The sequence below is a fragment of the Ahaetulla prasina genome, chromosome 8 (assembly GCF_028640845.1).
Source record: "Ahaetulla prasina isolate Xishuangbanna chromosome 8, ASM2864084v1, whole genome shotgun sequence".
Classification (NCBI taxonomy): Eukaryota; Metazoa; Chordata; class Lepidosauria; order Squamata; family Colubridae; genus Ahaetulla; species Ahaetulla prasina.
Window position 1 is genome coordinate 92,552,930 of NC_080546.1, and position 144,179 is coordinate 92,697,108.

Genomic DNA, 144,179 nt, shown 5'->3' on the forward strand with positions numbered 1-144,179 from the left:
CAGTCTGGATTTTAAACATTTGTGCTTGTATCAGAAAAAGCAGCGGATCGTTGCCAACGGGAAAAACATCCCAAGAGGTGCAGAAGACGCTTTTGATAAATGACTCGAGTCAGTCAGCAACAGAGTGTTTTTAACCTTAAAATACAGGCTTTGCCATTCCCTGTTTTTACGTTGGCAGAGCAGGCATGTTGTCTTGGAGCCTCCTTCGAATGAGCAAAAATACTTTTGTCTGTTCTTTCTGAAGCTGCACAATTTTTTTTTTTAAATTTACATTTATATCCCGCCCTTTTCCGAAGACTCAGGGCGGCTTACAGAGTATAAGGATATAGTCTCATTCTATGTGTATATTTACAAAGTCAACTTATTGCCCCCCCAACAATCTGGGTCCTCATTTTACCTACCTTATAAAGGATGGAAGGCTGAGTCAACCTCGGGCCGGGCTTGAACCTGCAGTAATTGCAGGCTACTGTGTTCTAATAACAGGCTCCTTACAGCCTGAGCTATCCACGGCCCATTTCATTTAATGACATCTAAAAAAAAAAAATGGGAGGAAATTTTTAATAGGGCGCTATCCCGTCTGTTTTTCAGTCAAATGGTGGGCTCTGGAAAAAAGGTATTTTTTTAAAAAAAAAAACATTCAAGATGGCAGCCAGAATTACATAATTAAAGCTCCACCTCTCTTTCACGTGTGTTGTGTGGATGTGAGACACATAGAGAAGGTGGCTTCATTGTGCAGCGGCAGCAACAATTTTGAATTATTTTTATCCTTCTCTGCGGACCTCCAAGTTCCGGAATTACTGAGTGCTGTTTCACTTTGACATAAGGGCCACCTTCAATGGATTCCTGGTTCAGAAATGTGAACCAACCGAAAAAACAAACACCTTGTCATCAGCATTTTAAAACCAACATTTTCAAAGATGCTTTTCTTTTCTTTTCCTTTCCTTTCCTGTTTTTTCTTTCCTTTCCCTTCTCTTTCCTTTCCTTCCCTTCTTCCTCCCTCCCTTCTTCCCTTCCCTTCCCTTCCCTTCCTTTCCTTTCCTTTCCTTTCCTTTCCTTTCCTTTCCTTTCCTTTCCTTTCCTTTCCTTTCCTTCCCTCCCACCCTCCCTCCTTCCTTCCTTCCTTCCTTCCTCCTCCTTCCTTCCTTCCTTCCTTCCTTCCTTCCTTCCTTCCTCCTCCTTTCCTTTCCTTTCCCCCTTCCCCTCCCCTTAATTGTCTTGCCTCTCTTATAGCACATATTTAGTTTGAGAGGCCTACAGATCTTTCTTAAAAAATGGAAAGGGTTGGGAAACTTGCTCTAAAATGTTTTTTTTTCCAGTATGACCCTAAGAGAGGCCCAATTTCAGTGACAGAATGTAATAATTTCCAATGAAAATATGGCTTTGTAAGATGAAATGCTTCTAGCTATGAAAAGGCAAGGCAAGGCAAGGCAAGAGTTATTTTTTTTCCTTACAAATTATTTTGGTCTGTGAATAGAGAAATAATAAATATACTCTTTGCTTAGCACAAAATAGAACCCAAATTAATTACCTGAAAATGACATCTAAATATTCTCCATGAGCTAGTAAATCTGGGTGAGCGATTTCATCCATTTTTTTCCTTCCTAAAGGATGAGAAATACTGCAGCTGTCCGGAGTAGAACTGACCATTAGCAGAAGCAGGAATGCTTCTCTTTTCTCATTGTTCCTTGCTAATGAAGTTGGTGGGATCAGCCATCAAGATGGAAGTCTGCACACAATTTTCCAGAAGGCTTCAGATACAGCATCATTGTGTGTGTGTGTGTGTGTGTGTGTGTGTGTGTGTGTGTGTGTGTGTGTGTGTGTTGGGAAACGTGCTGTATATTAGAATGGATCAAGGAAATGGTGGAGAAAATTTTACAACCAAGGAGAACTGGAAAAATGAAGAATCAAGGCAGACTTCCACTGGGAAACATATCTTTGCAAAAAGTTCATCTAGCACATGAATCCCCCACCTGAAGTATCCATCAGAAGAGAGCTGGAAGGGACCTTGGAGGACTTCTAGTCCAGCCCCCTGCTCAAGCAGGGGACCTTAAACCATTTCAGACAAGAGGCCACCCAGTCTCTTCTTAAAAGCCTCCAGTGATGAAGCACGCACAACTTCTGGTGGCAAGCTGTTCCACTGGTTAATTGTCCTCACTATCAGGAAGTTTCTCCTTAATTCCAGGTTGCTTCTCTCCTTGATGAGTTTCCACCCGTTGCTTCTTGTCCTGCCTTCAGGTGCTTTGGAGAATAGCTTGACCCCCTCCTCTTTGTGGCAGCCCCTCAAATACTGGAAGACTGCTATCCTGTCCCCTCTAGTCCTTCTTTTCTCTAGACTGGCCATACTCAGGTCCTGCAACTATTCTTCATATGTTTTAGTCTCCAGGCCTTTAACCATCGGGCACTTTCTCCAAAGTCTCAACTTCTTTTTTGTAATGTGGTGACCAAAACTGGATGCAGGATTCCAAGTGAAGTCTTTATAAAGAGGCACTCATACTTCGTTAATTGAGACGCGGTGGCTCAGAGGCTAAGACGCTGAGCTTGTCGATCGGAAGGTCGGCAGTTCAGCAGTTCGAATCCCTAGCGCCGCGTAACAGGGTGAGCTCCTGCTACTTGTCCCAGCTTCTGCCAACCTATCAGTTCAAAAGCAGGTAAAAAAAATGCAAGTAGAAAAAATAGGGGCCACCTTTGGTGGGAAGGGAACAGTGTTCTGTGCGCCTTTGGCATTGAGTCATGCCGGCCACATGACCACAGAGACATCTTCGGACAGCGCTGGCTCTTCGGCTTTGAAACAGAGATGAGCACCGCCCCCTAGAGTCAGGAACGACTAGCACGTATGTGCGAGGGGAACCTTTACCTTTTACCTTTAATACTTCATTGATTCTATGCCTCTGTTTATACAACCAAGGGTTGTATTAGCTTTTTTGGCTGCTGCCACACACTGCCAGCTCATGTTTAAAAAATCATCCAGTAGGATTCCAAGGTCTCTCCTCACAGTTCCTGTTTTTGAGTCAGCTTTCGCCTGATCTGAAAAACAGTAACTGTGAGAGGGACCACACAGATGAGGGGCCTGATAGAAAGCTTTCCAATTTTATGCTCCTCAAATTGGTATGGAAACCACTTCCCCACCCCTGGATTGCCCTGAGCATCTTCTGAACCAGCATCCAAAAATCCAGGCGACGAACTCCGTGGTGACCCCTGTAGCATGGAAAGCCTGAGCAAACCTTGTAATCCTTCCTTGCCTGATGCTCAGCTTAGCTTCACACGGATGGCAGGTTGCCTTGGGATATTTTTCCACGAAGACAAAAGCTGGAAGGGCGAAGATTGTCATGTATTATTGCATCTGACATATCGATGATATCGAAAATCATTTCCTAATTTCCAGAGGAATATTTTGGACATGTTTTCGAAGTCAAGTGGAAAGATTTAACTTGAATATCCCGGTATAATGGGAATAATGAAGAATGCTGGGGAATCAGTTCTGCAAAATAGTCAATTTGCTTCTTAAATTGGAAACTGTAAATTGGAAACTGTAAATTAAACCATATAGATAGATAGATAGATAGATAGATAGATAGATAGATAGATAGATAGATAGATAGATAGACAGATAGATAGATAGAGATAGAGATAGAGATAGAGATATATAGATATAGATATATAAATATATATAGTTATAGATATATAGATATATAGATATAAATAGAGGTATATAGAGATATATAGAGATATAGTTAGATTTTGAGACTTAGCTTGGCCATTGTTGCCTGCATGCTCAAAGTAAAATCATAAATGCTGAAATAGAGGTAGTATGAAGTAAAAGCACTCACTAAAGACGGAAGGCATTAACATTTTATTAAATTAAAAGAAGAGGAAGAAAAGGAAGGAACTGGTGAAATATTTTCCTCCTCCTCCTCCTCCTCCTCCTCCTCCTCCTCCTCCTCCTCCTCCTCCTCCTCCTCCTCCTTTTCTCCTTCTTCCTCTTCCACTTCTTCTTCTTCTTCTTCTTCTCCTTCTCCTTCTCCTTCTCCTTCTCCTCCTTCTTCTTTTTCCATTGTTAGTTGCAACGTCGTGTCCGACCCATCGCAACCCCCTGGACAAGGTTCCTCCAGGCCTTCCTGTCCTCTACCATCCTTTGGAATCCGTTTAAGCTCATTTTCTTCTGCAGGGACACAATTTTTGCTTCACATCCCAAGGGAAAACCAGTTAAGCATAATTTATATGACTGTGGAAGGAGGATGCTATGGACATTAAAGAAGAGCTCTGCTGTGTGCGTAAATGATGTGTAAAATGAAATACCTGAGGAGAAGTTACTAAAAGGTCAAATACTGATAAGTTTGTCTCCTTCTATGCACTTCATTTCTGAATTCAGATGTTAACAGATTCCAGACTCTGGGTTTGGAGAAATAAAAGAGGAGGATCAAGGAACTAGATTTATATCCTCTGTAGACAGACTGAAATTTTAAAAAAGCAAAGTTTAGCTTTAGAAGATTTAGAGGGAATTTGGGGGTATTTTCAAATACCGAAAAGAATGCCACGCGGTAGAACATCAAGATCTTTCTAGTCCACCAAGAAGGATACAGAATAATGGATTTACGACCATTTCCCACACTTACGACCATGGCCACGTGATTGGTATTCGGATGCTTGGCAAATCCTCTGAAGTCTGCTACCTGTTCTGTGACTCTGCTACTAAGTGCGCACCTGCACAGCGCTAAAAAGGAACATTTGGAAGCCTTCTGAGTCTGCAAAAGTAAGTAGAACAGCGAGGGAGGGGGGGAATCTGCTGGGCCACGCAATTTAGATTAGCTGGAAAGCAGGAAATCCGACGATTCTAGCTAATATAAATCACGCGTCACAGCTGATCGTTGCCCAACTGATCGTCGGAAATACCTGTTCGTCCGAACCGGTAGCACTTTTTTTACTACTGGTTCAGGCGAACCGGTCTGAACCGGTAGCATTTCACCCCTGTTGGCAACGGACTCATATTTATAGAATTTTTTTTTTTATTGGCCAAGTGTGATTGGACACACAAGGAATTTGTCTTGGTGCATATGCTCTCAGTGTACATAAAAGAAAAGATACCTTCATCAAGGTACAACATTTACAACACAATTGATGGTCAATATATCAATATAAATCATAAGGATTGCCAGCAACAAGTTATAGTCATACAGTCATAAGTGGAAAGAGATTGGTGATGGGAACTATGAAACGATTAATAGTAGTGCAGATTCAGTAAATAGTCTGACAGTGTTGAGGGAATTATTTGTTTAGCAGAGTGATGGCCTTCGGGAAAAAACTGTTCTTGTGTCTAGTTGTTCTGGTGTGCAGTGCTCTATAGCGTCGTTTTGAGGGTAGGAGTTGAAACAGTTTATGTCCAGGATGTGAGTGATCTGCAAATATTTTCACGGCCCTCTTCTTGATTCGTGCAGTATACAGGTCCTCAATGGAAGGCAGGTTGGTAGCAATTATTTTTTCTGCAGTTCTAATTATCCTCTGAAGTCTGTGTTTTTCTTGTTGGGTTGCAGAACCGAACCAGACAGTTATAGAGGTGCAAATGACAGACTCAATAATTCCTCTGTAGAATTGGATCAGCAGCTCCTTGGGCAGTTTGAGCTTACTGAGTTGAAAGAACATTCTTTGTTGTCCTTTTTTAATGATGTTTTTGGTGTTAGCTGTCCATTTGAGATCTTGCGATATGATAGAACCCAGAAATTTGAAGGTTTCTACTGTTGATACTGTGTTGTCAAGTATTGTGAGAGGTGGAAGTATGGAAGGGTTTTTCCTAAAATCTACCACCATTTCTACGGTTTATGACGGTTGTGGTATTGCAGTCACATGATCCCCCTTTTGCGACCTTCTGATAAGTAAAGTCAACGGGAAAAACAGATTCAAGTTAACCGCTGCAGCGATTCAGTCAACAAATGAGACAAGGAAAGTCTTAAAGTGGGGCAGCAGAACTCACTTAACAAATTTCTCATAAAAAAAATTGTTAAAAGAGGTGTTTCCCTTCTTTCATTCCCTCTGCCAATCAAGCTAAAGATTTTTTGTTGAAATGCAATGGTAGAAACAGTTCTCGAAGTTTGAAAGTTCATAGAGGTAGTCCTTGACTTATGACCAGGGGTGAGATTCAGCCGGTTCAGACCAGTTCTGGCGAACTGGTGAGTGTGACCTGCGAGTGGGCCTGCCCACCCTCCCCCGCACTATGCTTCTCCTATTTAGCTGCGTTTTTAAAGGCGTGTGGATGCGTGCAAGAGTGCAAGAGTGCGCGGGAGCAAGGCGCGTGTGCAGGCGCACACTCACATTTTTGGTGATGGGGCAAACCAGTTGTTAATTCGTGTGCCGCCCACCTCTGCTTACGACCACAATTGAGCCCCAAATTTCTGGTGCTAAGTGAGAGATTTCTGAAGTGAACTTTGTCCCATTTTACAGCCTTTCTTGCCGCCGTTGTTAAGTGAATCTGGCTTCCTCGTTGAATTTGCTTGTCAGAAGGTTGAACAATGGTTGATCTCGTGAACCTGGGGATCTTGCAACCCTCTCAGCAATCTCTGCGTCCATGAGTGGCCACCATACATAGCTTCTAGCTAACCCCTTCATCCTTACGATCCTGGGTGACCCTCGTGGAGGAGGTCCAATACCTTTCCCTTAACTTTTCAGGAATTATTACACGATCACCCCATAACAGGCACCCCTTGAGCCGAGAGCTCATCTCGCTTTTTAACAAATTCTTTGAACCTTTCGCCCGGTAGCGGCCACCCTCTCTGTACCCAACCGAGTACAGTCCTTAACACAATGTCGGTATGATGCCCGAGCCACTTCCTTAGATGTGACTGGGCCAGAGTCCAAAGAGTCAATAAGTAGGATGGGTGTCCCCGGAGGTCTTCGGTCGCCCCTGGTAGTGGGCATCGGCTTAACGCGCCTGCATGCCCCACTTCTTTTCCTGGTCGATGCTGCAGCTTGTACGAATAAGCTGCCAAGAATATAGTCCATCGGGTCAAGCGTGGCGAAAGTGCCACAGGCTATGTCGCCAGCCAGTATTCCTAGTAGCGGTCTGTGGTCAGTCACGATTTCAAAATTCCGCCCAAAGACATACTGTGGAATTTTTGACCCCTGATACAATGGCTAGTGCTTCTTTGTCTAATTGGCTGTAGTTCCTCTCTGGGGAGGACATCGCTAAGTAGAACGCTATAGGGGCTTCTGTGCCGTTTGGAAGTCTATGGCTGAGTACAGCCCCACCCCATAAGGGAGGCGCAAACCAGCACTAGGGGTAATGAGTCGTGATATTGGATGAGCAGGCTATCACTTGAGAGCAGGTTCTTTACTGCTTCAAAAGCCCTATTTTCTGACTTTCCCAAGACCAAACAGTATTTTTCCTAAGAGCCTATGCAGCGGTTCCAAGAACGGTTGCTTTGTTCTTTAAAAGACCGTAAAATTAACCAATCCCAGGAATGCCTGCAGCTCTGCTTTGTTTTTGGGCGCTGGAGCCTTCCTAATTGCCTTAACCTTGCTCTCAGTAGGGTGAATTCCTTTCTTGTCTATCCGTAGCCCAAGAAATCGACGATTCGACCCCGATCTGGCATTTGTTTGTCTTGACTTTTAACCGCTGTCCGGAAAATGCTCAAGACCTTTCTTAACCGCTCCCCAATTCCTCCATGTTTTCCCTGAAATTAGGACATCATCAAGTAGGAACTACCCTGGGAGCCCTGCAGTAGTCGTTCCATCAGGTTTTGGAACAGCCCTGGTGCCACACTGACCCCAAATTGCAATCGGGTGCACTTGAAGGCCCCCTGTGCCACAATCGCTTGGGCTTCGCTGTGCGGGCGTCACTGGCAGTTGTTGGTAGGCTTGGGCCAAGTCTAACTTTGCAAAGACTTGCCCTTGCCCCAAAGAGTGCAATAAGTGTTGCACCACGGAACCGGTAAGCGCTTTTCTGTAAGGCTTTGTTGCCGCCGCCTTGTAGTCAGCGCAAATTCTAATTGACCCGTCCGGTTTTATGGGGTGACGATTGGCGTCTCCCACTGCGTGATCGACTGGCACCAAAATCCCTGATTTATGAGCTTATCCAGCTCCTTATCAATTTTTGGTTTTAGGGCAAAGGGACTCTCCTCGCCTTAAGCCTAATGGGGCTACCTGGGGTCTAAGTTGAAGGAAATAGGGGTCCCTTGTACTTGCCCAGGCAGTCCTTGAAGACATCTTCGAACTGGTGAGTGTGACCTGCGAGTGGGCCTGCCCACCCTCCCCCGCACTATGCTTCTCCTATTTAGCTGCATTTTTAAAGCCGTGTGCATGCGTGCAAGAGTGCAAGAGTGCGCGTGAGCAAGGCGCGTGTGCAGAAGGCACACACTCACATTTTTGGTGATGGGGCAAACCAGTTGTTAATTCGTGTGCCGCCCACCTCTGCTTACGACCACAAATGAGCCCCAAATTTCTGTTGCTAAGTGAGAGATTTCTGAAGTGAACTTTGTCCCATTTTACAGCCTTTCTTGCCGCCGTTGTTAAGTGAATCTGGCTTCCTCGTTGAATTTGCTTGTCAGAAGGTTGAACAATGGTTGATCTCGTGAACCTGGGGATCTTGCAACCGTCATAAATATGAGTCAATCGCCAAGCATCCGAATTTTGATCACGTGGCCATGGGGATGGCACTCCGGGCATAGGTGTGAATAGAATAGAGGAACGAGAATAGAATAGAATAGAATAGAATAGAATAGAATAGAATAGAAAATATGGAATAGAATAAAACAGAAGAATGAGAATAGAATAGAATAGAATAGAATAGAATAGGAAATATGGAATAGAATAGAATAGAATAGAAGAATGAGAATAGAATAGAATAGAATAGAATAGAATAGGAAATATGGAATAGAATAGAACAGAAGAATGAGAATAGAATAGAATAGAATAGAATAGAATAGAATAGAATAGAATAGAATAGAATAGAATAGAATAGGAAATATGGAATAGAATAGAATAGAAGAATGAGAATAGAATAGAATAGAATAGAATAGAGTAGAATAGAATAGAAAATATGGAATAGAATAGAATAGAATAGAATAGAATAATGAAAATGAAAATGAAAATGAAAATGGAACAGAATAGAGTAGAGTAGAATAGAATAAACATTAGAATATAGAATAGAATAGAATAGAATAGAATAGAATAGAATAGAAAATATGGAATAGAATAGAACAGAAGAATGAGAATAGAATAGAATAGAATAGAATAGAATAGGAAATATGGAATAGAATAGAATAGAAGAATGATAATAGAATAGAATAGAATAGAAAATATGGAATAGAATACAATAGAATAGAATAATGAGAATGAAAATGAAAATGAAAATGGAACAGAATAGAGTAGAGTAGAATAGAATAAACATTAGAATATAGAATAGAATAGAATAGAGTAGAGTAGAGTAGAATAGAATAGAATAAACATTAGAATGAAGAATAGAATAGAATGGAATGGAAGGGAATGGAATGAAATGGAATTTTTTATTGGCCAAGTGTGATTGGACACACAAGGAATTTGTCTTGGTGCATATGCTCTCAGTGTACATAAAAGAAAAGAAAATGGTTGTAAGCCATTTTTTTCAGTGCTGTTGTAACTTCAGTCACTAAACAAACTGTTGTAAGTTGAGGACTACCTGTCATATCCATGGTTTTTTTTAAAAAAAGAATTATGAATGAAAAAAATCTCTCAAAACTGCACTGAGTTATCATATAATAATTTCTTTGGACCTATCGACAAATGAAATATAATTCGCAACGCTGAGTGCTTTGCTGGCTCTATCATTTATTGAAAGTATGGTCTAGATTCTAGACGACAGATGATAAATAGTTCCAAGCAGGGGCATTAAGGTTGCAATCCTATATCAATGATACGTGATATACTTATTATTTATATTAAGGATAAGTAATAGACATTAAAAGTATTTAAATAAATCTCCACTAAATTCTCATTTCTCTCATTTCTGTGTGTGTGTTAGAGAAGGAGGGAGGGAGAGAAATATAAATGCAGAAATCCTAAAGTACTAAAAGATCCCAGTCTTTTAGAAGATGATTAACTGATATGAAAGGGGTCGTAATAACGGAGCGATATGGAGAAGAGAGTCTGGGATTTGATTGGGATTTGATTTGATTTGATTTGATTTGATACGGAGGGGAAGAAATAGCAGCCCTCCGATCAAATGAACAGATGAACCAGAGAAAGCAGAAGTGTTCAAGGCAAACCATGGGAACTTTTAATTTTTTTTTATATGAAAGCATTTAGAAAAGGTACGATTTTTCTCAAATTAAAACAAGCCAATTACTTATTCCTTTTTTCAGTGTTTTATTTTTGTCTGTCTGTCTGTCTGTCTGTCTGTCTGTCTGTCTGTCTGTCTGTCTGTCTGTCTATCTATCTATCTATCTATCTATCCATCTATAAATCCATCTATCCATCTCTCTACCTATCACTATCTCTCTATCACTCTCTTCCTATCTCTATCATCTATCTCAATCATCTATCTCTCTACCTATCTATCTCTATCTCACTATCTCTATCTCATTTCTATCATTTATGTATCATATCTAGCAGTCTCCATCTCTATTTATCTCTCTATATATCTATCCTATGTACCATCCATCCATCTATCTATCTATCTATCTATCTATCTATCTATCTATCTATCTATCTATCTATCTATCTATCTATCTATCTATCTATCTATCTATCTATCTGTTAGGTTCGGGAAGTAACGAGGCTGGAGACCAGGGTAGTGACAACAGCTCTTTAATATAGGGTGAACCCAGCAACAGGCTGGGCGAAAACCCTCTCCTTTTATATAGTTCTGTTGGAGGGTTTGACCAATCAGCAACGTGCTGATTTCCCGCTCAAATATTTAAAGGTACAGCATTAATACATAACACTCCTCCCCTCCCAGAAAACACTTTGCCTATATTTACATAAATATTTACATGTTATTTTTCGACGTAGTCACGCAAATAACCTGGGCGTCTCCTAGTCCTTTCTGACCTGCGCGGTTCAGTTCTGGGTGGTGTTTTGAGCTGGTCGGAGGGGCTGCTTTCTCCTCCCAGCACTTTCTCTGGGCCAACGGGCTCCGGATTATTGGCCGACTCTTTTTCTTGGTCATCGGGCCTTGGATTACTTTTTTCAATTTCCCTGCCGCTTCCCTCGGGAACCTGATGGCGTCGCTGGAACTCAGGGACCTCAGCTAAGTCTTGCGCCTCCCCCGGGTCATTGTTGGCTGTGGAATCAAATTGGTATTGATCATGATATGTTTCATTTGGTTCAGTTTGGTCGGTTATTCGTTTTCTTAACTGATCTATGTGGCGCCTCCACACTCGGTTGTCGGGTAGCTCCACCACGTATGATTTTGGGCCAGTTACTTTAATTATTTGTCCTGTGAGCCAACTAGGGCCGTCCCCATAGTTTGGGCCCACACCGGTCGCCTATGCTCATTTCCTTGTCTTTTCTAGTTTTCCTTGTAACCCTCTGGTGTGTAATGGGATTCAAAGCGGTCCAGTGGGCACGGAGTTTCCGTCCCATTAGCAATTCGGCTGGGCTTTTCCGTGGCGTGCTTGGGGTTCTGTGCTGGATTGCTAGGAAAAAGTCTATTTTTGCTTGCCAGTCACCTGGCTTTAGCCTGGACAATGCCTCCTTAGCCCGCGGGACGGAACGCTCTGCAAGGCCATTCGACGCAGGGTGGAAAGGCGCAGAGAGGGCATGTCGGATGCCTTCCTCTGCCAGGTATTCTTCAAACTGGGCTGCCGTGGTGGGGCCCATTGTCGGACACCAGAGTGTCCGGCAATCCGTGAGTTGCGAATAGGTGGCGCAGGGTTGCGATTACTGCTTGACGTGGTGGATTTCATGAGTATGATCTCCAACCATTTAGAAAATGCATCACCACCACTAGGAATGTTTGGCCGTGAAAGGGCCAGCAAAATCAATGTGGATTCTTGACCAGGGCCCTTGGGGCTTTTCCCATTCTCTGACTGGGGCCGTTGGGGGTAGCGGTCTGGACTCTTGGCAAGCCTGGCATTTCCCTACCCTTTCAGCAATCTCGTCCATGAGTGGCCACCATACATAGCTTCTAGCTAACCCCTTCATCCTTACGATGCCTGGGTGACCTCGTGGAGGAGGTCCAATACCTTTCCCTTAACTTTTCAGGAATTATTACACGATCACCCCATAACAGGCACCCCTTGAGCTGAGAGCTCATCTCGTTTTTAACAAATTCTTTGAACCTTTCGCCCGGCGCATGCCACCTCTCTGTACCCAACCGAGTACAGTCCTTAACACAATGTCGGTATGATGCCCGAGCCACTTCCTTAGATGTGACTGGGCCAGAGTCAAAGAGTCAATAAGTAGGATGGGTGTCCCGGAGTGGGGTCTTGATCGCCCCGGTAATGGGCATCGGCTTAATGCGTCTGCATGCCCCACTTCTTTTCCTGGTCGATGCTGCAGCTTGTACGAATAAGCGGCTAAGAATATAGTCCATCGGGTCAAGCGTGGCGAAAGTGCCACAGGCGTTGGGCGGGCGCCAGCCAGTATTCCTAGTAGCGGTCTGTGGTCAGTCACGATTTCAAAATTCTGCCCAAAGACATACTCGTGGAATTTTTGACCCCTGATACAATGGCTAGTGCTTCTTTGTCTAACTGGCTGTAGTTCCTCTCTGGGAGGACATCGTTCTAGAATAGAACGCTATAGGGGCTTCTGTACCGTTTGAAGTCTATGGCTGAGTACAGCCCCACCCCATAAGGGAGGCGCCATAAACCAACACTAGGGGTAATGAGTCGTGATATTGGATGAGCAGGCTATCACTTGAGAGCAGGTTCTTTACTGCTTCAAAAGCCCTATTTTCCGACTTTCCCAAGACCAAACAGTATTTTTCCTAAGAGCCTATGCAGCGGTTCCATAGCAGTTGCTTTGTTCTTTAAAAGACCACGTAAAATTAACCAATCCCAGGAATGCCTGCAGCTCTGCTTTGTTTTTGGGCGCTGGAGCCTTCTAATTGCCTTAACCTTGCTCTCAGTAGGGTGAATTCCTTTCTTGTCTATCCGGTAGCCCAAGAAATCGACCGATTCGACCCCGATCTGGCATTTGTTTGTCTTGACTTTTAATCCGGCTGTCCGGAAAATGCTCAAGACCTTTCTTAACCGCTCCCCAATTCCTCCATGTTTTCCCTGAAATTAGGACATCATCAGTAAGGAACTACCCTGGGAGCCCTGCAGTAGTCGTTCCATCAGGTTTTGGAACAGCCCTGGTGCCACACTGACCCCAAATTGCAATCGGGTGCACTTGAAGGCCCCCTGTGCGTCACAATCGTTTGGGCTTCGCTGTGCGGGCGTCTACTGGCAGTTGTTGGTAGGCTTGGGCCAAGTCTAACTTTGCAAAGACTTGCCCTTGCCCCAAAGAGTGCAATAAGTGTTGCACCACGGGAACCGGTAAGCGCTTTTCTGTAAGGCTTTGTTAAGCGTCGCCTTGTAGTCAGCGCAAATTCTAATTGACCCGTCCGGTTTTATGGGGTGACGATTGGCGTCTCCCACTGCGTGATCGACTGGCACCAAGATCCCTGATTAATGAGCTTATCCAGCTCCTTATCAATTTTGGTTTTAGGGCAAAGGACTCTCCTCGCCTTAAGCCTAATGGGGCTACCTGGGGTCTAAGTTGAAGGAAATAGGGGTCCCTTGTACTTGCCCAGGCAGTCCTTGAAGACATCTTGAACTCGTTAAAGAGAATGTCTTTCAGGTTACAGTCACTTCTGTAGATGCCAGTCACTCCCATGCCCAGGGCACGAAACCAGTCTAGTCCCAACAGACTGGGCAGAGTTCCTTCGGCGATCGTGATGGGCAGGGTCTTTTATGTGGACCATACTGACTCGGACGGAGGTGGTCCCTCGAACAGGGATGCGATTCCCTGGTAGTCGTGCACTCGTAGCCGCTGTGCTTGCAGGTGGCGCTTGTGACGGACGGCAGCGACTTCGCCAGAGTGTCCCAGGACATGATGGTGATCGCTGATCCGTGTCTACTTCAAGCCTGCACCGTACTCCCTCGATCTTGGGGCTTTGTGAAAATCTTCTTTTCCACTTTGGTTGGAGGCGGCCTATAATGACAGTCGTTTGGTTGAACTTCGCGCCTTTCTTGTTTGAACCAATCGCGGGCCGCCTTTCCGGTTCGCGTTTTGGCCGATTTGAATTTTCGGGAAGGTTGGGCGCTCTGCAAACCTGAGCTAAGTGTCCTTTCTTCCCACACCGCCGGCATGTTGCGTCTTTAAACCTGCAGCGTTGGCGCTGATGCTGCCCTCCGCAGCTTCCGCCGTCACGGTCCTCAAAGTCGCGTTTCTCAGTCCGGCAGACCCCTTCCTCATCCTCGCCCTCACCGTCGGATTCGGACTGAATCTCCTCCTGGTGTACTGGCGTTGGCTTTGCGCTCGCCTTGGATTGAAGAGGCTTTTGCAGGGTCTCTGCTGCTTTAGTAGACATTTCGTGTGCTCTGGCTTCGTCCAGAGCGTTGGCTAGTGTCAGGTTGCTCTTGGCTAGCAGCCGTCGCCGTAGACGGATGTCCTTGACCCCTCGGATGAGTTGCTCGAGTAGCACCTCGTCTAAGTCTCGGTATCCGCAGTCCTTGGGCGCTCTTCTTAGCGGCCATGTAGTCACCGATGGATTCGCCTCCATCTGTCTCGTTCTCCGGGTTATGCAGTGCGGGTGGCGTGTTTGCCATTTCCGCGTTTCTGCCCTGAGTTTGCTGGGTTCGGAACTATCGTGCTTCAGCTCGGTTCTGGTTCTCCTTAGCCTCGAGATCCCACCTTCGTCGCCAATGTTAGGTTCGGGAAGTAACGAGGCTGGAGACCAGGGTAGTGACAACAGCTCTTTAATATAGGGTGAACCCAGCAACAGGCTGGGCGAAAACCCTCTCCTTTTATATAGTTCTGTTGGAGGGTTTGACCAATCAGCAACGTGCTGATTTCCCGCTCAAATATTTAAAGGTACAGCATTAATACATAACACTATCTATCTATCTATCTATCTATCTTTCTCTATCATCTATCTACATCTATCTATCTATCTATCTATCTATCTATCTATCTATCTATCTTTCTCTATCATCTATCTATCTATCTATCTATCTATCTATCTATCTATCTATCTATCTATCTATCTATCTATCTATCTATCTATCTATCTATCTATCTATCTACCTATCTCTCACTATTTCTATATTTCTATCATCTATGTATACTCTCTCTCTCTCTCTCTTTATCACTATCTCTATCATCTTCTCTATCATCTCTCTCTCTCCCCCCTCCCTCCTTCTCCCTTCCTCTTTTCAAAATCACATAATTACACCGAGTAAACAGTTTCAAGTGTTCAGAAAAACAAACACAATGAAAGCAGGAAAAGAAGGGAAAAGACCCCTAGACTTGTAAAAATCCAAGATTTAGTTCTCTGTTTGTTACAGCTTCCAAAGCAATTGATACAAAGCACTAAAATCTGAAAAGTTCCTCGAGGGCTTGAGGTGGAAGCTTGTATTTGTTACACACTGTGAAAGCCTTGCTTGTAAAGAATGCCATGTAGTGTTGCACACATCCCATAATTTTGCATTTTAGCTCAGGGATGTTGGGTTCTATATTTATTTCTGTTTGGAATCTGGGAAGGTGTTTTCACCTGTGGTGTATTCTAAAATAAAAAAAATCTATGATGCTGGAAATGTGGAAGAAAACAGAAGAAGAGAATGTTTATTTTGTAGCAGTGATGAATAGCAGTGGAAGACCTAAAGGGTCAAGTTGATGACATATCATCCTGAAAAAGTTGTATCTATGTAGTCACTACATAACTGACACCAATTTGATTCTCTCTCTCTCCCTCTCTCTCTCTGTTTCTCTCTCTCTCTCTGTGTGTGTGTCTCTGTGTCTCTCTGTTTCTCTCTGTCTCTCTCTCTCTGTCTCTCTCTCTGTTTCTCTCTCTCTGTCTCTCTCTCTCTCTGTGTGTGTCTCTGTGTCTCTCTGTTTCTCTCTGTCTCTCTCTCTCTGTCTCCCCCCCCCTCTTTCTCTGTTTCTCTCTCTGTGTGTTTCTCTTTGTCTCTCACTCTGTCTCTCTGTCTCTGTCTCTCTTTGTCTCTGTCGCTCTCTCTCTCTCTCTGTGTGTCTGTATCTCTGTCTCTCTGCTTCCTTTTTGTCAGCCTATTTTGTAAGTTATCACAGCAAATTACAAATATTCCCCACCACCCTTCATGAAAGTCTCCAGAAAATGTCTAGGAAACCTAATAGAAAATTTCTAGACATAAATCCAATGAATAGACCCAAAGGTGTTTTTTCAAGAGGCAACTGGACTTCATTTTTTTCTTTGAAGATGTTTCGCTTCTCATCCAAGAAGCTTCTTCATGCTGACTGAATGGTGGAGGATGGAAGGATTTATATTCCTTGCAGTCAGCTGGTCATTTGCATTCTTCCTGAGAGTTATTGAGACCACTTGGATGTTTATCTGCGTTCGCAGGGTCACCTAAATAGTGTAAATGGATGTGGAAGCTTTTTGGAACTGCTGAAGGGACTCTTGTAAACAGGAGACAGAAGGTGCCATAATCCCACCGCTACCTCCCACTCCCAGGTGAGAGAGGGCTGTTCAATTTTAACATAGGTGGCTTCTTTGACTCTTCTTTCAAACCAGCGCTCTTCTCTGTCCAGTATGAGAACTTTGCTTTGTTCAAAACAGCAGCTTTTGTTTTTCAAATGCAGATGGACCGCTGAATCTTGTCCTGATGGGTTTGCATTCCTATGATGCACCATAAGTTTGTGAAGAGGTTGTTTTGTTTCTCCAATGGACAGATCTGTCCATTTCACTGCATTGTTTTATATAGGCAGACAGACAGATAGATAGATAGATATAGATTAGATAGATAGATAGATAGATAGATAGATAGATAGATAGATAGATATAGATTAGATAGATATAGATTAGATAGATAGATAGATAGATAGATATAGATTAGATAGATATAGATTAGATAGATAGATAGATAGATAGATAGATAGATAGATAGATATAGATTAGATAGATAGATATAGATTACATTAGATTAGATTAGATAGATAGATAGATAGATAGATAGATAGATAGATAGATAAATAGAGATAGATAGATAGATAGATAGATAGATAGATAGAGAGAGAGAGAGAGAGAGAGACAGACAGACAGACAGACAGACAGATAGATATAAAAGAGGCATTTTGTGTGTATCCAGACACACACAAACATTTGTATCACCAATCCCTGGAGCTCCATTCATGTAAAATCCACATTAAACCATATCAAAGTGATCTGTGACCCAAAAAAGGAAAATTTGGTAGCAAAGATTTACTCATCTTACACACCAGCAGTGGGGGGGAAAATTTCTACTCACAGTTTACTAACAGTGTCACATATTCTGAATCTATCAAGAAGAGAACTATCTATAAGTGTTGTAAGTGTTGTACCTTGATGAAGGTATCTTTTCTTTTATGTACACTGAGAGCAGATGCACCAAGACAAATTCCTTGTGTCTCCAATCACACTTGGCCAATAAAGAATTCTATTCTATTCTATTCTATTCTATTCTATTCTATTCTATTCTATTCTATTCTATTCTATTCTATCTACTCAGAACTCTGAGATGCAGATAAACATCATGTTGGCAAATCTTAGCTCTGCACCATTCCTGGCTATGATTTTGAAAGTCTCCTGCTCCTGCCATCAACCTTTTTTCTTAATGCGCTGTCCTGTGATCTTTATCTGAGCTTCAGCACATGGTTCATTAACTCAGTTCATTAATTTCCACTTGTTGGTTTCCTCTAAATTGGGTTTCCAAGCAGCTGGTCTAGGTTTCAATAAATGTTCAACTCGCTTTTCAAGCAGAGCCATCTGAAAAGTTTTGGGCGAGTCTAAGATTTCTCCTTTTTTTTACATTCTTCACTATGGCATCAGAAGAATAATTTGGGGTTCCAACCCAAGCCGGGGTTGCACAGGAATAAATAAAAATAAGATCCAGACAGCTACGAGGAAAAAAATAAATATTTATTCCTCAAAGCAAACATTGTGCCTTTAGGGGCATCAGCAGAGAAATGGTGTACAGATAGACTGTTTTCTGTCCTGGATGTGGAAGTGTCTACTGGCTGATTCTAAGGTAACACTACAGGTGTGTGTGTGTGTGTGTGTGTGTGTGTGTGTGTGTGCATGTGTAGGTAGGTAGGTCACTTTTGATGTTTATTCTTGTGAGTCTTGAATAGAATAGAATAGAATAGAATAGAATAGAATAGAATAGAATAGAATAGAAGTAGAGTAGAGTAGAGGAGTGGAGTGGAGTGGAACGGAATGGAACAGAACAGAACAGAACAGAACAGAACAGAACAGAACAGAATGAGTTGGTAGGGACCTTGGAGGTCTTCTAGTCCAACCCCCTGCTAGAATAGAATAGAATAGAATAGAATAGAATAGAATAGAATAGAATAGAATAGAATAGAATAGAATAGAATAGAATAGAATAGAATTCTTTATTGGCCAAGTGTGATTGGACACACAAGGAATTTGTCTTTGGTGCATATGCTCTCAGTGTACATAAAAGAAAAGGTACATTCGTCAAGAATCATAAGGTACAACACTTAATGATAGTCATAGGGAACAAATAAGCAATCAAATCATATTAGGAAACAGTCAATATAAAACTTAGGGATACCAGCAACAAAATTACAGTCATGCAGTCATAAGTGGGAGGAGATGGGCAATGGGAACGATGAGAAGATTAATAGTAGTGCAGATTTAGTAAATAGTTTGACAGTGTTGAAGAAATTATTTGTTTAGCAGAGTGATGGCGTTTGGAAAGAAACTGTTCTTGTGTCTTGTTGTTCTGGTGTGCAGTGCTCTGTAGCATCATTTTGAGGATAGGAGTTAAAACAATTTATGTCCATGATGTGAGGGGTCTATAGATACTTTCACAGCCCCCTTTTTGACTCGTGCAATATACAGATCCTCCATGGAAGGCTGCTTGGTAGCCATGGTTTTTCCTGCAGTTCTAAAAGTTGTTTTAAGTGTTGGATTCTAAGAGCTGCTTGTGGTAGTGTTTGAAAAATCTGAATCCTGATATATTTATTGTTTGTATATGGTACCTACTTCTTCACGGGTAAAATACGGATTCAGTCTTTTGCCACTTAGTGCCCTCTGGAAGTGATGGGACAGAAGAACATAAGATACGCTAAATTAGACTCATGCCTATTCTATTCTACTCCAACATCAGGTTTCTCTCAATGGTCAACCACTGTCTCTAAGGTACTTATAGGTGGAGGGCTTCCTCCTTTATTCTATTGTCCCCAACGAGGGATTTCCCCTCTAGGGAGAAATTCCATTGTGTTTTCAAGATTGACAGCCTTTGAAAGACAAAGTCTCCAAGAATGTACTCGATCCCATCCCAAAGGCAGGTAGCTGTGAACCATGATTCCGCTGAGTTCAGCTTCTTAAAATCATGGGAATACCCAAGGAACAAATTATTTTATTTGGAATATATATGCAATGTGTGATTGCAGCTGTTTCTTCCTTTTTAATTGCTAGTGGGGATTTGACCTGATTGGGTGGGAGCCTGGCTGTGCTCTGATTGGATGGGTTTTTTTTGTGATCTGATTGGCTGGGGGTGTGTCCTGTTTGGGTGGGGGCTTGGTTGTGCTCAGATTAGTCTGAATTGCAGGGGGATTTGAGCTGGTGAGCTGCACTGCTGCTGTTTGGCTTCGTGTTCGTGGTCGTGCTACATCTTCATAATGGGTGTCAGTCTGCTGCATGTATGGATTGGAGGTGTTTGAAATGGCTAATGTTGCAGCTGCAGTCTGGCTTCTGGTCCTTGGTCGTGCTTCCTGATCAGTGTGGGTTTGGGTCTGCTTTCTGGGTGGATGTGTGGTGGTGACATCCTGTGTGGACCTAGTGAGTGTGAGTCTGGTGTCATTCCTCGTGTTAAGGACTCATTTGTCAATAAGGGCAGGTTTCCAAATGGCTGGTAGGCGGGAGGTATCATCTCGTTTGTTCATGCTGTGTGGGCGTTTTTCTATCTCGATGGCTTCTCTGATTATTCTGTTGTTAAAGTGTTCAGTTTTGGCGATAATTCTGGTCTTTTTAAAGTCAATATCGTGTCCTGTGGCTTTAAGGTGTTGGACCAGGGAAGAAGTTGGTTCCTCTTTTTTGACTGAGTTCTTGTGTTCTTCAATGCGTGCACTTATTCTTCTGTTGGTTTGTCCGATGTATGTGGTGGGGCAGGCGGGGCATGGGATTTCATATACTCCTTGATTTTCTAACTCAATTTTGTCTTTGGGGTTTCTTAGGATGGTGGATTTTTTTGGTTTGTGCAGAATGCTGTCTTGATGTTATGTTTGTGGAGGATCTTGCTGATTCTGTCTGTGGTGCCTTTTATATATGGGAGGAGGGCTGTGCCGTTTTCTTGTTCTCTGTCTTGGGTTTTAGTGGGGGGTTCTTTTTGGATTAGTTTGGTAATCTTATTTCTCTGGAATCCATTGGATGTTAGTACGTTTGTGAGAGTGTGTAGTTCGGTTTTTAGGTGTTGTTCGTCAGCTAAGCGTTTTGTTCTAGAGATGAGTGTCTTGGCTACGGAGTTGATCTGTGCTGGGTGGTGGTGTGAGAGTGCGTGCAGATAGCGGTTTGTGTGTGTTTTCTTCTGGTAGATGGTGTGTCCTAGGAAGGGAAGTTGGTTGTTAACTTCTGTTTCCATGGTGAACTGTATTTTGGGGTGTAGGCTATTGAGGTGTGTGAGGAAGTTGTCAAGTTTTTCTTTCCCGTGTGGCCAGATTATGAAGGTGTCGTCTATGTATCTGAGCCAGAGTTTGGGTTTGTGATCAGATTTTTCTAGTGCTTGGGTTTCAAAGTGTTCCATGTAGAGGTTGGCAATGACAGGTGAGAGGGGTGATCCCATGGGTGCGCCTTCTATTTGTTTGTATTTTTGTCTGTTATAGATGAAGTATGTGTTGGATAGGCAGTGGTTGGTCAGGTCTAGGATGTGCTTGGAGGGGTTATATTTGTTTTGGATAGCTGTCAAGGCTTCTTTGATTGGCACTTGGGTGAAGAGGGATATGACATCAAAGCTCACGAGTAGGTCGCTGGGCTGTAAGTTTTGTTTCTTTATGATATCTATGAACTGGAATGAGTTTTTTACGTGTGAGGCCATGGATGAATGAGACTTCGTCAAAACGTCGCCAAGACACTTCCAATTTTACGCGGGAGAAAACCCAAATAACCAAAGACCTACACACACACACACACACACACACACACACACACACACACACACACACACACACACACATATATATATATATATATATATATATATATATATATATATATATATATATATATATATATATGTTTAAAAAAGGTTAAAATTTACATGCTGGCAATTTTCTTATTGGAAGTTGCCTCTGGAAAATTCATTTAGGGGTCGACTAATTTCTACAGCTCATTTGTAGAGAATATGAATAGCAGCTGAAGCAAAATATGGTGCTTACACATGCTGTAACTAGCCAAGGGGAAGCAGTTCGTAAACTAGCTAACCATCTGTTTTCCAAAAAAGTAATCTCTTATGGGGATGTTGGTAAGGGTTTGATTCAAAAAAAAAATCCTCCTTATCGTCTCCAATTCTTTCACTCCCTGGTAAAGTGAGCTTGCACAGAAAAAGGAGAGACATAAGACTAAGGAACAGCAAAATATTCTCTTTGGAATCTATATTTCCCTTAAATCCCTCCATTTTGGACTGCTGTGTGAAAGTCTTAATAAACAGAATAGTACCGGCAAGCAAATCGCTCGTGTTCTGACCCGGCTCCCAAATACGACAAACCCACCGTAGTTAAATAAACACAGCAGGCTAATAACTCGGTCTGGCAGGAGATGAATAGTTATCTGCCACACCTATTCATCTCCGCCCCCTGCCTTTTATCCCCAGAGCTAGGGTGGGATCTCACTAGCAGCGGTGGCTCTTCTGTCCCAAGGACCGGCCCATAGATTTCCACTGCTCTCCTCTCCTCTGCCTTCTGCACATCAGGCACTGGACTCAGCTGTTCCTCCTCTTCCTCATCAGCCACCTCCAGACCTGGGGGCTGTTGATTCTCCATCTGAGGGATGATGGATGGCCCAGGCTCTGCCTCTGTTTCTTTCTGTGCCAGCTCCATTCCCTCTTCCCCCTCGGAGCTCTCAGGTTGCCTTGATGCTGGCCCAGACTCCCACGCATCCTCCTCATCCGATTCGGCTACTGGAGGGGCTGGCTGCCGACAGGCCACAACACCCTAATTTTGTTCTTTGTTGTTATACTACTTTATTGTACGACAATGCTTACACAGGGAGAGAATCGGGAGACAAACATTCACTGTCTAACTGAACCTTTATCTAATATTCCAGGGTCTCCAACCTGTTTGAAACCAAGCAGTGGAAGCATTGGGCAAGTGCATGCGTGCGTGTAATTCCACCTGTGCATGTAGCATGTTGAGGAGTGTGTACGCGCAGTTCATTTTTGCGAGCAGTGTACGTGCATGCTTGCCTGCCGCTTACACAAATGGAGCTGCACTCATGCAGAACCCATCTCCTCTCTTGCTCCACCCTCCTTCTGTCCTCAGCTGGAAAGATTGGAGACCATTGTAACATAGGAGCCATCCGTGTGCAGCAGCTGCCAAAAAAAGTCAATGCAGTTCTAGGCTGCATAAACAGAGGGATAGAGTCAAGATCACGTGAAGTGTTAATACCACTTTATAAGGCCTTGGTAAGGCCACACTTGGAATCCAGCATCCAGTTTTGGTCACCACGATGTAAAAAAGATGTTGAGACTCTGGAAAGAGTGCAGAAAAGAGCAACAAAGAGGATTAGGGGACTGGAGGCTAAAACATATGAAGAACGGTTGCAGGAACTCGGTATGTCTAGTTTGATGAAAAGAAGGACTAGGGGAGACATGATAGCAGTCTTCCAATATCTCAGGGGCTGCCCCAAAGAAGAAGCTATTCTCCAAAGCACTGAGAGTTAAGAACAAGAAGCAATGGGTGGAAATGAATCAAGGAGAGAAGCAACTTAGAACTAAGGAGAAATTTCCTCACCGTTAGAACAATTAATCAGTGGAACAACTTGCCTCCAAAAGTTGTGGTTGCTCCAACACTGGAAGTTTTTAAGAAGAGATTGGACAACTATTTGTCTGAAGTGGTGGAAGGTTTCCTGCCTAGGCAGGGGATTAGACTAGAAGACCTCCAAGGCCTTTTCCAACTCTGTTATTCTATTCTAGTCATTTGTGTTGTTGTGAACCTTGGTTTATAGTTGAAAGGGTCTGGAACAAAAGATGACCATATTTTCATGACAATGGTAAAGCCAGCAGAGCCTCAAAGAGTGTTGGTTTCCATATACACCGTACATCATGCAGCAAGACAAGTGTAAACACTTAAAAATGACTTTAAGGGCTCCGTTTATAAACACTGTAAATCAGTTGGATAGAAAGAAGGGGGAAGTCAGGAATTAAATACCTATGCACTTTTTCTAGGCAGCTCCTTCGTTCCTCATGTATAAATAACAATGCCGCGGAGAATTTAGTAATAAGTATTAAGCCCAAGGTTTGAAAGTTTTTCATATTATAAAATGATTCAAAGCAACGGCTTGCCAACGTCGTATTAAGTATAAATTGTGCAATCTAAATTGTATGATTCATATTTAACATTAATATAAACTTTTCACATCCTTAAAAGTTTAATTAATTTAAATCATCCCAGTGTTAACAATTTTATTTTCTGTTGCATAAACACACTGTAGATGTTAACTAAATATATTGGTATTATTAGCATTTTATAATGCAATGAAACAATTAACTTGGGGAAAAATAAATGAATAATTCAGTTAAATGTGTTCTGAAGACTGCTTTTTTTTTTTTTTTGGTTCGTGGTTGCAGGTCTCCTGAAAGAGGCTACAGAAATCATAGAATCAGTGAACAAAGTTGGAGAAATCATACAATACATTAGGAAGTCAGTTATGTTGGTGTCTGTTCATCTTTTCAATAGCTTGTAAAATTCGGATCATTTGTCCCATCTATCCAATATTTAGTAAAGCCTTAGAGCAGGGGTCCCCAACCTTGGCCCCTTTAAGACTTGTGGACTTCAACTCCCAGAGTTCCTTAGCCAGCTTTGCTGACTGAGGGACTCTGGGAGTTGAAGTCCACAAGTCTTAAAGGGACCAAGGTTGGAGATCCCTGCCTTAGAGCCAAACTAGAACACCTAAAAATAACAAAGGCAAATGAAGCCATTTGTCAAAGAAAATCAAAGGTAATGAAAAGAATATTAGAAGGGCCGTGGTGTGGCTCAGGCTGTAAGAAGCCTGTTATTAAACACAGCTGCCTGCAATTACTGCAGGTTCTAGTCCCACCAGGCCCAAGGTTGACTCAGCCTTCCATCCTTTATAAGGTAGGTAAAATGAGGACCCAGATTGTTGTGGGGGCAATAAGTTGACTTTGTATATAAATATACAAATAGACTGAGACTATTGCCTTACACAATGTAAGCCGCCCTGAGTCTTCGGAGAAGGGCGGGATATAAATGTTAAAAAAAAGAAAAAAAGAATGGCTTCCTTCCTTGCTGGAAAGAAATCTTCTTTAACGGGTGGAGTTTCAATTATATTCTCACACGTGAGTTGCTATCGAAATTAATACTTTACTCAAGATCAAGGAGATAACAGCAGAGAAGGAATGAAAACCAAAACAAGAAAGAAACTTGCCTGAGTTGTTTTGTTTTTAAACTTGCATGAAGAAAAATAGTTAAAATCCACTCCAGGGGTCCAAGAGCTGGAAGAGGGTTGTCAGTCAGTTCAGAGACCAGAGGTTCATAAACAGAATCCCACAAACATCACACAAGGGCCAGAGGTCAGAAATTTGTTTCCAGCAAAGGGACACGGGTCAAGGTTGCCTCTAAAATAACATAACATAACATAACAACAGAGTTGGAAGGGACCTTGGAGGCCTTCTAGTCCAACCCCCTGCCCAGGCAGGAAACCCTACACCATCTCAGCTGGGTGACTTTAATTAAAGGATTTTCTCCCATGCTTGGCACTCCATTTGCCAAGGGTGGGGTTGGCTCTTCCATCTGCTCAGATTATCTACAAAGAAGATGAGAGGTGGGGAGGTCAAACTTTTTTTTTTTAATTTACATTTATATCCCGCCCTTCTCCGAAGACTCAGGGCGGCTTACAGTGTGTAAGGCAATAGTCTCATTCTATTGGTATATTTACAAAGTCAACTTATTGCCCCCCCAACAATCTGGGTCCTCATTTTACCTACCTTATAAAGGATGGACGGCTGAGTCAACCTTGGGCCTGGTGGGACTAGAACCTGCAGTAATTGCAGGCTGCTGTGTTTTAATAACAGGCTATCTTACAGCCTGAGCCACCACGGCCCAAACTAATTTCCAAAGCACCCAAAGGTAAGACAAGAAACAATGGTTGGACATTAATCAAGACGAGAAGCAACCTAGAATTCAGGAGAAATTTCCTAAACGTGAGAACAATTAACCAATGGAACAGAAGTTGCCTTCAGAAGTTGTGGGTGCTCCATCACTGAACCTTCTCAAAAAGAGACTGGACAGCCATTTACCTGAAATAGTATAGAAATAGTATAGAGCAGTGATGGCTAACCTTTTTGCCATTGCGTGCCGAAAGCGGGGGTCATGAAGGGGGGGGTCATGTGTGTGTGTGCCCGCCCCCATAATTCTATATGCCCTGCCCCCGCGCATGCGCACGTGACCCCTCCATGCTCCCCCCACTTTTGGCATGGCCCAGTAGGCCCAGTTTTTGCTCTCCAGACTCCAGAGCCTTTCTAGGAGCCTGGGGAGGGTGAAAACGACCTTTCCCACTATAGCTACAAGGAAACCTTCAGTGTTTCACCAAAGCCTTAAAGTTTATACCAAATCCTGTTAAAATACCTGAAATGAATACTTGGGAGGAAACGGAATAAAAGAATTCACGTAGCTTTAAGGTGAATTGGTTTGTTAGAGCTGTTACCCACTTTTCCACAGTTGGTGTGATGTGGGGGTGAGTTTTCAGTTCTGTACCATTCTGCTGACTTTACAGTAAAATGGGACTCTTCCCTCAGATTTGAATGAGTAAATGCTATAATAAATGTCTAGAATTTTCTGTCTTGTGGAGTGATGCCATAGCAAATTCCTCCTCCCCCTTTTTTTCCTTAGAGAGGGTAATTAATGGGGTGTGCTGTTATTTGCATACGAGATAGCGTTTGCAAAACTTTCTCCATTGATGTATGTGTAGCTTCTCAGATCTTCTTTCTCACTGTCTTCCTTTCCCTTTTTTACCTTTAATAAAAGCAAATCGTACCTTAAAGGGCCATTTGTTCTTGAGTGGGACTGTCACCTTCCTTCTGGGTCAGATACCTATTAAACATACCTATTAAATGTCATTGATATTGTGATATTCCATTTATGTTCCTTTTTGGCAGCTAGGTAAGCTGTGGTGGTGCAGTGGTTAGAATGCAGAATTGCAGGCTAACTCTGCATTCTACTGCCAGCAGTTCAATCCTGACAGGCTCAAGGTTGACTCAGCCTTCCTTCCTTCCTTCCTTCCTTCCTTCCTTCCTTCCTTCCTTCCTTCCTTCCTTCCTCCCTCCCTCCCTCCCTCCCTCCCTTCCTACCTTCCCTCCCAGTGGTTAAAATGCAGTATTGCAGGCTAACTCTGCATTCTACTGTCAGCAGTTCAATCTTGACAGGCTCAAGGTTGGGTCAGCCTTCCTTCCTTCCTTCCTTCCTTCCTTCCTTCCTTCCTTCCTTCCTTCCTTCCTTCCTCCCTCCCTCCCTCCCTCCCTCCCTTCCTACCTTCCCTCCCAGTGGTTAAAATGCAGTATTGCAGGCTAACTCTGCATTCTACTGTCAGCAGTTCAATCTTGACAGGCTCAAGGTTGACTCAGCCTTCCTTCCTTCCTTCCTTCCTTCCTTCCTTCCTTCCTTCCTTCCTCCCTCCCTCCCTCCCTCCCTCCCTTCCTACCTTCCCTCCCAGTGGTTAAAATGCAGTATTGCAGGCTAACTCTGCATTCTACTGCCAGCAATTCAATCCTGACAGGCTCAAGGTTGACTCAGCCTTCCTTCCTTCCTTCCTTCCTTCCTTCCTTCCTTCCTTCCTTCCTTCCTTCCTTCCTTCCTTCCTTCTTCCCTTCCCTCCCAGTGGTTAAAATGCAGTATTGCAGGCTAACTCTGCATTCCACTGCCACCAGTTTGATGGAAACTAGTCAAGAAGAGAAGCAACTTGGAATTAAGGAGAAACTTCCTAATAGTGAGAACAGTTAACCAGTGGAACAGAAGTTGCCTCCAGAGATTATGAGGTCTTCATCACTGGAGGTCTTTAAGAAGAGACTGGACAGTCACTCATCTGAAATGGTATAAGGTCTCCTGCTTGACCAGGGGGTTGGACTAGAAGACCTCCACGGTCCCTTCCAGCTCTATTCTGATTGAAGGATTGATTGAACATGTGTAAGCCCTATCTAAGGAAATAGGCAGATTTACTCTCTGCAATACTCTTCATTTCCAGCCCCCCAACTCTGCTTCAAGAGAGAATACTCAATCACTAAAAGAAACAGTCTGAAATGTTTCCTTCTTCCTTCCTCCCAGTGGTTAAAATGCAATATTGCAGGCTAACTCTGTATTCCACTGCCACCAGTTTGATGGAAACTAGTCAAGAAGAGAAGCAACCTGGAATTAAGGAGAAACTTCCTAATAGTGAGAACAGTTAACCAGTGGAACAGAAGTTGCCTCCAGAGATTATGAGGTCTTCATCACTGGAGGTCTTTAAGAAGAGACTGGACAGTCACTCATCTGAAATGGTATAAGGTCTCCTGCTTGACCAGGGGGTTGGACTAGAAGACCTCCACGGTCCCTTCCAGCTCTATTCTGATTGAAGGATTGATTGAACATGTGTAAGCCCTATCTAAGGAAATAGGCAGATTTACTCTCTGCAATACTCTTCATTTCCAGCCCCCCAACTCTGCTTCAAGAGAGAATACTCAATCACTAAAAGAAACAGTCTGAAATGTTTCCTTCTTCCCATGTATAAATTTGTCGCTTTTGTTAGTGTGTCCTTAAGGATGCAATGACACAGTGGCTTAATGAAGCTGGAATAGCCAGCCAGAAATGGTCTGCACTGCAATGGTTCAAACCTGGCTCCATGAGAGAGGGTGTAGGACAGGGGTCGGCAACCTGCGGCTCTGGAGCCGCATGTGGCTCTTTCATCCTTCTCAACTGGACGTCCGGTGAGCAGAGGAAAAAGGACGCCGTGTTAGGAGGAGACTTTATGGTGGGGGAACCGGTCTTCCTGTCGGCTCCAGAACTGAATGGGGGGCTTCCAGTTAGGATGTTTGTGGCTCTTTGAGTGTTTAAGGTTGCCGACCCCTGGTCTAGGACTACTCACTGTGGTCAACTCGCCACAGGGAAAGAGTTACACTAATCATGATAGAAAGGATATAAAAGGAGGGACAAAATGAAATGTGCTTGGCCAAAATTAAAATAATTTTTAAATTATTTTAAATAATTAAATTGTGCAGTTGTCCCCTGCCGAGTTTTCCCTGAGAGAGTTGGCCTGTGATGAGTTGACTGTGGCGAATTGGCCGTGGGAAGTTGGCTGCAACGAGTTGCCCAGTTCGAAAGTGTGCGATATTGCGAGTAGATAAATGGGTACCATGCTGGTGGGAAAAACCTAGCTGTGTGCAGAGAGAGAGCAAGCTGGGGCTGGACCCGGCTGGACACCAGACAGCGCAACATCACATGAGGCGCAGTGAGGCAAGACGGAAGTGAAATGATCCCGGAAGAGCCAGCAACTCGAGCGTAGGTAGTCATCTGGAGAGAAGGAGAGAAAGAGAGAAGGAGAGAGGCAACTTTGAACTAAGGAGGAATTTCCTGACAGTTAGAACAATCAATAAGTGGAACAACTTGCCTGCAGAAGTTGTGAATGCTCCAACACTGGAACTTTTTAAGAAAATGTTGGATAGCCCTTTGTCTGAAATGGTGTAGGGTTTCCTGCCTGGGCAGGGGGTTGGACTAGAAGACCTCCGAGGTCCCTTCCAACTCTGTTATTATGTTATATTATGTTAAATCTAGTTTGCCCCCTGCCAAGCACCAAGGTTAGGTACCCAAGCTCCAAAGGCAATGAACTAGCGATTCAGGCTGTCAGGATTGCATTTTGTCTCGCATGCGCCATATGCTAAATAAATAGCACGTGTCTGTTGATTTGCAAAATATTCGTAAAGATAGCATAGTATGTGGAAGACATGGGTAGTTTGAGGGAATTGTAGCAAATGCTGAGAAGTCAGCAAAGGCTTCTCCTCCATCTGGCAACAGATGAATATTGCTGGAACAATGTGCAACTCTTGCAAATCTCGCAAGTGCTGCGTTATTGCTAGCTTTCGTCTCAAATTGTCTCTTCCGAGCACCCACCTTGGTGTTTGATTTGATGGGAGATGGAAGTGTGTCAGTCACTCAGTCCCGCCAGACAGACATAAGTACTACAGGGGCTGCAGTTGTCCGAACGGCTGGTGCTACAACTTGTGTGGAGAACAAAACAAAAGGGATGGAGGAAATCTCTTAATTATTAAACAATATTGAGGATTGATGGTAGTTAAGCTTTTAAACCATGACACCACTAACTCTGCAGTCAGAGAATAACAGAATAGCCGAGTTGGAAGGGACCTTGGAGGTCTTCTAGTCCAACCCCTTGCTCAGGCAGGAAACCCTACACCACTTCAGACAAATGGTTGTCCAATCTCTTCTTTAAAACCTCCAGTGTTGGAGCATTTACAACTTCTGCAGGCAAGTTGTTCCACTGGTTAATTGTTCTCACTGTCAGGAAATTTCTCCTTAGTTCTAAGTTGCTTCTCTCCATGATCAGTTTCCACCCATTGCTTCTTGTTCTACCCTCAGGTGCTTTGGAGAATAGAGAATGACCCCCTCTTCTTTGTGGCAGCTCCTGAGATATTGGAAGACTGCTATCATGTCTCCCCTAGTCCTTCTTTTCATTATTTTATTTTATTTATTTATTTATTTGATTTTTATACCGCCCTTCTCCCGAAGGACTCGGGGCGGTGTACAGGCAAAATAAAACAGATAATAGAATATACAATTTAAAATACGATTAAAAAACTTATTTTAAATTTGGCCTGGAAGTATACAATGAACTAAAAACCCCATTTAAAATTAGTTAATAAAAGTTAAAATTTAGTAAAATTCAGTTTAAGCCAGCCCCGCGCGAATAAAAAGATATGTCTTCAGTTCGCGACGGAATGTCCGAAGGTCAGGTATTTGGCGTAAACCCGGGGGAAGTTCGTTCCAGAGTGTGGGAGCCCCCACAGAGAAGGACCTTCCCCTGGGGGCCGCCAGCCACACATTAAACCACACATACCCAGTTCTTGCAACCGTTCTTCGTATGTTTTAGCCTCCAGTCCCCTAATCATCTTGGTTGCTCTTCTCTGCACTCTTTCTAGAGTCTCAGCATCTTTTTTACATTGTGGCAACCAAAACCGGATAGAGGATTCTAGGTGTGGCCTTACCAAGGAGTTTTATAAAGTGGTATTAATACTTCCCATGATCCTGATTCCATCCCTCTGTTAATGCTAGGATTTCATCGGCTTTTTCTGGCAGAATGACTGAGAAAGGGTGTGCCGAGTTTCAGGAGTATGATAATATTGCAGGACTCACGATCCATGCTTGCAGCATTTCAGCAAAATACCAAACGTAAGGGAAAGCACTTATTAAAAATATCAGCTACATGAGTGGCACAGTCTTTGTTTCTCAATTAACAAAGTTCAATCTGGGTTCTGGGCTTCAGCTATGAAGTCTTCCTTGTCAAGCACACCAGACTAGACTGTTTTTTGAACCGGCTTCTGACATGCTCATTACTTCAGACTCTTCAAGTCTTTGATTATATCCCAGATACCCATAAAACATCACTAATAGGCTGTAATGAAAGAAGAATGAAAACAGCCAACTTGCTCGGAGGAGCTCTATTTTTGCGAATGTTCTGGTGGCTGGGTCATTTTGGCTTGGACATCGCGGGCATCAAGCTGCCACCTCCAATATAGAAAAAGGCCAATTGCTAAGTGCTGAAATGAGGACTCCATGATTCGGTCATTCAGACCCCACCCCCCAAAAAGCAAATTGTCAGTTTCGTTTCCCAATAATGGATTTGGAATAACAGATCGGGCTATTATTTTTTCCTCCATCTCTTGCTTTTCCAGGACAAGCTGCAGAAGCGCGAGCAAAGACAATTAACGCAATCTGAAAGGATCTGTACTGGACAATTTGCGGGACAATCTTATTTTCTGACATCAAGAAGACAGCTGCTAAGACCTCGGCTGAGATACTGAGGGTTGGTTCCAAATAATATTGAACACTGTCACCACCCAAGCTCAGCATGTTGAAGTCTTATCGATCTCTTGAAATAAATGAGACTTAAAAGAGTCTTAGATTGGCAGCATGGCACTTCTGGAGGGAAGGATAGAAAACAAACGCCCCTCCCCTTTGCAAAACTACGGTATCCCAGGGGCATCCTAAAATAGCAGAGAATTCTGTTTTGAAATTGTATCTTAAATACATCTGGAATATTTTGTTCTTCCTGTGGGGAACCATTAGGGACTCTTCTCTTGACCTGGCCTGATGAGCAAGAATCAAGACTAAGAAAGGAGAATATTTGTAGCTTAAGGTTGCAACGAGGGGTCTTTGGTGCTCTCTGAGCTTGGTGGTTTTCCTGCAGACATTTCATTACCAAACTAGGCAACATCATCAATGCAAGAAGGGTATGGGATTTGCAGAAAGGAGGAGGAGGACAGGGAGGAGGAGGAGGAGGAGGAGGAGGAGGAGGAGGAGGAGGACTATGGGGTCCTTGGTGGTCTCTGAGCTTGGTTGTTTTCTTGCAGACATTTAGAATAGAATAGAATAGAATAGAATTTTTATTGGCCAAGTGTGATTGGACACCCAAGGAATTTGTCTTGGTGCATATGCTCTCAGTGTACATAAAAGAAAAGATACGTTCATCAAGGTACAACATTTACAACACAATTGATGATCAATATATCAATATAAATCATAAGGATTGCCAGCAACAAAGTTACAGTCATACAGTCATAAGTGGAAAGAGATTGGTGATGGGAACGATGAGAAGATTAATAGTAGTGCAGATTCAGTAAATAGTCTGACAGTGTTGAGGGAATTATTTGTTTAGCAGAGTGATGGCCTTTGGGAAAAAACTGTTCTTGTGTCTTCTTGTTCTGATGTGCAGTGCTCTAAAGCGTCGTTTTGAGGGTAGGAGTTGAAACAGTTTATGTCCAGGATGCGAGGGATCTGCAAATATTTTCACGGCCCTCTTCTTGATTCGTGCAGTATACAGGTCCTCAATGGAAGGCAGGTTGGTAGCAATTATTTTTTCTGCAGTTCTAATTATCCTCTGAAGTCTGTGTTTTTCTTGTTGGGTTGCAGAACCGAACCAGACAGTTATAGAGGTGCAAATGACAGACTCAATAATTCCTCTGTAGAATTGGATCAGCAGCTCCTTGGGCAGTTTGAGCTTACTGAGTTGGCGCAGAAAGAACATTCTTTGTTGTCCTTTTTTAATGATGTTTTTGATGTTAGCTGTCCATTTGAGATCTTGCGATATGATAGAACCTAGAAATTTAAAGGTTTCTACTGTTGATACTGTGTTGTCAAGTATTGTGAGAGGTGGAAGTATGGAAGGGTTTTTCCTAAAGTCTACCACCATTTCTACGGTTTTGAGTGTGTTCAGTTCCAGATTGTTTTGCTTGCACCACAAGGCTAGTCGTTCGACCTCTCGTCTATATGCGGATTCGTCATTGTCTCGAATGAGACCAATCACTGTTGTGTCATCTGCGAACTTCAGTAGCTTAACTGGAGGAGGAGGAGGACTATGGGGTCCTTGGTGTTCTCTCAGCTTGGTGGTTTTCTTGCAGATGTTTCATGACCCAACCTAGGCAACATTGTCAGTGCTAGGGAATTTGGGATTTCACACACACACACACACACACACACACACACTCCCTTTCTTCTCACTCTTCTTTTCTCAGCAAAAGGCAGCTGGAGGAGAGTTTGATCTCCCACGGACACAATCTGAGTGCACAGCTTGCAAAAGGACGTCTTGAAATTTGATTGGAACTGTGTTTTAGATCATCTCCTCTTACATCATCCCATCCCATGCTCCTGGGACATGTGCAAGCCCCAGGGCTGACAAATGCTCTGGGTGCTCAGAGAGGTAATATAATATAAATAGCAGGCAGCCTTAATATTGAATGAAGGGATATGACGAGCATGGTTATAAAAGATAAAGTAAATAAACCGAACAAACGAAGACACACATGAGAAAAATACGCAGAGAGAAAAGCAAGGCGCTGGCTAAATTCCAACCCTCTTGGAAATTGCCAATGGAAACTCAGTCCTGAACTCAGAAAGGCATTCGGAACAATTTGGGTCACCCCCTTACAAAAAAGATGTTGATACTTTGGAAAAAGTGCAAAGAAGAGCAACTAAGACGATTAAAAGACTGGAGACTAAAACATAAGAAGAACGATTGCAGAACTGGGTATGGCTAGTGTTAGATCAGATGATAGAAGAGACAGACACTGCTGTCAGTTTTGGAAGGCAGTTTTCTTTTTTGCTTCTTAACTGCCACATATTTTAGATGGGGAAGTTGGGAGAGGGGGTTGTTGTTGGAGCGGTAGAAAGTTAGTCATAACAACATTCCGTATTCAAGGACTTTTGCCTGCGTCTGACGTAGACTGCCTGAAGACTGTATCCAATTGAGTGTGAAGAGTTGATTGGACAACGTGATGAACTTGTGGGTGTGGGGCAGGGCTGTGAACTGTCAATTGTGTGTGGAAAACCTGGAAGCTTTCCGTTTCGGGTTTTCCCAGCTGTGCCAACATGACATCTCTAATAAATTGGGACTTTGAGGAACCTCAAGCCTCAGAGCTTTATTTCGTTGGGGGTGTTCCTTGGAACCCTGACAACAACTTTTTCAGTAACAACAGCTCTTTATTAGTAGATCAGTACAACAACTTGCTTGTCTGGCAGTGTCCTCTTTTATAGAGGGCTGTCAGACAGCTTAACCAATGAGCTTCAAGTATTTTCCCGCCGTTTTGGAGGACCTGAGTGAAGCCTATAGCTCACTCCTTATATGGTACATAACACCTAGTCTAGAGAAAAGAAGGACTGGGGGGACGTGATCAGTGGTGGGTTTCCCATATTCTTAGCAGCGCTTCGGCGAGCGCACCTTCCGCGCATGCTCCCGGCCTCGGAAACATGCCTAAATAAAATGGCACAGAGCTGGGGCAGGTAGGTGGGCCCATCCGCGATCTCCGCTACTGGTTGGCCTGAATCGGTACGAACCGGCTGAATACCATCTCTGGACATGATAGCAGTAATCCAGCATTTGAGGGGCTGCCCCTAAGTAGAGAGGGTCAACCTATTCTCTAAAGTACCAGAAGGCAGGATAGGAAACAATGGATGGAAATCAGCCAAGGAGAGAAGCAACCTAGAACTCAGAAGAAACTTCTTGACAGTGAGGACAATTAATCAGCAGATGGACTTGCCTTCAGACGTTGTGGTTGCTCCATCACTGAAGGTTTTAAAGAACAGACTGAACAGTCAGTTGACTGAAACGGTATAGGTTCTCCTGCTTGAGCAGGGGGCTGGACTAGAAGACCCCCAAGGTCCCTTCCAGCTCTGTTCTGATTCAATGGATGGAAACCTATCAAGGAGAGAAGCAACTTGGAATAGAGGAGCAACTTCTTAACAGTGAGGACAATTAACCAGTGGAGCAGAAGTTGCTGTGGTTGCTCCATCACTGGGAGTCTTGAAGAAGAGAGTGGACTGCCATCTACTAGAAATGGTGTTGGGCCTCCTGCTTGGGCAGGGGGTTGGACTAGAAGACCTCCAAGGTCCCTTCCAGCTCTGTTCTGATTGATGGATTGAATTGTTAACATGAACCCAAGCCTGCCCGACATACCACCTGCCCCTGTCAAAGCAATAACATTTTTGGGCAGTCGTTCTACAGGTTGATCGTTAACCAGAAAGGACCTAAGGACTGGAGGTCAATGGCTTTCCTGATGCGTTTTTTTCAGCCCCCATCAAGCGCCAGGCTGCTGGAATGTAAAACCAGGCCATGATTTGCCCTGAGCTATCAGGGTTAGTTACACTCACTGTGGAGCAAAAAAAACGACACATCGCTCCTCTGTTGAGAAAGGTCGGCTGTGCTTTCTTACGGGGAAGTCCCGATGACCGAACGTTGTTCGGACCTAAACGACCCTTCCCATTAGAGAGCTCTGAGTTCTCAAAGCCGACCACGCCAATTCGGTCACAAAATTGAAGGTTTGAGCCAGTGGTGGGTTTCAGACTTTTTTACTACTGGTTCTGTGGGTGTGACTTGGTGGGCGTGGCATGGCTTGGTGGGCATGGCAGGGAAAGGTTACTGCAAAATCTCCATTCCCTCCTGATCAACTGGGACTTGGGAGGCAGAGAATAGATGAGGGCGGGGTCAGTCAGAATCTTTACTACCGGTTCTGTGGGCGTGGCTTGGTGGGCATGTCATGGCTTGGTGGGCGTGGCTTGGTGGGCGTGGCAGGAGAAGGATACTGTAAAATCCCCACTTCCTCCCAATCAGCTGGGACTCGGGAGGCAGAGAATAGATGGGGGCGGGGCCAGTCAGAATTTTTACTACCAGTTCTCCAAACTACTCAAAATTTCCACTACCGGTTCTCCAGAACTGGTCAGAACCTGCTGAAACCCACCTCTGGTTTGAGCCACTCAAAACAAACTTTACCGAATAGTTCTTTTATCCTTGTGCTATTCGGACAAAGCAAGCCTCATTGGTTCCTTTATACAGGCAGGCCTCGACTTACAATGGTTCATTTAGTGACTGTTTGAAGTTACAATGGCCCTGCAAAAAGGGCCGATTTTCACACTTACGACCGTCGCAGCAGCATCCCTGTGGTCGCGTGATCAGAATTTGGACGCTCAGACAAGCAACTGGCTGGTATTTAGGATGGTTCACTTCACAACCATGTTCCTAAGTTAACTGCAGCGGTTCACTTAACAACGATGGCAAGGAAGAGCGTAAAATGGCAGGAAAATTCTCTTAACAAATGTTTCTCTTAGTGATGGAAATGTTAGGCCCAGTTGCCGTTGTAAGTCAAGGACTAACTGTGTTTTAATACCTTGAGAATTACTGAGGATGAGGAGGGGGAAAGGAGACTCTGTAGTTTTCAGAGGAAGAAAACAGTCTTTCCATGGCTAGTCTACTGAAGAGAAGGACCAGGGGAGACATGAGAGCAGTCTTCCAATATCTCAGGGGTTGCCCCAAAGAAGAGGAGGTCAATTTATTCTCCAAAGCACCAGAAGTCAAGAGGAGGAACAATGGGTGGAAACTAATCAAGGAGAGAAGCAACCTAGAACTAAGGAGGAATTTCCTGACAATTGGAACAATTAATCAGTGGAACAACTTGCCTCCAGAAGCTGTGAATGCTCCAACACTGGAAGTTTTTAAGAGGAGATTAGATAACCTGAAGTGGTGTAGGGTTTGTTGCCTAAGCAGGGGGTTGAACTAGAAGACCTCCAGGGTCCCTTCCAATTCATTCTATTCTATTCTGCTCTGCTCTGTTCCATTCTGTTCTGTTCTGTTCCGCTCCATTCTGCTACTCTACTCTACTCTACTCTACTCTACTCTACTCTACTCTACTCTACTCTACTGTCAGTAGTGGATTTCAATTTAGTTTACTACTGGTTTGCTTTGCGCATGCGTAGAAGCATATGGGCAGGTGGGCAGAGCCTCCTGCCAATCTGGGACGAACCAGTAGCAACCCACCACTGTCTACTCTACTCTATATTCATTCCATTCTTTATTTTATTCTATTCTATATTCATTCCATACTCTACTCTACTCTACCCTACCCTACCCTACCCTACCCTACCCTACCCTACCCTACCCTACCCTACTCTATCTATTCTATTCTATTCTATTCTATTCTATTCTATTCTATTCTATTCTATTCTATTCTATTCTGCTCTGTTCCATTCTGTTCCGTTCTGTTCCGCTCCATTCCGTTACTCTACTCTACTCTACTTTACTCTACTCTACTCTACTCTACTCTACTCTACTCTACTCTACTCTACTCTCAGTAGTGGGTTTCAATTTAGTTTACTACTGGTTTGCTTTGCACATGCGTAGAAGCATATGGGCAGGTGGGCGGAGCCTCCTGCCAGTCTGGGACGAACCAGTAGCAACCCACCACTGTCTACTCTACTCTATTCTATATTAATTCCATTCTTTATTTTATTCTATTCTATATTCATTCCATACTCTACTCTACTCTACCCTACCCTACCCTACCCTACCCTACCCTACCCTACCCTACTCTATCTATTCTATTCTATTCTATTCTATTCTATTCTATTCTATTCTATTCTATTCTATTCTATATTCATTCCATTCTCTACTCTACTCTACTCTACTCTATTCTATTCTATATTCATTCCATTCTCTATTCTATTCTACTCCACTCTACTCTACTCACTCTACTCTACTCTATGTTCATTCCATTTTATATTCATTCCATTCTTTATTTTATTTTAGTCTACTCCACTCCACTCCACTCCACTCCAGTCTACTCTGCTCTATTCTTGGACATCAGCCTAACTTTCAGTAAACCATAATACTCCAACATGGAGGCAACCATCCTTTCTGAACATTGTTTTGCTACTGAAGTATTATCCACTTCTGTCCTCAGTTCTTCCTTTACCATCAAAGCAAATCTAGAATAAATTGCTGAGCTCGTAAACGAAGCTTTTCTCTTAATGCTCCTTCTGCCTGGGAATAAATAAATAAAAATAAACAAGTGTGAATCCTTTTGTAGCTAAAGCTCTGTTGCAATTATATTAACTTCTCCCTCTCTCGTTTCCACGTTGACTGTGGAATCTTTTTCTTTTTTTAAATGAATAGTTCTTTATAGAACGCGGATTTGATCCAGATCTAAAGTGTGTGTGTGTGTGTGTGAGAGAGAGAGAGAGAGAGAGAGAAACAGAGAGAGAGAGACCTATCATTGCAATCATCACAACAAGGAGAAACAGTTGTATAGAAAGATCTGATAACTTTACTTTCCCTCAACTCCTCTTTAACCTATTATTTATTAGGCGTGCTCCTTCTTTGCTTACTTGGTTTTTCTGCTGAATATCCTCTTCCTCGGCCCTTTACCAATTCTCCGGCTCTTTCCTGACTCTGTTGTTTTGTCTCAGCATTGGCTCTGTGTGTGTGGGAGTGTGTGTATGTGTGTGTGAAGCCCTCTTCCTTTGTCTCCTCTCTAATTTCTCGGGGAAAGCTCTGATCTGCCAAATGCCGCGTTTCCCTTTGAAACCCGCCAGTGGCTCTGAAAGCGTTTCTGCTAAACCATGTAGGATGAGACATAGAGACAGAGGGAGGGATATTGAAAGATGGAAAGAAAAACTCCCAAACAGATGGGAAGGTCAAGGGTCAGGGAGAAAGAGAATGGAACCAGGCAGGGATCTGGAGAAGACACACGAGCCTTCAGAAATGTGGTCGCTCCAGAAGTCAGAATCTTGTGAAGCTGCTTGGAGGCTCCATGGTTCAAGCAATAATAATAATAATAATAATAATAATATTTTAATTTGTATACCGCCCTTCTCCCGAAGGACTCAGGGAGGTGAACAGGCAGATAAAATACAAACATACACAATAGCTAAAAACAACCCTTAAAAGAATGGTTTAAATTTGCCCAAAAATTTAAAATAACAATACACCCCACAAAATTACAAAAATTTAAAAACCCATCAAATTCAATTAAAATTAAGAATAAAATCAAGCTAGTCCAGCCATACGAAATAAATAGGTTTTAAGTTCGCGCCATCCTGAAGGTCCTTGATGGCACTTAGCACTTATATACCGCTTCATATTGGTTTACAGCCCTCTCTACGCAGTTTACAGAGTCAGCCTCTTGCCCCCAAAACAATCTGGCTCGTCATTTTACTGACCTTGGAAGGATGGAAGGCTGAGTCAACCTTGATTGAACTGCTGGCAGTGGGCGGAGTCATTCTAACCACAGTACCACCACGGAAGGAAGGAAGGAAGGAAGGAAGGAAGGAAGGAAGGAAGGAAGGAAGGAAGGAAGGGAAGGGAAGGAAAGGAAGGAAGGAAGGAAGGAAGGAAGGAAGGAAGGACTAGTAATAGCACTTATATACCACTTTATAGCCCTCTGTAAGCATTTAAAGAGTCAGCCTCTGGCCCACAACAATCTGCATCCTCATTTTACCAACCTTGGAAGGATGGAAGGCCGAGTCAACCTTGAGCCAGTCAGGATCGAACTGCTGGCAGTGGGCAGAGTCAGCCTGCAATATTGCATCCTAACCACTGTGCCACCACGGTTTAGATAGCGAAAACAAAGTAAAGGAGTCCCTGCAGATTTTACTCGGCTAGTCGTTGCCGACTTTAGGGGGTGGAGCTCAATTCTGTTTCAAGGCTGTTGAGCTAGCACTGTCCAGAGGTGTTTTCATGTTCATCTGGACAACATGATGTCATGGACTGCTATTACCCTCCCAGTGAAGTGGTACCTCTTTATCTGCTCACATTTGCATCCTTTCGAACTGCTAGGTTGGCAGGAGCTGAGGTAAGGACAGGAGCTCACCCTGTCATACAGTGCTCGGGTCTCAAACCTGGGCTATTGGCTTTCCAGCTACCAAGCCCAGCATCTTAACCACTGAGCCATTATGTATATGTGTGTGTGTGGGGGTGGGGGTGGGCAGGTAGGGGGAGAGAAAGAGGGAGAGGGGTGGGGGAAGGAGATTGGGAGAGGGAGAGGGAGGGAGAGGATGTATAAAAGCATAGTATTGGTGAAATGATATAGTACCAGTGGGATGTATGACATATAAATTCAATAAATAAATAATCAAATATGCATAATACTTTGGAAAGTATTATGCCTGCAAAATTATGTGCATAGGAAAAATGTGACTATTGGGAGAAATGGTTATGAAAATATGTAGGAAAGAATCAAAACAAATTGAAGTTCCATATTATAACGCCTAGACTGATAGCAAATGACATCAATATCTTATTAACTAGAAAATGTAAAGCATGAAATTGAATATAATTTATTCCAATGCTTAAAAAATTAGCAGATTTCTATATGGAAAAAAAGATTTCACTATATACAGGTTTTCAGAATATTAAATACTTGTCCAGTTTCTGTTTTTAGAAAAATGCTCAGGATAACTTTAAAAAGGTAATAAAAATAATTTAAGGATCAAAACCAGTTAAAGAAATGTAAAAATCAGGTTCAAATATCAAACAACCCCACTACTGGATTGGCTTCTACATGGGATTTTTAGAATTAGTATTTCATATTTTTTTTTCCTTAGAGAATCCTTTGCGTGCGTGTGTCATAAATATAGATCAGTCATTCAGAAAGATCGTACAATGAGCAGGTATCCCGATATTGGATATAAACAGCGTGGGGAGATGAAACTTCACTTGAGAAAAGTGAAATGAATGGATTTAGACAAACTTGGATTGTGACTAAAAAAGCATTTGCAAGCACATCCCATCACCTGTGGAACATAAAACGAGGGACTTAACAAAAGGCTGTAGCATTTACCCTGAGGGGCATCTATGACAAGGATACCTAAGGAATTCACATAAAAGTTTATTTATTAACAAGACTGTCATAAATGTTTCCTTATGACACTTTCTTTCTTTCTTATAACTTTCTTTCTTTTAAAAAAAACTTATTATTCAGGTTTTTTTCATACAAGAAAAGACTAATCAAAATAAAAAATGGAAGTGAAGGAGGGAGAGAGGAAAGGAAGGAAAGAAAGAAGGAAAGAAGGAAGGAAGGAAGGAAAGAAGGAAGGAAGGAAAGAAGGAAGGAAGGAGAAGGATGGGAGAGTGGGAGGGAGGGAGAGAGTGAGGGAGGGAGAGAAACAGGAAGGAAGGAAGGAAGGAAGGAAGGAAGGAAGGAATTGGGAAGGGAGGTGAGAGGGAGGGAGGGAGGAAGGAAAAAAAGGAAAATGAAAGAAGGGAATTGGAGCAAGGAAGGAAGGAAGGAAGGAAGGAAGGACAGGGAGGGAGGGAGGAAGTAGGGAAGGTAGGTGCAATTAAAGAAAACACAAAACTTCAGAAATAACTTCCAACCTTTTCAACCGATGCTTACAATCTTCTTGTCCCTCCTCCCTCTTAAATATTTATACAAAATCCCTTCAACTCCCATTGAATCCCCACATTTTTTTAAATCCATGACCCAACAATTCACATCTTTCTTCTTTCAGTAAAAAAAAAAGTTCATACAAGGTTTTAGTTCTTCGGACAAGTTTTTAAATTGTTTTCCTCTCTGACCGAGCAGTCACTTTTGCCTTTTTTCTTTTTTCTTTTGCACATAGCAGTATTCCAACCTTCAAGGCGGAAGGTGTTCTTGGAAAGCAGAATTAAGTGTTGGAAGTCATTTGTTCCTCTGCTGATCTGTTCCCCCCACCGTGGGAATCGGAAGTCAAGACTCCAGATTCAGTGTTCTTCCCTGGAGGCCCTTCAGCCCTACTTTGCTTTTCTACTGAGATAGTTTGCAACGTTAGGAAAACGAGGTTTAAAAGATGGAGACATGTTTCTAACATCAGATTTTCCTCCTGCAATATCCAGAGTGGGTTAGGCATAGAATTAAGATCATGTGAAGTTTTAGTGCCACTTTACAAAACCCTAGTAAGGCCACACCTGGAATACTGCCACCAATTTTGGTCACCATGCTACTTAAAAGATGTTGAGACTTTGGAAAAAAGTTCAGAGAAGAGCAACTAAGATGAACAAAGGCCTGGAGACAAAAATATAAGAAGAACTGCTGCAGGTTTTGGGCCTGGCTAGTCTAAAGAAAAGAAGGATTAGGGGTGACATGATAGTAGAATCCCAGTATTTGAGGGGCTGCCTCAAAGAAGAGGAGGTCAACTTGTTCTCCAAAGCACCAGAGGACAGGACAATAAACAATGGATGGAAACTCATCAAGGAGAGAAGCCACCTGGAATTAAGGAGAAACTTCCTAACAGTGAGGACAATGAACCAGTGGAACAGACGTTGCCTTCAGAAGTTGTGGGAGCTCCATCACTGGAGGTTTTTAAGAAGAGATTGAACAGCCACCTGCCTGAAATGACATAGGGGCTTCTCCTTGAGCAGGGTTTGGACTAGAAGACCTCCAAGGTCCCTTCCAGCTCTGTTCTATTCTAAGTTTAAAAGGTAAAAAAAACAACCACTTGATTGGAATAGTGGCTAATGAAGGCCGTTCTGTATGATGGTTGAAAATATCCACTCTGTGATTCTTGCTACACTTGGGGTTCTACTAATTCTCAACCAACAAATGCTCTGCCTTACACATTGGCAAAAAGAATCAGAATACAAAATACAAGCTGGACGGATATGAACTAACAGACGACCCGCACCCTGTCAGGGACCTTGGAGTACTTATCTCAAATGATCTAAGTGCCAGAGCTCACTGTAAGAGCATTGTTAAAAAAGCATTAAGAGTTGTTAACCTAATCTTGTGTAGCTTCTTCTCCGGTAATATTGAACTGCAAACTAGGGCATACAAAACTTTTGCCAGACCAATTCTTGAATACAGCTCATCTGCCTGGAACTCGCACTGCATATCGGACATTAATACAATTGAACAAGTCCAGAGATATTTTGCAAGAAGAGTCCTCCACTCCTTTGCTGGCAATAAAATAGCTTATGCCACCAGACTCAAAGTTTTGGGCTTAGACAACTTAGAACTTCGCCAACTTCAGTCTGACCTAAGCATAGTACATAAAATCATCTGCTACAATATCCTACCAGCCAATGAATACTTCAGCTCCAGCCAAAACAATACAAGAGCACACAATAGATACAAACTCATGGTAAACCAATTCAAACTAGACTGCAGAAAATACGACTTCAGTAACAGAGTGGTCAACGCCTGGAATGCACTACCTGACTCTGTGGTTTCTTCCCCAAATCCCCAAAACTTTAACCTTAGACTGTCTACTGTTGACCTCTCCCCATTCCTAAGAGGTCTGTAAGGGGCGTGCATAAGTGCACCTGCATGCCTACCGTCCCTGTCCTAATGTTTTCTTTTATTCATATCCTTTACACACGTTCATAATTATGTTTACACTAGTAAACTCATAAAATACATGATTGACAAAAAATAAATAAAATAATCAATCAATCAATCATCAAATATGCTCTATAGCAGAGATGGCTAACATTTTCTGGACCAGAGACCCGAAGACCAGCTGGCTGGAAGGAGTCACATATGCACGCGCAGTAGAACTGAACTGGGGTGATGGCTCATGCGCCATCAGAGAGGATGCTGTGTGCCACCTCTGGCACACATCCTCTACAGCAATCAGCCCAGCTCATACTTTTTTTTAAAAAAATTACATTTATATCCCGCCCTTCTCCGAAGACTCAGGGCGACTTACAGTGTGTAAGGCAATAGTCTCAATCTATTTGTATATTTACAAAGTCAACTTATTGCCCCCTCAACAATCTGGGTCCTCATTTTACCTACCTTATAAAGGATGGAAGGCTGAGTCAACCTTGGGCCGGGCTTGAACCTGCAGTAATTGCAGGCTGCTGTGTTTTAATAACAGGCTTCTTACAGCCTGAGCTACCACGGCCCATACTTAAAAGTTTGGGCTTTGAGTTTGAGTTCTTGTGATCCAGGCATGGATTGTTCAATAACTTTCATGTCTTTTGTTCACCCTGTTTTTTGTAAAATAGTAGCGGTGGCTCCTTCATAGACACAGTATCAGCTAGAATTCCGAGGTTTATGAGCAGTCAATTGCAGAGGCAAATCAATAGGGTCACATTGCATATATACAGAACAAGTCCACCTAGGTGAATAAAAGAATGAATATTGATATTTGTCTCCTGCTATTAAAATACAGATCTACCAGATAAGCAGAATCTTTTTTGATCTATTGGTTGCTGTGTTAAGGTCAAGGTGGAGCCAAAACAGCGCTTGCGGGATGTGTATGCGATTATTTCAAAAGTATGACAATGTGAGGGGCTGTGGTTTTGTTTACTGGCATGGCCCTTGCTGGGAATTCTTGGAGGTGAACATCTGAAAGGTGTTTAGGTTGGAGCAGAAGGGGGTCATAATCAAAATAGAGCTGGATGGGACTTTGGAGGTCTTCTAGTCCAACCCACCCTCAAGCAGGAGACTCTATACCATTTGAGACAAGTGGCTGTCCAATCTCTTCTTGAAAGCCTTCAATGATGGAGCTCCCACAACTTCTGAAGGCAACTTCTGTTCCACTGGTTGATTGTCCTTATTAGGAAGTTTCTCCTTTATTCCAGATTGCATCTCTCCTTGATGGGTTTCCATCCATTGAAGGTCTTCTGGAACTATTGGCATGTTGAGAGAAACCATAGGATCTATTCTAAAGCAACAATCCAACCTATTGATTCTGATGTTGCGAGTTGTACTAAGTATCCTTGAATCATGAGCTGGTGTCTTCTTCTTCTTCTTCTTCTTCTTCTTCTTCTTCTTCTTCTTCTTCTTCTTCTTCTTCTTCTTCTTCTTCTTCTTCTTCTTCTTCTTCTTCTTCTTCTTCTTCTTCTTCTTCTTCTTCTTCTTCTTGCATTGCTGGAAGTTTTCAAGAAGAAACTGGACAGCAACTTGTCCACAATTGTATTGTATCTCCTGCTTGAGCAGGGAGTTGTATTGAAAGACATCCAAGGTCCCCCTTCCAATCCTATTATTCTATGTTCTTTCACTGATTGGTGAAGTCCTACCCACTCATGTTCATAAGCTTTCATTCCACAGGATGAATGGAAACCTGACTGAGAGTCAAACTCTAAAAACCCCGAATTCTCATTTCTGTTAAACAAAAATATTCAAGTTTTTCTCAGGAGCTTTCTCATCAACTAAAGGACATTTCCTCCCCAATAAATTTGAAGAAAACAGGCCAATGCTCCCTTGCTTGAATATGGCTCTGTCTTTTTTTAAAAAAAAGTGAATTATCTGACTCTAACTGCAGGAATACCAAAGAGCTTTTAACAAGCTTTCATGAGATTGACAATAAGAGATATGAACTCAGAAACAGGGAAATAATAAGCAATGAGCCTGTCAACAAACACAATCCTCAGAGAGATATTAAGTGCAGAAAAAAGCATTTTGCAAACAGGGTTTTGATTTAACCATTTGAAGCTTGGAAAATTTATTTTTAGTAAGAAACTATATATATATATGTTTTCTGAGGTTTTCGCGGGTATTTGTATGTAGGTCTTTGGTTATTTGGGTTTTCTCCCGTGTAAAATTGGAAGTGTCTTGGCGACGTTTCGACAAAGAAGCACGAAGCTGAAGCCTGAAGATGTATATATTATATACATATAATATATATATAACCAGAGATTGCCCTCTTGTTTGGACATTCTTCCCCAGAAATTAAATTGGTCCTTATATACCTGAGTTTATTTGCTAACATGTTTGTTCATCTGTTTGTATGATTGTTTATATGTTTACTTATGTATCAAACCTATAGGCCCTTATAATTATAATAGATTGAGCACTACATGTACCTGTCACATCAGTTGCATGAAGAAATGCCAACCTTTGGCTGTTGAGCTGGGCAATTTCTCATAGTTGTTTGCCATTTGAGGTCCAAGGTCTCATCTCTGGGCTGTTAGCACTGGGCAGTTGTCAATTTCATGGCATGTTTACCTTATTCTTTATCAAATCAGTATGATTGTTGTGGAACATCCTGCAAATAAGTGACTGCTATTTTATGATCTTTATCCCTCAGCACGGATTGAAAGAAGGTACTAAGGCTCTAGGTATCTCTACATAGATTTAACTTAGGCAGCTGTAAGGAATAGAATAGAATAGAATAGAATAGAATAGAATTATGGAGTGTAGAGTAGAGTAGAGTAGAGTAGAGTAGAGTAGAATAGAATAGAATAGAATAGAATAGAATAGAATAGAATAGAATAACAGAATTGGAAGGGATCTTTGAGGTCTTCAAGTCCAACCTCCTGCTCAGGCAGGAAGCCCTAACCCAGGGGTAGTCAACCTTTTTATACCTACTGCTCACTTTTGTATCTGTTAGTAGTAAAATTTTCTAACCGCCCACCGGTTCCACAGTAATGCGCCATGTATCATCGTCTGCGCATGCCTCTCGCGCATCGTGGATTGGGTTTGGGGGGAACTGCCGGCTTACCAGCTCTGCTTGTCTGTTACAGCTGGGTGGTGTGGGGGGAGATGCGCGAGCTATTCTGGGATGAAGCTCTTTTGTTTGCGGTCGCACTATAGCGCCATTTAGTTTCACTTATGTAACGTGTACTAAACTTATGCACGGGGGACACAAATAGTATATTTTCAGAAATTTAAATTGTCAAGGGGAATTTTATGAAAACCTAATGAAAATGTTTTTTAAATAATGCTATGAACATTTTTTAAAAAGTCAATTAAATTTAAAAAAAAAGGAAAGTGCTTCAATATCCGACAAAATCCCTACCGCCCACCATGAAAGCTGGAATGCCCACTAGTGGGCGGTAGGGACCAGGTTGACTCCCACTGCCCTAAACCATTTCAGACCATTCCTCTTCTTAAAACCTTCTAGTGTTGGAGCATTCACAACCTCTGGAGGCAAGTTGATTGTTCCACAGATTAATTCTTCTCACTGTCAGGAAATTTCTCCTTCGTTCTAGAAAAGCATGATGCTTTAAAAGCCATAAACTTCAACATTCACCGCCATAGTTGGAAAACCACTTTAGCACTAATGCCATTGTAGTCCAATCCTCAAATAATATCATAACCATTAAGTGTTAAACAAAGAGCCTTCTCAGTGGGAGCACCTGCCCTGTGGAATGAACTACCTGTGGGGCTACGCACACCTTTAAGCGCGAGCTCAAGACTTTCTTATTTCATCGAGCAGAGCTGGCCTAATGGGAATTTTAATGGGGTTTTATAGGGTTTTTATAATTTTATTTTATTATTTTTTAACTCTTAGACAAATTGAATTCGATTTTTAGTGATATACGGTTTTAATTGTTGTGTTACTGTTTTATTCTGGCTGTACACCACCCTGAGTCTTCGGAGAAGGGCGGTATAAAAATATAAATAAATAAATAAATAAATAAATAAATAAATTTATAATAAATTTTTTATTTATTTATTTATTTATTTATTAATAAATAAATAAATAAATAAATAAATAAATAAATAAATAAATAAATAAATAAATAAATAAATAAATAAATAAATAAATGGTTTTTGGATTTCAAATACAATAGGACATTCAGAACAAGAAAGTATTGGTGGGCATAACACCAGACGTGTCTCCAAAAAGGCAAATTCACAAAATCGCATCTCACTAGCTTTGCCCATGTCACCTTAGGGGAATTCACTGGAGAAAGAAATTAGGTTGGGAAGAGTTAGCAGTAAAAGGAAACCAGGCCATCAAAGAAGACCATAGCTGGAGACCATCAAAGCTGACCTCAGGAAAAGCATAGGACAACTCAAAGAAGCAGTACAAGATCAGAAGGCTTGGAGAGATTTGGCCCAGAGAATCCCCAATAATTGGAGATGACTGAATGAATAACATCATTATCTGAGCATTCGGAAGTTTCCGCTCTTCCAGAATGCACCTAAACGCCATTGCTTTATGATCACACAGGGTCCTTCTAGGCTTGTGGTGATCTGAACTACTAATGGTCAATGCAAATTGGGGTCAGATAAGAGTCAACATAGTTCACAGTGTCTGGACATAAGTCTCTTTTGGAAACGTAGCAACTCCAAAATTATGACATGTTGAACCCACCCGCAGGCTCAGTCTGGTCATCCCCTCCTGAACTGTAGACCAGGGGTCAGTAACCTTACACACTCAGAGAGCCACAAAGGTCCTAACCGGAAGCTCCCCGTTCAATTCTGGAGCTGACCGGAAGTCCAGTTCCCCCACCATAGAGTCTCCTCCTAGCATGGCATCCTTCTTCCTCTGTCAACTGGAAGTCCAGTTCTCCCATCATAGAGTCTCCTCTTAGCGCAGCATCCTTCTTCCTCTGCCGACTGAAAGTTCGGTTCCCCCACCATAGAGTCTCCTCTTTTTCATCTACCTGTTGTCAGAATTCCAAGGAACACCCTCAATGAAATAAAATTCTGAGGCCTGAGGTTCCTCAAAGTTCCAATTTATTAGAGATGTCATGTTGGCACATCTGGGAAAACCTGAATCTGAAAGCTTCCAGGTTTTCCATACCCAGCTGACAGTTCACAGTCCTGCCCCAAACCCACAAATTCATCACATAGTCCAATCAACTCTTCACATTCAACTGGATACAATCTCTAGGCAGTCTTCAGCAAATGCAGGCAAAAGTGTCCTTGAATACGGAATGCTGTTATGACTAACTTTCTACCGCTCCAACAAAACCTCCTTCCCAATTTCCCGGGCTAAAATATGTGGCAGTTAGGAAGCAAAAAGGAAAACTGTCTTCCAAGACTGACACCTGTCCTAACCTGTCCTATCAATTGTGGAGCCGACCAATGACAAGGAGCCACAGCAGAGGGATGAAAGAGCCACATGCGGCTCCAGAGCCGCAGGTTGCTGACCAGTGGCGGGATTCAGCCAGTTCGCACCACTTCGGTTGTTAACTTTCTGACCTGTTTGGCAAACTGGTTGTTGGAAGAAATCATTAGGGCAGAGAACCGGTTGTTAAATTACTTGAATCCCACCACTGTTGCTGACCACTGCAGTAGACCAACCCGACTCTACTGGACTTTCAGAAACCTATGGAAATCTGCTTCTTCCCCTAGGCACTGGGGCTGGTATGTTAGTCATTGGCGTTTTGGCATGGAATAAATGGGAAAAGGATTTATTGGAGGCTCAATTTAGGGTTTTTTTTTCAATTTTTTTTTAATAGACTATGATAGTTTGTGGACATTTTTATGAAAAAGCCTTAAGGTTCAACTGATTGTGTAAATGTTATTAATGATCAGAATTTGTTTGAAAGTTATTTCACTGCCAGTGAGAAAGATGACTGAATGAAACAGAAAAAAAACCCAAACCTTTTTACTTCTATTTTTAACATGTCCCCCCCCCCCCAAAGAACATCCTGAATTACTGAATTGGAGTTGCTGAATTGCATTGCTTGGTAAATGGATTAATACGGCTGACATCTACCGAATCTTCTGAAGGGATGCGAGATCTTTGAGATATTGAATGTGACAAAACACGAAAATTATCCATTGGGAAGTATGTAGCGATGAAAAGGTTGGTAATGTTATCCCTTGTTTATAGCACAGGGACTGTCAGAAACAGCACAACCGGCGATTTGAAAGCTTAATATGGCAGCCAAAAGATTTCCCCGCAAAATATCCCAATTTTACTCTTTTGTGACTGTTAGAGAAAATAAGGCCATAAGCACAAAGGCACAAAAATGAGTGACGCGGAAATAAAAGGTAATAAATGATATGGGAAATGAAATTAATACAGCTGTTAGAGAGAAAGCACTATTGCTTTTCAAATATAGTTCTCTTCTTATTTAGGTAAACTATGACCTGTGTTTTCTCCAACCAAACTAGGCTGCATCAACAGAGGAATAGAATCAAGATCACACAAAGTGTTAATACCGCTTTACAAGGCCTTGGTAAGGCCACACTTGGAATATTTGCATCCAGTTTTTTAAAAAATTATTATTATCCATTAAACATTTTGAGTACAGTGTATTGCCAGGGTATATCATTTACAAAAGAAAAACAAAGAGAAAACAAAAAGAAATATTAACACATATACTGGTAACAATAGCAATAATGTAACAGAATAGTTTTGGCTAAATTTCTCTTTAAATTAGCTTATTTTTAATTCTGTTAATTATATTGGCATATTTATAATTATAAACCATCTTTATATTTAATTCATACAAAGCAATGATCTTTCTTCATCTAATTTCTACCACTTATCTCTAATCACTCATAAAATCTATTCCATATCAAGTCATATTCTCTGCCTTCTTTGTCTTCTCTTTTTATAATCGAACTATCCATCTCTGCACCGTCTAATATTTTCTGAATTACCTCCTCATCTGATGGAGTGTTCTCATTTTTTCCAATATTTTGCAAATACAATCCTTGCTGCTCTCAATACATGCAAAACTAAATATATAGTCTCTTTATCATAGCCCTCCAGTATTATACCCAACAAAAGTATTTCTGGTTTCAGATCTATATGTTGCTTAATCATCTTTTCCAAACAAATATGTATTTTTCTCCAATATTTTCTTGCTTTGATTTAAGCTCACCACATATGATAATAAGTACCTGATTGCATCCAGTATTGATTGCTATGATGTAAAAAAGATGTGGAGACTCTAGAAAGAGTGCAGAGAAGAGCAACAAAGAGGATTAGGGGACTGGAGGCTAAAACATTTTTTTTTAAAATTACATTTATATCCCGCCCTTCTCCGAAGACTCAGGGCGGCTTACAATGTGTAAGGCAATAGTCTCATTCTATTTGTATATTTACAAAGTCAACTTATATGAAGAACGGTTGCTGGAATTGGGTGGGTCTAGTTTAATGAAAAGAAGGACCAGGGGTGACATGATAGTATTTGATAATACTTCCAGTATTTGAGGGGATGCTAATGTTCAAAGAAAAGGGAAGCAGCTATGGATGGATAGAGGGATGGACGATGAAGACTAATTATGTAATTTTATTCTATTTTTACCACGGAAGTATTTTTTTCCCCTTGTTATCAAATTTTCAAATGCCTTGGAACTGCACTGAATACTAAATCTAAATAAATAGGACTGCTAATAAGAACTCCATTACTCTTCTTCTAGAATGCCCCGTAACTATTGTATTATTTTCTGGGACATCCTAGGCAATTGGGAAGCGTACAGTTAATATTAATTATGAACATCCAAATATTTGGAAGAATTTGTTTGGAAGTTTATTTATTTATTTACTTACTTACTTACTTTGCTAACGATCCTAGAAATGCAAACATCAATACAATGGTTTTATTTATGGGGATCAAGATCTTTTATTTATTTATTTATTTATTTTTGTCACAGCAGTATATACAATCATCAACATAAACAATAACCCATCATGAGAGAAAAAGTATATATAAGTAAAAGTATAAGTAAAAGTATGCATATAATACTATAATGAAGAGAACAATAGGATAGGAACGGTAGGCACTTTTGTGCTCTTATGCACGCCCCTTAATCTTACCCCATCATTTGGTCTGAAATGGTCTAGGGTCTCCTGGTTGGGCAGTGGGTTGAACTAGAAGACCTCCAAGGTCTCTTCTGTTGGCCGGATTTTTTTCATCCAAGGGCCAGGAAGCCTAGCCATTCCAAGTTTCACTGTAATTTTAACCCTTCGTTTTATTGACTTCTTTCTCTCTTTCTGTCCTCTTAAATCTCCTTTTTTTTTGCTCCTATTTCGAGAAACAGTTCCGTCTCCCTTACAAATTGTAGAAATTACAGAGCTAGCAGTTGGAGTTATTGTATAGGAGCACAAATAGCTGAAGACAGATCTTGATGTCCCAAATGATCAAGCAACTATATAATGCTGACAGGCTTTCGCAAGGACAGCAAAAATTCTCAAAACCAGCTGCTTAGATTTCAGCAAGTTCACCCCTTTATCTCCTTCCCATGATCTCTTTCTCCCTCCTTCTCTCTCTCCCCTCCACCCACAATTTCAAGAACTAAACAGATTTTCAAAAGAAAAAAAAAAGGAGAAAGGAAAAAGCAGGAAACAAAATTGCTGAATTGCATGTTGCATTTAACATTCAATAAACACCTTAGGAATTCACACCTTAGGAGTCCAATATCTAACCAACACAACCTTCGTGCACACTTTAAATCAAGAATATACCCAGGAGAAAGCTGGTCCAACCCAAGGATACAACACCCAGACACAAACTGAGCAACGTGGCCTATGCAGTACAATGCCATGAGCCATGTGCAGATCTGAACATTGGGGAAACAAAACAGCAACCTTTTTTTTAATTTTTTTTATTTCATTCGTCACAACAGTATATACCATCATCAACATAAACAATAACCCATCATGAGAGAAAAAAGTATATATAAGTAAAAGTATGCAACAACTATGTTAATTTGATATAATGGAGGGAACAATAGGACAGGAACGGTAGGCACTTTTGTGCTCTTATGCACGCCCCTTATAGTCCTCTTAGGAATGGGGTGAGGTCAATAGGAGACAGTTTTTGGTTGAAGATTTTGGAGTTTTGAGTAGAGACTATGGAGTCAGGTAGTGAGTTCCAAGTGTTAACTTCACTTCACAAACTAATGGTGCAACATAGGAGAACAAACCCATCAAAAAACCTGAATAATAAGTTTTTAAAAAGAGGGAGTCAAGCTATTCTCCAAAGCACCTGAAGGCAGGAGAAGAAGCAATGGATGGAAACTGATCAAGGAGAGAAGCAACCTAGAACTAAGGAGGAATTTCCTGACAGTTAGAACAATTAATCAGTGGAACAACTTGCCTCCAGAAGTTGTGAATGCTCCAACACTGGAAGTTTTTAAGAAGCGGTTGGATAACCATTTGTCTGAAGTGATGTAGGGTCTCCTGCCTAAGCAGGGGGTTGGACTAGAAGATCTCCAAGGTCCCTTTCAACTCTGTTGTTTCAAAGACTGGGGTTATCAAGATGTATATCTTTGACTTTCCGTGTATAGAAAGTCACCCACAGTCCTAACAGAAGGTCAGGGCACGGCCAATGCAAGTTAAGTTTTTTTTTTATTATTTTATTTTTGTCACAACAGTATACACAAACAATTGTCATAGATAAAACAACATGTCTTGAAGAAAATATATAAGTAAAAAATATGCATCAACTATATTAATTTGATATAATGAAGGGAACAATAGGACAGGAACGGTAGGCACTATTGTGCTCTTATGCACGCCCCTTATAGTCCTCTTATAGGAATGAGGTGAGGTCTATAGTAGACAGTTTTTGGTTGAAGATTTTGGGATTTTGAGTAGAGACTATGGAGTCAGGTAATGAGTTCCAAGCATTAACAACTCTGTTACAGAAGTTAACTCTGTTACAGAAGTTCTATCATGGGAAGACAGAAGCGCAGCTCATATGCTTCTTTGAACACATGGATTCATTTCGTGCATAGAATATGACTAGAAGCCCTGGTAAGATTCTTCTGATTGGATTTAGTCTTTCTTTAATGCATTTTAAAAAAGAAAAAAAGCTAACGGTGACTATCAGTATCTCACAGATAGTGTCTGTGTCTCAGACCTGGCAATTGGCGATTTGCCAAAGATTCCAATTACTTGTCTTGGGAAACAAATTTTTCAGCTCGTAATGCTTGACTATACTATAAATCAAATGCCATCTCCCTCTAAAAACCTCTTCCCTATCTCAGAATGTAAAACAGGATTCTGTTCAAGCATGCGTTCACTGTCAAAATTAAGTCAACCAGTCACTCCGACAGTTGCTTTCCAGATTTAGCAGAATAACAGAACTGGAAGAGACCTTGGAGGGCTTCTAGTCCAGGGGTCTCCAACCTTGGTCCCTTTAAGACTTGTGGACTTCAACTCCCAGAGTTCCTCAGCCAGCAAAGCTGAAGTCCACAAGTCTTAAAGGGACCAAGGTTGGAGACCCCTGAGGAACTCTGGGAGTTGAAGTCCACAAGTCTTAAAGGGACCAAGGTTGGAGACCCCTGTTCTAATCCAACCTTCTGCTCAAGCAGGAGACCCTAGGCCAGTGATGGCTAAACCTTTTGTTGTCATGTGCCAAAAACAAGAGGAGCATGAAAGGGGGGGGGGGGTCGTGAGCATGCGTGCCCACACCCATAATTCAATGCCCCCCCAGCACCCTGCCCCCCCTGCGTGTGCAGGCGAACCCCCTGTGCTCCCCCTCTGCTTTTGGCATGTGATGGCAAAAAGGTTACTGGTGGGGTTTTTTCGCCCTCCACAGGCTCCAGAGGCCTTCTTGGAGCCTGGGGAGGGCGAAAACGGCCTTTCCCACCCCACCAGAGGCCCTCCAGAGGCTGAAAACAGCCATTTCCCAACTTCCAGTAGGCCCGGAAGGCCTGTTTTTCACTCTCCCCAGGGTCCAGAGACTTTCTTGGAACCTGGGGAGGGTGAAAACGGCCTTCCCCATCCCCCCCGGACACCCTCTGGAGGCTGGAAATGGCCCATTTCCCAATTTCTGGTGGGACCGGAAGGCCCCAAAATCAGCTGGCCGGCGTGCACATATGCGCTGGAGCTGATATGGCTTGTGGCATACATGCCGTAGGTTTGCCATCACGGCCCTAGACCATTTCAGACCTTCATTTTAAATGTAGAAGTCATTTATTGTTACACCCTTATTACACAATGGATTTTCATCGCTGACTCTACAATTAGAGGGACTGCCAGTTGTTAATGCAAATGAGATTCATGACACACTTCTGGATCCCCACATTCACTCGGTGTCTCCACACGTCATCCTGTGTGCAAACCAGCGTCTGCATTTCCTGCAGCGGATGAGCAGAGCACATCTTTTTCTTCCTGTCCTGGCCACTTTTTATGGAGAAAGAATTGACAAGCCGCATCCCAGTTTTGTTTGGTGGCAGCCGTGCCTCAGATAGAAAGTCTCTACAGAGAGTGGTGAGGACAGTGGAGAAGATTGTAGGACACTCGCTTCCTGTTATTCAGGATACTGCTTAAAAGCACTATGTGCTTAGCGCTCGAAGCATTGTGAGAGAAACACACACGCCCAATTTACGGTCTGTTTCTTTTACTCCCCGCTGGGAGGAGATTTTGAAGTACTTATAGCAGGACTACTATTCTGTAACAGCTTTGTTCCTGATGCCATCCATCTGGTAAGTTCTCAGGACTTTTATTATTTTAACAAGTGGTACGTAAAGGGTCTGTAAATGGAGCTGATGGATATAACACTATGAAGCTGTTTCAAGAATAAATGGAATAACAGTCTTCAAGTCCAGCCCCTGCTCCAGCTTAACTGCAGGTTGCTTCTCGCCTTCATTAGTTTTCATCCATTGTTTCTCGTTTCTTGCTCACTGGTGCTGTGGAAAATAAGTTGATCCCTTCTTCTTTGTGGGTTGCCCCTTTAATACTGGAAGCCTGCTATCATGTCACCCCTAGTTTTATAGCAGGACTACTAGATCAGTGGTGGGTTTCTAATGGCTCGTCCCAGTTTGGGTGAACTGGAGGCTCCGCCCACCTGCCCGGACATCATGATGGACTCTCTGGGCATACACAGAAGGCTCTGCGCATGTGCTGAAGCGCCACGCATGCTCACAGTTCCGAACCGGTAGCGAAGGTAAGTGAAACGCACTACTGTATTAGGTTCTGTAGCAGCTTTGTTCCTGATACCATCCATTTTGTAAATTCGCAGGATTCTTTCTTTCTTTCTTTCTTTCTTTTTTGCCATGTATATGTATGCATTTGTACCAGACTGTGATGTTTCTCTGTGACATATCTCTCTCTGTGTGTGTGGGTATATGCATAATGGCTATCTTTTGAGAGCTGAATGCAATGAAATTTCATTTTTAGTGTACATTTAAAGCGACAATAAAGTTTCTATTCTATTCTATTCTATTCTATTCTATTCTATTCTATTCTATTCCATTCCATTCCATTCCATTCCATTCCATTCCATTCCATTCTTTCTCTACTCTACTCCTCTCCACTCCACTCCATTCCATTCCACTCCACTCCACCCCATCTTCTCTTCTCTTCTCTTCTCTTCTCTTCTCTTCTCTTCTCTTCTCTTCTCTTCTCTTCTCTTCTCTTCTCTTCTCTTCTCTTCCCTTCCATTCCATTCCATTCCATTCCATTCTGTCTCTACTCTACTCTATACTACACTCCACCCCGCGCCACCCCATCTTCTATTATTTTCTATTTTCTATTCTATTCTATTCTATTCTATTCTATTCTATTCTATTCTATTCTATTCTATTCTATTCTATTCTATTCCATTCCATTCTTTCTCTACTCTACTCCTCTCCACTCCACTCCACTCCACTCCATTCCACTCCACTCCACTCCACTCCACCCCATCTTCTCTTCTCTTCTCTTCTCTTCTCTTCTCTTCTCTTCTCTTCTCTTCTCTTCTCTTCTCTTCTCTTCTCTTCTCTTCTCTTCTCTTCTCTTCCATTCCATTCCATTCCATTCCATTCCATTCTCTCTCTACTCTACTCTATACTACACTCCACCCCGCCCCACCCCATCTTCTATTATTTTCTATTTTCTATTTTCTATTTTCTATTTTCTATTTTCTATTCTATTCTATTCTATTCTATTCTATTCTATTCTATTCTATTCTATTCTATTCCATTCCATTCCATTCCATTCTTTTTCATTCCATTCCATTCCATTCTGTTCCGTTCTTTCTCTACTCTACTCTATACTCCACCCCACCCCACTCCATCTTCTATTATTTTCTATTTTCTATTTTCTATTTTCTATTTTCTGTTTTCTATTTTCTATTTTCTATTATTTTCTATTTTCTATTTTCTATTTTCTATTCTATTCTATTCTATTCTATTCTATTCTACTCTATTCCATTCCATTCCATCCCATCCCATCCCATCCTAAACTTCATTCTATTCTAATTTTAACCATCTCTGTTCCACGTCTTCTCCTCTACAGCTTCTGAGTCAAAGAAGCACTAGTCGTTCCCATGTGCCAACAGCAGAAGATGGATCAAAAGAGGCTCAGATTCAAATTTGTTTATTTACGGTCAGCGATCGGCTTAGAGCAAAACAGATGATTTTCCCCCAACCGCTCAGCAAGTGACTTCATGATTATTGAGTTGTCTTTTAACCAGCCTCTCTATTTTTTTAATTTTCTCCACAGCAGCACGTTCTTTAGCTTTAAGCACTTCTTCAAAAGATGCCTGGCTCCGTAATATTTCTCATCTCGGCTCCATGAGATCTTCTGGATGAAGGTGCAGTCCAGTGATGGGTTTCAAAAATTTTTACTACCAGTTCTGTGTGTGTAGCTTGTTGGGTGTGGCATGGCTTGGTGGGCGTGGCAGGGGAAGGATACTGTAAAATCTCCATTCCCACCCCATTCCAGGGGAAGGTTACTGCAAAATCCCCATTTCCTCCCGATCAGCTGGGACTTGGGAGGCAGAGAATAGATGGGGGCGAGGCCAATCAGAATTTTTACTACTGGTTTTCTGAACTACTCAAAATTTCTGCTACCGGTTCTCCAGAACTGGTCAGAACCTGCAGAAACCCACCTCTGGTGCAGTCCCAATTCTTGTGTGTGGGGATCGCACAATGTTGGGGGGGGGGGCTTGGCATTGTGAGAAAGTTCTACGTATCTCTGTTTATTTTCAAGAGCATTTCCTACACATCTTCGTTGAAACGCAGACGTCCATCTGATAGAACTTCCCTTTTGGATCTGAACGAAGCTGTGGTATTCTCCTACATCTATTAGCTGCGTGAGGATTCTCTTACACTTGGGAGGAATTGCATCATTGCAGAGTCTTCTATATCCCAAGGTGAGCTCATGCTGTCATCTGCATTTGGTAGGCAAACTGATTTTACTCTGGCTGAGCTGTGGTGTACTCGAAGAACAAGCTCTGTGGAACTTTAGAATAGAATAGAATAGAATAGAATAGAATAGAATAGAATAGAATAGAATAGAATAAGAAATAGGAATAGAATAGAATAGAATAGAATAAGGAATAGGAATAGAATAGAATAGAATAGAAGGAATGAAAATAAAATAGAATAGAATAAGAAATACGAATAGAATAGAATAGAATAGAATAGAATAAGAAATAGGAATAGGAATAGGAATAGAATAGAATAGAATAGAATAGAATAGAATAGAATAGAATAGAATAGAATAGAATAGAAGGAATGAAAATAGAATAGAATAAGAAATACGAATAGAATAGAATAGAATATGAAATAGGAATAGAACAGAACAGAACAGAATAGGAGGTATGAAAATAGTATAGAATAGAATAAGAAATACGAATAGAATAGAATAGAATAGAATAGAATAGAATAGAATAGGAGGAATGAAAGAATAGAATAGAATAGAATAGAATAGAATAGAATAGAATAGAATAGAATAGAATAGAATAGAATAGAATAGGAGGAATGAAAATAGAATAGAATAGAATAGAATAGAATAGAATAAGAAATATGAATAGAATAGGATAATAGAATAGAATAGAATAGAATAGAATAGAACAGAACAGAACAGAACAGAACAGAACAGAACAGAACAGAATAGAATAGAATAGAATAGAATAGTCCTGCCTTTGGGTGCTTTGGAGAATAGCTTTACTCCCACTTCTTTGGGGCAGCCCCTGAGTTATTGGAAGATTGCTATCATGTCACCTCTAGTCCTTTTCATTCAACTAGACATACCCAGTTCCTGCAACCGTTCTTCATATGTTTTAGCCTCCAGTCCCCTAAGCATCTTTGTTGCTCTTCTCTGCACTCTTTCATGACTTTTGTTCTGGGCCAACAACTCCAAGCAGCAACGTGCTCTGCCTTTAATCCTCATCTTAAAATGACTGGATCGTTGCATCACAATGCCAACTTCTATGTGGTGACATTTTGTTTGTAACCTCCATAAGGATCAGCTAAGCTTACTGATATTTTTCCTTATAGCACACTCTGTCGGGAACTCCACAAGAGTTCTTTTCAGTTGCAATGTGATTATTATTTTTTTTTGCAAAATCCGCTGAAAATTATACTGTTTTGTCCGAAAGACGATTACTGTTGCCTGGAGCTTACGCAAGAGACAACGTAATGAACTGTGACTGCATCCTTTCCATGCAGGCGGCCACCATCACTCAGTAATGTGTGATCCTCAAGTTCAAGTTTCAGTAAAGGCAGCGGGAGCCATCAAGCTGTGCATCTCCCCGGGAAAATGAAGAGGTTTGTGAATGAGGAGCTCAGACGGGAGAGGAAGAACGAAAAAGGAAATAAAATGAAACATTTCCAGAGAAAATGGTATGACCATGTATCGTGATGGTACAGTGGTTAGAGCAGTGGGAGTCAACCTGGTCCCTACCGCCCACTAGTGGGTGTTCCAGCTTTCATGGTGGGCGGTAGGGGTTTTGTCCGATACTGAAGAACTTTCCTTTTTTTTTTTTAATTCAAAAAGTTTTACAGAAAATTTCCCGCCCCCTTTCCCCCCTCCCCCCTCCCTTCACAACCCCCCCCCCGACTTCCCGGAACGAGCACAAGGTATAGTTAAAAATAAAACAAACATATGCTAAAAAAATTTCGTCCCAACTTAATTATACTCCTACAGTTCTCATCAGTTCCTAACTTCCCCCGAAAACAATCAAGAATAATACATCATAATCATTCAAAAGCAGTCTGATAACTCTTAGTCTGATATCTACTTTGAATATAGTCAATCCATTTTTTCCATTCCTTTAAGTATCTTTCTTGCATATTGTCTTTCAAAAAGGCTGATATTTCAGCACTTTCCTTTTTTTTTAATTTAATTGACTTTTTTTAAAAAATTCATAGCATTATTTAAAAACATTTTCATTAGGTTTTCATAAAATTCCCTGTGACAATTTAAATTTCTGAAAATTTCTGCCTCTGGTGGCTCAGCAGACTAAGTCTGTCTGTTATTAACACAGCTGTTTGCAATTACTGCAAGTTAAAGTCCCACCAGGCCCAAGGTTGACTCAGCCTTCCATCCTTTATAAGGTAGGTAAAATGAGGACCCAGATTGTTGGGGGCAATAAAAGTTGACTTTGTTTATAATATACAAATGGATGAAGACTATTGCTTAACACAGTGTAAGCTGCCCTGAGTCTTCGGAGAAGGGCGGGATATAAATTAAAATATATATATATATATATATATATATATATATATATATATATATACTATTTGTATTGCCTGCGCATAAGTTTAGTTCACGTTACGTAAACAAAAGAGCCTTGTCCCAGAATAGCTCGCACATCTGCCCCCACACCACCCAGCTGTAACAGACAAGCAGAGCTGGTAGCCGGCGGCCCCCACACAATCCAATCCATGATACATGGCACATTACTGTGGAACCGGTGGGCGGTTAGAAAATTTTACTACTAACAGAGATACAAAAGTGGGCGGTAGGTATAAAAAGGTTGACTACCCCTGGGTTAGAGAGTGCAGCAGACTGTAAAGATCTATCGATTTACCCAGTAAAACCCAAAATCAAAGTTTCCTTCAAGCACAAAGTTCAGAAGCGGTTTCCACGTGGAAACAAAAGTACTTAACGTTCTTTTCTTTAATCGAAGTAGTCAGTTTGGCCATTTCAGCCAACTCCATCAACTTTTGCAACCATTCGTCCACGGTAGGAATCAAACTGTCCTTCCTGTCAACTCACAAAACATCTCTGACCTGCTTTCGAGTTGCCAGAGGCAAATGGAATGGGAAACCGACAAAGCAACATGGCAGCCACAGACAGGAGCACATTCCAGACATATATTTCTCAAGGCTGTCTCCCAGGGTTACCGACAGTGGCCGGTGGGGAGTGGTGTGTACAATCCGCGAAATTGCTATGTTGACAAATGTGATTGGTGACACACCCTGGGAGGAGGGGGGAAAACAGAGTCATGATTAGGGCCGTAAATTACATGGAGTCAGAGTTGGCTTCATTTGGGTATGTGCCAACATGGAGCTCCTAATCAATAACTGTTTTTTTTTTTTGAAGCTTGGCTCGAGGCTCATGATTTAATTAGGGCATCTGTCGGAACCCTGACACTTCCATTTTGTGAATACAATAGTCTTGTTGCTGTCATATTATTATGAAAAAGCAAAAAGTTGTGATTTGATGTTAATGCCTTATTTTACCGCAACAGAGAGAGTCTCTAAGTCAATTTTTCTTTTTCTTCTTATCCTTCTCTTTCCCCTTTTCCTCTTTACTGCTTTTCTATTTACTTTTGTATTTTGTATTTTAAAACATTTTATAACTCAATAAAACGTTAAACTGAGCGTAGTATTGCAGGCTGACTCTGCATTCCACTGCCAGCAGTTCGATTCTGACCGGCTCAAGGTTGACTCAGCCTTCCACCCTTCCAAGGTGGGTAAAATGAGGACCCAGATTGCTGGGGGCAAGAGGCTGACTCTGTAAACGGCTTAGAGAGGGCTGAAAAGCACCAGGAAAGAGTATATAAATCTAAGTGCTATTGCCCTTCCTTCCTTCCTTCCTTCCTTCCTTCCTTCCTTCCTTCCTTCCTTCCTTCCTTCCTTCCTTCCTTCCTTCCTTAACTCCCTCCCTTCCTCCCTTTTCTTCCTTCCTCTCTCCTCCCTCCCTCCCTCCCTCCCTCCCTCCCTTCCTTCTTTCCTTGGTGGCACAGTGTTTAGAATGCAACATTGCAGGCTAATTTTGCTGACTACCAGCAGTTCGATCCTGACTAGCTGAAGGTTGACTCAGCCTTCCATCGTGGGTAAAATGAGGATCCAAATTATTGGGAGGGCAAGATGCTAAAGCGCTCAGAGAGGGCTGTAAAGCCCTGTGAAGCGGCATATAAGTGCTATTGCTATTGCTATCTAAGCTGTGGGGTGGTGCAGTAGTTAGAATGCAGTATTGCAGGCTGACTCTGCATTCCATTGCCAGCAGTTCGATCCTGACCAGCTCAAGGTTGACTCAGCCTTCCACCCTTCCAAGGTGGGTAAAATGAGGACCCAGATTGTTAGGGGCACGAGGCTGACTTTGTAAACCACCCAGAGAGTGCTGTAAAGTGCTATGAAGCGGTATATAAATCTAAACACTGTTGCTAGTGCTATCATTTCTCAAACAGCAACATGCTTTTTCCTTCCTCTTCTTGGAGCAATGATCTAAATTGCTTCCCATTTTCCACCAACTTTGGAGACGTGAGTTCACAGTACAACAATGGGAAGACCCACGTCACCAAATTATAGGATCCGCTCGTTTCTCAAGCCTCTCTAACAGTAATAAAGTGGCTCGTTAGAGTTTTGAAACTGCTCAAAAGAAAGTTAAGCCATAACTTTGGGGGAATGAGTTTGAATTGTAGCAGTGGCACCTGGACTGGGAGTAGCACACACAAGGTTTATTTGTCACTGACAACTCACGGGGCTACATTTAATTCAGAATCATCGCATAAGTCGTTGCCTTCTAACAAATGCTGAAAGAAAGAATCAAGTATCGGCAGCAGCTTTGGAAGTATGGAGGAAGACTTCACGAAATGAGTTTGGTTGAATGGTAGGGAAAAAAAAAAAAAAGACCGCACGGATGTTTACAGATGTTGACGTTTGTGAAAAGTAAAACGTTTGTCCCCAAGTTGGAAGAGATGTCGGCCCTACTATTGCAGCTGCTTAGTGTGTCGAATTCAAACACAAAACATTAAGCGACGTTCTCACCCCCCACCCACTTCGTCTCCTTAGCTGGAAGGTTAAAAATGTGATAATGTCACCACATGCATTGGAGCTGGCATGAGAAATGCGCAGCTCACAAATTGCACATAGCCCTCATGCTAATTTCCAGTAGCCTACAAACTAATATTATGCTTATTCAGTGACTCAGTTATTCATTGACTTTCCAGAGCCTGTAAATCTTCAAACTGGCCCTTTAGGAATAATTCCCTCTTCTGATTTGTGTGCACACAATTTGCGTGAGCGGTACGGAGGGGGCACTGCTTAACCAGATCCAAGCCTTCTGGCGCATCCTAAGAGTTTTTTATCCATCCCAAATAGTATTTGGGATCCTAGCGCAGAAGGAGGCTGTTCAGAAGAAGCAGGTGATGGGACTTTGATCTGAGCCAATCAAGATTACAGAATAAAAGAATATCGGAAAAACAAACTAACTAACAGAATAATAGAATATCAGAATAACAGATTTGGAAGGGACCTGGAAGATCTTCTAATTCAACCTTCTGAGCATGCAGGAAACTCTCTACCATTTCGGACAAACCGTTGTCCAATCTCTCCTTAAAAACTTCCAGTTTTGGAGCACCCACGACATCTGGAGGGAAGCTGTCCCACTGATTGATTGTTCTCACTGTCAGGAAATTTCTCCTCTTTAGAGTGTTAGTTGATTGGCTTATTGGGTTGAATATCATTGATTTAGGATTGAGTTTGCCTTAGGCCAAGCCTTCATTTTCCAAGAGGACTTGACAATGACGGTATATAAAATTAAGTGGCTGATGAACACATGAAGAACGGTTTCAGCTTTTGGGTACGCCTAGTCTAGCAGGGATGCGGTGGCTCAGTGGCTGAGATGCTGAGCTTGTCGATCAAAAGATCGGCAGTTCAGCAGTTCGAATCCCTAGTGCCACGTAGCGGGGTGAGCTCCCATTACTTGTTCTAGCTTCCTAGCAGTTCAAAAGCACGTAAAAAATGCAAGTAGAAAAAATAGGGGCCACCTTTGGTGGGAAGGTAACAGCGTTCCATGCGCCTTTGGCATTGGGTCATGCTGGCCACATGACTACGAAATGTCTTCAGACAGCGCTGGCTCTTCGGCTTTGAAACCGAGATGAGCACTGCCAGGGGTGAAATCCAGCAGGTTCTGACAGGTTCTGGAGAACCGGTGGCGGAAATTTTGAGTAGTTTGGAGAACCGGCAAATACCACCTCTGGCTGGCCCCAGAGTGGGGTGGGAATGTAGATTTTGCAGTATCTTTCCCCTGCCACGCCCATCAAGCCACACCCACAGAACCAGTAGTAAAAAAAAATTGGATTTCACCACTGAACACCAATCCCTAGAGTCGGGAACGACTAGCACATATGTGCGAGGGGAACCTTTACCTTTTAGTGTAAGGAAGAGAAGGACTAGGAGTGACATGATAGCAGTGTTCCCATATCTCCTTTCATGGAAGAGAGAAGGTCAACCTATTCTCCGAAGCATCAGAGGGCAAACCAGAGCAGAAGTTGCCTCCAGAAGTTGTAGGTACTCCATCACTGGAGTCTTTTAAGAAGACACTGGACTGCCACTTGTCTGTCATGGTCTGTCATGCTGGAGCAGGGGATTAGACTAGAAGACCTCCAAACTCTTGTTCTGTTATTCAGAATGTGATTTGCCCACTGTTGTGTCCCCCTCCCCCTCCGACGACCGGGTCTAGGAAGTCTGTATCAAGCGTGGCCACGAAGCCTCTGCAGCTTTGCCAAATTCCTTTCAGATTTCTCAGGGCAGGCAGGAATCCAAGTTGTGACTTCAGCAAACTAAATGAGACTTTGCTTGACTCAAAGTTGCTTGACTCAAGCTGGTCCTTTATATAGGCTGTGGGGTGTGGCTCCATGACTCAGCACTTATCTAGGCCTGCCCCTCCCTTCCTTATGCTGACGTCGCCTCTCAGATCTCCGGAAGTGGGGATCCTCCCACTGTGAATTCTCTTCCGCTGGATCTGCTGCCGGTAATTCCAGCACGTGGCTGGCTCCCTGCTCACACACTGTAGGAGTGAGGTTTGTTTGTTCATTCCTGACATCCTTGGCCATGGGGCCAAGGCTGGGGGCTGGAGGCATGACAGGCCATTCCTCTTCATTATCAGACTCCGAATCTGATAGCAGGCCCGGGAGGAGACGGGAGGGGCCTGGCTGAGGAGAGGAGGGAGGACGAGGCACAACACCCACCTTCTCTGTCTAAATATTCTTGCTGGATGAACATAAAGCAGTGCCTTGGGGGATGGGGGTCCTGGTGCATCTCATCTTGCAGTCTATCCTCACCACTAGCGAACCAATTGCACAAGGAAACCTACTTGTTCTCCAATAGATCGCCAATTCTTACATAGACTGGGCAGGTGAACAAAAATTCACCATTACAAGACAGTGGCGGAGACCACATGATCAAAACCCAGACCCTTGCACAAGAGTGTCACATGGGTGTAAAAATGGGGAGGAGTTCCAGTTCTGTGATCTGGGTGGCATGTTGACATTTTTTTTAAAAAAAATCCATCTACTTCACAGTCACTGTGGAAGAGAGGCTTCGTATGTCCAGCCTCAAGGAGTGCAATGCACAGCGACACAACAACAGGATGTTTCTTGGGTTTCTTGAGATCTGCATGGCACAAAAGAGATTCTGCATCAGCGGTGAAATCTACTTACCTTCCTTACTGGTTCGGAAGTGCATGTGCGTGCAGACCTTCTGTGCATGCGCAGGAGGTAAAAAACACATTACTTCCTGGTTAAAACCAGGAAGAAATGACACCCGGGCGGGTGGGCGGAGCTTTGTTCTGCCATTGCTACTGGATCGCCAAACCACCGGCCACGATTGCTACCGGATTGCGCGATCCAGTTTGATCCGGGAGGATTTCACTCCTGTTCTGCATGTCCTGCCATCCTGATTGCTTTTATTTATACCTTCCCCTAGAACCTCTCTCCTTCCCTCTCTTTTTCTTATCCATTAATAATCATTTACAGAAACTAAAAGTTTCAAGGATTTTTTTTCCCCATCGTTAATAGCTGCAGCATATTTTCTTGCTCTGTTTTTATTTCAAGGTTGAATTTGCTCAGCTCCGTCCTAATAAAATGGGAATAGAACACCTTACAACTGGAATACACGGATTTGATCCAAGACAATCCATGAATTTGTCTCCTAAATTCCACTGGTTTTGATGACAGCTTTCCTAAAATCATTCACTGTTTACTTCACATTAAAAAAAAAAAACTGTGCAAGTTTCATAATGCATGTCTGAATCTCTGTGTCAGGTCAGCACTTAATAATGTAGCATTGCATATTTCCTAACTGATAGTACATAGCACAGAATAGAATAACAGAGTTGGAAGGGACCTTGGAGGTCTTCTAGTCCAACCCCCTGCTTAGGCAGGAAACTCGACACCACTTCAGAAAAATGGCTATCCAAACTCTTCTTAAAAACTTCCAGTGTTGGAGCATTCCCAACTTCTGGAGGCAAGTAGTTCCACTGATTCATTGTTCTCACTGTCAGGAAATTCCTCCTTAATTCTAGGTAGCTTCTCTCCTTAATTAGTTTCTATCTATTTTTCCCTGTCTTCTGGTGCTTTGGAGAATAGCTTCTTTCTGGCATCCCCTTAGATATTGGAACACCGCTATCATGTCACCCCTAGTCCTTCTTTTAATTAAACTAGACACACCCAATTCCAGCAATTGTTCTTCGTATGTTTTAGTCTCCAATCCTCTTTGTTGCTCTTCTCTTCACTCTTTCTAGAGTCTCAGCATCTTTTTTACATCATGGATGTAAAAACTGGATGCAGAATTCCAAGCGTGGCCATACCAGGGTGTTATAAAGTGATATTAACATTTCACATGAACTTGATATATTGATATATTGACCATCAATTGTGTTGTAGATGTTGTACCTTGATGAATGTATCTTTTCTTTTATGTACACTGAGAGCATATGCACCAAGACAAATTCCTTGTGTGTCCAATCACACTTGGCCAATAAAAATTCTATAAATTCTATTCTATTGATTCTATCCCTCTGTTAATTGCATCGGCTTTTTTGGCTGCTGCCTCACATGACTGGCTCATATTTAAGCGACTGTCCACTAGGACTTAAAAAACAATTTCAAAGGTGTAGCATATTTGGTTTTGGTTGTTACAGTAACTCTTCACATTCCCCGTGGTATAAATTTAACACCCGCATTTTGTGGAGGAAGTGAGTAGAAGAGAAGAGTAGAAGTAGAAGGCAGAAGAGAGCTTTTTCTATCCAGTTATCCTTTTATTCATCTGTCTGCAATTAAAACAGTAAAATAAAGCAATTCCTAAAGTCTGGTTTAAAAGTGACGATTTTCCAAAGAAGCTTGTCATTTTTTTCTTCTATGGCATTGATGCTCACATAAATCAAACATAGGTACATTTTTACTGAGAGCTATGGCAGATCTCTTTTAGTATTCATAGGTCTTGTAGCATAATACAATTCATTTAAGAATATGACACATCTGTGTAATTTGTAGGTCTTGTCTGTCTAACCTTCAGACAACTTGATGGGAAAAAAATAATAATTCATGCTTAACAGAGAATTTTATTTTTTCCCCATTTATACCACTCTCTTTAATGTTGCTTGAGTGGCAGGAACAAAAATGGAAAAGCAACACAAATAGTTTAAGGAAAAATACTCCTTATTGCACAGGTTCTCATTGCGAAATAGAGAGAGACAGATGCTATCCTTGAAAAAGTATAGCATATACTCTGTATTATGCGTTCGCTAAATCTTTGCACAGATTCATCTCTTGAAGATGAGAAACGTTAGAAATTTTTGAAAAAGATTAAAAGCTGGCAAGGATTTAGATGTGACATCGACCTAATGTGCATTCAGCCTATTTAGTATAATGAATCAAGTTCAAAATGTATTAAGGAGTAGAAGGTTGGAACTGAACAGTTTCACTCCTTCGTAGTGAATTCTGAACCAAAGGGTGACATTTAAAAAACAATGCCCATTGATTGATTGCGGTCAGTTGTTGGATTGATGTGTCTATATAATCTCATACGGAGAGAAAGTTCTTATTAGTTTTATTTAAGTCTCCCTCTAGTCTAGAGTATCAGAAGCCTATTGGCCATGCCTTGTATCAGAAAAGCTTTTTAATTATGATACTCCTGAGAATTTTCTCTATCTGTCACCAGAGATGTATGGAGTAGTCTTTGGTTCATCTGTCCGAAGACGTCTCCATGGTCATGTGGCCGGCATGACTCAACACCAAAGGCACATGGAACGCTGTTCCCTTCCCACCAAAGGTGGTCCCTATTTTTCTACTTGCATTTTTTTACATGCTTTCGAACTGCTAGGTTGGCAGAAGCTGGGACAAGTAACGGGAGCTCACCCCGTTATGTGCCACTAGGGATTCGAACCGCTGAACTGCCGACCTTTCGATCGACAGGCTCAGCGTCTTAGCCGCTGAGCCACCGCATCCCTACTGAATAATGATAGACTACAGCTTAATATAAATGTGTATTATTTTTAGAAATATATAAGTTAATTGAATGTAATAAGTAAGTTTAATTCTACTAGGTTTAGTTGTATTAGAATGTATGACACCCAGGTGCTACACTGTTCATGCATTAATCAAGGAAAGAAGCAACTTAGAACTAAGGAGAAATTTCCTGACAGTTAGAACAATTAACCAGTGGAACGACTCGCCTCCAGAAGTTGTGGATGCTCCAACACTGGAAATGTTTAAGAAAATGTTGGATAACCATCTGACTGAGATGGTGTAGGGTTTCCTGCCTGGGCAGGGGGTTGGACTAGAAGGCCTCCAAGGTCCCTTCCAACTCTGTTGTTATGTTATATTATATTATAATATATTTGTAAAAAATAAAAAATAAAAAAAGACTTACGCTAAGTGGGAAAAGGCTGAAATACTTACTCCAAACCCCCCCAAAACAGGAGTTCTCATATTTGCTAGACTAGACTAAGGAAAGCCACACCGCACCTTAGAAGAAAAGTTTTAGAGTGAGGGATTTTACATCAAGCCTCGAGACCCAAATTTCTTTTTTCTACAAATTAAGGACGGACGTCTTCCAGCTCGTTTCTTGTTTTGGGACTTGGTCCAAACCCGGCTACAGCATTGTGGTGTAATAGGCCAGCGTATCTGTGGCAGCCTTGCGCCTTTTCTGAAATGGTTGCGCGTCGTGGTTGCGATTGCCACTTTTGTTCCTCGGCCTGCTTGCGCTTTCTTTTCTCCCTCTTTGGAAGTAATGAATTTGATGCCCTTGTGTTTTCGGTTCTTTTGTCTATTTTTAATTCAAATATGTAAAAGCTTTTTAAATACACTATCCCAGGTGTCAGTGGCTGCCTCTGGTCCCTTTTCTATCCTTCTATTGTTCTCCTAATTGTTACTTCAAAACAATTAGCTGGGCATTCATATGTAAATGAATGCAAATGAGGAGGGGGATCGGGTAGCGGAGAGTACCGCCACTCCTTTCATTTCCACTTCAAGGACTGCTGGTAGAAATAAGAAAATCGTTTGGCGATGTTTTCCGCCACGCTCAAATTTTGAAGAGCCGATTCTGGAAGGAACTTACCTTTGTCTTCTTGAAACTGGCTTTCGTTTTTTTTCTCTTTTTTTGGGAGAATCTGTGCAACTTTTTTCTTTGTCCGTTTGTCTTTGGGCACCCCAGTGGTAGGGACTAATCAAATAATGCGCCAATATTCATTCGAAAGATCCTTATGGCATCAAAGCCCCCACAACCCAATTGCTGAAGCAAAATATCCATTCTTTATCCGGAGATCAACTTGTCTCCTTACAATTGGGGACCCCCCCCAAATGGAAAAAAAAAAGAAAGAAAATAATAAGATAGTGGAATCACCCTGAATGAAATTTGAGGGAGATTTTGCTCACTTGCCAAGATAAATTGAATCGTTTTGAGAGGAGCTGCAACCTATTGTGCCAAGCTGAATGACTACTTTAGACGGCCTAGGGTATCACGTCTCATGAAAAGGTAAAGATTAACAGGGCATTTAACAGATATTCTTCTTGTAAATGATGAAGCCTTAAAAAATGTCTGACCAAGAATGCAATCATGGTCTGTGGAAAGGAAGAAACTATCTGGACTATCCGAACCCAACCTTTTGACCTCATTGTACTGTTATCTATGGCACTAAACACAGGTTCTATATTCATAGTTTTAATGGCTCTAGCAACCTTCCATCTCAGCTATGACCTCAAGGAATAGCTAGGAAAAATGGGTGTTGATTCTCCACATTTCTGCTGCTTCGCGTACTATTTTGTGATGCTTTACAGGGGAGATTGTGTTCAGTCTCAAGACATTATAGAGCACTGCTTTATGATGCCTTGGTGAGACCACACCTAGAATACTGCAGCCAGTTTTGGTTCCCATGATGTAAAAAAAGATGCTGAAACTCTAGAAATAGAATAGATAGAATAGATTTTTTTTTTTATTGGCCAAGTGTGATTGGACACACAAGGAATTTGTCTTGGTGCATACGCTCTCAGTGTACATAAAAGAAAAGTTACGTTCATCAAGATACAACACTTACAACATATAAAGATAGTCACAGGCTACAAATTTAATATTTAATGATACAACACTTAATGACAGCCACGGAGTACAAATAAGCAATTAGGAAACAATATCAATATAAATCGTAAGGATACAAGCAATGCAGTTACAGTCATATAGTCATAAGTGGAAGGAGATGGGTGGTGGGAACGATGAGAAGATTAATAGTAGTGCAGATTTAGTGAATAGTTTGACAGTGTTGAGGGAATTATTTGTTTAGCAGAGTGATGGCGTTCGGGGAAAAACTCTCCTTGTGTCTAGTTGTTTGGGTGTGCAGTGCTCTATAGCGTTGTTTTGAGGGTAGGAGTTGAAACAGTTTATGTCCAGGATGTGAGGGATCTGTAAATATTTTCACGGCCCTCTTCTTGATTCGTCCAGTATACAGGTCCTCAATAGAAGGCAGGTTGGTAGCCATTTTTTTTCTGCAGTTTTAATTATCCTCTGAAATCTGTGTCTGTCTTGCTGGGTTGCAGAACCAAACCAGATAGTTATGGAGGTGCAGATGACAGACTCAGTAATTCAAAAAAGAGTGCAGAGATGATTAGGGGAACACGGACAAAGCATATGAAGAATGGTTGCAAGAACTGGGCATGGCTAGTCTAGAAAAAAGAAGGACTAGGGGGTGATGTGATAGCAGTCTTCCAATATTTGAGGGGCTGTCACAGAGAGGATGGCTTCAACCTATTTTTCAAAGAACCTGAAGGCCAGACAAGGAATAATGGATGAAAACTGATCAAGGAGAAATTCAACCTGGAAAAAAAGGGAAAAATTTCCTAAAAGTGAGAAGAATCGATCAGTGGAACAGAAGTTGCCTTCAGAAGTTTTGGGAGCTTCATCACTGGAGGCTTTGAAGAAGAGACTGGACTGCCATCGGTCAGAAATGGTGTAGGGTCACCTGCTTGTGTGGGGGGTTTGACTAGATGACCTACAAGGTCCCTTCCAACTATGTTATTCTGTAGATATGGTGCCCTTATCTTAAGATAATTCTCCCCCTCCTCCCCCTCCCCCTCCCCTCCTCCTCCACAAACTCCCCTCCCTTTTAGCACTGATGATGTTCCCTAGTTGGGTCATGAAATGCCTGAAAACAACCCAGCACAGAGAACAAGGACTCCACAATTGTTCTCCTCCTCCTCCTCCTCCTCCTCCTCCTCCTCCTCCTCCTCCTCCTCCTCCTCCTCCTCCTCCTCCTCCTCCTCCTCCTCCTCCTCCTCCTCCATTTCCAAAAACAAGGAGCAGAAATCAATATTGCTGCCAGATAAATATAGGAAGTTTCCCGGTGCCTGGGAGAAAGAGAGACCTCAAGGCATAGAGTAGATAAGTTATTTCCCCGTATGGTTTCTTTTAATTCTGGTACTGATTTCTTTTTTCCTCTCCAACCTGTTCTTTTCTGCCACATAACCTTCAACAGGAAAAGAAAAAGAAAAAAGAAATAATTAGGGAAAAGGCGGGGTGAATATGGCAATATTGTGGATGAAGAATTTGGCCAATTTTCTGTCATAACCTAGAACATCTCAAGCAAGCAATCGCTGTACTTTTTAGGACAGAAAATGCCTCCGGGAAAAACTAGATATTCTAGCAATCAACAAGACATGCCCTCCGCTGACAACGTTGGTCAGGATAGACAGTGAGAAGGAACAGTATTAATACCCAGGAACAATGTGACATATCATCCATTCAGGGATCTTGTAGGGGGGAAGAAAAAAAGGGGGGGAGATGTTACTTCAACTTGATGTAGAGAAAGTTGGAGACAGTGATGTTTTTTTGTCTAACCAAGAGGTTATTACTTCCATTAATAAGATTTTAAAAAATGGCAACTCTAATTACTTTACATTTAAAACCAATCCTCGCTCCCTTAATTGTCTCATCATTAGAGTTGGGGAAACAAATCAATTATTCTAGAGTTGGTGCCGCAGAGCGAAGGGTGGAGGAGTCACCTTGCTTCCCTCCAAACTTAGATCTAAGCCTTTTCATGTAGAGGCTCAGTATGGCTACCTAGGTTCTTTAGAAATCCAGAATAAGAAAAAGGGAAGAAATGCAGAAAGGGAAAGAAAGAGAGAGAGAGAGAGAGAGAGAAATACGGAAGGAAGGAAGGAAGGAAGGAAGAAAGGAAGGGATAGAGAAGAAAGAGAGAGAAAGATAGAAATAGAGAGAGATAGAAAAAGAAAGAAAGAAAGAAGGAAGGAAGGAAGGAGGAAGGAAGGAAGGAAGGAAGAGATAGAGAAGAAAGAGAAAAGGATAGCAATAGAGAAAGAAAGAGAAAGAAAAAGAAGGAAGGAAGGAAGGAAGGGATAGAAAAGAAAGTGAGAGAGAGAAATAGAGAGAGAGAAAGAAAGAGAAAGAAAGAAAGAAGGAAGGAAGGAAGGAGGAAGGAAGGAAGGAGGAAGGAAGAAAGAGAAGAAAGAAAGAGAGAGAAAGATAGCAATAGACAGAGATAAAGAAAGAAAGAAGGAAGGAAGGAGGAAGGAAGGAGGAAGGAAAGAAGGAAGAAAGAGAAGAAAGAAAGAGAGAGAAAGATAGCAATAGAGAGAGATAAATAAAGAAGGAAGGAAGGAAGGAAGGAAGGAAGGAAGGAAGGAAGGAAGGAAGGCAGGAAGGAAGGAAGAAAGCAAGAAGCAAGAAAGCATGAAAGCATGAAAGAAAGTCAGCCAGAGGTGAAAGTACAGAGAGAATAAATGTAATAGGAAATGTATCTTTTAAAAAATTAAATTCAATACCCATGAGTATTTCCTTCTCCAGAAACTTTTTTTGTTGTTGTTTACATTTATATCCCGCCCTTCTCCGAAGACTCAGGGCGGCTTACAGAAGATTTACAGAAAATCTTTCTGGGGCTGGAGGAAAAGAGGAATATTTATATAAACTTGGTCAGGTTAAATCCAGATGTTTCAGTTCTTAAATTGTTTTTAATTTGCACAGATGTGTATTAGGATTATATGCATCCTGGTAGGAGTTTCCTTTCAGAATCTGAATGAAAATCCAAGTGAAAGTGTAAGAAAAAGTCTTTAATCTCCAGTCACAAAATGCCTACAGTAGCAATGCAGTCATGAATTTTGGTTAGGGGAGAAAACCAGCTCTTAGAACATAAAGCATAGAATAATAAAGTTGGAAGGGAGGTCATCTAGTCCAACCCTCTGCTCAAGCAGGAGACCCTTCACCATTTCTGACCGATGGCAGTCCAGTCTCTTCTTGAAAGCCTCCAGTGATGAAGCTCCCACAACTTCGGAAGGCAACTTCTGTTCCATGGGTTAATTGCTCTCACTGTCAGAAAATTTCTCCTTATTTCTAGGTTGAATCTCTCCTTGATCAGTTTCTATGCATTGTTCCTTGTCTGGCCTTCAGGTGAGGACATCCACTTCTAAATATTTGCAGAGCCCCACAGATAGATGGCTTCAAAGCAGCATTTGCCTCTTTGTAGCACCTCTGTTGCGTGAGATACACAAGCTTCCAGTTTTCCTTCCGTGTGCAATTCAAGGTGCTGGTTATCACCTATATGGAACAAGCCAGGTTATCTGCAGGTCCAGCTTTCCCTAAGGACATCTACCCATCTTTAAAGATCAGGTGGTTTGGGTATGCTCCTAGTCCCTTTCCCTAAACATTGGCATCAGATGGGATTCAGGAAGAGTTTTCCTCAGGTCTTCTGACTGCCCATTGGTGGTTTGACAGTGTTGAGGGAATTATTTGTTTAGCAGAGTGATGGCCTTCGGGAAAAAACTGTTCTTGTGTCTAGTTGCTCTGGTGTGCAGGGCTCTATAGCATCGTTTTGAGGGTAGGAGTTGAAACAGTTTATGTCCTGGATGTGAGGCAGGGGTGAAATGTAAAATTTGTTACTACCAGTTCTCTGGGCGTGGCTTGGTGGTGATGTTGGTAATGTGACTGGGTGGGCATGGCCAACTTTTTTTTACTTTTAAAAGCATTTTTTCTACAACCTCTTTGGCGGAAGAGGATATTAAAAAATGCTTTTAAAAGCCTGTGATGATCAGGCAACTCAGCCGGGATTGCCAGAGGATAAAAAGCTTTTAAAGGGTTTTGACGATCTCAGCTGAGTTGCCTGATCGCCAGAAACCTTTAAAAGCATTTTTTCTACAACCTCTTCGGCCGAAGAGGTTGTAGAAAAAACGTTTTTAAAGGGTTCTGACGATCCCAGCTGAGCCACGTGAACATCAGAGGCTTTATTTTTTACTTTCTTTTGGCCAAAGAAAAAATGCTTTTAAAAGTTAAAAAAAAAAACCTCTGATGATCGCGCGGCTCAGCTGGGGCGGAGGGAGCCAGGGATTTTTGCTACTGGTTCTACTGCCATCGCTACCAGATTGGGTGATCCGGTCCAAACTGGGAGTATTTCACCCCTGATGTGAGGGGTCTGTAAATATTTTCACGGCCCTCTTCTTGATTCGTGCAGTATACAAGTCCTCAATGGAAGGCAGGTTGGTAGCAATTATTTTTTTCTGCAGTTCTAATGATCCTCTGAAGTCTGTGTCTTTCTTGTTGGGTTGCAGAACCAAACCAGACAGTTATAGAGGAGCAGATGACAGACTCAATAATGCCCCTGTAGAACTGGATCAGCAGCTCCTTGGGCAGTTTGAGCTTTCTGAGTTGGCGCAGAAAGAACATTCTTTGTTGTCCTTTTTTGAAGACATTTTTGATGTTAGCTGTCCATTTTAGGTCCTGGGATATGGTAGAACCTAGAAATTTGAAGGTCTCTATTGTTGATACTGTGTTGTCTAGTATTGGAAGAGGTGGAGGTATGGAAGGGTTTCTCCTAAAGTCCACCACCATTTCTATGGTTCTGAGTGTGTTCAGTTCCAGATTGTTCCATCGCACCACGAGGCTAGTCATTCAACCTCCCGTCTGAATGCGGATTCATCATTGTCTCGAATGAGACCGATCACTGTTGTGTCATCTGTGAACTTCAGTAGTTTGACAGATGGATCGTTGGAGATGCAGTCATTGGTATACAGAGAGAAGAGAAGTGGGGAGAGCACACAGCCCTGGGGGCCCCCTGTGCTAATTGTACAGGTATTTGATGTGATCTTGCTTAGCTTCACCTGCTGCTTCCTGTTTGTTAGGATCTTTTTAAATCCTTTTAAAGACTGGTTTAAAATATTGGATCTTCTTCTTGTTGTTGCTTGCATCTCCACTTCCCTTCTAACCTCTGATGAAAAAAGGTGAAAAAAAATATTGTTATAGTTCTCTTATCATTCTTAATTGCAAACTTCTGGATCACTGTTAGAAAGCAGGAATGAGTTATAGTCTCTATATTGCTTTGCAACTTCTAGTGGCCATCGGGATTTCTGCAACATAATCTTTAATTTCTTTCCCAGAATACGAACTACTGTTGTTGTTTTTTACCTGGAGGGCTGTAACTTCTTAGGTGTGCATAATACGATTATGAAAATGATGTTTGGAGAAAACGAGAAAGAGAATTCAAATGAGGAAGCTTCAAGGCAGAACTCAGGCAAAATCCTTTCCTATAATATTTAACTGACTTTTCTCCAAAGTATTGCCAGACTCCATGTTGTTGTCCACCTGGCCACCATTGTGTGTCCAACATTATCTGTTGTGATAGTCTGCATCTCAATGCCTGCGATCCTGCTGTTTCAACGAGCCATAATCTTGCGAGAAAATGGTAACCTTGAAGCAATTTTCCAGAACTTTGTTGAAAGGTAATATATAAATAAATGCCAGGAGGGATCTTTAATTGTAATAGTTCTATTTTTATCTTCTTAAAAACCTGGAGAAATAAATGGCTGTATTTGTCTTCATTACAACACAAAACACCTGTGAAAGGTTGGAAGGTACTGGACAATCAAATGCATCACGCTGGCAGCCGGTGTCCTTACCGCAGCCTTGTCATAGCTCACCAAACCATATATTTTATCTTCATATCTGGCTGAAATAGGGCAGATTTCTGGGGTTTAAAAGGGAAAATAAAAGACATCCATCTTCCAAGATTATGAATAGGTGTCCCGTAGACTGTATCCGAGCAAAGGTTAATGCTGTCCCACTCATCTCGCAAGGAAAATATATGGGTGCTTGAGAGCAGAACCTAAGCTGGATTTCCTCAAGAAGATTGGAAACCATGAAGGGTGGTTATGGATCTCTGGGGCAGCGATATTTCTTGGATGCCGTTTGATCACATCTGGTGTGGATATATAGCTCCTTTCTCCTTCTCCTTCTCCTTCTTTCTCTTCTTCTTTCTCTTCTTCTTTCTCTTCTTCTTCTTCTTCTTCTCCTTCTCCTTCTCCTCCTTATCCTTCTCCTTCTCCTTCTCCTTCTCCTTCTTCTTCTTCTTCTTCTTCTTCTTCTTCTTCTTCTTCTTCTCCTTCTCCTTCTCCTTCTTCCCCTTCTTCTTCTTCTTCTTCTTCTTCTCTTTCTCCTTCTCCTTCTCCTTCTCCTTCTCCTTCTCCTTCTCCTTCTTCTTCTGCTTCTTCTTCTTCTCCTTCTCCTTCTCCTTCTCCTTCTCCTTCTTCTTCTTCTTCTTCTTCTTCTTCTTCTTCTTCTTCTTCTTCTTCTCCCCCATCAGAGACATCAAGACAGCAAAAACTGGCCAGACTTCAGGAGAGCAGCTTTAATACTAGTCTGGGTTGAAATAAAGAGCCGGTCGCTTGTTCGGAGTGTCTTTTAGGATGAGGGAGTTAAGATGGAGTCCATTTGACCTACTTGAGATGTTTCTTCAGGGCTTTCTTGCAACTTGGGCTGATTTGCAGGGGTGGGCTTCAAAATTTTTAGCAAGGGGTAGTGGGCATGGCCTAGTCAGTCTCCTGCACCACAGTGTGTGTGTGTTTGTGTGTGTTTTGCCCTCCCCGGGCTCTGGAGGCTTTCCTTGAGCCTCTGGGAGGGTGAAAATGGCTTACTCAGGCTTCAGAGGCCCTCTGGAGGCCGGAAACGGGCCTGTTTCTTGCATTTCCAAACTTCCATTGGTCCGTTTTTCACCCTCCCTGAGCTACCACGCAGACCCTGCGCTTCCCTGCTTCCAAAACGGGCCATGTGGGGACTCCTGGGAGGGGTGGGGCAGGGTGGGAGGGGCCAGCCAGGAGTGGGAATCGGGGGTTCTCTGAACTGCACAGAATCTTAGCTAGAGGTTCTCCCGAACCCATGTGAACCCCCGGCAGCCCCATCTTTGCCATTTATGAGATGATCCACCGTTGACATCTAAAGGTGCGGTAACATCGCAGAGGGTGTTTTCCCCACCCCCTCTTTTTCCTCCGTTTGTCCTTTGCACTCACTTGGATACATACGGTGGGGATGTAATTATTTGCTCAGCTGAGCAAACTTGATCTGAGCCAAAAAAAAAACACCAAACAAACCCAAAACCCTACCAAGGGTAAAGTTTTAAAAAGAGGATGACCTTATGCGTTGTTGAAAATTTCTAGCATTTATATCCTTAAGGATTTTTTAAAAATGAAAAAAAAAGTAATGAAAATATGGAGATTTGATGAGAGGCTGCAGTCCAAAAAAAAATAATCTTGATGGTGGCTGCAACACATATAAGATCCAGGTTGGACTTCAGCTGCACTGAGGTCACCATCAGCATCCTCTTTTCTGACCAGACCCTCCAACCGTTCCTCCACATCTTCATCTAGATGAGACTTTTTCAAGCTGACCTTCTAGAATAAAAGAACAAAGTTGGAAGGGACCTTGGAGGTCATCTAATTCTACCCAATGGTCGGTTTCCGATATTCTTACCACCGCTTCGCCATGCGCGCACATCAGTGGTGGGTTTCAAATTTTTTTACTACCGGTTCTGTGGGTGTGGCTTGGTGGACGTGGCTTGGTGGGCGTGGCATGAGAAGGATACTGTAAAATCTCCATTCCCTCCCCGCTCCATGGGAAAGATACTGTAAAATCGCCATTCCCACCCCATTCCAGGCAAAATCCCCATTTCGTCCCGATCAGCTGGGACTCGGGAGGCAGAGAATAGATGGGGGGGCGGGGCCAGTCAGAAGTTTTACTACCGGTTCTCCAAACTACTCAAAATTTCTGCTACCGGTTCTCCAGAACTGGTCAGAACCTGCTGAAACCCACCACTGGTGCACATGCTCATTTCATGTGAGTGCGTGGCATCTGCGCATCCACCTGGCCTTCCATGCATGTGTCTGGCCTCAACAATGTGGCCAAATAGGTCAGCATTATGTCTGGAGGGTTGGGGGAGGAAGATGCCAGTTTGCCCGAACCGGTATGAACCATCTGAATACCACCTCTGGTTCTAGTGCTTGAGCAGAACATCTTATCAATGTTAGACAAATGGCTGCCCAATCTCAACTAATCAGTCAATCAGAATAGAGCTGGAACGGACGTTTTCTATTCCAGGGGTCAGCAATCTGTGGCTCTGGAGCCGCATGTGGCTCTTTCATCCCTCTGCTGAGGCTCCCTGTCACCGGTCGGCTCCACAATTGATAGGGCTTTCGGTTAGGACAGGTAGAAGGAAAAGGACGCCGTGCTAGGAGGAGACTCTATGGTGGGGGAACTGGACTTCTGGTCAGCAGAGGAAAAAGGACGCCGTGCTAGGAGGAGACTCTATGGTGGGGGAACCGGACTTCCGGTCAGCAGAGGAAAAAGGATGCTGTGATGGGGGAACTGGACTTCCGGTTGGCTCCAAAATTGAATAGGGGCTTCCGGTTAGGACCTTTGTGGCTCTTTGAGTGTTTAAGGTTGCCGACCCCTGTTCTAGTCCAACCCCCTGCTCAAGCAGGAGACCCCACACCTCTTCTTTTAAGAAGAGACTATCCACTTTTTTCCCCCCTTTACAAATGTGGTGAGGTGCCAGCTGGACCTGTTAGCTGAATGCAGTAAAAGAACTGAACGAACTATTCTGCCTTCCACCCTTCACTTCCTATGGCTCCGTGCCCAGGCGAAGGGAGCTGGGAAGCCCTCCTACTGCCAAGGGCAAGGAGTACTATTCCCTGAAGGCCACTAATGAACCCCGTGTGGTATCCGAGAAGTTCGCTTCCTCTAATAATTGTTTTCGCTCATCAATGGCTGTCGATCAGGATACATTGATGAAACGTTAGCTTTTCCTTTTGCCAATTTGCAGATCCAGATGACTTGTTCCCACCGGGATGACCCATGAATCTGTCAGTCGCCTAAGGAGGTAGTTTACAAGAAAAAGTTCCTTCCTCCCTCCCTCTCTCCCTCCCTCCCTCCCTCTCCTCCCTCCCTCTCCTTCCTCCTTCTTCCTTCCTTCCTTCCTTCCTCCCTCCCTCTCTTCCCTCCTTCTTCCTTCCTTCCTCCCTCCCTCCCTCCCTCCTTCTTCCTTCCTTCCTTCCTCCCTCCCTCCCTCTCCTCTCTCCTTCCTTCCTTCCTTCCTTCCTCTCTGACTCCCTCCCTGCTGCCTGCCTTCTCTTTCTCTCCTTCCTTCCTTCCTTCCTCCCTTCCTCCCTCCCTCCCTCCCTCCTGTCTCTCCTTCCTTCCTTTCTCCCTCCCTCCCTTCTGTCTCTCCTTCCTTCTTTCCTCCCTCCCTCCTTCCCTCCTGTCTCTCCTCTTTCCCTCCCTCCCTCCTGTCTCTCCTCCCTCCCTCCCTCCCTTCTTTCTCTCCTTCCTTTCTTCCTCCCTCCCTCCCTCCCTCCTTCCCTTCTGTCTCTCCTTCCTTTCTTCCTCCCTCCCTTCCTTCCTTGGAAGACAAAACCTCTGGTTGCAGGGACCGATCCAGATTGGATCAATGAACTGAATTCATTGTTTAAGAGAAACAGGCACAGAGGAAGGAAGAAAACATTGTCTCCCTCCCCCCCTCCCCCGCCCGTCAAAATAATCTCCCAAACCAAAACCATTTGCCTTATTTGCACATCTTCATTCTTAAACCCTGCCTCTGTTTAGGACCTGAAAAAAAATACTCTAAAACAGCGGTCACCGAGAACATTTTGGTGCTCTGCAGAAAAATTATTTGCATTTTTTATATTGCACTAAATCAGGGGTCCTCAAACTACACCCCCTGGGACGGATACGTGCAATGAACGTTTGTGTTGCTGCAGAGAGTCTCCCACTTTGGGGTCTTTTTGTGTGGGTCAGAGGGGGACAGAAATTCCAATTTGGGGTCTGCTTCAGCCTCCTGGTGCTGGGCTTTGGGCGAAGGCTGGAGGGAAGCGCCGTTGGTGGTGAAGAGCTGGAGGACCTTGTTCCAGTGGGACTGCATCATGGCCTGAAACTGGCTGACCATCTCAGCCTGCTGAGCCTCCATACACCAGCACCTGGCCTTGCACTCCCACAGGTCTTCTCTCTGCTTGGAAAGCCTATGCTCCTAGTCCTCAGTGAGGTGCTTCTCCTGAGTTTCCTTCTTGACCAGATCCAATTTGAACTGAGCCAGCTGTTTTGCCAACTCTTTCTCATGGTGGCTGCTTAGCTCCATCAACTGCTTCCTATTGGAGTCCTAAGGAGCCCGGGCGGGGAGGCGAGGAGTGGCTGAGAGGGGAGGGGTGAGTACAGGCTGGTGAGGCACCCCTCGACGTGACATCGAGTTGGCCACACCCACCCAGTCACATGACCACCTACCCATGCCCACCCAGCCGGTCATTACGCAGATCATATTAGTGGTCCGCGGGATTTAAAATTATGAATTTAGTGGTCCCTGAGGTCGAAAAGGTTGGGGACCCCTGCTCTAAAATGAAAGATGTTTGAAACAGGGCAAATCATGCCAGGTTCTGGAATCACCATAATGTGAATGATTTAAGGGCCTTCTGAGTTGTCCACAGAGAAAAACTGGAGCTAGGTTGAAGGAGAATTTAAGGGGCGTGCGTAAGAGCACAAATGTGCCTACTGTTCCTGTCCTATTGTTCCCTTCATTATATCCAATTAATATAGTTGATGCATAGCTGTTTTATCTATGACATTTGTTTGTGTATACTGTTGTGATAAAAATAAATAAATAAATAAAAAAGAATCAGAAAAGAAGTTGCTACTTCAGAACAGATCGCTCAGCATTCAGGCGTGGGGACAAGGCAGCGATGCCACATTAAACAAATTGTGGAAAACTGGATCCAAGAGCATTCCAAGAGAAGGTTCCTATGTCCATCACTCCTGGTCTTCCATGATGAAGATATTAGTCTTCCACACATTGGTGGATAGGAGGCCTCAACCACTCCTTCTCTAAGGGACTTTCACAAAGAAGAGTGGGGTCAACCTATTCCCCAAAGCACCAGAAGGCAGGACAAGAAGCAATGGATGGAAACTCATCAAGGAGAGAAGCAACCTAGAACTAAGGAGAAATTTCCTGAAAGTTAGAACAATTAACCAGTGGAACAACTTGCCTCCAGAAGTTGTGAATGCTCCAACACTAGAAGTTTTTAAGAAGGTGTTGAATAACCAACCATTTGTCTGAAATGGTACAAGGGTTTCCTGCCTGAGCAGGGGTTGGACTAGAAGACCTCCAAGGCCCCTTCCAACTCTGTTCTTCTGTTATTCCCAACAATGTCGACAATAGTCACCAATGACAACACGCCGGGCATATCTGCCTCTGTCCCCACCTCTGCTTTAACGGAGCCATATCATCACTTCTCCTATCTTCCGTGCCTTCATAATACAATGGAACAAAGAGATAAGCCACCGAGTTGTTCATTGAAGCATGAAGACCATCTGCATTCTTGGAAAGACTGGGATGACCAAATATAATTAGTTTTGAATGATTGGGTCAGTGTCAGTGGTGGGATTCAAGTAATTTAACAACCGGTTCTCTGCCCTAATGATTTCTTCCAACAACCAGTTTGCCAAACTGCTCAGAAAGTTAACAACCGGTTCTCCCGAAGTGGTGCGAACTGGCTGAATCCCATCACTGGTCGGTGTGCTCATGTCTCTACTTTCACAGGCAGTCTGAACAAGTCCTGGAATATCCAGATTCCTAGAATATCCTGGAAAGTTGACATTTCGTGATAGCAAAATAAAACTAGTTTCCGATTTGAGGTTGTTACCAGTCAACATAATTTCATGCCGTGTGGGCTAACATCGTCTCCCTACTTTCCCAGGCCGTCTAAACAAATGTTTCCTCCTTCTCATTATCTTAGCAAAGAAGCAAAGTGATGTTGATTGAACCTAATAGGGTAAACAGAAGGATATCACTTAAAATGTCCAAAAGAGTGTTGGGCTATTTTCATACTACAATGATGTTGACATATTTGCTGACAATGAGCTCGCTGGTATTTTGTTCACACAGCTGGCTGCTGGATTGTAATTCAAATTTGAATTATGGATACGTGGAAGCTTCATTCTCCCGGTGATGGTGCATCTGTTACAGGGCTCGGGGTGCATCAGATGACTGGTGAATAATGGGAAATGTAGTCCAACACATCTGGAGGACACCAGGATGGTAAACACTGTTATATCATTTTTGGATTATAGATGAGAATTCAGATGATCGAATGTTCTTCCACTTAGAAAAAAAAATCATTCTGCATAAAAAGCAGTGTGTGGGGGGGAAATGAGGCAGAATTTACGCAATATATTTCCTACACACAAAGGCGGTGCAGGCTCTAAAACTGTGACTTCATTTATTGTTACTTCGACCATTCCAACAGAAAATGGAAGTAGGCACCAGGCACGAAGATTTCGAACCACGCATTAAGCTCCACTTAAAATGATTTATTGAATCATCAGAGTCTAGTCAATTAATGGTCGGCACTAAACTGGCGCGAGCTAAGAATCAATGGAGTTTCAGAGGGGTTGGACTTAGATCATTTGTGGGAACGTAATGATTCCAGATTGATTACTTGCTTCACGCCCCCCTCTATCTTTATACAATCGGATGCATAAAATTCAAATGCATAAAAACATAGAAGTGTTGAAAATACAACTAAAAACATTGTCATGGTGGCCCAGTGGTTAGAGTGCAGTAATTCTACCCATTGCTAGGAGTTCGATCCCGAATGGCTCAAGGTTGACTCCGCCTTCCATCCTTGTGAGGTCAGTAAAATCAGAACCCCAATGGTTGGGGGCAAGATGCTGACTCTGTAAACTGCTTAGAGAAGGCTGTAAAGGATTGTGAATCGGTATGTAAGTCTAAGGGCTATTGCTAGTCCTTCCTTCCTTCCTTCCTTCCTTCCTTCCTTCCTTCCTTCCTTCCTTCCTTCCTTCCCAGTAATTATAATGCAGTATTGCAGGCTAACTCTGACCATTGCTAGCAGTTCGATCCTGACCAGCTCAAGGTTGACTCAGCCTTCCATCCTTCCGAGGTTGGTAAAATGAGGACCCAGACTGTGGGGGCAAGATGCTGACTCTGTAAACCGCTTAGAGAGGGAGGTAAAAGCACTGTGAAGCAGTATATAAGTCTATTGCTAGTCCTTCCTTCCTTCCTTCCTTCCTTCCTTCCTTCCTTCCTCCCTCCCTCCCTCCCTCTCTCCCTCCCTCCCTTCCTTCGTTTCATGGTGGCATAGTTGTTAGAATGCAGCATTGAAGGTTAACTCTGCCCACTGCCCCCCAGTTCGATCCTGACTGGCTCAAGATTAACTCAGACTTCCCTCCTTCCGAGGTGGGTAAAATGAAGAGCCTGATTGTTGGGGGCAATATGTTGACCACTTAGAGAGGGTTATAAAGTACCATAAAGCAGTATATAAGTCTAACTGCTATTGCTATTGCTATCTATGACAGGCAAAATCCGTACAGTCCTCAATTATTTCACAAAAGCTTTGTACACAACCTGAGAACTTCATCCTTCCTTACTGTGTCATTATTATCTTCCTAAGTTTCCTCAAAGTTTCCTGTTCTTCTCCCTTTCCCCTTTCTCCTCCTGATCCTCATATTGTTCCTTATATGTCACTCACTTATATGTCACTTCTTAAGCTAGACCCACTCAACATTTGAGGCACAGACGTTCATTGCTCTATTCCTGGACCAACGCAGCAGCAACAACAACGATAGCAAATAATTTCTCTCAAGCTTTAAGCTGCCTTTCCAATCAATCAAATTCTCCCACCTGTACTTCTAAATGCGAATGAAGTTGCTTTTTAGAGAAAGAGGAGTTTTGGAAACCGCTTCACGGTGCAAGTCTTCATCTTGAGCAGGGGGTCTCCAACCTTGGCAACCTTAAGACTTGTGGACTTCAACTCCCAGAATCCCTCAGCCAGCTTTGCTGAGGGAATTCTGGGAGTTGAAGCCCACAAGTCTAAAAGTTGTCAAGGTTGGAGATCCCTGATCTTGAGTGTCCATCATCATAAGAGATAAAGATAATTTCAGGTAGTCCTTGACTTATAACAGTTTGTTTAGTAACCGTTTGGAGTTACAACAGCACCGAGAGAAAGCGACATGACCGTTTTCCGCACAATTCAAGTAATGTAACAACTGGTTCTCTGCCCTAATGATTTCTTCCAACAACCAGTTTGCCAAACTGCTCAGAAAGTTAACAAACGGTTCTCCCGAAGTGGTGCGAACCGGCTGAATCCCATCACTGCTTACGACCCTTCATTGCAGCATCCCGATGGTCACGTGGTCCCAAACTCAGACGCTTGGCCACTGACTCATACTTACGACGGTCCCAAGGTCACGTGATCCCCCTTTTGTGATCTTTGACAAGCAAAGTCAACGGGGGAAGTCAGAGTCACTTAAAACAACTTCAGCCATAGCAATATTGATGGGGAAGCCAGATTCGCTTCATAACGGTGTTACTGACCTAACGAGTGCAGGGATTCACTTAACAACGGTGGCAAGAAAGCTCGTAAAATGGGGCCAAACTCACTTAACAACTGTCTCATTTAGCAACAGAGATTTTGGGGTCAATTCTAGTCGTATATTGAAAGACATATCGATCTGTCCAAAGGTGAATTTGCAAGTAATTAAAATAACGTAAAGGAATTCCCTATAAGGAACGCCTTTATTCTGTTTATTTGTTTATTTGCTTTAACAGCACGTATATATAGCTATAATCTAAAAGGCAGTGGGCAGTGGGCAGAGTATGAAAAAAAAAAAGCCCCTTAAAATTCTAAACAATCATCGTAAAGATGTTGAAATTAAAGAGCTGTTCAGAGACACCCGAAGGCCCGAAGGCTGGCTGAAAGAGGGTGGTTTTCAGTGCCGTACAATACGTCAAGATTGATGAGGCCAGAAGTAGCTCAAGGGTTGGCGTGTTTCATAATTATTTCATTTTAATATGCGAAAGTCATCCACAAGAGGAAAGTACGAATGCGCGCCACATTAAAGGATCGATGCAGCCACGGCATTGATAAGCACAGAAATAAAACAAGAGGAAAGGCACAACAAAACGGCAGAAAACTTGGTTCTTTATGATGTTCTGCTACAAGCAGGAATAACTTCAAGAAGTTGGACCATAAGCAAAATCTAAAAAAAAAAAGATTAATTCAAATGTTAACCAACCACAAACATTTATTTATTTATTTTGTCAAATACATATTAGATAATGTGTATTATATATATTATCTAATACGTATTTGACAAAATAAATAAATGAATGAATAAAAATGTTTGGAAATATAAACTACTCTCTGCGGAATTACTAGAGGGCTGGAAAAGGGCTGATGTGGTTCCCATCTTCAAAAAAAGGGGTGAAAATACATCCAGGAAACTCCAGATTTACCTGCCTGACATCGGTACCTGGAAAGATTCTGGAAAAGTTAATCAACCGACGGATCTGCAAACCCCCAAAATTTTAACCTAAGACTGTCTACTGTTGATCTCACCCCATTCCTAAGAGGTCTGTAAGGGGCGTGCATAAGCGCACCAGCATGCCTACCGTTCCTGTCCTAATGTTCCCTTGGATTGTATTCATTTTATGTATCCAATTCATAGAATAGAATAGAATAGAATATAATTTTTTATTGGCCAAGTGTGATTGGACACACAAGGAATTTGTCTTGGTGCATATGCTCTCAGTGTACATAAAAGAAAAAATACCTTCATCAAGGTGCAACATTTACAACACAAATGATGGTCAATATATCAATATAAATCATAAGGATTGCCAGCAACAAAGTTACAGTCATACAGTCATAAGTGGAAGGAGATGGGTGATGGGAACGATGAGAAGATTAATAGTAGTGCAGATTTAGTAAATAGTTTGACAGTGTTGAGGGAATTATTTGTTTAGCAGAGTGATGGCCTTCAGGGAAAAAACTGTTCTTGTGTCTAGTTGTTCTGGTGTGCAGTGCTCTATAGCGTCGTCTTGAGGGTAGGAGTTGAAACAGTTTATGTCCTGGATGCGAGGGATCTGTAAATATTTTCCCAGCCCTCTTCTTGATTCGTGCAGTAGACAGGTCCTCAATGGAAGGCAGGTTGGTAGCAATTATTTTTTCTGCAGTTCTAATGATCCTCTGTGTTCATGCTTATACTTCTATATATAATCTAATACGTACTCGACAAAATAAATAAATAAATAAATATTTTGATGTGGTTGGCTTAAAACAAAACAAAAAAATACCTTTGATAAACCTTCGAGCAGAAAACTGCCCATGGAAAGAAAAGCGACATACGATTTTTCTGCAGCCTGTTCTTGCTTTGGGGCCAGTGTCACCGCAGGAAGCTTTGATCTATATCTGACACCAGATTGCAAATTATATCCTATTATATTCTGTTCATTTCTAGTCTCGAACAGTTATATTTGTTTTAGCCGTCGGCTATAACAAAATTGGAAAAATACAAAACACAACTGCCTTTTTAAACATAGGGCAATCGTTCGAATATAAACAAGATTATTTATTTTTTTTTTAAAAAAAAACCCAAACAAACCTTGAGACAAAATAAGCCGTACTAAATTTCAATAACGCACTTTGCTGTCTACAGTGTAAGCACTCAAATCATTCTGGCAGCATGAAGGCCTACTGGGCACGTTTGGTGTGTTCGGTTCCTCTTTTGATTGTTCAGCCACGGAATATTAAAAGCAATTAGTAACGTCACCAGTAAATAATATCAGTAATAAAATTCAGGATGTTAGAATTCTTGTACTGTGTAACCGATTTTCCTTTTAACAGTGCCACTATGCTTATCTACATAAGGAAAACAAGAATTGCATTAATTAGAGTAGAGTAGAGTAGGGTAGAGTAGGGTAGGGTAGAAGAGAAGAGAAGAGAAGAGAAGAGAAGAGAAGAGAAGAGAAGAGAAGAGAAGAGAGAAGAATAACAGAGTTGGAAGGGACCTTGGAGGTCTTCTAGTCCAACCCCCTGCTCAGGCAGGACACCCTACACCACCTCAGACAAATGGTTATCCAATCTCTTCTTAAAAACTTCCAGTGTTGGACCATTTACAACTTCTTGAGGCAAGTTGTTCCACAAATTAATTGTTCTAACTGCCAGGAAATTCCTCCTTAGTTCTAAGTTGCTTCTCTCCTTGGTCAGTTTCCTTCCATCGCTTCTTGTCCTGCCCTCTGGTGTTTTGGAGAATAGCTTGGTTCCCTCTTCTTTGTGGCAACCCCGGAGATATTGGAAGACTGCTATCATGTCTCCCCTGGTCGTTCTTTTCATTAAATTAGACATACCCAGTTCCTGCAACCGTTCTTCATATGTTTTATCTTCGAGTCCCCTAATCATCTTTATTGCTCTTCTCTGCACTCTTTCTAAAATCTCCACATCTGTTTTACATCATGGCGACCAAAACTGGTCTTGTCTTATCTTCTTAGCAAATGAGAATGCAGATTTTTTTTTTATTCATCAGACCAAGTTTTTAAGAAGGCAAAGGAAGAAATATTCGTGCATGCTGTCAAACTAGGACAGCTAAATAAATAATGGCAATCTATAGAAGACCCCTTTCAGTTTTGCCCTGATGCAAAATTCTGCTTATTTTCTAAAGAAACCTGACATTTATCAGGTACTTTCTGTCTCGTCTTAGCTAAAGTCAAACCGGCAATTTACTGTAAATATTTCTGTGTATGTCAAAATCTATGTTTTCAGTGGAAGCGGATTGTTCTTCTGTCTGCTGAACTGTCCTTTTCCTGACTTAATGGATAATTGACTGCAGAAATGTTCTATTGCATCTTCAGGCTGAATTGAGTTTCCATGTCTAAGCCTCTCAGATATATTTGGTGGATGCATTTCTGAGTTCATATCGGTTCAGCTCAGTCGGAGTGAATTTGGGCAATTCAAACCAATGAATCATAGCAGGTTGTTCAATCTGATTTGTGCAGATTTGATGATCGAAGCAAAAAACAAACCGATTGAGAAGGGCAGATGACATCGTTGTGTTAGAACAGGGGTCCCCAATCTTGGCAGCTTTAAGACTTGTGGACTTCAATTCCCAGAATTTTCCAGCCAGCTATGGTTGAGGAATTCTGGGAGCTGAAGTCCACAAGGCTTAAAACAGAGGTCTTCAAACTTGGCAGCTTTAAGACTTGCTGGCTGGAGAATTCTGGGAGTTGAAGTCCACAAGTCTTAAAGTTGCCAAGGTTGGAAACCTCCGTGTCAGAATATTAAAATGCTTATGTGTATTTTGATTCTGGTGGTATTTGATAAAGGATTTGCAAATAGAGAGAAATGGAAGCAAATTTCTTTCTGAATCAGGAAATGTGACGCTCTGTATCTTATCTCACTGAATCTGACTTTCAATTTTTATTTTTTATTTTTGCCTTGTGGCAGATTTCAGACAACCTCCCAGACCAAGGAGGGTTATGACTAAGTTCATCCCAAATGCAATGACTCTTGGAGTTTAGTCCAGCCAACATTCAGTGCATGAAAGCAATGTGTTGTTTTAGCACCACAATCTTTGAAAAGGTAATATGTAGGACACCTGTGCTTCACAGCCAGATGATCAAAAAGGGGAAAGTTGCTAAGTAAGTAAAAAAAGAGAGAGAGAGAGAGAGAGAGTGAGTGAGTTTAGAAGGTGACAATGACAAGTAAATGCACAGAGTGATGACTAAGACTTTGGAACAGCAATTTCCACATGTAGGTTTTCTGAATTAAAATAGGGGGGGGAAAACAAAACCCCAGCTTCACTCTTTCAATCCCAGAAGACAGAGGTCTCCCTGTTCTGAATTAAGCTTCCTTAGAAATTAAACAGCACAAACTTAGTCCCAGCAAACCTCTTTAATTCATACCGCTGTAAATTACTTTCATTTGCAGTCCGCAAGGCTTGATAAACAGTCTCTCAGAGGAAGGTTATCATCACCCACCTATCTCGCGTGGAATGCTGCCAGAGAGCTAATTGCCACACGAAAGGCAAGGCCAGACTTGGCACAGAGTCACAAACAGTATTTTCAAATCTTGAATCGGCCAGATGAACTAATTGCTTCCTGCAAAAGCTCATGGGCCATTCGCTTCTCTTTTATATCTTATGGGAGGGGCCAATCAACTCCAAGCCTTACTCCCAAGTTGACCCTGTTTCTTTAACTGTTACTTTCTCCTGGTAGCTCTGCGCATGTGTACACTGGGAACAGGCTCATGCTCTTCTTCTGCCTTGCTGATGTCAGACTCCGGAGACTCTGGAAGCAGCAAAGAACTACCAGATGGCCTTGGCTCCCTCTCTGCCTCTGACGCAGAGCCCTTATCTGAGCATTCCCCAGACTCCAGGACTGGCCCATGTTCCTCCCCAACCTCCTCACTGTCTGAATTTGCTGCCAGCCCTGCTGGCTGCTGGCCGGCCACAACATCACCAAAGTAGGGTTTGGGGACAGAAATCAAAGGGTCCTAGGACATTGTGGGAAGAATAGGTTTGGCTCATTAGTGGACTGAAGCATCAGACATCCATGATTCACAATGGGGTGTCCTTGAAAAACGATTAAGGCCACAGTCACCCCTTTTATTATTAGAGCACAAACGAGGTACAATTGACACAGCTCTGAAGCAGTTCCATCCTTATCATTTTCCAAAATATTAACAAGGAGAGGACTAGTTTGATCTCTGCTCAGCGCTCCTACTTTTTTTAAAAAAATATTTATTCATTTTTCTTTTAACATATATGAGTGCTTAATAAAACAGTGTATTGCCTGAGTCAATTTACATATACATAGTAGTAGTAGTAGTAGTAGTAGTAGTAATAATAATAATAATAATAATAATAATAATAATAATAATAATAATAAGCTGTGCCTAAAGACCTAGGCAAGCACTTAAAAGCAATTTGTGCTGACAAGATCACCATTGGTCAGCTGCAGAAGGCCACCTTACTGGGATCTGCTCGCATTATTATTATTATTATTATTATTATTATTATGTGTGTGTGTGTGTGTGTGTGTGTGTGTGTGTGTATTATTAGCTTACTGGGATCTGCTCGCATAATTCGCCGATACATCACGCAGTCCTAAACGCTTGGGAAGTGTTCGTATCTGTGATACGAAATCCAGCATAGTTATCTCGTTTGTTGTGTATACTGTCATTTTGTGTAAATAATAATAATAATAATATAATAATATAATACTACTACTACTACTACTACTTATTATTATTATTATTACTATTATACAAAATCCAGCATAATTATCTCGTTTGCTGTGTATACTGTCATAATAATATATTGTAATATATTATTATAATAACTTGTGTCACAAGTACCATCTGCCTGTAGCAAAGAACTGGTGGGATCATAAGCCTGAAAAAGTGATTGAAAATGAGCATGCAAAACTACTGTGGGATTTCCGAATACAGACTGATAAAGTTTTGGAACACAATACCCCGGATATCACGATTGTGGGAAAGAAAAAAGTGTGGAGAGTCGACATCGCTATACCTGGTGACAGCAGAATCGATGAGAAACTACTTGAAAAAGTCACCAGATATCAAGATTTGAGAATCGAATTGCAGAGATTCTGGCATAAACCAGTGCAGGTGGTTCCAGTGGTACTCGGCACACTGGGAGCTGTGCCTAAAGACCTAGGCAAGCACTTCAAAGCCATTGGCGCTGACAAGATCCCCATCGGTCAGCTGCAGAAGGCCACCTTACTGGGATCTGCTCGCATAATTCGCCGATACATCGCGCAGTCCTAAACGCTTGGGAAGTGTTCGACTAGTGATCTGTGATACGAAATCCAGCATAGTTATCTCGTTTGCTGTGTATACAGTCATTTTGTATAATAATAATATTCTTTACTTGTTTAGAATGGTATTCTTCCAACTGCTAATTTCTACCTTAGTTATCTCACCATTGGTAAAACAAATCCCAAGTTAAAAAATATTCTGTATCTTCCTTGTCCTTTATGTTAACCTATCCATTTCCGCACAATCTAATATTTTTTTAAAATTATATTTTCATCTGTAGCAATTCCCTCATTTCCCCAACGTTGTACAGATACAATTCTCACTGCTGCCGAAACATGCAATATTAAATATATATTCCCTTTGTTATATTTTTCTGGCAATATACCTAACAAATATATTTCTGGTTTTAAATATATATGTTCCTTTATCATTTTCTCTAACCATGTATGTGTTTTCATCCATTTTTATTTATTTATTTGCCTTTTTTCCCCTGCCAGTCCCCTGATCATCTTGGTTGCTCTTCTCTGCCCTCTTTCCAGAGTCTCTAGTCTAGAAAATCAAAGCAAGTGACAAAGCAACAAAATGCATTTTCCTAAATGAGAAACCAAAGGATCTCACCCCACCCCCCCGGTGTCACCTTTGATATATAAATCCCATTCCTTAGCTCTGGTTCCCTTGTGCCTCTTGCAGCTCTAGATAATTTAAGATTATTTTTTATCATGTGCTCGGAGGCTGCATGCAAATCATACATTGCTTGGGCTGGAATTGCATTATACAACCCAGCAAGGCCCATCCGAACTGAATAAAGGCACAGCGCATATCAGCTACTTAATCGCTCATTTCCCTTTGATTTACCGAATCCATTGTCTTCCCCTTTTATGATATGAGAAAATAAAATAAAATTCAAAGCGGAGGGGAGAACATAACAAGAAGGAAATTGATATGACATTTCCCAATAGGCAGTGTCAGATTAGGAAACTATATATTAAGTTCCTGGTAGTTTCAGAAAATCAATGCAGATGTGCTTATTCAAGTGACTAGTAATATCAACGGGGTTATTTAAAAAGCAATTGAAGATTGGCCTGCAAATACATTACCTAGTGAGTAAGTTGCTGTTTTCTTGTTATTAACATGAATGAAAATTACAATATTGGCAACAGTAGTGTTATTATTGCATTGAGAGGAAGGCTGGAAGCAGACAATAGCTTTTTCAGAGCATGGAAGATATGACAGCTATTCTTCTACCACATGCATAGTAATTGTGCAGGAAAAAAAACCTGAAAGGACTATTTAGCTACAGATGACAATAGGACAAAACACACAAGTGTGCATGCCACCGTAAACAATGCGCTTCCATCATCTCACTTTCAGCTTCCTGGCTTCCTCTGTCAATCACGAACTCTTTACTTTCTTTACCTGTCCACAGCAATCTTGCGGATTGTGCAAGACAGGGTGGAAGTTGAATGGAAGGTTTGATCTCCAACTTCCTTTGGGGAAAAGCAACAGTGATTGGCTAAGCATTGAGTTATAAAGGAAGAGGCGAGAAGCAAATCTACCTGGTTGAATCTCAGCAGTGTGTCGGCTGTTTCTTCTGGGATGTTCCAATTCAACTCAGAAGAGAGCTGAGAGGGACCTTGGAGGTCTTGTAGTCCAACCACTGCTTAAGCAGGAGATCCTATATCATATCAATCAATCAATCAATCAATCAATCAATCAATCAGAATAGAGCTGAAATGGACCTTGGAGGTCTTCTAGTCCAACCCCCTGCTCAATCAGGAGACCCTATACGATTTCAGATAGGTGGCTGTCCAGTCTTTTCTTAAAAACCTTCAGTGATGGAGCACCTACAACTTCTAAAGGCAACTTCTCTTTCACTGGTTAATTGTCCTCACTGTTAGGAAGTTTCTCCTTAATTCCAGGTTGCTTCTCTCCTTGATTAGTTTCCATCCATTGTTTCTCGTCCTGCCTTCTGGTTCTTTGGAGAATAGGTGGACCCCCTCCTCTTTGTGGCAGCCCCTCAAATACTGGAAGATTGCTACCACGTCTCCCTTAGTCCTTCTTTTCTCTAGACTGGCCATACCCAGTTCTTGCAGACGTTCTTCATTTTTTAATCTCCAGGCCTTTAATCATCTTAGTTGCTCTTCTCTGCACTTTTTCCCAAAGTTTATGGTGACATTAAGACAAAGAGGTCAACTCGTTTTCCAAACCACCTGAAGGCAGGACAAGAAACCATGGATGGAAACTCATCAAGGAGAGAAGCAACCTGGAATTGAGGAGAAACTTCCTAACAGTGAGAACAATTAACTAGCGGAACAGAAGTTGCCTTCAGAAATTGCGGGAGGTTCATCACTGGAGGTTTTTATGAAAAGACTGGACAGTCGCTTGTCTGAAATGGTATAAGGCCATGATGGTGAACCCAACCACAGGTGGCACACGGAGCCATATCTGTGGGCATGTAAGCGTTGCCCTAGTTCAGCTCCAGCGCACATATGTGTGCCGGCCAACTGATTTTCAGCCTTCTGGGCCCACCAGAAGTTGGAAAATGGGCTGTTTCTGGCCTCCGGAGGGCCTCAGGGGTGGGTGGGGGGGGGTGGGGGAGGCCATTTCCCCCCTCCTTGGGCTCCTAGAAGCCTCTGGAGCCCAGGAAGGATGAAAAACGGGCCTTCCAGTCCCATCGGAAGTTAGGAAATGAGCCATTTCTGGTCTCCAGGGGGGCCTCCAGGGTGGTGGGGAAGGCCGTTTTCGGCCTCCCCAGGCTCCAAGAAAACCTCTGGAGTTTGGGGAAGGCAAAAAAAGGGCCTGCAGTGCCATCGTGCGCCAAAAGCGGGGGGAGCATGGGGTGGTTGTGTGCAGGGCACATTGAATTACGGGAGTGGACATGCACGTGTGTGGCAAAAAGGTTAGCCATCACTGGTATAGGGTCTCTTGCTTGAGGTGGCTGGACTAGAAGACCTCCAAGGTCCCTTCCAGCTCTATTCTGATTCTGATATATGAGACTGAGGTTCCTCTCCACCATCAGCTCCAGGAATTCAGCGACTTTGGGGAGACCAACTCTCAGCTCCTAAATTATAGTTACGGGGAAAACCTGGAGGAGGAAGTCCTGCGAATGCCCTCTACTGATTTTCTAAAAGAGGTAGAAGGGCCTCTGGTGGCTCAACAGACTATGACAGTCTGTTATTAACACAGCTGCTTGCAATTACTGCAGGTTCAAGTCCCACCAGGCCCAAGGTTGACTCAGCCTTCCATCCTTTATAAGGTAGGTAAAATGAGGACCCAGATTGTTGGGGGCAATAAAAGCTGACTTTGTATATAATATACAAATGGATGAAGACTATTGCTTGACACAGTGTAAGCCGACCTGAGTCTTCGGAGAAGGGCGGGATATAAATTCAAATTTAAAAAAAAAAGGTACAGGAAATAAACCTAATGAATAAACAAGTGAAAATGTGCAGTATTTCATAACAATTTACCTCAGTGGAATTGACTTAATCCTTAGGATTGGTCTGTTGAAATCCTATAGAAATCAAAAGGGCTTAACAGGGTGAGTTGCAATTTTGGATTAGGGCTGTCTGTGTGTTGATAAGAAGCAAAAAAAAAGAAAAAAGTCTAGACCTACTTTAGCATTTATTTTAATTTTTTACCGTGTTGGCAAACACGAATGAATAAGAGCCTGGTATAAAAAAAACAAAACAAACCCGAAGCATTTTCTTTGCATCGGGATTATATATCATATTAAAAAATTATGCTGTCCCCAAATTAAACTTCAGCATTACGTATTATATTCCAGGGAACCACGAGATACATGGAATTATTGCTTCAGTGATTTTCAGCTCAGAATTATTTCCCAGACCTTATGTTAATTAAATTAAGTACTTAAATTAACTGATTTTCAAGTGATCGTTTGTGTATGCTGTGGCTAGAAAACTAAGGTTCAAAACTGCATTTCTCTGGCTTACTTTAATGTCATATTGAAAAAAAAAACCACTTATGAAAAATTAGAATAACACTGTATTAAAACTGGGCATATTTTACAATTCTGTTGTGCAAATTAACATTCTCTTCACTTTCTAATTACGCTGGAAGTCATGCCAGTATTTTATATGACTGAAGGAGAAATAGAACTAAGGAGAAATTTCCTGACAGTTAGAACAAGTTCTTAGTTCTCCTTTAGAACTAAGGAGAAATTTCCTGACGGTTAGAACAATTAATAAGTGGAACGACTTGCCTTCAGAAGTTGTGAATGCTCCAACACTGGAAATTTTTAAGAAAATGTTGGATAACCATCTGACTGAGATGGTGTAGGGTTTCCTGCCTGGGCAGGGGGTTGGACTAGAAGGCCTCCAAGGTCCCTTCCAACTCTGATGTTATGTTATGTTATGTTATGAAGGATCATTCCCTGCTTTCTTCCCCATCTTCTACCTGGGTTTAGACGACTGAATCACTGGGTGTATTTAAAGATGATGCATTTATATTCCAGCTGTAACAAACTTATCAGATGCTCCCTAGAGATGTTGAGTTTCAATTCTGATAAGTTCTTGGCTAGGCTTGCGAGTTGAAATCCAACAACGCTACATCGGCAGGCATTCCATTTCTGGTGAAACCATGGAGATGACACTGTTCATCATCCTTTTTCTCATTTATGTATTTATTTAAACATAATATAATAATGTTTCCCACATGTCAGAAGGGCTGGCAAGTACAGGTAGTCCTTGACTTACAACAGCTCACTCAGTGACCGTTCAGAGTTTCAACTGCACTGGAAAAAGGGACTTATGACCAGTTTTCACAGTTTACGACTGTTGAAGTCTGTTCACGTGATCAAAATTCAGACATGGGGCAACTGACCTGTATTTATGATGGAGGCAAGATGTTCCACTGATTAATTGTCCTCACTACCAAGAAGCTGAAGGGACCTTGGAGGTTCTCCCTGCTCAAGTTGGAGATCCACTATCATTTCAGACCAGTGACTGTCCAGCCTCTTCTTGAAAGCCTCCAGTGATGAATCTCCCACAACTTCTGGAGGCAACTTTTGTTCCACTGGTTCTTGCTGTTACGAAGTTTCTCTTTAATTCCAGGTTGCTTCTCTCCTTGATCAGTTTCCAACCATGGTTACAAACAAGTGACTGTCCGGTGTCTTCTTGAAAACCTCCAGTGATGAAGCACCTACAACTTCTGGAGGCAAGTAGTTCCACTGGTTAATTGTCCTCACTGTTAGGAAGTTTCTCCTTAATTCCAGGTTGCTTCTCTCCTTGGTTAGTCTCCATCCATTGCTTCTTGTCCTGCCTTCGGGTGCTTTGGAGACTAATTTGACCCCTCTCTTCTTTGTGGCAGCCCCTCAAATATTGGAATACTGCTATTGAGCCGCCCTTACTCCTCTTTTTCTCTAGACTAGCTTAGTTTTTCAACTTTAGATCCTGAAAACTTTAATAAAAACTATTTTTTTTTAAAAAAAATAGCAACTGGACTATGTGAGTCGGGACTTCATGGTGTGATGGCTCCTCTAACTTTGACACACATAGCCACGCTCACCTCAAATAATTTTACTATCTTATTGTTCTCTCTTCCTATAAAAGACCATTCAGGGGACCAAATGTAAAAATGCTTTGGACTTCATTCACTTTCTCAGTTGTCACTTTCTTTAATGTAGGTGGCCACGAGGGCAACCTTTGCTCCCCTTCCTGCTGACAGAAGTTATACGTCTGTGCGGGTCTGCCAACACAAATATACTCAGCTCTCAGCATTCTGAATAGAAGCTCAGAAAGGTCTTTATTTTGAAATTCTGCCCATTTGAGGAAGCTTCACTCTTGTGACAAGTAATGAGAACTTGACCAAAAGGTGCAGAGAAGAACAACTAGGATGATTAAAGGCCTGGAGACTAAAACATATGAAGAACGGTTGCAGGATTTGGGTTTAGCTAGTCTAGAGAAAAAAAGGACTAGGGGGGGACATGATATCAGTCTTCCAGTATTTGAGGAGCTGCAACAAAGAAGAGAAGAGGGGGTCAAATTATTTTGCAAAGCACCCGAAGGCAGGACAAGAAGCAATGGATGGAGACTAACCAAGGAGAGAAGCAACCTAGAACTAAGGAGAAACTTCCTGACAGTTAGAACAATCAACCAGTGGAACAGAAGTTGCCTTCAGAAGTTGTGAACACTGGAAATTTTAAAAAAGATGTTGGATAACCATTTGTCTGAAGTGGTGTAGGGTTTCCTGCCTAAGCAGGAGGTTGGACTAGAAGACCTCCAAGGTCACTTGCAACTCTGTTATTCTGTTTTCCTAGCGGTGAGGACAATTAACCAGTGGAACAGAAGTTGCCTTCAGAAGTTGTGGGCGCTCCATCACTGGAGATTTTTAAGAAGAGACTGGACAGTCACTTGTCTGAAATGGTCTAGGGTCTCCTCCTTGAGCAGGGGGCTGGACTAGAAGACCTCCAAGGTCCCTTCCAGCTCTATTTGGATTGATTTATATTTATTATAAGTTGCCCCAAATTGTTGGGACTTGGGTGGCCTATTAACATCAGGACACAACAACATTGTTTTTGAGAAGGACTCGGTAGGGGGGACTGTAGCTGCCAAGCGCAGTTTAAACATCTGTCCGAGGGTGACTAACCATAGTAAAGAGCAAATATAGGCCAGCATCAAAGCAACCTTTGAACTTATCCCCCCTCCCAACAAAAAGCATTAAAATAGAAAATTCTGACATATGCAGAATTGCAAATAGAAAGACAAAGACTGCCAGCATTGAAAATAGTGCCCAAAAAAACCCTGGCATCTATAATGAAGATGGGGATAAGATGCTTGCAAGGCTTAAAATAGCATCTATTGAACAGACCAATCAGTTTGCCTCAGAGCTTCTACCAAAGTATACACGTCAACAGAAATTCCGAAAATGGAAAACCAACAAAAAGGAAACGATCCTCTTCTTCTCCTCCCTCTTCTACCCCTCTTCTCCTCTTTCCTACCTCCTACTCTCTCCTCTTTTCTCCCTCCCCACCATTCTAAAATGGTAGCTGGGCAGACCCGACCCTACATCAATTATATTTATACAGGAAGGAAGAGGGGTAGAAGAGGGAGAAGGAAGGTATAGGGTGGAGGGAGGAGAGGATGTAGATAAGAGAAGGAGAGGAAGGTCTGGAAAGTAGAAGAAGGTAGAAGAGGGAAGAGAGTTAAAAGGAGGGGGTGGTGACTGGGCAAGCCCGACTAATTGTATATGACTGTACATTGGATGAGTTGTTGGATATGAATGTAAAAATAAAACTTTTTTATAAAAAAAAAAAGGAAACAATCCTGTTTTGGAAACTCAAAAAGACTCTGCTAAAAACGCTGGATGGACAAACAAACGTGACGATGCGTTTCGTCAAAATCAGATGGAAGAACTAATAACAGCAGCAGAAATGGTTAAGAATTCAGTGAAAAGTATTTTTTGAAAAAAATCATGTCTCTTGGAAATGATCAATTGCATGGCTTTGGGGCCTGAACTAATTGACTAGTTTACATCCAATTATAGCTAAAGAGCTTAATGAAGAATTTGCACGAAGGGTCCCAGTGTTGTCCGAAGGCATGGGTCATGTGGCCAGCACGACTTTATGCCAAAAGTCCACGGAATGCTTTTATCTTCCCACCAAAGTGGTACCTATTTAGCTACTTGCATTTGCAAGCTTTGGCAGGAGCTGGAGGAAGGAGTCGGGTCTCAAACAGCTTTCCACCTGACAAGCTCAGTGTCTTTAACAGCTGAGCCATCACGGTCCCTTAAGGGCAGTGGTGGGATTCAAGTAATTTAACAACCGGTTCTCTGCCCTAATGATTTCTTCCAACAACCAGTTTGCCAAACTGCTCAGAAAGTTAACAACCGGTTCTCACGAAGTGGTGCAAACTGGCTGAATCCCACCACTGCTTAAGGGGACACCAGTAACTGGTTAATAATGTTAAAACTTACTTGATTTAAAAAGATTCAGCGAAAGAGTCAACACTAGGAAATTATAGGTTGATAACATGTTTGCTTACAATGTTTAAACTATACTCATGAGCACAATAGTGGACAAATCCAAGACACACTTGGAATATTGCATCTAGTTTTGGTCACCACAGTATAAAAAGGATGCTGAGACTCTAGAAAGAGTGCAGAGAAGAACAACAAAGATGATTAGGGGACTGGAGGCTAAAACATATGAAGAAACGGTTGCAGGAACTGGGCTGGTAGTAGTTTAATGAAAAGAAGGGCTAGGGGAGACATGATAGCAGTCTTCCGATATCTCAGGGGCTGCCCCAAAGAAGAGGGGGACAACCTACTCCTCAAAGCAGCAGAAGGCACAATAAGAAACCATGGATGGAAACTAATCAAGGAAAGAAGCAACCTAGAACTAAAGAGAAATTTCCGGACAGTGAGAACAATTAAACAGTGGAACCACTTGCCTCCAGAGGTTGTGGATGCTCCAATACTGGAGATTTTAAAGAAGAGATTGGACAATCGTTTGTCTGAAATGGAAGGTATTTCCCACTTGGGCAGCGGTTGGACTAGAAGACCTCCAAGGTCCCTTCCAACTCTGTTATTCTGTTCTGTCCTTGAAAACCTAGAAGGAAAATTTTGAACTGAGGAACAGCAAAGGTTAAGTGAAGAGCAGAGTTTGGTGGCCATATAATGAAGGAGAAGGAAACGTGAGATGGTCTATCTTCAAAAAGGACTAGACTCTTGATAGTCTTGAAGCCAAGAAGAAGACATCCATTCTGTTGTAATGCCCAATATATATTGATAGGACACTCTTCCCTCCTGTCGTATAAATCCACATTTATGTTTATTTGTCTCTATAAACTCTTCCCTAACAGTAGTGCCTCCCTCCTTTTAAAAGAGCAAAATAGGGAAGAATACAATAATTCCAAGAAGTTAAGATTCTGGAAAGATCTCTTCACTTTTTGTTTTCAAACTTGCTATGTTTAAGAAGATGCATTGAAGATTCAACCAGAAAAACCTCAAAACAAAACAAAAAACCCAGAGCCATATAATTTATTATCGCTGACTTTTGCTGAAGCGCTAAAATATTAGCTTGCTTAAGGATGTCGGTTTTGCCCTCTTAACTGATTCCTCTGAATGTGGAAAGAAATTCAGAAAAAGCTTTGAGAGGGTACCTCCTGTTGTTTCCTCTCATTTTCCTGTTCTTCAGCTCATGATTTTTTTCCCTATCATTAATGGTGCTTTAATTGAGTGGGATTAAAGGTAGATTAAAGGATCTCTCATTAGTGCCAAACCTCCCTATGTGAGTTTCCTATAGGGGCTTCACAATGCGAGAGCTTTCAACTAGAAGGACGTGAAAAATACTTAATGTACAGGAAAGGCTGGGAGGGGAAACACATTGGAAATTTGATCTACTGGTGGAAGAGGAAACATGTAAATGTCAGTGGGAGAGGATAAATCTTTACCAAAAGGCCTACAGCAAGAAATTTTGTGCTGGGGTGGAAAACCACCATAAAAGAAGGAAAGAACAAATTAGAATGATTGTAACATGTGTGCATGTAAGGGGAGAGAGAGACAGAGAGAAAGAGAGAAACACAGAGAGAGACACAGAGTGAGAGAAATAGAGAGAGAAAGAAACAGAGAGAGACAGAGAGAGAGGCAGAGAGAGAGGCAGAGAGAGGCAGAGAGACACAGAGAGAGAAACACACACAGAGAGAGGGAGGCAGAGAGAGAAACAGAGAGAGACAGAGAGAGAGACACACAGAAACACACACAGAGAGAGAGAGAGAGGCAGAGAGAAACACACAGAGAGAGAAACACAGAGAGAGAGAGGCAGAGAGAGAAATAGAGAAAGAAACAGAGAGAGACAGAGAGAGACAGAGAAGAGACACACAGAAAGAGAGAGAGAGGCAGAGAGAAACACACACAGAGAGAAACACACACAGAGAGAGGGAGGCAGAGAGAGAAACAGAGAGAGAAAGAAACAGAGAAACACACACAGAGAGAGGGAGGCAGAGAGAGAAACAGAGAGAGAAAGAAACAGAGAGAGACAGAGAGAGAGAGAGAGGGAGATTGCTGTTGTGAAATTACTGTTGTGAAATTGCAGGAACAAAAATGTAGACGGGGTGATATTACCTTCACTACCGGTTCGCAAATGTGAGCACATGCGCAAGTGCTTTGTTTGCAAGCGCCACCTCCATGTATGTGCAGGGCCTTCTGCGCATGTGCAGAGTGTCAAAAACGTGGGACGTAATGACATCCGGGCGGGTGTGCGGAGCCTCCCACAGCCACTGTTCGCCCGAACTGGATAGAACCGGCTGAATACCGTCACTGAATGTAGACCATAGGAAGGAAAGTGGAAAAAAATTTTTTTTCAAAAGGGGAAACAAAAGAAGGACAACCAAAGGTGCTTTTTCAAGAAACGACTGGACTTTCTTGTTTTTTTCCTTGAAGACGTTTCGCTTCTCATCCAAGAAGCTTCTTCGGCTCCGACTGGAAAGTGGGGAAGGGAAGGTTTTATATTCCTTGCAGACAGCTGGTCATTTGCATTCTTTTGGAGGGTCTTTGAGGCCACTTGGAGGTTTATCTGTGTCCTCAGGTCACCTGAGTAGTGCGAATGGGTGGGGGGAACCTTATTGGAACTGCTGGAAGAGTCTTTGTGGTAGATTGAAAATAGATGATGTTGTATCCCTCTCCCTCTGTTGAGGGAGGGCTCAATTTGGACATAGATATAAAGAAAATCAATATAAAATGTCTTCTAGATGGCACATGCCACCTGAGAAACTGGCAAAAATGTTTAAAGACCAATCAGCTAAATGCTGGAAATGTCATCAGTGACCAGGAACTTCTTATCATATGTGGTGGACATGCCCGGAAGCCAAAAACTATTGGGAGAAAACAAAGGGTTGGTTAGAAGAAATGACCCAACGACATATTGATTTAAAACCGGAGTTGTTTTTATCGGGGATCCTACCAGAGAAAATTAGTAAAGAAAATTTCTATTTGATTATACATGTAATTGTGGCAGCAAGAATTGTTTTTGCGCAAAATTGGAAAGCAGAGAAAATACCCCTGGAAGGAGAAATTATTAGAAATTTTTTTAGATTGTGCAGAAATGAACAGATTAACTTTGATGATTAAAGGAAAAGAGGATTCAGAATATTTTAAGATACGGGATACATTTTATTATTGATTTAAATTTTTTGTTTTTTTTATTCAAAAAGTTTTACAAAATTTTTCCCCCCTTTCCCCCTCCTCTCCCTCCTTCACAACCCCTCCCCGACTTCCCGGAACGGGCACAAGGTATAGTTAAAAATAAAACAAACATATGCTAAAAAATTTTCGTCCCAACTTAATTATACCCCTACAATCATTTTATTATTGATTAGAAAAAAGGTATAGATGAGCAATGGACAGTTATATAAGAAAAGGATAATAAGGGCTCAGGCTGTAAGAAGCCTGTTATTAAAACACAGCTGCTTGCAATTACTGCAGGTTCAAGTCCCACCAGGTCCAAGGTTGACTCAGCCTTCCATCCTTTATAAGGTAGGTAAAATGAGGACCCAGATTGTTGGGGGGGCAATAAGTTGACTTTAATATACAAATAGAATGAGACTATTGCCTTACACACTGTAAGCCGCCCTGAGTCTTCGGAGAAGGGCGGGATATAAATGTAAACAAAAAAAAAAAAAGGATCTATGGAGAAATGGTTATAGTTTAAATTGAAGTGAAGAAAGAAGAAACAATAAAATGATGGAGTCAGGAAGTAAACACCGAGACGTCACACAATTCCTTCACACAGAAGGAATTGCTGATGTTTTAAATGTATGTTTGTCCCTAAAATAAAAAACAACTTTTTTTAAACAATTTGGACATAGATGCCCTCCGTAGATGTATGTCTATGGAGATTCTTGGTCATCCAGTCATGGTTGTCCCAAAGGTGCTTTTTCAAGAGGCAGCTGGACTTTCTGGTTTTTTTCTTTGAAGATATTTTGCTTCTCATTCAAGAAGCTTCTTCAGCTCTGACATTCCTCTCCCTCCAGTCAGAGCTGAAGAAACTTCTTGGATGGGTAGCAAAATGTCTTCAGAGAAAACCCCAGAAGTCCACTTGCCTCTTGAACAAGCACCATTGAGATAAATGGCTATATCTGTAGCTTTCCCTTCTCTCTTGTAGATCACCAAAGCCAGACAAAGATTAAAGCTGAAACCAGGAATAGATCTCAGAGTTCAAAGTAATTGCAAAAAAAACCCCAAAAAGGAATTCTATTGAGAATGGTTTCAATGATAAGGCTGCCAATAGAGTATATAAGATTCAAGAATCGGTGAATCAAAGGATAGCAGATAACCCTAGAATATAGCTCGCCTGTTTGGAACCCTCACCACATCTCTGACATCAATACAATTGAACGTGTCCAGAAATATTTTACAAGAAGAGTTCTCCATTCCTCTGAAAACAATATCACCAATCTCTTTCCACTTATGACTGTATCACTATAACTTGTTGCTGGCAATCCTTATGATTTATATTGATATATTGACCATCAATTGTGTTGTAAATGTTGTACCTTGATGAACGTATCTTTTCTTTTATGTACGCTGAGAGCATATGCACCAAGACAAATTCCTTGTGTGTCCAATCACACTTGGCCAATCAAAAATTCTATTCTATTCTATTCTATTCTATTCTATTCTATTCTATTCTATTCTATTCTATTCTATTCTATTCTATTCTATTCTATTCTATATATCTGTGTGCCTCTTAAATCTCACTTGTACTCTTGAGTGTGAGTGTACTTCAGTTAGGAGCAACACTCTGGAGAAAAACTATAAATCCCAGATTTTTTACTTCCTTGAATTGAATTCATTTTTTGCCAAAAGGTGCCCTGTATGGGCAATGGCCCACCTTTCAATATAAGATTCAAGGATCGGTGAATCAAAGGATAACCGAACCTAGAAGCTACGTAAAGGGATACATAGGAAGACATGTGTCTTGTCTGCTAAAAATGAACTAAGCCCCAGAGGTGGGCACAACTTCTTTTCAAGGAACAATTATACCATGAAACGGTATAGGGTTTCCTGCCTGAGCAGGGGGTTGGACTAGAAGACCTCCAAGGTCCCTTCCAACTCTCCTCTTGATAGATTCAGTGATGGCTACCAATTAGATGGCTATGAAAGAGGACCAGATAAAATTCATAGGCGGTCACTAATTTTAACAGCTAAATCCTAGGCAGGCTTCCTACCTTCAGCTGCTCAATAGTGGAACAGGTTTATAACTGCACCTCTGTAACTGTCTGGTTTGGTTCTGCAACCCAACAAGACAGACACAGACTTCAGAGGATAATTAGAACTGCAGAAAAAACAATGGCTACCAACCTGTCTCCCATTGAGGACCTGTATACTGCACGAGTCAAAAAGAGGGCTGTGAAAGTATCTACAGACCCCTCGCATCCTGGACATAAACTGTTTCAACTCCTACCCTCAAAACGACGCTATAGAGCACTGAACATCAGAACAACTACACATAAGAATAGTTTTTCCCCAAACACCATTACTCTGCTTAACAAATAATTCCCTCAACACTGTCAAACTATTTACTAAGATTGTATTACTATTATTCTTCTCTTTCTTATTAGTATCTATCTCTTCCCACTTATGACTGTATGACTGCAGACTTGTTGCTGGTATCCTTACGGTTTATTTTGATTGTTTCCTAGTATGATTTGATTGCAAATATACTAAGACTGTATTACTACTCTTCTTCTCATCCTTCCTAGTACCTATCTCTTCCCACTTATGGCTATATCCATGTTGCTTGTATTTTTACAACTTATATTGTTTATATTGTTTCCTAGTATGATTTGATTGCTTATTAGTATCTATCTCTTCCCACTTATGACTGTATCACTATAACTTGTTGCTGGCAATCCTTATGATTTATATTGATATATTGACCATCAATTGTGTTGTAAATGTTGTACCTTGATGAACGTATCTTTTCTTTTATGTACACTGAGAGCATATGCACCAAGACAAATTCCTTGTGTGTCCAATCACACTTGGCCAATCAAAATTCTATTCTATTCTATTCTATTCTATTCTATTCTATTCTATTCTATTCTATTCTATTCTATTCTATTCTATTCTATTCTATTCTATTCTATTCTATATATCTGTGTGCCTCTTAAATCCCACTTGCACTCTTGAGTGTGTTATGTTTTTCTTTTCTTCTTCCTATATATATGCTTATACCTCTGGAGAAAAACTATAAATCCCAGATTTTTTACTTCCTTGAATTGAATTCATTTTTTGCCAAAAGGTGCCCTGTATGGGCAATGGCCCACCTTTCAATATAAGATTCAAGAATCGGTGAATCAAAGGATAACCGGACCTAGAAGCTACGTAAAGGGATACATAGGAAGACATGTGTCTTGTCTGCTAAAAATGAACTAAGCCCCAGAGGCAGGCACAACTTCTTTTCAAGGAACAATTATACCATGAAATGGTATAGGGTTTCCTGCCTGAGCAGTGGGTTGGACTAGAAGACCTCCAAGGTCCCTTCCAACTCTCCTCTTGATAGATTCAGTGATGGCTACCAATTAGATGGTTATGAAAGAGGACCAGATAAAATTCATAGGCGGTCACTAATTTTAACAGCTAAATCCTAGGCAGGCTTCCTACCTTCAGCTGCTCAATAGTGGAACAGGTTTATAACTTCACCTCTGTAACTGTCTGGTTTGGTTCTGCAACCCAACAAGACAGACACAGACTTCAGAGGATCATTAGAACTGCAGAAAAAACAATGGCTACCAACCTGCCTCCCATTGAGGACCTCTATACTGCACGAGTCAAAAACAGGGCTGTGAAAATATCTACAGACCCCTCGCATCCTGGACATAAACTGTTTCAACTCCTACTCTCAAAACGAGGCTATAGAGCACTGAACATCAGAACAACTAGACATAAGAATAGTTTTTTCCCAAACACCATTACTCTGCTTAACAAATAATTCCTTCAACACTGTCAAACTATTTACTAAGATTGTATTACTATTATTCTTCTCTTTCTTATTAGTATCTATCTCTTCCCACTTATGACTGTATGACTGCAAACTTGTTGCTGGTATCCTTACAGTTTATTTTGATTGTTTCCTAGTATGATTTGATTGCAAATATACTAAGACTGTATTACTACTCTTCTTCTCATCCTTCCTAGTACCTATCTCTTCCCACTTATGGCTATATCCATGTTGCTTGTATCTTTACAACTTATATTGTTTTTATTGTTTCCTAGTATGATTTGATTGCTTATTAGTATCCTATGACCATCACAAAGTGTTGTATCTTATGATTCTTGATGAATAAGTTTTAATATTTTCTTTATGTACTCTGAGAGCATATGCACCAAAGACAAATTCTTGTGCGTCCAATCACTCTTGGCCAATAAAGGAATTCTATTCTATTCTATAAGTTTCCTTATCATGTCTACTGAATGTCGCCAGTTGTGTGAACAAAGCCCTCGCTAGGTCTGATCCAGCAAGAGTCTTAGCCTTTGATATGTATGTTCTTATGAAGGGCAGAAATAAATGGTCCAGGAATGAAAAATGGATGAAATGGAAAACAGACACATTGCATTGAGGGCTTTAGCTTGTAGGCAACCATGACTTTACGTACGAACAATAGAAACGTTTCTTTGAGAAGAATGATCGCAGGAATTAGTGACTAGTAGAGGAAACGAAGCTGGGATTAGAAGGACTCAAACATATAATTTATAACAGAACTATTTCAGATACAAGCTTAATGCTGTAGCGTCAGAGGTGGAGAAGGAGAAAAGCAACTTGCTAACATTTCAAAAGAAAGAAAAAACGGAGAAGAGTTAATCCCCAGAAAGATACAGGAAGATGGGGGTGTTTTTTGGAACAATAAATCCAGTATATAGATTTCATTGAATTTTTTTTTTTACACCATATGAAAAATGCAGGCTAGGAGACTAGTAATGTATGAAAAGGTTCTTAGACTCAGAACTTAAAGTAAGATGGAGCTGGCTGACTTACGCTTTATCCATGTCCTATACACATTTGATATAAATTCAGGACAACTGGACAGAGAACAGATAGCGTGCCAATCTAACGTTCAGATAACGCTTTGGGGTTTTTTCCCCAAGAGATCTGTGTAAAAAAAAACAAATCAAGTTTCTTAATTCACTGTTTTGTAATAAGCTAGATTTAAATTATCAAGATTTCATACCGGGGAAGAGAAAAATATTACGTAGCTGCAACCATCTTACTCATCCAGCTTCCAGGAGCGAAGCACAATAATTTGAATCTTTTTAACATTTTAAATGAATACTACGGATACCTGCTTCCCAATTACTCGGTGTTATTCATATAAGCAAATATTAAACACCTGTTCTCTTTAAACATAGTTTCAGAAATGACAGAATGAACACGTCTGCTTGTTTTAAAACCTCGGTGATAATACTGAAATTCCAGGCGCCTTGTGAGAGAAATATCAGTTAGTAATAGGATTCTTAATGAATAGCAGAGGAACATATGGAAATGATGGCTATAAAATGGGGGTGCAGCCTTTCATAATTCATCATATTGCTGAGTGTGTATCTCAGTGAAGCTATCATCTATACCACTGATAGTATATAGCTACTCTAAAAGTCAGGTCACAGTTCAACAGTCAGGCTCGGTGCAATTTACTGGAGAAGGACATGGCAACAACACCCACTCCGAGTTCCTGCCAAGAACACCAGTTTTCCATCAAGAAAGCCAAACAGACAACTCACAATGAAGGATGGTGCCTGTAGATTGGAAGGTATCCAGGAAGCCGGTAGAATAGAACAAAGTAGAACAAACATGAGTAGCACTGGTGCTTTTGATGTAGAGAAGGAACTCAACAGATGTTCTTGGTCAAGGAAAGGTGCACCACAACTTGTCCCAGAGGTTCTTTTTCAGGAGGCAACTGGACTTCCCGGTTTTTTCTTTGAAGATGTTGTCTGAGTTCTATCACTGGAGGTTTTCAAGAAAAGATCGGACAACCATTTGTCTGGGATGACATAAGGACTCCTGCCAACGGGTTGGATCTTCAGGTTAGAGTAGGCCTGTCTTCCGGAATGTTATATTCATATAGCTGTCTGGCCCAACCCCTGTTATTATTCCCCAAAGCCTGTCTGTTTTCAATCAGGATAGAGCTGGAAGGGACCTTGGAGGTCTTCTAGTCCAGCCCCCTGCTCAAGCAGGAGACCCTATAATATTTCAGACAAGTGGCTGTCCGATCTCTTCTTAAAAACCACCAGTGATGAAGTACCCACAACATCTGAAGACATCTGGTTAATTGTCCTCACTGTCAGGGAGTTTCTGCTTAATTCCAGGTTGCTCCTTTCCTTGATGAGTTTCCATCCATTGCTTCTTATCCAGCCATCTGGTGGTTTGAAAAATAAGTTGACCCCCTCCTCTTTGGGGCAGCCCCTCAAATACTTATTTATTTATTTATTTTATTTATTTTATTTGTCGTAACAATATACACAAGCGTTGCATAAAGGATTATATAATATATAAACATATATATGAGGAGAAACGAGGTACTATAAACATATATATACATAGGGGAAGAAACAGTAGGACAGGAACGGTAGGCACGTTTGTGCTCTTATGCACGCCCCTTAGAGTCCTCTTAGGAAAGTGGTGAGGTCAACCGTGGACAGATTTTGAGTAAAGCCTTTGGGGTTATGAGAAGAAACCACAGAGTCAGGTAATGCATTCCAAGCATATACAATTCTGTTACAGAAATCGTGTTTTCTGCAATCTAAACTGGAGCGGTTGACATTGAGTTTAAGTCTGTTGGTAGCTCTTGTGATATTGTTATTGAAACTAAAAAAGTCATTGACAGGAAGGACATTACAAGGGATGATTTTATGAGCTAAACCCAGATCCTGTCGAAGGCGACGAAGTTCCAAGTTTTCTAGACCCAGGATAACAAGTCTGGTGGAATAAGGTATTTTATTGGTTACGGAGGAGTGGAGAACTTCTTTTCTCTAAACTAGACATAGGATTTAGAATAGAATAGAATTTTTTATTGGCCAAGTGCGATTGGACACACAAGGAATTTGTCTTGGTGTATACCAGGGGTGGGCTCTACTTACCTTTACTACTGGTTTGCATCCTGCCTGTGTGCTTCTGCACATGTGCAGATCACTTTTGATGACATTCAGGTGAGCGGGTGGAGCCTCCCACCGGTTTTTACTACCAGTTCTATAGAACCAGTCCGACTGGGGGCAACCCACCACTGGTGCATAGGCTCTCAGTGTACATAAAAGAAAAAATACGTTCATCAAGAATCATAAGGTACAACACTTAATGATAGTCATAGGGTTCAAATAAGCAATCAGGAAACAATATCAATGTAAATCATAAGGATACAAGCAAGAAGGTTACAGTCATGCAGTCATAAGTGGGAGGAAATGGGTGATAGGAATAATGAGAAGACTAATAGTAATTGTGATGGAATAGTAATGCAGACTTAGTGAATAGTTTGACACTGTTGAGGGAATTTAGCAGAGTGATGGCCTTCGGGAAAAAACTGTCCTTGTGTCTAGTTGTTCTGGTGTGCAGTGCTCTGTAGCATCGTTTTGAGGGTAGGAGTTGAAACAGTTTATGTCCAGGATGTGAGGGGTCTGTAGATATTTTCACAGCCCTCTTTTTGACTCGTGCAGTATACAGATCCTCCATGGAAGGCAGGTTGGTAGCCATGGTTTTCTCTGCAGACATACTGAATTCCTGCAATTGTTTTAGTCTCCAGGCCTTTAATCATCCTAGTTGCTCTTGTTTGTTCTTTTTCCAATGTCTCAACATCTTTTTTTGTAACGTGGTGACCAAAACTGGATGCAATATTCCAAGTGTGGCCTTACTAAGGTTTTGTAAAGAGGTACTAACACTTCACAAAATTTTATCTGGCACAGGGACCATGGGATGGATGACATGGTTGTGACTATTCCTGTTCTCACTTGCCACTTCATGCATTGTTAATGATTGTCTTTTTATTGATTTTTTGATGTTGTTAGCTTCCCAGAGTCACTGTTTGGGAGATGGACAGTCATATAAATGGACATAAATAAATGAACAAGTAGACAGATTACAGTGAATGCCTTCTTCCAACAATTTAAAAGATGACTCGACATGTGACATGAGCAAATTGACAAGATATCCCATAAAAAAGATGGAGAAGTTCAATTTGGTCAGCCAAAAGTAGACCTCAGGCCGGCTGCAGTTCAGATTGTGAACTCTTTCCTGCAAAATTATGGCTTACAGAAAACAATTAAAGCCATTGGATCAGCAAGATGTGACTTTAGCAATATTCCGTATGATTCTGCATTGAAGGTCAAGAATAGATTTAATAGATTAGATGTGGAACATGAAGTGCCTGAAGAACTTTAGACTAAAATTCAGCATATCATTACAAAATCTCTGAATGAAAGAGGAGGAGGAATAGAATAGAAGAAGAAGGGGGGGAGGAGGAGGAGGAGGAGGAGGAGGAAGAAGAAGAAGAAGAAGAAGAAGAAGAAGAAGAAGAAGAAGAAGAAGAAGAAGAAGAAGAAGAAGAAGAAGAAGAAGAAGAAGAAGAAGCCAGTGTGTTTGCTGACACACTGAATATAGGCAGAAAGGGAAAAAATTGAATTAGCCCAGCTAAAGCTATGCTCCAGAGAAGAAAAAGAAGAGACAAGGAGTTATATCAAAATGAACAATGGAAAGAAAACAAGGACAAGAATTCAAGAGGAAGGATGAGGAATTTGTTTAAGAAAGCTATAGAATTCCAAAGAATTTCTCATGTACAGATGGTTGCTACAAGAGACAAAGAAGGCTAAGAAATACTGAAGATGGAAAGAAGAGTTGGTACAAACATATTGCGGGGGGGGGGAGGGAGAGAGAGAAACTGTACCGAAAGATCCTGAAATCAATGAATTCTACAAAGGTTTTATCACTGAACTAGAGCCAGATGTTCTAGAAAGAGGGCCTTGGGAGATACTGGTTGTGTCTTCAGCTCCCGAGCCTGGCCTCTTGGCAGAGAGTGACTCAGAGAGTGAGAGGGAAGAGCTGACAGGGCTTCCCTCTGCAGGACCTTCCTCTCTGGCTCGGCTCCAGGTTCCAGAGGCAGGCCAGGTGGAGGAGATGACGAGGCCTCTTTCTCCCGCATCTTCCCCCTCCCAGGCAACGCCTCAAGATTCAGCTGCTGACAATCAGTCCTGGTTAAATCCCAGGCATCGCAGAAAGGAGAGGCAGGAACAACAAAAGAAGTGGTGGGGCAGGCCTAGAGAGTGCTGAGCCACGGAGCCACATCCCACAGGGTATAAAAGCAGGAGGAGCTGCTCTATAGCTTCTTGTGACTGACAAAAACTGACTCTTGGAAACTTTGGCTGCAATATTTCGAGACTAAGAATTTGGCTTCTGGATTTCTGTTTATTTCTGAACTGCAATTACGCTAGTCTGGGGAGATAAGAGAACTTGGCAGGCAATCGCAGGTTCATTGCCAGAACTGATATCTGTCGTAGGAATAAATTGCTGGCAGATATAGTCAGCTCGCATGTCTTCTTGGTTGTGGTTGGTGGGGGGACAGAACAATACTGCTAACTAGAAAGCATCAGGAATGTACCCAATGGTGCTTCTTCAAGAGGCAACTGGACTTTCTGGTTGTTGTTTTTTTTGAAGATGTTTCGCTTCTTAGACCATCAGGACAAGGTTCAGGAGTCCATCTGCATTTAAAAGACACAGGCCACTCTTTTGAAGACAGCAAAGTTCCACCCTTTGGACAGAGAGGACCGCTGGTTTGACAGAGGGGCAACGAGGTCATCTACTGTATGTCAAAGCTGAACAGCCCCCTCTCAACAGAGGGGGAGGGATATAATATCATCTATCTCCAGTCTACAATACAGATCCTTTCAGCAGCTCCAAGAAGGCTCCACACCCATTTGTACCACTCAGGTCACCCTGAGGACACAGATAGACCTCCAAGTGGCCTCAACGGCTCTCTAAAAGGATGCAAATGACCAGCTTGTCTGCAAGGAGCATCAATCCTCCCATTCCCCACCATCCAGTCAGAGCTGAAGAAGCTTCTTGGATGAGAAGTGAAACGTTTTCAAAGAAGAAACCAGAAAGTCCAGTTGCCTCATGAAAAAAACCAAGCATCTTTGGAACAACCATGATCTGGATGACTGAGAATCTCCACAGACATCAGGAATGGATGAAGTACACGTAGTTCTTGACTTATAAGAGTTCTTTTCGTGACCATTCACAGTTACAATGGCACTGGAAAAAAGGAAGCTATGAAAGTTTTTTACACTTAACAACCGTTGCAGTATCTCCACTTCAAGTCCAACTCCCTACTCAGGAAGGAAACTCTATGACATTTCAAACAAACAGTGTTTTTTTTTCTTTGCATTTATATCCCGCCCTTCTCCAAAGACTCAGGGCGGCTTACAATGTGTTAAGCAATAGACTTCATCCTATTTGTATATTTATATACAAAGTCAACTTATTGCCCCCCCAACAATCTGGGTCCTCATTTTACCTACCTTATAAAGGATGGAAGGCTGAGTCAACCTTGGGCCTGGTGGGACTCGAACCTGCAGTAATTGTAATTGAAGGCAGCTGTGTTAATAACAGACTGTCTTACCAGTCTGAGCCACAGAGGCCCAATCTGTCCAATTAGTTGCCCAATCTCTTCTTAAAAGCCTCCAGTGATGGAGCACCTACAACTTCTAGAGGCAAGCAGTTCCACTGGTTAATTTTTCTATCAGGAAATGTCTCCTTAATTCCAGGTTGCTTCTCTCCTTGATTAGTTTCCATCCATTGCTGCTTCTCCTGCCTTAAGGTGCTTTGGAGAATAGCTTGACTTCCTCTTCTTTGGGGCAACCCCTGAGATATTCGAATGCTGCTATCATGTCACCCCTAGTTCTTCTCTTCATTAAATTAGATACCCAATTCTTGCACCCATTCTTCATGTTTTAGTCTCCAGTCCCCTAGTCATCTTTGTTGCTCTTCTCTGCACTCTTTGTAGAGTCTCAACATCTTTTTTTATAGCGACCAAAATTGGATGCACTATTCCAAATGTGGTCTTACCAAGGCATCATAAAGCGGTATTAACACTTCACGTGATCTTGATTCTATCCCTCTGTAGAAGTGTAGATTTTATTTTGCCAGGTTCAACAGTTAACAAGGATGGCCAGCTTACTCATAAAATAAGAAGATCTCTGCAACGTGAGTCGCAATCTATGTCAAGTCTTGCCAAAATATTAAGATGCAAAACCATCACGCTCACAACAGCAGCCAAGGACCTGGTTGTCCTTGTTATTAACCCAGAACTGTGAAAACTGGATAATCAGAAAGGGTGAATGAATTAAAACAGATAGCTTTGACTTTTGGTACTAGGTGGAAAAAAATTGTTCAGAGTGTCTTGGACTTTGAGAACAAATTGTTCAATACTAGATGAAGTAAAGTCAAACTGAAGGCACGCACAAAGAAAAGAGGAAGCAATACTTTAGATATTTTGGACGTATCATGGCCCTGGGGAAATTTCTGATGCTGGAAAATATCTAAGGCAATCAAAGTGCTACCGGTTGGAAGGAAGGTGTTAAAGGACTTTCACTGATGACACAAGAATGAACTTGCAAGGACTTAGAGAAGCAGTTCCTGCTGGACCTATATGCGGAAATTATGCCCATCAGAAAGAGTCAGAAATGACTCCATGCCTCAACAATATGTCCAGAAAAATCTGATTTGCTTCAGCTTTCATTTGCCAGAATTTCTTTTCTTCTTTCTAAGAAATCCAAGTTATTTCTTTTGTATTGAATGGTTTCCCATACTGTCAAATGCAAACAGAAAACCAGGATAGCAATAGCAATAGCACTTAGACTTATGTACCGCTTCATAGTGCTTCTACAGCCGTCTCTAAGCCGTTTGCAGAGTCAGCCTCTGGCCCCTAACAATCTGGGTCCTCATTTTACCGACCTCGGAAGGATGGAAGGATGAGTCGACCTTGAGCCGGTCAGGATCGAACTGCTGGCAATGGTCAGAGTTATCTTGCAATACTGCATTATAATTACTGGGAAGGAAGGAAGGAAGGAAGGAAGGAAGGAAGGAAGGAAGGAAGGAAGGAAGGACTAGCAATAGCACTTATATACCCGTTCACAGTACTTTTACAGCCCTCTCTAAGAAGTTTACAGAGTCAGCCTATCGCCCCCAACAATCTGGGTCCTCATTTTACCCACCTTGGGAAGGATGGAAGGCTGAGTCAACCTTGAGTCTGGTGAGATTTGAACTGCCAAACTGCAGGCAGCTGGCAGTCAGCAGAAGTAGCCTGCAGTACTGCACTCTAACCACTGCACCACCAAGGCTCATGGAAATGAAATGCAGGCATTCAGAATAACCAAGCCCTCTTTCAAACAGCAAGAATATTATTCATAACAGACTGAACAAACCCTCTTCTGAATTCCTCTCAATGGAGTGATATGGGTAACAATAACAAAACCTTTGTTGTATCTAATATGATTGATAGAGCATGGAATCCAGATATTAACTTTAAAAAATAAGATTAATATGTCCGTGGATGAAGGCGAATCTTCATGTCCCAGGATAATGTTGCTGGAGCCAATCTGAGTCGGTCATCAGAGGTTTTGTCTTCCAAACTTTCGGATCTGTGCTGAAGCCCATCCTCAGGGAACTTCTCTCTAGCAGAGTGTGTGCTTTTTGGGGCTATTCTTGTAGTTGTAGTATTTATGTGGTGGCTAGTGTATGTGGCTTTTTAGTTGTTGAGTGGGGTGTTGATGGATGGCTATTAGGTCATTGGCTGTCATTTGCTTGTGCTGCCAATTCCTCGCAATAAGCTGGTAGTACATCAGCACTCCTGTGGACTAACAAGGGGTCCATTCCCAGCGCTTCAATCACTTCCCTGGCTGTTTTTGCGCCTGCTCGGCCAACAATCTTAGTAGCTGCAAAGCTGAATATATGTCCTTGTTTATTGTAATGTGATATGTCCATCCATACAGTTCCTACAATCTTATATGCAATGTAATATGTCCATCCATACATTTCCAAAATGCGGTGTTCTCCTGCTACACAACAGAAAAACTATAGAATTTGTTTGGTTATTTAAGAAGGACGACTAAGTCTTTCTTTCTTTCTTTCTTTCTTTCTTTCTTTCTTTCTTTCTTTCCTTCTTTCCTTCCTTCCTTCTTTCCTTCTTTCTTTCTTTCTCTCTCTCTCTCTCTCTCCTTCCTTCCTTCCTTCTTTCTTTCTTTCTTTCTTTCTTTCTCTCTCTCTCTCTCTTTCTTCTTCTTCTTCTCTTTCTTTCTCTTTTCTTTCTCTCTTTTTTTTCTTTCATTATTTTATTTGTTATTAGTTGCAAAGTCATGTCCAACTCATTCGGACCCCATGGACAATGTTCCTCCAGGCCTTCCTGTCCTCTGCCATCCCCCAGAGTCCATTTAAGCTCACCCCAACTGCTTCAGTGACTCCATCCAGCCACCTCGTTCTCTGCCATCCCCTTCTTCTTTTGCCCTCAATCGTTCCCAGCATTAGGCTCTTCTCCAGTGAGTCTATCATTCATCTATCTATCTATCTATCTATCTATCTATCTATCTATCTATCTATCTATCTATCTATCATCTATCTATCTATCCATCCATCTATCCATCTATCTATCTATCTATCTTCTCTCTCATCTATATCTGTCTGTCTGTCCATCTATCTATCTATTTATCTTGTTGTTGTTGTTAGTTGCGATGTCATGTCTGATCCATCACGACCGCATGGACAACGTTCCTCTAGGCCTTCCTATCCTCTACCATCCTCTGGAATCCATTTAAGCTCATGCCTATTGCTTCAGTGACTCCATCCAGCCACCTCATTCTCTGCCGTCCCCTTCTTCTTTTGCCCTCCATCTTTCCCAGCATGAGGCTCTTCTCCAGTGAGTCCTTCCTTCTCATCAGGTGGCCAAAGGATTTTATACATTTCCCCAAATAACAACCCCCCATACATTACAGTAGTAACCCTTTCCGCTTTGTCTACTCAGTTCTCCTCTTCTCTACTCTAACCTTGAACCACAAAATGCAAAAGCAGCAGAGAAAACTCTCTGGGTCTTTATGACATTGTGTGTTGTTGTTTTTTAAAAAAAAGCTTTGTTTAAGACAGCAGGAGGAGGGTAGTGCTGTTTAAGAATCTAATTCCCGGTTATGCATATTTCTTCCTTTCATTCTTAATTGCTTCCATCCCTTTGCTTCAAATAGAGGCATGCAAGTTGTTTTAGTTCACAGTGTCTCCTGTCCAAGACTTAACATTTGTCTGCATTATCATCAAAATTCCCAGCTCTGAGGTTTTCCTCCCTTGCTGTACAGCTTCTAAATGTCATGAAATGTTAATCTAAGCAATGAAGTACATGTGCACCTACAAAGGGAATACGCCAGTGTATTGCAGCTGTGTATGGTATACTCACAAATCTCCATCACACACCATTTGTGCGGTTCTAAATTTTTCCCTCTCTAGCTTGGGCCCTCGACTGAGGGCAGGGCAAGAAGTAATGGATAGAAGCACATTGAAGAGTGATTAAAGACCTTGGAGTTTTCATATCAAATGATCTAAGTGCCAAAGCTCACTGCAACTACATAGCAAAAAAGGCTCTAAGAGTTGTCAACCTAATCTTGCGTAGCTTCTTTTCCAAAAACTCTACACTACTAACCAGAGCATATAAAACATTTGCTAGACCAATTCTAGAATACAGCTCGCCTGTCTGGAACCCTCACCACATCTCTGACATCAATACAATTGAACGTGTCCAGAAATATTTTACAAGAAGAGTTCTTCACTCTTCTGAAAACAACAAAATACCTTATCCCACCAGACTTGAAATCCTAGGCTTAGAAAACTTAGAACTCCATTGCCTTCCACAAGACCTAAGTTTAACTCATAGAATCATCTATTGTAATGTCCTTCCTGTTAAAGACTACTTCAGCTTTAATTGCAATAATACAAGAGCAACCAATAGATTTAAACTTAATGTCAACCGCTTTAATCTAGATTGCAGAAAATATGACTTCTGTAACAGAATCATCAGTGCTTGGAATACTTTACCTGACTCTGTGGTCTCTTCCCATAATCCTAAAAGCTTTAACCAAAAACTTTCTACTATTGACCTCACCCCATTCCTACGAGGACCATAAGGGGCGTGCATAAGCGCACAAACGTGCCTACCGTTCTTGTCCTATTATTTTTTATTTTTTCTTCTTCTTATATAACAGTGACCAATGACCAATGACCAGTGACCAATTGACCAATGGGACAGCTCACCTCCTGGAATTTTGGGATCTCCATCATTGGAGGTCTTCAAAATTAGACTGGACAACCATTTGGCTGAGATTGTATGCCTTGAGCAGGGGGTTGGACTAGAAGACCTCCAAGGTCCCTTCCAGCCCTATGATTATCTGCTTCTACTCAGGCAATGATGACCTTAACCCTGCTCAGTTTCTATCTATGTGTTGCTCTGTTCTGTTATCAAACTACCAAAAACAATGTCATTGAATATCTTCAATATCCCCGTCATTGGTGGATTCTTAAATTGGGGGAGGGGGGGAACAGCAATATTCCCAAAGAATGTGTAAAAGATAATGTGACATTTGAAAAATCTATCCCAGGTTTTGTTGTTGTTTTTTGTTTTTAAAAAATAGCAGGTTCTTCAATTACAATGACATTATTACCGAAGGAAAAGCCAGATGATCAACAATGTGGAACATTACCATGTAAGATTACTAAGGCATATTTAATTAGCATATTCACGGAGAACATTCCTAATGCTCACAAAATTAATAGTGCCTTTTAGATGTGGGGAATAAATTAAAATATTTAGCTATGCGCACACCAGGAGGCCATATGGATTTATAAGGAACGCTTTTGGGTGGCTATAGAACGTGCAGGCATATTCATCTGATCCAGAACCAGTTGGCATTTATTAATATAGAGCAGAATCTTGCTTATACAAATTAGAGCTATTAGAGCTATTGAAATATTATCTGCAGCACTGTTGGGCTTGTGGAAATCCCAGATTCAAGAGTTTTCTGTTGAAAATATCTACAGACCCCTCACATCCTGGACATAAACTGTTTCAACTCCTACCCTCAAAACGACGCTATAGAGCACTGCACACCAGAACAACTAGACACAAGAACAGTTTCTTCCCGAACGCCATCACTCTGCTAAACAAATAATTCCCTCAACACTGTCAAACTGTTTACTAAGTTTGCACTACTATTAATCTTCTCATTGTTCCCATCACCCATCTCCTTCCACTTATGACTGTATGACTGTAACTTTGCTGCTTATATCCTTACGATTTATATTGATATTATTTCCTGATTGCTTATTTGTTCCCTATGACTATCATTAAGTGTTGTATCATTAAGTGTTAAATTTGTACCCTATGACTATCATTAAGTGTTGTAAGTGTTGTACCCTGATGAAGGTATCTTTTCTTTTATGTACACTGAGAGCATCTGCACCAAAGACAAATTCCTTGTGTGTCCAATCACACTTGGCCAATAAAGAATTCTATTCTATTCTATTCTATTTTCATTTCTTCTATTCTATTCTATTCTATTCTATTCTATTCTATTCTATTCTATTCTATTCTATTCTATTCTATTCTATTCTATTCTATTCTAGCAGGGGGTTGGACTAGAAGACCTCCAAGGTCCCTTCCAACTCATTCTATTCTGTTCTGTTCTGTTCTGTTCTGTTCTGTTCTGTTCTGTTCTGTTCTAGTCTAGTCTAGTCTAGTCTAGTCTAGTCTATTGAAGATGTGTCAAGGCAAGCCTCTGTGACAAATACCAATGGATGATTTTGGGTTGCTCGCTCCTTCCAGTTCAACCTATCCTGAGGTGGCGCAGTAGTTAGAGTGCAACACTGCAGGCTACTTCAACTGACTGCTTAGCTGCAGTTCCGCAGTTCAAATCTCACTGGCTCAAGGTTGACTCAGCCTTCCATTCTTCCGAGGTGGGTAAAATGAGGACCCAGATTGTTGAAGGCAAGAGGCTGACTCTGTAAACTGCTTAGAGGAGGCTGTAAAAGCACTGTTTATTATTTATTTATTATTTATTATTCAAAATTTTATACCGCCCTATCTCTCGAAGGACTCAGGGCGGTTCACAGCCTTATAAAAAACATAAGAATAAATACAAGTTAAAACAACATTTAAAAAACTCATTACATTAGGCCGAATTTAAAACTATCGTTAAAATAATACAAAACCCCATTTAAAACTAACTTTAAAACTAAAATCTAGGCCAGCCTAGAATTATGTGAAGTGATATATAATTCTAAGTGCTATCGCTACTGCTATCCCACAAAGTGTCGTCAGATGCCACCTCAATGCTTTGATGCTACTATGCCTCAAGAAGCTATTTCGGTGCCAGTCTGCCATAGACTCTGGGCACTGATGGAAGGAGGCATACTTCAGAGGGATGAGAGTTTACCATTCCACTCAGAGAACAGTCTCAAGGCCAACTCTTTAGGAAACTGAGCACAATTGCATTCCTGTGGAGACCGTTCCCCAAAAGATCTCCTTCAGATTTGATGGAACATGAAAAGACTTTCAGGAGTGAGAAAGTTACAATGGGATTTTGGTGGATGAACTTTCCGCTCTGGATTTACATTACTGTATCACTTTCAATCAGAACAGAGCTGGAAGGGAAGTTGGAGGTCTTCTAGCCCAACCCCCAGTTCAAGCAGGAGACCTTATACCATTTCAGCCAGGTGGTTGTTCAGTCTCTTTTTAAAAACATCCAGTGATGGAACACCTACAACTTTTGAAGGCAACTTCTGTTCCACTGGTTGATTGTCCTCACTGTTAGGAAGTTTCTCCTTAATTCCAGGTTGCTTCTCTCCTTGATTGGTTTCCATCCATGGTTTCTTCTCCTGCCTTCTTATGCTTTGGAGAATAAGTTGACCCCCTCCTCTTTGTAGCAGCCCCTCAAATATCAGAACACTATATTGTCCCCCCTACCTTTCTCAACCAAATGGGATTGTTTTCACTGAGAGGCTCAAGCTGAGGCAGGACATATAGTGGTTTTTGTTAGGTTGAAATGAAGAGATATTCCCTTCATATTAAGAGAAAGGCAGGATATAAAGCCAACCACTGAGCAAATAATAGCATGTGTAGTTTAGCGTAGCACCTGAGGGTGTCTGACTGTCACACCACCCTAATCTTTTGGAAATCTCAGATTCTCTGGCTTTCATCCTGCCCACTTTTGTTGGGTCCTTAAATCTCAGTGTTACACTGATTATTGTGATCTTGACTTCTATAGATAGAATTGTCCAGAATGAGTTACCAACCAATCAGTTATTCAGTGTTGGTCAATACAGGAAACAGTTGATGGATTGTTGCAGTTGTTTCCTGCTTGAATTGTCTTGTAAATCCTAAAAGATCCCCAGCCGGTGGGGAAAATGTGGGATAGCGAAACTTCAAGATGATGGAATGGAAAAAATGAATAAGACGCCGTGCTTCAGAACTTCACTTTTGGAAGAGAATATCATGATAATTTTGATATGGGAACTATCTATTTTGACTGTGAGACACACAGTTTTCCACCAAAATTAATCAGAAAAAAGCCAGAAGGGACCTTGGAGGCCTTCTAGTCCAGCCCCATGCTCAAGCAGGAGACCTTATACCGTTTCAGACAAGTGATTGTCCAGTCTCTTCTTAAAAGCCTCCAGTGATGAAGTGCCCACAACTTCCGAAGGCAACTTCTGTTCCACTGGTTGATTGTCCTCACTGTTCGGAAGTGTTAGAGCATTGCAGCATGATTACTATTAGGAGACAACCCAGGAGCACACCACACCACACCACACCGAGACTTAGACATTTAACAGTGGTTTATATATAAGACATATACAGAAATATACGTGGTTGGTAAATACTTGACAAGCAATCAATCTTCTTCTTAACTCTACACGGAGAACTCAGCAATGAATACCGGACACAAAGAGAGAGAATACACCCTCTCCTGGCTGCCTTTATAAACACCTCTTAAAGTGGTAAAAACACTTGTGGACCCCTTTCTAGTCTACAACTGGCAATACCAATGCTGATTCATCTTCATTGCATCAGCCTTACATTGCATCAGTTTTACAGTTGCACCAGCTTTACAGTTGGTTAAATCTTAACTCTCAATACCTTAACAGGAAGTTTCTCCTTAATTTCAGGTTGCTCTTCTCCTTGATTAGTTTCCATCCATGGTTTCTTGTCTTGCCTTCTGGGCTTTGAAAAATAAGTTGACCCCCTCTTCTTTGTGGCAGACCCACAAATACTGGAATACTTCTATCATGTTCCCCCTAGTTCTTTTTCCTCTAGACTAGCCAAACCCAAATCCTGCAACCGTTCTTCATATGTTTTATTCTCCAGGACCTTAATCGTCTTAGTTGCTCTTCTCTGCACTTTTTCCTCAAAGTCTCGGGATCTTTTTTTGTAATCTGGTGACCAAAACTGGATGCAACATTCCAGGGGACAGTCAACCAGTGGAACAACTGGGCCTCCAGAAGTTGTGGGTGTTCCATCAATAGCGCTGAAAAGACTGGATAACCATTTGTCTGAAATGGTTCCTGTCTGGGGAGGAGGTTGAACTAGAACAGGGGTCTTCAACCTTGGTCCCTTTAAGATTTGCGGACTTCAAAGCCCAGAGTTCCTCAGCCAGCAAAGCTGGCTGAGGAACTCTGGGAGTTGAAGTCCGCAAGTCTTAAAGGGACCAAGGTTGGAGATCCCTGGACTAGAAGACCTCCAAGGCCTCTTCCAACTGTTATTCTGTTATATACATCTCCAGGAGTTTTAAGACATTATTTTTTAAAAATATTTCTTTAAAAGAGAAAGAGAGCAGGACAACCAATCGCTTCAACTTACAACCAATCACTTACTAGCAATTTGAAGTTTATGATGGACTTGAAAAAAAGTTACTCGTAATCTGAATATTTATCTTTCCCTCCAATTCTTTCTTTCTTTCTTTTTTTTTTGCTCTTCAGTTATATTTTTGACTATCATTTTCGTTTTGTCCTTATTTATTTTTAGGCCTGCAACTTCCCCATATTCTTCCAGCACTTCCATCAGCCTAAACCCAGATTGGACAGGCTCTTCAAGGATAGAATAGAATAGAATAGAATAGAATAGAATTCTTTATTGGCCAAGTGTGATTGGACACACAAGGAATTTGTCTTTGGTGCATACGCTCTCAGTGTACATAAAAGACAAGATACCTTCATCAAGGTACAACACTTATAAATAAAGACAAGATTGTCCGCAAATGCCTGTACTTTAAAAAAATTCTTTCCTTATTTTTAAACCTTTGATCTATTCATCTTCTCAAGGAATATATATGTATAGATACATATAATTATATAGAAATAAGGTACAAATTGAGGGACGTGGTGGCTCAGGGGCTAGGATGTTGAGCTTGTCGAGCAAAAGGTCGGCAGCTTGGCGGTCCGAATCCCTAGTGCTGCAGTGTAATGGGGTGAGCTCCCATTACTTGTCCCAGCTTCTGCCAACCTAGCAGTTTGAAAGCAGATTAAAAAATGCAAGTAGAAAAAATAGGGACCGCCTTTGGTGGGAAGGTAACAGCGTTCCGTGCGCCTTTGGCATTGAGTCATGCCGGCCACATGACCACGGAGATGTCTTTGGACAGCGGTGGCTCTTCGGCTTTGAAATGGAGATGAGCACCGCTCCCTAGAGTCGGCAACGACTAGCACGTATGTGCAAGGGGAACCTTTACCTTTTAAGGTATAAATTATTATTATTATATTATGTGTAAATAACGTATAAGGTTTAAGAAATATATTATTATATTATCATTAGTTGATTATGTATTAGTTTAAAGTGTTGGAAGAGGCTTGGAATCAGTGATGTCATATCTATTTCCAATGTTTTTAATTTTGAATTATTAATAAAAAACTTTTTAAAAAATTTAAAAAAAAAAGAAAAAAGAAAGAAAACAAGTTACTCATGACTCATCCTTGTAGTTATGATGCCTGCACCAACCCTGTGGTCCTGTGGTTATTTTTTCAGGTGTTTAGCAACCAGCTTTCATTGACAACCAGTTGCAGTGTTCCACAGTCATATGATCACATTTTGTGATGCAAAAAACACTCATGGGATAATCTGGATTCAGACTTACGACGCCTTGGTTCAGATAACCACTGCTGTGGTTTAATGGTCATTATAAAACTTTTAATATAAAATGGTCAATGTAAAATAAATTCTGGTGGTGTGGTTGACTTGACTTACGACTGCACCAACCCTGTGGTCCTGTGGTTATTTTTTCAGGTGTTTAGCAACCAGCTTTCATTGACAACCAGTTGCAGTGTTCCACAGTCATATGATCACATTTTGTGATGCAAAAAACACTCATGGGATAACCTGGATTCAGACTTACGACGCCTTGGTTCAGATAACCACTGCTATGGTTTAATGGTCATTATAAAACTTTTAATATAAAATGGTCAATGTAAAATAAATTCTGGTGGTGTGGTTGACTTGACTTACGACTGCAGTGAGTTACAATCAAAATTTGGGGGTCAATTGTGATTGCAAGTTGAAGATTGCCTGCATTTAAGGGTGTAATTAGATCGGTTCTGTATATTTTTCCATCTTAATTGCTTCCATCCCTTGCTTAAAATAGAGGCGTGCAAGTTTTTTTTTCTTTTTTAATTCATGTTATCTCCTATCCAGGACTTAACATTTATCTGCCTTTATCATCCACATATCTCCCTTCCAATATCGCTTTTTTTTTTTTTGAATTTGTGGAAAATAAGTTAAGGACAATTTAGCAGTGTTTAAATATTAATATGGCAAATCATGTAAAATTATGAAAATGGCACTTAAATGGAGACAGAGTGAGAAGAACGACGTCAGGAATTAGCAATATTTCCTTGTCAACTTGATAATTCTTTTATAACAAATGTCTAAAAGTATTAAAAGCTGGCTGGGAAGAAATTCGCTTTGTCACTGCTTATAAGCACGTTGACAGAACTTGGCTGCTTCTGATATGCTAGGCTCAAATAATAGAAGCAATTTCCATGTCTGTTTCTCTCTTCCAGTGTACTTACTTTTATTTTATTTTTTCATGTTTTATTTGTTTTATTTAATTACTTTTAGTATTTATATGATACCCCATAGCAAAAACGCCCCAGGACTATAAATAAAGCAGATAAAGACAGGGAAGAAATTCAGCAGGTTCTGACAGGTTCTGGAGAACCAGTAGCGGAAATTTTGAGCGGTTCAGATGCCACTTCTGGCTGACCCCAGAGTGGGGTGGGAATGAAGATTTTGGAGTATCCATCCCCTGGAGTGGGGTGGAAATGGAGATTTCGCAGTATCCTTCCCCTGGAGTGGGGTGGGAATGGAGATTTAGCAATATCCTTCTCCCAGGAGTGGGGTGGGAATGGAGATTTTGCAGTATCCTTCCCCTGGAGTGGGGTGGGAATGGAGATTTTGCAGTATCCTTCCCCCGGAGGGTGGTGGGAATGGAAATTTTGCAATATCCTTCTCCCAGGAGTGGGGTGGAAATGGAGATTTTGCAGTATCCTTCCCCTGCCATGCCCAACAAGCCACACCCACAAAACCGGTAGTAAAAAAAATTGAATTTCACCACTGAGATAAAGTATAGGTAATCCTTGACTTACTACAATAATTGAGCCCAAAATTTCCAAAATAGCTAAGTGAGACAGCTGCTAAGTAAATTTTGCTCCATTTTATGAGTTTTCTTGCGATCCTTGTTAAGTGTCTCACTGCCGTTCTTAAGTTAATAGCCCCGTTGTTAAGTGAAACTGGTTCCCCGTTGACTTTTCATGAACTTCATGAAGTTCACTTTGACTCAGCAGGAAGTAATGGTTTAGTTTAAGGTCTGCATTTCAAAAGAAATATTTTGGTCAAGGATGAAAGTCATTGGGTTATGGTTCGGCCCAACTTTTTCCTTGATGCCAAAGAATAATTTGATATTGAATTCTGCTTTCCTGCCTAAGCAGGGGGCTGGACTAGAAGACCTTCAAGGTCCCTTTCAACTCTGTTATTCTATTCTATTCTATCCTATTCTATTCTATTCTATTCTATTCTATTCTATTCCATTCCATATTCTATTCAATTCTATTCTATTCTATTCTATTCTGTTCTACCCAACACATTGCTGTGGTCAAAGGCTAATGCAAAGGTATTTTTATGTTTTTATTAGGCAAATTAGCAGTGCAAATATTTCTCGACATCTCCATGAAACGCTTCACTTACATGAAAGCTCATATTTTCTAGTAGCTGCTTATTTACTTCCGGATATATTAAAACAGAAAAAGGTCAAAACCATTGTCTTCTAAATTAACCACGTTCGTTTCCCTTCCCAAATCAATATTTTTGCAATTTAAACCTCTGATAAACCATTGCTTTATAATGAAAACATAAGGTGATTCTTTTGAGAGGAATGGCATCAGGTTTGGTAGAAAGAAAAACGGCAATCCTTTTCTCTAATAAATGCAGGTTTTCTGCTCTTGCTATAATCCCCGCATCCATTACACGAAGGCCTTCGGATTTAGCAAGCCCGGGAAAGCCGTTATTGAAAAATATTCAGAAACTTCACATGCGTTATAATCTCTTTATCTCGAAAGGGGGAAATATCTACATCATTCAGATATTTAGAAGGTCACCAAGTGTGTAATTGCAGACGTGGGAGGAAACTACGTTGCATTTATGAGTAAACCCCCCCAAAAAAGAGATTCAAGTCCTGACTCAGATATGTTTACTTCAAAAACTCCAGGGATCGAAAATATTGTCCTTTCCGATAATCCAGTTTAGAAAATCAGAACTGCATGTCAATCTCTGGTCCCATTCTAGATTCCTTCTCAGGAAACAAAGCCTGGCCAACTCTAAATTAGACTCTGTATCAAGTTGACCCTCGAGGCTTTTAAGAAGAGATTCAACACCCGTTTATCTAGAATGGGGTTGGGTTTCTTGCTTAAGAAGGAGGTTGGACTAGAAGACCTCCAAGGTCCCTTCCAACTTTGCTGTTCTTTTAATCCTGCAGACTCCAGGGGTCACCCTTGCAATGTTTCTTGCCAGTCATACCACAATGATCTGCTCTTGCCTTCGTCTGGGTTTTTTTCTTCTTCTCTTGACTATCCAGCTAGATTACAGGGCTGGCATTTCCTGATCATCTCCCCTCCAAATTCCAACTGGATTTGTTCCTGCTTAGCTTCCCTGGGCAAACTGCTTCTAGGTATAGACCTTCGAGGTGGAATCAAGTTTGCCTAAAGTAGGGTCTTCTTTTTATTCACTGCAGTTCACTGTTTCTGGCTCTTCCTCCCTCCCTCCCTCCCTCCCTCCTTCCTTCCTTCCTTCCTTCCTTCCTTCCTTCCTTCCTTTCTCCCTCCCTCCCTCCCTCCTTTCTTTCTTTCTTTCCTTCCTTCCTTCCTTCCTTCTTTTTCTTTCCCTTCATTCCTTGCCCCTTTTCTTCTTCCCTCCCTCCCTCCCTCCTTCTTCCTTCTTTCCTTCCTTCCTTCCTTCCTTCCTTCCTTCCTTCCTTCCTTCCTTCCTTCCTTCCTTCCTTCTTTTCTTTTCTTTCCCTACAGCATAGACGAGAAAAAGCAGGCAGTATTTCCATGCTATGATTTGAACGGAATACATCTCCGTTAATAGATCATTCCCTCAACAGCTGTTCTACGGTTGCAACAAGGGCCCAGAGGAGAGGGTTGGTGTGTAATGTTCAATGCAAGAACCAATGGAGTTGTGGCATTATACTTAGCTAATTTCATCCATTCCTCAAGGAGAAGAAAAACATGAGCCTGAACCCCATTCTGGAAAGCCTAGTGACACCTGTGCCTAAAAGAATCAAAATGCAGGTAATGATGTATCAGAGGAAGGCACGGTGGGCTAGATGGGAGCAGAATGATCTCACCCTCAATTTTCTGACTCTAGGGAGGAAGTATTTTTGAAGCTGCACCGTTCCTCTCAAAATGGAAGGAGGGGGTTAGTTTAATTCTGATGTTGACAGACCATGAAACAAATTGACCATTCACTCGTTTGATGTGGAGCAGCAGAAGGAGAAACAGGGTGGGGAAAAAAACCAGGTGGAAGATAATAAAAAAATGAACTCTCCAACATTCCTGGTCTTTTCAATGGCGCTTACACCAGATAATGTTCTAGCACAGGAGTCTGCAAACTTGGCTCTTTTAAGACTTGTGGACTTCAACTCCCAGAGTTCCTTAGTCAGCAAAGCAAACTCCGGGAGTTGAAGTCCACAAGTCTTAAAAGAGCCAAGTTTGCAGACCCCTGTCCTAGCAGATTGCAATTCAGTAGTAAGTTGGGTATCAAAAGCTTCCTGCTTAGACATTTTGCCTCCGTCATTTCCTTGGGTCAGTTCAATTCTAAATTGTCCCATTTGGTGATTCTGGAAAGCCAGCATCTGAGGGTTTAGCAAAGCCCCTGTGACCCTTCAGCATATTGAAATTAGCTGAAAGAATCTGAGTACAAGTATTAATGGGTGGAAATTTACAAGAATGCTCTTGAGTCTGTGGTCTCCTCCCAAAATCCCCAAAGCTTCAACCAAAAACTATCTACCACTGACCTCACCCCATTCCTAAGAGGTCTGTAAGGGGCGTGCATAAGAGCACAAACGTGCCTACCATTCCTGTCCTAATGTTCCCTTTGATTGTATCCAATTCGTATCGTTGTTTCACGCTTATACTTATATATACTGTTGTGTTTGACAAATAAATAAATAAAAAATAAAAAATAAGAAGGAATCCTAGCTTAGGAGGAATTTCCTGATTGAGAGGACTATTAAGCAAAAGAAGAGCCTGTTGCTTGAAGCGGTGGATGCTCCATTACTGGAAGTTTTCATGAACAGCCATCAGGGCAGTGTGGTGGTATGAAGAGGCCTGCTCTGGGAACAGACTAGAAGATCTTCACGGTTCCTCCCAATCCTATGTCTCTAGATATTATTTTTGCAAATTATTTTGCAAAGCACTAGAAGGCAAGATGAGAAACAATGGGTGGAAACCCATCAAGGAGAGAAGTAACCTAGAACTAAGGAGAAATTTCCTGACAGTCAGAACAATTAATCAGTGGAACGACTTGCCTGCGGAAGTTGTAAATGCTCCAACACTGGAAGTTTTTAAGAAGAGATTGGATAACCATTTGCCTGAAGTGGTGCAGGGTTTCCTGCCTAAGCAGGAGGTTGGACTAGAAGACCTCCAAGGTCCCTTCCAGCTCTATTATTCTATTCTATTCTATATTTGTGACTTGTTTTTACCTTGGAGCAAGCCGGAAATGTGGACCAGCCTTTAAATTCCAGAGGCCAGGCAGTTCAACTTCCTGCTTGGTCTGGGAATGGAAATTAAAATGTCCCAGGAATTGGGCTGTCTAGAGAAGTGGAGGGCACCATCACTTTGGGTCATTGGTTCCATCATCAAGCGCATCTTCCTATTAAGAATCATTTTCTCTCTTTCTCTCTCTGACATTTAGTTGGAATCTGCCACCTGTGACTTTCTGGTAACGGGGAAGGGAAGGAAAAAAAAATATTTCTACAAAACAGGAAAGGGAAAGTTCATTTGATCTTGCTTTTCAGTACGAATAGACGTAAGGTGAAAGCCTTAAGATCGTTCTGAGCGCTGGGGCTTTAAGACGTCTGAAATTATACCTGTGAGATGCTGGTTTTGTTGCAAATATATCGCCTCTGCCTGCAATCAAATCAAAATACCCCAGTGGTATGTTTCTTCGCCTGAAGTGAGTTAGGAAAAAAGACGATCCACTTTGACCTTGATGACTAATTATTCGTATCTGCCAGTCAATAAAATAATGTGATCTTTTCAGAGAGTAAGGTTATAACTCCCCTTGGATGCAAGCATCGTACCTTAAGAGGCATGGCAGCATCCTTTTTCATGCAGAAGCGAGTGGCACTTAGATTCTGCAACCGGGAGCAAATTATACACCCAGCGTTGATGTGGGTTAAATCTAGGGACTCTAAACTTCATTTGTATGAGCCAGGTTTGCAGAAAAGTGCATGGATGGGTCACCCACTGGTGTGCCTTAGAAAAAAAGAGGCTTCTAAGTAATAGCAAGACGGAATGTGTGTGTGTCACATGCAGCGTAAGAAAACACAAGCATCCCTAGAGAATTTAAAGCCGTAATCCCCAGCTTTATGGTCTGGACATTGCAAGATGCCATAATCATGTTCTTAACATAAGCCATCTGGTCATAAACCTGATGACCAGAAAAATCTGGTCATAAACCTGATTTTTTTCTCCTGAGTTGAAAATGGTATTTCACGAAACCAAGAATGAAATTCTTCACCTTAAAGTATGGTATGGGCTACTCCAGTAAATGTTATCCAGATGTTCAGAGATGTAAAGGGAAATATAAGGAATTAATCCCAGGAACTTTTTACTGAACCGAATAAAAGCAAAGCAAGACATAATCTCCCCAGTGCACATGAATGTTAACCACCTTAACCATCTGAATCCATCTCTCTCTCTCTCTCTCTCTGTCTCTCTATCTCTGTCTCTGTCTTTCTCTGTCTGTCTGTCTGTCTCTCTCTCTGTCTCTGTCTGTCTGTCTGTTTGTCTCTCTTTCTCTTTCTCTGTCTCTCTCTGTCTCTGTCTCTCTCTCTGTGTGTGTGTGCCTCTCTCTGTCTCTGTCTCTGTCTCTCTCTGTGTCTTTCTGTCTCTCTCTCTCTCTTTCTCTGTCTCTCTCTGTCTCTGTCTCTCTCTCTGTGTGTGTGTGCCTCTCTCTGTCTCTGTCTCTGTCTCTCTCTGTGTCTTTCTGTCTCTCTCTCTCTCTTTCTGTCTCTCTGTCTCTCTCTGTCTCTGTCTCTGTCTTTCTCTGTCTGTCTGTCTCTCTGTCTGTCTCTGTGTCTCTCTCTCTGTCTCTCTCTCTCTGTGTGTGTGTCTCTCTTTCTGTCTCTATCTATCTATCTATCTATCTATCTATCTATCTATCTATCTATCTATCTATCTATCTATCTATCTCTCTGTCTGTTTGTCTGTCTGTCTGCCTCTCTCTCTCTCTGTCTCTGTCTCTCTGTCTCTGTCTCTCTGGGTGTGTCTCTCTCTGTCTTTCTCTCCATCTCTGTCTCTGTCTCTCTGTGTGTGTGTCTTTCTCTCTCTCTCTCTTTCTGTCTCTCTGTCTCTCTGTCTTTCTCTCTATCTCTGTTTCTCTGTCTCTGTCTCTTTGTCTCTCTCTGTCTGTCTTTCTCTCTCTGTGTGTGTGTGTGTCTTTCTGTCTCTGTCTCTCTCTGTCTCTCTGGACTATGGCAGAGAATGATGATAGATCTATAAATCTGATCACAAAGAGTACAAGCAGGTTTAAAACAAATCAATTCTGTTTCCGGTTATTGTTTTCAGAAAAGAGGAATTGGATGGAGGTTTGGTCTTAACTGCTTCAACAGCATCTGTCTTCTTTCTGTATGTTTTGGCCCGATCTTACAAAATGAAATTCAATGGTTAGAAAAGGAAGGTTTTACAGTTAGGCAAGAAAAACCAAATGTACAGATACAGATTAGGTGAAACTCAGCTCAATAGCAGTAACTGCAAAAGGGATCTTGGAGTCCTAGTGGACAATCACTTATAATATGAGTCAGCAGTGCACAGCAGTCACCTAAAAAGCAATGCTACATTAACAGAGGGATAGAAAAAGATCATGAGAAGTGTAAGTACCGCTTTATAATGCCTTAGTAAAACCACACTTGGAATAATTTATCCAGTTTTGGTCACCACAAAATATGATATTGACTTTAAAAAGACCAGAACTATCGCCAAAACAGAACATTTTAACAACAGAATAATCAGAGAAGCCATTGAGATAGAAAAACGCCCACACAGCATGAACAAACGAGATGATACCTCCCGCCTACCAGCCATTTGGAAACCTGCCCTTATTGACAAACGAGTCCCTAACACGAGGAATGACACCAGACCCACACTCACGAGGTCCACACAGGATGTCACCACCACACATCCACCCAGAAAGCAGACCCAAACCCACACTGATCAGGAAGCACGACCAAGGACCAGAAGCCAGACCGCAGCTGCAACATTAGCCATTTCAAACCCCTCCAATCCATACATGCAGCAGACTGACACCCACTATGAAGATGTAGCACGACCACAAAGCCAAACAACAGCTATGCAGCTCACCAGCTCAAATCCCCTGCAACACAGACTAAACTGAGCACAACCAAGCCCCCACCCAAACAGGACACACCCCAGCCAATCAGAGCACAAAAACCCCATCCAATCAGAGCACAGCCAAGCTCCCACCCAATCAGTTCAAACCCCACTAGCAGTTAAAAGGAAGAAACAGCTGCAATCACACATTGCTCCCAGAAGCACTGAAGCCTGAAGATGACGAATGAGACTTCGAAACGTCGCCAAGACACTTCCAATTTTACGGGAGAAAACCCGAACAACCAAAGACCTACATACAAACACCGTGAAAACCTCAGAAAACAAATATATATATATATATATATATATATATATATATATATATATATATATATATATATATATATATGTGAAGCACGAAGCTGAAGCCTGAAGATGACGAATGAGACTTCGGCGAAACGTTGCCAAGACACTTCCAATTTTACACGGGAGAAAACCCGAACAACCAAAGACCTATATACAAACACCCGTGAAAACCTCAGAAAACATATATATATATATATATATATATATAATGTTGAGATTCTGGAAAAGCACAGAGAAGAACAAAGTTGTTGTTTTTTAAATGAATTTTATTTGTAAGTACTCATGTATGATAAAGAAAAATGAATAAAGTTGATTAAAAGCTTGGAGACTAAAACATATGAAAAATGGTTGGAGGAAAAGGGAAAAATAAAAAATAAAAGTGCAAGGAAAGATTAAATAATGGATAAACTAGGAGTAGAAATAGAAGAACAAATAGGAAGAAACAGAAATTGTAGAAAGGAAATTGGGTACACACATATATTTAACTATATATGTAAATAAAATAATTAGAATAATATAATCTATTATAGTGATATACATATGATATATTAGAAATAGATGTATAAAAGATACATTATGATAAGAGAGAGAAAATCTATAAGTATTGATCACCAATGCAACACTGTTGAAAAGAAGAAAGTATCAATATTTATTTATTTCTTTTTTTAAAAAATCTGTTTAATAAAAATTATTTTTTTAAAAAAGAAAAGAAAAATGGTTGACGGATTTGGGTTTGGGTATCTGCCTGACAAAAGAAATTGGATTAAAATACCTCCAAGTTCCCTTCCATCTTTTTCATTTTATTGTTAGTTTTACCCACAATGAAAAAGTAGTTTGTCATTATTATTTTGAATGGTTTGTTGTGTTGTTATGCATACTTCCCAATTTTGTACGTTTTTCATCCAAGTATATTTACTTGTGATACCCCTTAGCTTCAGATCCTGTAGCCCTGACGAGAATAGCCAGATTGTGCCATGCTACACCTAATCCAGTTTTGTTATATCTTAATGTCATTAGACACAAATTAAACTAGGAAGAAAACAAGACTGAGTGTTGTGGCCCACCAACGGCCAGCAGAGCTGGTAGCAGAGTCAGACAGTGAGGAGCTTGGGAAGGAACCTGGGCCAGTCCTGGGGGCTGGGGAAAGCTCGAACGAGGGCTCTCTGTCAGAGGCAGAGAGGGAGATAGACAGCAGTGAGGAAGAGGAACAGCTGGAGCCTGTTCCCAATGTGCGCATCCACAGAGCTGCAAGAAGACAAGAACAGCTCAGAAAGCAGGGTCGACTCAGGAGTAAAGCCAAGCCTTGGAGATGATTGGCCCTTCCCATAGGAAACAAAAGAGGAGCGAACGGGGAGGGGGCCTTTGCAGGAAACAATTTGTTTGGTTGTTTCAAGAGTGGAAAGTTTGTGTTTGTGACTTTTAAAAGACTCTGTGCCAAGTTTTGCCTTACTCTGCGTTTGGAAACAAGTCACATGGCAGCTTGCCAAGCGAGATAAGGTTTGTGTTGATAAAATATTCCTTTGAAAAACTGTTTGGACAAGCCTTGCTGACTGTGAATGAAAGGAATTCACAGTCGTGTAAATAAAAGAAGTTTTATTGGGCCCAAAACTCTGCTTCCTGCTTTTTAAGGGAGCCTAGGTCAGAACACTGAGAGGAATCAAGGCTGGTAGGAAGGAAAAACTACCATAAATAAGCATTCAGCTAATTTCACTCTCCCGTGCATTGGTGTGGATGATGTGCCATCAGGACAATGTTGCGTCATCACAAAGCTCAGTTTTCTCCAGCAAGACCTGTCCCAACTACGGTCCTCCAGAACTCCCCATGGTGCACTCAGTACTGTTGTGAGTCCATCCGTCATGTAGGCCATCCTCTTTTTCTCTTTCCTTCCATCTTTTAATAATAATAATAACAACAACAACAACAACAACAGAGTTGGAAGGGACCTTGGAGGCCTTCTAGTCCAACCCCCTGCCCAGGCAGGAAATCCTACCCAATCTCAGACAGATGGTTATCCAACATTTTCTTAAAAATTTCCAGTGTTGGAGCATTCACAACTTCTGCAGGCAAGTCATTCCACTTATTGATTGTTCTAACTGTCAGGAAATTTCTCCTTAGTTCTAAGTTGCTTCTCTCCTTGATTAGTTTCCACCCATTGCTTCTTGTTCTACCCTCAGATGCTTTGGAGAACAGCCCGACTCCCTCTTCTTTGTGGCAACCCCTGAGATATTGGAACACTGCTATCATGTCTCCCCTAGTCCTTCTTTTTATTAAACTAGCCAGGCCCAGTTCCTGCAACCGTTCTTCATATGTTTTAGCCTCCAGTCCCCTAATCATCTTTGTTGCTCTTCTCTGCACTCTTTTTACAACATTATACACTTTTACAGAGAATCCACTGATATTTCATAGAATATAGAATAGTAGAGTTGGAAGGGACCTCACCTCAGAGGTCTTTTAGGAGACCCCATACCATTTCAGATAAATGATTTTTTTAAAGCCTCCATGATGGAGCACGCACAACTTCTGGTGGGAAGCCGTTCCATCAATTAATTGTTCTCACTGTCAAGATGTCAGGGTTCCAAAGGATGCCCTAATTAAACCACGAGCCTTGAGCCAAGTTTCAAAAGAAATCCAGTTATTTATTAGGAGCAACATGTCGGCATGTACCCAAGTGAAGTCAGTTCTGCCCCACGTAATTTACGGCCCAACTATGACCCTGTTTCCCCCCTCTTCCCAGGGTGTGTCATAAATCACATTCTCCAACGGAGCACTTTCACAGGCTATAGAGATCACGCCTCTCAGCTGGTTCCAGCAACCTGGGATACAGCCTTGAGAAAGGTATGCCTGGAATGTGCTTCCCCCCTCCTGCCTATGGCAACTCAAGAGCAGGCAAGAAATGCTCTATAAGTTGACAAAGGAAATTTCTCCTTAGTTCTAGCTCGTTCCTCTCATTGATTAGTTTCCATGCATTGTTTCCTAGCCTGGTAATGAAAAGGCTGCAGAAAAGGGGCAAATTCAGAGAACATCAAGAACTCAACACATGATAAATAGATTAATGGAACTTCTGAGCAAGGAGATTTGAGGAAGAACAATCTTTTTTTTTCCCTTTAAATTTATTTTTTGGCTCAGCACTGGCTTTGTTCAGGTTCCAAAATTTAGGAATGATGCATCTTGCCTCATATACCAAGAAGACAGCTGAAGGATAGTCAAAGAGAATGCAGGAGGGGAAAGGGGAAATTGGAAGAAAAATATTGAAATTGTGTGACATTCAACAAACATAACCCATATAACAGGCTCTTTTGCTCTCATGCATTGCAAAATTCACTCCATCAGTAGGCTACCTGACTTTTTTTTTTTTTTTTGAAGACTTAATTTTCTCCTTTTTAGCTCATCACAGGATTATTTTAAAAAGAAAAAGAAAAAGAAAACTTCCTGTTAATCAGGTGAATTGTGATGATCTTTTTTTGGACTTAGTATTTATTCATCTATATTCTAGGCTAAATGAAAAGAAATGAGAAACATTAGAGCAGAATCCAATTAAAAGCAAAATGATTAGCTAGGAATAACTGTAAAAGTGACCTCAGAGAAGGAAGAAAGAGAAGAGGGCTGATGCATCCTCAATATGAAATTTATTTATTATTCCTTATTAAATTTGTTTTACAAGGTGTCGAATAATAACATCCCAGATTGCTATAACAGAATCTTCTTATGTGTCAGTGAATCAGGGAGGTTTCCAATAGTCACTTCTGAATATTATCTTGATTCTCAGAACTTAAAATATTTCAGCTCACCTTACCTACGTAACAGTTCATGTCTAATTATTATATCCATTGTGGACATTTTCCTTACTCCATGTAACATCTACTTACCCTGTTTTCCTGAAAATAAGACATCCCCTGATAATAAGCCCAATCGGGCTTTTGAGCTCATGTACTAAAATAAACTCTCCCTGAAAATATTTTAACACAGAGCTGGAAATCATGTGAGAAGGCAAGAGGAGCCCCATCTTGCTCCACGCACCCCAAAATAATAAGACCTCCCCGAAAAAAGCCCGGGGTTCAAAAAAATATAAGACAGAGTCTTATTTTTGGGGAAACACAGTATGAAGTTCTTGATCAAGTTTCTGATTTTGTTAGGTTTTTAAAAGGAGTTCAGCTCTACTGTTAGAAGATCACTCAATTGATGGCTGCTGGTCAGGATAGCTAAATCAACACATAAGCAGTATGATGGACTGATGAACTTCTGGGCCAACTCTTCTTGGGAGTAGCTGGTGAGAGAAGACTTTCCAGTTGAGACAAGAGGGCCTAGATGCAGCATAAGATGAATGGTAGCTGGAAGCTTATTAATTTTTTTAAAAATCATATGCTATTGCAATCAACATTTTGGGTGACTTCCAATACATAAAATCCAGAATACAAATTCAGCTTCAATCATAAATTATGAGTGCAATCAAGAAACTACCAGCTTAAAACTGGCAGCAGATCCTACATAGTCTTTGTACCCAGGACAGAGGGAAAAATCATTATCCTGCTTGCTTTATGAAAGGAGGGAAGGGGGCCATTCTATGGCCACATCCATAGGGTGAAATCTAGCAGGTTCTGGAGAACCGGTAGCGGAAATTTTGAGTAGTTCAGCAAACCAGCAAATGCCACCTCTGGCTGGCCCCAGAGTGGGCTGGGAATGGAGATTTTGCAGTATCTTCCCCCTGCCATACCCACCAAGCCACACCACACCCACCAAGCCACGCCCACAGAACCGGTAGTAAAAAAAATTGAATTCCACCACTAGGCCACACTAATCCTGGCGTTCCAGCTAGAGTTCCCACAAAGAAGGTTTCTTCTGAGCCCACATTCCCTTAAGTTCCACCAGACTTAGGATCTTCAACAGGTCCTCTCCACTTGACTATTAAGGACAAAGCGTACTTACCCATATGGAATCAGCATCTAAGCCCCATAGAGATTTATAGCAGATTGTGAGTTCTGAATTAACCCAGAAATACACTAGCAGTCAACTCAGCTCTCTCTGTGACACTGTTGACCTGGCTTTCACACCCATCAACAAGCCTTGCTGTATTTTACAATGAGTACGTCTTCAAGGAGGCCTTTGAACTCTGGTGTTGGAGAAGATTCCTGCGAGTCCCTTGGACTGCAAGGTGATCCAACCGGTCAATCCTAGAAGCGATCAATCCTGACTGCTCTTTAGAAGGCCAGATCCTGAAGATGAAACTGAAATCCTTTGGCCATCTGATGAGAAGGAAGGACTCACTGGAGAAAAGCCTAATGCTGGGAATGATTGAGGGCAAAAGAAGAACGGGACGGCAGAGAACGAGGTGGCTGGATGGAGTCACTGAAGCAATCGGCGTGAGCTAAAATGGACTCCAGAGGATGGTAGAGGATAGGAAGGCCTGGAGGAATGTTGTCCATAGGGTTGCAATGGGTCAGACATGACTTCGCAACCAACAACAACAACACATCTTCAAGGGCAGCCCTCAGTAGATCTAATTACAGTAATCCAATTCCAAGGTGATTAGGGCCTGAGTGACCATTATCAAAGGATCACAACTCAGGAGGAAATCATGGCTATGCTAATCGAAATTGGCCAAAGCTCTTTGGACCACAGCCTCCAAGTGTTGTTCTAGCAAGGTCTATTTTGTTGCACGCCTGAATTTTTCAGAAGTAGACAACATGTTCAAGGCTTTTAGAGATGAATGTGTTAGCCTTACCCAGTTGACATTGTCTTTATGTTTAGCAGGTGATCTTCGATAGTCACCATCTATCTGTGAAAGTTTTCCACATGATTGAGATTCCTGATAAATTACGATCTGTACATGGACAGGGACCATCTGAGGACAGCTACAAGTATCACTCTTTATCACTAGTGACGTGAGAGAAATGAGGCATCTACCCTTGCCAATTCTTTCCCGAAATACAAGCTTCATTACCAAACAAAAATGCTTCATGGCTTCCTTTGTAAGAACTCGATGGAGATACACTGCAAATTCTGCTGTTTGCTGAAAAATTTCCGAGAAGAGAAAGAAAGCGTCCAGAGGATGAGCGAATGATCTTTCCAATAAAACCTGAGGAAAAATTATTTTGAAAGATTGCAGACAATCCAATTATGTTTTCATTAAATCATAAGAATATGGGGAGGGAAGGGGAAGGAAGTGCCTGAAATAACTTGAGGAAATGTTTTCTTGGATTTTGAAGTTTTGTGCCAGTTAAGAGGAGACACCTTTGGACAATCAACAGAGCTACTGGTCAAGTTGAAGGAAGTTTGAAGAGACCATCAAGTGTATTTCTAGACCTGGAAGGCTTCACAAATAACCTCCTCCTGCAACTTCTGAGATCCTTGGGTGATAGTGTGGCCAAGAAGCAATCCAAGAAATAGTACCTCTACTTTGCAGAAAAAAATAATTGCTACCAACCTGCCTTCCATTGAGGACCTGTATACTGCACGAATCAAGAAGAGAGCCGTGAAAATATTTACAGACCCCTCACATCCTGGACATAAACTGTTTCAACTCCTATCCTCAAAACGACGCTACAGAGCACTGCACACCAGAACAACTAGACACAAGAACAGTTTTTTCCCCAATGCCATCACTCTGCTAAACAAATAATTCCCTCAACACTTTCAAACTATTTACTGAATCTGCACTACTATTAATCTTCTCATAGTTCCCATCACCAATCTCTTTCCACTTATGACTGTATGACTGTAACTTTGTTGCTGGCAATCCTTATGATTTATATTGATATATTGACCATCATTTGTGTTGTAAATGTTGTACCTTGATGCACGTATGTTTTCTTTTATGTACACTGAGAGCATATGCACCAAGACAAATTCCTTGTGTGTCCAATCACGCTTGGCCAATAAAAAATTCTATTCTATTCTATTCTATTCTATTCTATTCTATTTATTGTAAGGTTACGTTAAGAGAATCTTGCAAATCTGAAAACATACAGTATCTCTCCTCTCCTCTCTTCCCTTCCCTTTATTTTTATTTTTATTTATTTTCTATTTGTCGAGTATGTATTAGATAATATATATAAGTATAAGCATGAATTGAATACATAAAATGAATACAATTAAAGGGAACATTAGGACAGGGATGGTAGGCATGCTGGTCCTCTTATGCAGGCCCCTTACAGACCTCTTAGGAATGAGGTGAGGTCAACAGTAGACAGTCTAAGGTTAAAATTTTTGGGGTTTTGGGATGAAGCCACAGAGTCTGGTAGTGCATTCCAGGCATTGACCACTCTGTTGCTGAAGTCATATTTTCTGCAATTGAGTTTGGAGGGGTTCACGTTAAGTTTGTATCTATTGTGAGCTCAGGTGTTGTGGTTGAAGCTGAAGTAGTCATTGACAGGTAGGACATTGTAGCGGATGATTTTATGAGCTATGCTTAGGTCATACCGAAGGCAGCATAGTTCTAAATTTTCCAAGCCCAAAATTTCAAGTCTGGTGGCATAAGTTATATTATATTATAAGTTATATTATAGTCCAAGACACTAGGGAAAATTCCTCCTGAGATGCTTGTAATTTCAGACTTCTTCTTGTCTCCTTGTCTAACCATTGTCTAGTCTGACAAACAACAGAGTAACAGAATAGTCTGTGTTTATTCCTTCTGTCTTCCAAGATCGTCCAAACGCACCATTACAGAAACAGAGTAAGAAAGACGGTAGAATGCCAACCGATATGAAAAATAATATTGGAAAAATTAATTCCAAAGGAAACATAAGTGCAAATTTAATTTATTCTTTCGATTGCAAATCAAACCTCAGGACAAAGTGAAATATAACAGAAACTGTGAAGCTTGTCTTTAATTTAGAATCATCCAGAAAACACTTCAGATTCTTGTTTTAAAAGAAGGGTGTGTGTGAGGAAGATTTACTCTTTTTTTTCTTATCCTCTCATTTTACCTTTTCTCCCTTTTTTTCTGTAAGTATTCAAAGCAACACACAAGACAAAAAATAATAAAGCATACATGAAAAAAATAATGTCATTTATTTTTATTGCTTTGAGTTGTCCCAGTGAACTCTAGTGTTCAAGGGCAGAAAAGGCAAATTATTGTACAGACAATCTCCCTTTGAATATTACAATGTCCATGGTAGATAACCCATGGATATTGTAATAACATTATAACCCAATAACGTTCTTATTTTGAAATGTCAGGCCGCTAAGTTTATGATTCAAACTACATCATTGGTCTGCTCAAGATAGCTGGGGCAGAGATATCTTGCGTTGTGTTACCAGCTTCTCACAAAAAAAAAACATTTGCTAAACTGCTGTCCACCTATGATTGACATTTAACTTCTACTGTGTTCAATTAAGGTTAGTTTTGAGGAAACAGACAATAATGGAAGAGTACTGCCACCCAGCCACTCTTACCAAGGAGTTATACTTACAAAATATAATGTGATTTGCTTGTGAGTAACCCATATTCAATCAAGCAGAATATCAACCAGAGCCTTATACCATTTCCGACACTTTTGAGAGCTGTATGCAACGGAATTTCGTTCTAATATGTGCCAGTTAGTGTATATTTAAAGTGACAATAAAGTTATTCTAAATCTAAGTGACTATCCAATCTCTTTTTAAAGACCTCCAGTGATGAAGCACCCACAACTTCTGATGGCAAGTTACTCACTGCTCACTGTTAGGAAGTGTCTCCTTAGTTCCAGGTTGCTTCTCTCCTTAATTAGTTTCCATGCATTGCTTTTTGTCCTGAGTTCAGGTGCTTTAGAAAATAGGTTGACTTCCTATGCTTTGTATGAGCCCCTTAGATATTGGAAGACTGCTATCATGTCCCCCTTAGTCCTTCTTTTCTCTAGACTGGCCAAACCCAAATCCTGCAAACGTTCTTCATATATTTCAGTCTCCAGGCCTTTAATCATCTTAGTTGCTCTTCTCTGCATTTTTTTCCTCAACATCTCTTTTGTAATGAAGATATATAATCTAAATTTCCTTGATTATATAATAATACACAGCTCTGCTCTAAAACGCAGCACCAAATTTACAAAGGGTTTTGGCGGCTGGGTTGTCTTTAAGCCTTTGCCTAAGTCTTATATTTACTTCATCTTATTAATTTTAGTAGATTACTTCAAAATCTACTTTAGTCCAGATCTTGAAAACACTGAATGCATAATTAGAAAGGGATTCCGGGACTGAATAGCCAAGGAGATAAGAACTTAGACTCTTACAGAGGGATTCTTCCCATCAAAGAACACAATAATTTTATTTTGTCTCTTCGCTCTTACACATAAGGTTCTCTGGTTCTTAATACAAAAATATAATTGTTTATAAATGTGCCCAGGGTATTTTGTGTCTGTCTTTGGTAGCCAAATGACCTTAATAGAATTGAAACAGATGTTTGTTTGCTTGTTTGTTAATTAATTAATTAAATTTATTGGTGTCCATCTTGTTTCGGAGTGTCTCTAAGCAGTTCCATGCAGAACGCTTACTAAATGAAGGCTACTGTCCTTTTCTCATTTACCTGGATGTAACATCTATGGAGATCCTCAGTCATCCAGGTCATGAATATCTCAAAGGTGCTTTTTTTCAAGAGATAACTGGAGTTTCTGGTTTTTCTTTGAAGATGCTTCGCTTCTCATCCAAGAAGCTTCTTCAGCTCTGAATGGAGGGTAGGAAATGGAACGATTAATAGTTCCATTTATTTATATATTTATAAATCCTTCCATTCCCCACCCTCCATTCAGAGCTGAAGAAGCTTCTTGGATGAGAAGTGAAACGTTTTCAAAGAAAAACCAGAAAGTCCAATTACCTCTTGAAAAAAAAGCACCTTTGGGACATGGATGTAACATCTCTCAAACTCACTGCAAAAGGGTTATGATTCAATCCGTGTAAAAATATGAAGTTAGTTTGGATTTCTATGCATGTTTAGTATGAAGTAGGACTTATTCAGCAGAAAATGATTTTCATGGGAGCAATTACACACCAGGTACATTGCAAATTTAAGTCACTTCTAGGGCAATGCTTCTAGGCCAAAGAAGCCCATGACTAACTTGCTGTGGTCAACTCTCCATGGCCAACTCAACATGGCTAACTCGCTGTAGGAGAACTCTCCATGGCCAACTTATCACAGGACAAATCAATGCTGTATTAAGCGTTTTATTCAGATACTTTTATTGTTGGTGACCATGTTTTTGTTGAAATTATTATAACTCTTGTATTTCTGGATTGGTCACGGTTCTGTCAAAATTAATTTAACCTTTGTATTTATTTTATGTATGAGCTGCAGTGGTGCAGTGGTTAGAATGTAGTACTGCAGGCTACTTCTGCTGATCACCGGTTGCCAGCAGTTTGGCGGATCAAATCTCACCAGGCTCAAGGTTGACTTCCGTCCTTCCAAGGTCGGTAAAATGAGGACTCAGATTGTTGGGGGCAAGAGGCTGACTCTATAAACCACTTAGAGAGAGCTATAAAGCACTGTAAAGTGGTATATAAGTCTAAGTGCTATTGCTATTGAATTGACCGATGGCAAATTGTCCCACATGTCCCACAACCATGTCAAGTTGTCCCACACTGAATTGTAAACAATGAGTTGTCCCATTCCAAGGACAATTGAGTTGGTCTTTTGGCTGTTGAGACAGGATTCCAAAGAACTAGGATGAGGGAGGAATATTTGGAAGGCGGGAAAGAAAATCCTATCGCTCAATATTATATATTTATGTAGAGAGACGGGCGGAGAAAGAACGAGAATAGGTTGGATTTGCTAGAGCTGGGAAAACCAATAGTTGTTATTCAAACAAATCCCTATCTTGACATTTTGACTGCAGCAACAGAAATCAAGAAAAGAATCAGCTTCATGAACTGGCAGTGAAAGCCAGATTCCTCTTGAGCACTTAGTGTTATCTAAGCTAACAGTCACATAATCCCTTATCAAGAAAACTTTTTTCCAACAACAACAAAAAAAGAAGAAGACATATAAGCAACCTATATCCAAAAGGCCCAAACAGAATTTCTAATGAGAAAGGATATGCCAACCTTGGGGAAAATTAATTGCTTCAGTGAATTGCAGAGATAAACAGGGAGAAATTATCCACAATGATTTGTCAAATGCAATTGGACTCTAAGCTTCTCAGACAGACCGGAACAACCTTCATTCATTCACAGCCCTGGTGGTGCAGTGGTTAGAAGACAGTATTGCAGGCTGACTCTGCTCACAGCCAGGAGTTCGATCCTGACCACCTCAAGGTTGACACAGCCTTCCATTCTTCCGAGGTCAGTAAAAGGAGGAACCAGATTGTTGGGGGCAAAATGCTGATTATTGATTATTTTTAATTTTTTTAAAAAATTTGCATTTATATCCCGCCCTTCTCCGAAGACTCAGGGCGGCTTACACTATGTTAGCAATAGTCTTCATCTATTTGTATATTATATACAAAGTCAACTTATTGCCCCCAACAATCTGGGTCCTCATTTTACCTACCTTATAAAGGATGGAAGGCTGAGTCAACCTTGGGCCTGGTGGGGCTTGAACCTGCAGTAACTGCAAGCAGCTGCTGTTAATAACAGACTGCATTAGCAGTCTGAGCCACAGAGGATTATTAGCTACAGAGGATTATTAGCCATTAATAATCATGTCCATTTAAATGAAAGAAATGATAAGCAGGGAAGGAAGGAAGGAAGGGATAGGGGAAGAAGAAGGAAGGAAGGAAAGAAGAAAGGGATAGGGGAAGAAGAAGGAAGGAAGGAAGGAAGGAAAGAAGAAAGGAGGGAGGGAAGAAGAAAAAAAGGAAGGAGAAGGGGAAGGAAGGAAGGAAGGGAGGGAGGGAGGAAAGAGGGAGGGAGGGAAGAAGAAGGAAGGAAGAAAGGAAGGAAGGAAGGAGGAAGGAAGGAAGGAAGGAGGAGGAGGGAGGAAGGAGGGAGGAGGATAGGGAAGGAAGGAAGGAAGGAAGGAAGAAGGAGGGAGGGAGGAAGGAAGAAGGAAGGAAGGAAGGGGAAGGAGACGGAAGGAGAAGGAAGGATGGGAGGAAAGAGGGTAAGGAAGGAAGAGGAAGGGGAAGGGGAAGGAAGGAGGATATATCCTATATATATATATGCAGTCAGAAGGGGTAAGAAGCTTGGCTGGCAATCAGAGTATAAACAATATCCATTATTAACTATAGCAGGTACTTGTTTACCTTTATACATATTTTATGTCTTGGCAAGTTTGTGCACTGCACAGCAGACACGTAGTTTATTATCAAGGTGGAAATAGTTGAATAAATATTGACAGGTTTTTTTTTAAAAGAAGTAAACATTTGATGTACATTCTCATAAATGCCAGAAATGGCCTTACGAAGCATGACTAGGAAGCCACTCATTCTAACAACTGGAGCAGCACAAAAAACGAGGCGGGATTCCTCTCTCAGTACAAGAGCATTTTAGACAAGTCTCAATTTTATTCTGTTTCCACTAAAATAAAACCAATGCGGAAGGTCGAATTAGAAGACAAAATCCTAGGTATCTTCTACTTGAGAAATTTCAGCTTCCTTGGTACTTCCTACCATTTTTACCAAAATAAATTATGGGTCTTTAGAGTACGTCAACTTTCCTGCTCTGAGCTCTGCAGCTTTTAAGAAGAAAATCCAAATCCATCAGCTACTGTAATGGTACTTTTCATTTGGAATGGTTCTTTCCAAGTCCTAGACTTCCAAATATTCCTTCCTGATGGAAGCTGTAAAAGCCTAGGGTAGATCCAGACAATTGAAATTCTACTAGCAGGAAACAGAATAAAAGAGCTGGAAGGGACCTTGAAGGTCTTCTAGTCCAACCAGAGGTGGGTTTCAGCAGGTTCTGACCAGTTCTGGAGAACCGGTAGCGGAAATTTTGAGTAGTTCGGAAAACCGGTAATAAAAATCCTGACTGGCCCCACCCCAGCCTCCTAAATCTCAG